This window comes from Ictidomys tridecemlineatus (genome assembly GCF_052094955.1).
Source record: "Ictidomys tridecemlineatus isolate mIctTri1 chromosome 6 unlocalized genomic scaffold, mIctTri1.hap1 SUPER_6_unloc_1, whole genome shotgun sequence".
NCBI classification, from domain to species: domain Eukaryota; kingdom Metazoa; phylum Chordata; class Mammalia; order Rodentia; family Sciuridae; genus Ictidomys; species Ictidomys tridecemlineatus.
This window is the reverse complement of record NW_027520957.1, coordinates 774,200-918,378: the sequence shown is the minus strand read 5'-3', so window position 1 is coordinate 918,378 and position 144,179 is coordinate 774,200. Positions and strand designations below refer to the sequence as shown.

Sequence of the window (144,179 nt, the reverse complement as noted above, 5' to 3'; positions counted from 1 at the left end):
TGTGCGACTGTGCCTGATTCCATTGATTTTACTTATTTTTGTTTGCTTTGTTTTCATATTGCTGGGGATAGAACCCAGGCCTGAAGCATTCTAGGTAAGGAAGGGCTCTACCACAGAACCACATCCCCAGAGCAGAGCAGCCCACTTGCCTAGAAAGAAGATGGACTTGAGATTTAGCTCATCTTCAGTATGAATTCTACTTTAGACTCTGTGATGTACTAGTTATCCCACAGTCTTACTCTCCCTCAATTTCCTAAAAATGTAAGGATTAAAATGAGTATCTCCCTGAATGCTAGCAGGATGCTTAATGGAGAATCTATGTAAAACATCTGAAGGTTTTGTAGCACCAGCAACAGCTCCATAATTGGTAGCTATTGTAATCAATATTATTGCTTTTTATCAACTAAGAGTATTTCAATTAATAAGTTAGTAGTATTGTAGAGATTTTTAAAAATATATTTTTAAAACTATGTGTTTCAATGAGTCTAAGATGATTTTTTTCTTATCATTTTAACAACACTGACAATGGAATTTCACTAATAATTCGGGCTGCATTACAACTATAATTGGCAGCATTTAATTTTTCCTTCATAAACAAAATAAAGAACCATCATAATTCATGGTGCCTTACCTTAAGTGAAATGTGAGAAAAACAATAGATTTATGGCAGTTCTCATGACATGGATGGCATTTAAATTCAGTTTAAATATGTATGATAGGTAAAGTAGGCTGAATAATATCAGTAAAAGGCCAAACCGAAAGCAAACTTAATGCCAAAGGAAAAAGAACCCAAAAGAATTAGTATGGTTAAATTAATTCAGTATTTATATATATGGTATTTATATATGAATCATGTGTTTTCAATTTTCAGTATTTAATATTGTCTTAATTTTTCACAAGGGATGTTTACAATTTCTTACCTCCATGAATGCATGATTGAAAAGGAGGAAGAACTGTTTCATTTGAAATTGAGCCCTATCACGTCAGTTTTAATTAACTGGTCACACCTAGAAAGTTTTCATGTAAGAGTTCTCTGAGATAGTAGAATATGTCAAATACAAAATAAGTAGCTGTGCAGTTCTTGCGCATTAAAAACGTATTCATTTTATGAGTACAAATGAATAGAATTAAAGAATAATTCATTAATGCTTTTCTTTATAAAAGTTTCACTTAAAAATACTAAAGTTGAGAGGTTTAGTATTTTTATGTGAAACTTTTACAAAGTAAAGCAATATTTTTCAGGAGTAATAATCTTTTATACTTTCTCTCTTCTATTCTCACCAAAACAAAATTATTAACCTATAATTGCATATGTAAAATAAAATATACATATATAAGAAATGTATGTATAGTAATATCTACAATAGATGAAATGCACTATAGGACATCTACATAGAAATGTACTAGAAAAAAACATAAATGCTTTCTTCATGTTGGCAAAGGCATTCTAAGAAATAATGAATTTGAAAGAAGACTTCTTTTTTTCCTGCATTCTAAGAAATAATGAATTTGAAAGAAGACTTCTTTTTTTCCTACCTCTTTTTTCAAAATTTATTATGTGATGATGATGACAATGTTATTGTTGTTGTTTTGCTGGGGATTACACCCATACCCTTTGCTTTGACATGCAAGAAGTGCTCTAACATTGAGCTACATTTTCAACCTTGGAATTCTAATTTAATCAGATAAAATACTCTAATTTTACAGATGCTCAAGTAAAAGTGACATATGAACATAGAAAAAATATTTATGACCTTGGCAATAGAAGAAATTTAAGTCTAAAAATTAAATAAATTTCACAGCTACAATATTTTGAAGATGAAGAGTAGTGGTATTGGGCTGTTGATTATGGCTTGAGCTGTTTATTGCTCCTCAAATAGATGATTTAATGATAACTGCTGTGCCACATTTAAAACTGTGCATGCCACTACCTACCAATTCCATTTTACTCTCCCTTCCAGATAATTGAGTATTCTTTTTATCCTGTTCCAGTCACTAATCTTTTGGTCATTGGCAAACAAGTAATTTGTGAAAGTTAATAATGTATTTTGATACACAGAATGGCAAGTCTTTGTTATTACAAACATTTTCTTAGTGTCATCATGACCCTAAATGACTGCGTGTGGAACTAAAAAAAAATGTACAGATATTTTTATTTGTTTTTTGTGAAATTGATAACCACAGAGAGAGTGCACATTTGGGGTCAGTGAGTATTCTATTGAAAAAACCACAAGCAGGGTCTACCTTTGATACTCTTAGTTCCTTCAGAACAGAGTAGGGCAAGCTACAGTAGGACAGCAGCAGGCAGCACTGTACAGACTAGGCACCCTTTGTGTGCTACTCCCTTGGCCCTGGTGACTGAGAGCTTGCAATCCCTGGATGCTCTCAACCAATGCTCTACTCTTCATGCTTGTACAGATACACAGTAATGGATAACTACAGGAAAGGGTACTGGAACAGTGGAATCAGCAATTTTGGAATTTTGTGCAAGAAGCTTTTTGCAGATGCTTTTTTACTTTAGTCTAAAGTGATAACAAAATTGAAAAAGCATGCTGTGTTTGGTGTTTTGGAAAGTGTGAAAGCTGCCAGTGAACTCTCGTTTCCTCTGTGGAAATGTAGTTAAAGGTAGTTAACTTCACTAACTGAAGCTAATGAAGTATTTGCAGAAAATTCAGTTCTTGTAAACACTGTTGTTATGAAAATGGTTGGATGATCAAGATGACACCAAGTTATCCTAAGAATTTAATAAATTAGTGAGTGAAGCATGTGAGAAATAAGTAAAAACTTATTTTTAGAGGTGAAAGACACACCCCTCAATATACTAGTGTGAAGAAATTTTAAAAATATAAAAAAGAAGAAAGAACATGGAGCCATCTTCTCAATTCAGAGTTCTTATGAGGCTCTTAGGACACAACAGGTAATAGATTACATCTGAAAAATTTTCAATGATTTTGAAAATGTGTACATTAAAAGTTGTTGTGTGTATTTATTTAATAAAAATCAGTGACCTTATAGGGGAATTTTAAGTGTCTGGGAAACCAGTTAAAAATTTGGTTTTGTTTAGCTGCCCATTAGAAGTTCTGGGTACTGAACTTCCAAGGTGTGCAGGTCCTGGATATTGAGGACTCCACAGAATATTAAAGTCAAATATTCTGGTGAAAGGAGAACTGGTATCCTTTCTGCTCTGCTCCCATTGGCACAGCCTGGATGGTGCAGGCTTCAATTTCATCAGCCCATTGGTCCCGTACCTCTCAGTCCCTGGCCTCCCAGTCCCTATTACCTATTTTTATGATCGGTGCCATCAATATTACATCCACGTCCCAGATAACGGTTAATTCTTCCCAGTTCACAATTTTTGGCAGCCTGGTGGATCTTCCCAAGAGGGTTATATCCGAAAAACTTGACTCCCAGGCTTCTATAAACAAACTTTCTCCAGGCTCTATCCATCCTAAAGACAATACCAAAGCAAGTCTGCTATTACCTATCTGCCAACCAACTGGCAAAATAGTCGTTGCCAGGTGACACTGATAAACACAAATGAACATTCCACAACATGCATGGCCCTAGGTGATTGGCTCCTGGAAGTTCCGCCCCCTGTATTGTGATCAGCACCTGGCTATTCTGTACAGACCCCACCAAGAACCAGGTGGGACTGCTCTGAGAACCTCAAGACCCATACAGTGAGTGAAATGCTCTACCAGAATCAGGTGGACCTCAATGGCAGGCAGGTGAGAACACCACACACCCAGACCTGGGTGGGCAAGACTCATCCTCTCTGCCATTGCATGGCTGCCTATTTGCACAGCAGGAAACAAATACTGCACTCTTCCTATTACTTTATTCAGTAAATGGCAGAAAAGGAGATCCCTGACTTAAGATGTCCATTAAAAAAATCTGGAAAAATTCAGGAATGCATTTAATTATAGCAACAGATTAGAAGAAAACAACAGAATAACTGCGCCAAAAGCAATTTTAGTGTCACTCTGCTGAATCATCCACTCCCTGGCATAGCTCTGCTCAACACAAAGAGTGAGTAAGCAGCCCACCAGTTCCACTCAAAAGCAAAAGGAGAATAGTGTAACAACCATCACCCTAGGCTTTCCAGTGTAATACCAGAATGTCCTAATTTGGTTTCTCCCGACCCAGATTACTGAGCAGAGAAGAAGAGATGAGCTATTTGGAGATGACCTGAAACAAAGAAGTGGTGCAACACATGGATCAACTTGCAGCTGAAGAAATCATGGTCCCCACTGGCTACTGTGCCCAGAACCCCCACAACCTCTGCACTCTCTCCTTCTGTAAACAACTCTAGCCTTCATTTCTGGCGTTCCCTCAGGGTTTGCCATTACATACTTCAGGTGCTTGCTCCAAACAGACTGCAGTAGTTTTTGCCACTGAGGAAACCAACAGCCACAGAGGAACCCTGCATCTTTTTCTACTACAAAAAGCCTCAAAGGTATTTGCATTCACAGTCTCCAAGCACCTGTACCACTACCTCTAGATTCTTCCTACCCAAGGTAACCTCAGCTAAATTGCCACAAATCCAGACTCAAGGTCACCAAACAGCCTTTTCCTGTGCAAGAGAACATGAAGGCTGCAGCCCATACTGGAGGCATAATCCCATGTGTTTGTTGTACACCAGCAGCCATATCCATGCACACTGCCAGATGTTGGACTGGCAGTTGCACATGCACAATACCACTTCCAACACCTGTCACGAGCCACTGCTCGCCATATTTAGCACCCTCTGAACTTACATACACATGTGTCACCAGCTCTGGTTCATGGTGTTATTAACATATGTCAGCACCCAGAGTTCCATTACCAACCCAACACCATGTAGCTTTGGCTGAAGAGAGTTGTTCTGTGCCACTGCACACGTTTCTCCTCAGTTCCACTCACAAAAATATAGTGCATGCTTACAGCCATCCTCAACACCTCCATGTCCCTGCCACCATATTTCAATTCGCAGGTGAGGTTTCTAGATTTATGCATCAATGATTAGGCCCCAGATCTGTAGATACACAGCAGCCAGGCAAAGCTCTACTTCTGGTCCTTCCCTGGAGCCCTAGGTGTCTACAATCAGATCTGATCTTATAGTCCTGTGCTTTAACAAACTAGGTCCCACCTCATAGCTACTCTTTGCCAGCCCTGGTTTCTGTCCTTGGTCCTAGCTGTTCCTTACTACTTCTCTGCCCACTGGTAGCCTGTCTACATTGCACATGCCTGCAGCAGACACTGCACCAAAGTGTGCACACTGCCAGGCCCATATGTCTTTCACCTTTTCTAGTCTTCTCTGTATGGATCTAGAGGCACTATCTATGACCCAGCTAGTCCTCATAGCAACTCTAGATTTCCCATAGCTCTAGCCAACAATGACCATAAAGGTTCTCATGCTATCAACAGTTGTGCCTGCTAAAAGAGAAGAAATGCATCCTTCAACCTCAGATAACAAAGATGTTGCTCCATGCCACTAGACCAGTGCTATACTAGGTCAGCATGTTCTCCCATACTGCTCTGCAGGAAAAAGCTTTCCCATCCTCAAATAAGTCCTTAAGTCTGGGAGAAGTAATGATTTCTTCAAATGTGCATGCACCTTTTCAAGCTACTAGGGTCATGAAGAATCAGAGAAACGTGGTAACACAAGGAACACAAAAGTTCTTCATTAAATGAATGGTCCAACAAAATTAAAGACCTTGATATAATGAAAATGGGAGAGCAACATAACAGTTGGGTTAAAACAAAATCATTTCAATGAAGAAAGATTATACCAGGAGCCAACCCATGACACCCACCCTGATTCAGGCACAGATGACTTCCTATTTCTCTTAGAATAAAGTTCAAAATACTCACCATGGTCCACAGTCCCCATGACCAGGCAATGATCTCCATAATCTTTTTGTACCTTCCCTTGATCTTGCTCTCTCCCCTCCGGGCCGGGCCTGTGGCATTATTGCATAGCCCTGCACTTAATCCAATGCCTCTGGTAGCACCTTGCTCCCACTTTTCCTGCCATCACAGGATAATGAAGCCCTCACTCAGAAGCAATCCATTCTTGGGACCGTGAGCACTGAATGCCTAGTTTATGTCCTTTACAGAGCCTTCTTTATTGTATTTATTGTATTTATTGTACTTAATTTATTTTACCCCTAAATATTAACTAAAATGAAGAAGACCAGACATACTATCTTGGACACTGTTCTAACCTACATAACTGACTTGCACTTTATCTTCCAGGACTCTGTCAAATTTGCAAAATGAGTGAATAGATGCATGGAGAAACTCATGGACTCTCTGCTTCTCTAGGCTTTCAGGTCAGGACCCCCACATATGGCCCACATCAGCCAGTATCCCTCAATCTCCCTTGATAAGCTTTTTCATTAGCAAAAATAATTTTGGCATGTCATTTTTTTAAAGAGATAAGAACCATATTCAGGTTCTCATACATGCTAAAGCACTCTACCACTAATCCATATACGCAACACCTGGGTCAAAGCTTTTAAACAAAACAAGATTCCTATAAAATGGTCTAGTGTTGGGGGGTGGTGGACGTGACAATTGGAGGGAGCCATATATGGAACACAGAGTTTTTGTGGCAGATGAAAGGCCTTGTGAGGACCACACTGCATACTCTTTGCACTGCTGAAGTTTGGGGAAACCTTTCTGTTCCATGCCAACCCAAAAAGAAAAACTTGCCAGCCTAGATTTTTCAGGACTAAATGGAAAACATTAATCAGATAGACTGAACAGACATCTATGGACTATTTAATCCAGCGACAATAAATTCATTTGCTTCTCCATGAAACAATGACCATTCTTTGAAATAGTTCATATTGTCAGGCATGGTGGAGCACACCTGTAATCCCAGCAGCTCAGGAATCTAAGACAGAAGAATTGCAAGTTCAAAGCCAGCCTCAGCAAATAAAAGATGCTAAGCAATTCAGTGAGATCCTGTATCTAAATAAGGCTGGGGATGTGGTTCAATTGTCAAGTGCCTCTGAGTTCAATCCCTTGAACCAAAAAAAATCATATTTTTGAGTACAAGGTAAATACAAGAAATAGAGATAACTTCTTGCACCCTATAAGATCATAAATGAAAGAAATAAGAAGTTAACGACAAGAAACAAACCTTCTAATGCCTGGAGGTTAAAATATACAAATCTGGATTAGGATTGGATAACAGATACAATCAGGGGAGAAAAAATTTCAGAAATAAATGGGAACAGGAATACAATACGTCAAAATTCATTGGGTTATTAACAACCGTAAATAATTTATGTACCTATATATCAATGGCAAATGAACTGAAAGAGAAATTAGAAAATTATCCCATTCAAAATAGCCTCAGAAAACAATATAATACTTTGGAATATATATATAAGAAAAGGTATGAAATAGTTCTACAATGAAAACTACAGAATACTGAAGAAAGAAATTAAAGACCTTTGAAGATGGACAGATCTCCCAGGCCCTAATTCTGCCTATCTTAGGCAGAATTAATATTGTCAAATTAACCATACTACCCAAAGTGCTTTGCAGATTCAATGCAATTCCTATAAAAATACCAATGAGTTCCCTTGTAGAAATAGAAAAATCACCCATAAAACTCATTTGGAAATATTAGAGAATCAGAATAGGCAAAGCAGTCATTAGCAAGAAAAGTGATGCAGGAGGCATTACAATCAGTACCAGAACCATGGTAAAGAAGAGAAGACACAGAGAAAAACCCACATAAGTACAGTTATCTAATATTATAAAACAGCACCAAAAACAAACACTGAAGAAAAGATAGCATTTTCAACAAATGGTGCTGGGAAAACTTGAAATACACATGTAGCAAAATGAAATTAAACCCCTACATCTCACCCTGCACACAACTCAAAGTGGATCAAGGACTTAGGCATTAGAACATAGATACCCTGCAACTAACTGAAGAAAAAGTAGGAATGTAAGCTAAGGAACTTACTTTCTTAACAACACCAGTACAGCACAAGAAGTAAAATCAAGAATCAATAAATGGGATGGAATCAAAGAAGCAGCCTTTAAAATTCTCCTCAGCTTAAGAAACAATAATATGAAGAGAAAGCCTACTGAACAGGAGAAAATCTATACCACCTGCACCTCAGTTTCAGCATTAACCTCCAGGATATATGAAGAACTCAGAAACTTTACATTACTATTACTAATATTATTAATAATAACAACAACAATAACAACCACCCAATCAATAAATGGACTAAGGATCTGAACAGACACTGCACAGCAGAAAAATATACCATCAACAAATATATGAAAAAATGTTCATTTTTAGTAATTATAAAAATGAAAGTCAAATCTACACTGAGATTTCATCTCACTTCAGTCAGAATGGCAATTATCAGGAATTCAAGCAAAAATAAATGTTGAGGGGATGTAGGAAAAAAGGTTCATTCATACCTTGCTGGTGGGAAGGCAAATTTTCAATTTATCATTATGGAAAGCAGCATGGAGATTCCTCAGAAAACTTGGAATTGACCCAGTTATCCCACTTCTCAGTTCATACTCAAAGGATTTAAAGTCAGAATACTACAGTGATGCAGCCACATCAATGTTATAGCTAAACTATAAAACCTGTCTAAGTGCCTTTCAACAGATGAATGAATAAAGAAAATTTGGTATACATACACAACCAGATATTACTCAGCCTTAAATAAGAATGAAATTATGGAATTTTGTGATAAATGAATAGAGCTGGAGAATATCATGTTTAACAAAATTAACTAATCCCAAAGAGCCAAAGGCTGAATGTTTTCACTGAACGTCAGATGCTAATTGACAATAAGGGTTGGGGTTCCTAGGGACAAACAGAGGTACTGTGGATAAGGCAGAGGGGAGTGAAGGAAGCGGGAAAGGAATGGAGGTAGAAAGAATAGCAGAATGGATCTGACATAATTACCCTATGTGCATATATGACTACATGATCAGTGAGTCTACATCATGTGCAACCAGAAGAATGAGAAGTTATGCTCCATTTATGTCTGATGTGTCGAAGAGCATTCCACTGCCATGTACAACTAAATAGAATGAATAAAAAAATGTTTTTAGATGCTCAGGAAAAAAGAAACACATATCAAATAACTGTAAAAGATTAAAAGGTGTATCAAAGATGAAATCAGAATTAGAAATCACCTGATCTAATCCACCTATTTCATTAATGAAAAACCTTATTACAATACTAGCATATCCCCAACAAGAAAAAAATGAGAAAGTCAAATAATTATCAAAATTATACTACATACAGAATTATAGTTCACATGTGAAAAATACTGTGATACATACAAGAAGAATAAAATTTTATAAGATGAAGGCAATCCTCATGCTGCCATCATTTTCTGGCTTAAAATTGGCACCCACGCTTCTCAAGGAAAAAAGATGATGGACATGGAGTCAAACTAATGGAGTTCCCTCCACAGCCATCTGTTTCCTTCTCTGGCTTAGTATCCTTCATCCTTATGCAAGTTATACTATTCCACCACAAGGATGAAAGATCACCCAAAGGATCATGGCAGGCACACATGAGGAACACCAAAATTGGAGGCGAATGAGAAAGGAGGGCTGTGCTATTACTATCATCAATATGATGGACTAACACTAGCTTCCCTGTGTGCGTAATGCTAGGAATTCAAAAAGAAGTGAGATAATATGAACCTTTACTCAGCCATAAAATAAATGAAATTATGTCATCTGCAGGAAAATGGGTGGAGACCATAATACTAAACAAAATAAGCCAAACTTAGAAGATCAAAGATCATATGCTTTCTCTCATATGTGCAAGCTAGAATGGAAAAAGAAATAGAAAGGTGTGGGGGATGATCTCAGGAAGATGAAAGGGAGATTATTAAAGAAAAAGACCAAGGGTTGAGAGGTAGGCAGGGAGGGAAAAAGTGCTGGGAAGCAATATTTGCCAAATTATATTGTTAAATTTTGTGCATGTATAAATATCTAACACAAATCCCCCTTATGTACAATTATAATGCACAAATTTTAAAAATGTTGAAAAAATAATAGCCAGTGTGAACTGATTGTTTCAGCTTAAAAATCTACAAATATCTATAATCATTTAATGATTCTCTGTCTCTTGGAAGCCCTATTACATATGTACACATGTATATGTAAGTTTTTCTGCATATTTATATTACTGTACTAAACATAGATGGATAGATAGATTGATTGATTGATTGATTATGACACTCAAGACTTACGAAAGAACTCAACCTATTCATAATCAGGGTGAGCCCCTGATCTTCTAAATGTGGACCCACTTAACAAAAGACAGCATGATTTATGCTCTTTATATAATGGCTTGTGGTTTTCTAAGTTAAGTGCTTTTTGTTTGGGTCCTTTATTTATTTTAACCCCAATTTGATATCCCTACAGATATATTCATGTTCTAAAACAGAACAGGATAGACAACCTGTCCAATATTAAAAGTAAATATATTAAATACCAAATAAAAATGCTATTATATATTTTCCAGCATCCAAAATAGTGCTAAATGCGAAAATAGGTTCCAAGAAAAAACTTTCTGAATAACAAAGAATAAGAATCAAAAAATAGAAAACTATAAAAGTAACCATACCAATATACCTTATAAAGGCAACATAAAATGACTTACTTACATATCATAATGTAGAAGTTATGGTAGCTTATATTTATAGGTATTTAATTGTATGAGCATTTACTCCCTGCTGAAGAGCATTTATAGTTCAAGGACAGATCTTCTGTTTCTACACTAATCTCAATCATTCTTCCAACCATAGGAAAGTTCATTACTGAATTCTCATTCTGTGTCATATGGTCAAGTATTAATGAGAGACAAAGGAATGCCATTCAACTGTAATTGAGATGCTCATATAGCTTTAAGAATTTCATTAAATTCATGTCACTCTACTATAATCATTTTTAAAAGAATGATTTATAAGTATGAAGAAGGAGTGATTCAAAATCTTATTTTATTACATCTACAATAGAAACATACCTTGATGTTTTGGATTCAGATACATGGTCAAATGTTTATGTTTTCCATTGGGTAGAGTTATTTAATTTTCCATACAAATCCACAAAACATTCGCTTACTGTACCCTGTCAGAAAATAGATTTAGAGGTAAAAGTATCTGTTATTTCAAAACTGTGTAGTGAATATGGCTCTCAAAATATCAGTGGAAAACATACTTACGATTTGTCTTGAGAAAAATAGCACTTAATATTAAAACAACAGTTGCAAGATAATAATTGGAACAGCTCAGTGAAATTTCCCACAGGTGGTTAACAAGTCACAATATATAAACACCAATATAGCTGAGAAGGATATGAGTTGGTTTCAAAATGCATTTATGACTTGAAGCTTTTAATTTAAATTTTCCTTCTCTTCAAATCAAGTAGCCCAGCCTGAAGAACTCTCCGAATCATTTGAGATAAGCTTATGTATATTAAATAAGAATATATCCGGGGGGATATAATGGATCAAATTTATAGTCTCAATCATTTTTTTAAATTTTGACTTTGAAGAGAAACTCAACACTGAAGCAAAACCAGTATAAATGAAAATGTAAATCTTAATATATAAAATTGAGATACATTAAGTTCCACTTCAAAATAGCCTTAAAACCTGGAAAAGAATAAACTGAAAAAAAAACAAAAGCTCAAAATTTTGATTAAAAAGTATCGCCTTCCCTGTTAATAATTATCTATTAATATGACTAATATACCAAACAACAATTTTAAGAAAGAAAGTTTATTTTTGCTTACATTTTCAAAACCTTCAGTACATGGTTGGCAAACACCACTGTTTTGGGCTCAAGGTCAAATAGGATATCTTGGCCAAAGTTGGAGAAGAACATAGAGATTCAGGCGAATGGTGTCAAACTTTTTGATAAAATAACACTAAAAAAAAAATTCAAACATTAAAAATAAGATAGACATGTATATCTACATACAGAATCCCAAAGAAAAAACATTAAGATAAAAAGCAGCTCTGCAAGACATATTATAATCAAAGGATCTAACAATGGAAATAAAGAAAAATAGTAAAAGATACACTTGAAAAACATTAGGTCACATTTATATAAAATTATATTTGTTTGTATAAATTTCATTATATTTATGTTTATAAGCTTCACTTCAAACTTCTCACCTCAGACTCTACAATCAAGGGGGTTTGGAATAAAGTATTCCACGCTTTGAAAGTATATACTTACCAACCAAGACTGCTATGTCCAGCAAAGTTATGAACGGAACAAGGAATGACATGATCAGTGACATAATCAGACACAGAATGCAAAGGTTTGAAGGTTTTATACCCTATGAAAAAGCTAGAGAGAAAAATTAAGAACAAACAGGGATCACATAAAAATAGAAAGAAGATCACACAGTGATGAGCCATTTGACTGGTTACAAAGATGTAAGAGGGTAAAGCAGTAGCTACAGGATGAAATGTACTTTGGAATATATAAAAATGCCCTGAAGTTTCTGAGAATTCTCTCTCAATGAGGAATAAATTTAAGACAATATTATCCCCTAAAAAACATCATATAATTTAATTGCCAGAGGAAAGAAACATTGCACATGTATCAACTGAGGCTATGGAGAGAATTCATTCATAAGTCGACAGAAGGCAGTACAGAGTGCAGTGAGTGGGTGGAGGGCTACTGGCACTCTCTCAAAAGATGCCAGAACTCCTCACTTTCTTCACTTCAGTCATGGTTTTCACATCTATTGGTAGATTGTTGGATTTTCAAATGTCTGTCCCAAGTACAATATCAATAACCATATTGCCATCTTTGTTTTTGCTCAAATTCTGCTGTATCTCACAGCTTCCTTCCTCAAATATCCTCAAGTCCATGTTCAAAGGCTGGTTCTCCAATACAGATGCAAGTACACAGTCTGCTCTAATCAGCTACTGATGCACCAGGACCAACAACATCATGTCTTGACTAGCAAACAGTACTGCAGGAACTTCCACATATCCAAACAGAGTTACCATAGAGGTACACATTGATAATAGCCCATGAGCTGAATGCTGATGTCACCAGCAGCAGAGTTGATGTTCCTGGAAAATGGCGTGCATGGTGTCAGCCAAAGACCAATCACCAGACAATTCTACTTTTTCAAAAATACGAAGACCCATCCATTCACAGCTTCTGCTTCCTTGGTCAGAACAACTTCCTGTTCTCTCAACCCCAAACCTCAATATATGAGTAAGTCAGACTAGCACTAAGCATCTGTTTCCTTCTTTTTAAAAAAAAAAAAATTTACCTGTAGTCTCACACAATACCTTTATTTCACTCATTTATTTTTATGTGGTGCTGAGGATCGAACCCAGGGTCTCACATGTGCAAGCCGAGTGCTCTACCGCTGAGCCACAACCCCAGCCCCTATGCATCTGTTTGTTAACAACAGTGATCTTAGATATTGGTCTTTCCTTTTTCTCTATCTACTTGTGATTTTGAGAAGGTCCACTTCATGGTACTGATCAGCCTCACTTGCTTCAGGCATACACCTGAGCTCCCAGAGAAGCAACCTGTGAAATTTGAGGGAGGGGCCTACACTGCAGGGTCTCTTAGAAGATCCAGACACTATTCTAGCACTGTGATATCTTGCTTCTCAATTTGATGGGCCTCCCTGATCCAAGCCAGCTGCCAGCATTGAGGGTTTCTTCTTCCCTTCAAGCACAAAAATGAAAGAGACTTTGCTCATGGAGCTGTAGGTCTCAAAAAGATAGGATCCTACATCTTGGCATGCTGTGGTTGTTGGGGGTTGAGGGTACAAAGTGCAACACACTGCCATTTACACCAGGACACCTGGATATTCAGCTTTTCAGTGGCAAGGTAGTTTTTAAGATGGGTGAGCTTAAAACATTGAATGGGACAGACAGCAAAATTACTGAGTACTCAGCGTACACAGCTTGATGACAAATGTCAGTGGAAAGACACTGTTTATTGGCAAGGTAAAATAAAATTCAAAGTACCAGAAAAGATATAAAAAGAGCTTTGGGCAATGTAACCTTGTTTTAAATTACAGAAGTCACTGGTATACAAAACAATGAAACCCTACAAACCAGCTATGACCTATTGACTATGGTGAAAAAGTCACAAGTTTGCAGGAGACTCCTCATTGAGAAAAAAAAAAAGTGCTAAATGTTTTTCAGAAACTGGATTTCATATTTGCTATTTCAATATGCTTAATAACAAAAGGAAGTTTCTCTCTAACCAATGCCCACAATCAGTCACCATAAAATACTTCCTCCTCCATGTAATAACCCTACCTCACCCCCAGGTACAGGCCCTACATCCTTGAGAACACACATCCTTACTGGTGTGTGTCCCCAGGCTTGGCATTCTCTAACCTCTTCAAAGATCAATCAGCCAATGTCCAGACCCAAACTGCTACTCCTAAGCCAGTTGCTTCTGCACTTCCTCCCACTGCTTCCCCTCCCAGGACTCTCAGCCTAATCCCCTCAAGAACCCTGTCCTGACAGGGTCCTGCATTCTATCAATTCCCCTTTCTGGAAGCTCCCACTGCCTCCCACTTTCCTGCTGCTCACTAATACCTAGACACACATCCCAGGGCTTCCAGGCATCCAAAGCACTGTGGAGCATGTAAAAGGCAGGTGGTCCTCTCAGTAGCAATATTCAGGAGCACACTTCCCCATCATGTAGGCCACAACTAACCTCCAATTTGCATCATTCCCCTAGAGTCAAGCAGAATCCAGATCAGGGGGCTCTCTTCCATCCTTAAGCACTGGTGGTGGTGTCTGCCAAGTGGATGTTGAATCAGAGCCCACACTGCCTTTCTGCTCAACTGCAAACCAGTGCCTCCTAGCTTGCAGCAGAGTCTCCAAGTGTCTCCAATCCACTGATTCATGGTCAGCCTCAGATTCTCTCTCCAGCACCTGTAAGATCACACTTGGTTTGAGTGTGAGAACTGATGTTTCTAGGAGTCATTCCCTTAGCATTGGAGCACTATTCTTCCCATTATACTTGGTGTCCCATCCCATCAAAACAACCTGTTATACACAGAAATGGAATTTAGAGTGCAACCCTATCAGGAAATACTCTTCACAAGAAACAATTTCACTGACTTGAGGCTCGTAAAACTTCTGCTCAGCAAGCAAGCCCTGAAAACTACCAGGCCAAGGATCAAAGGCAACGGTGCTGCTATTTCCATACACTTCTAATACCAAACACACTGTGTTACTAAGCATTCAGACAACAGGGATACATTTATCAAAACTGAGCACAAACAGAATGAGCTAAAATAACCATGTTAATATATTTAACTACCACGAATATGTGCAACTCTGGTACATCTAACTTTCTACTGGTCAAAATATAAACATCATTTACAAAAGAATAAGAGAGAAAATAAGAACTACACTCACACTCGACTTTTTTTTTAGGTTTACATACAGAAGGAAACTGGAAGCAAGAAAGATAAGGCAAGGCAAGGCAATGTCCTCACCATTATTACAGTACTAACAGATCAAGGCTAACCTAAAACAATTCTAGATTTTTCTACCTAGAAAAGATACACACAAATCTCAATGTATAGATTTTTTTTCCCAACATATAATGCTTTTCTGTTCAGAGATATCTTGAAGGATCATACTGCAGTATCCTTTTTCTTTCCTACTTGAGAATGTCATGGTCCCACTCAGGTTCAAAATACTTTTGAGTACTTAATTGCACATGTGTGAATTCTATTTGGACTTAAAATCATCTCATCATGCACTTCAGAAAAGGATCTACAGTGATCTAAATGTCTGTATAGACATTGGGGACCATGTTAATAAACAACATTGGACAGCTACTCTGCTTATTGGGAAAGACCAATTAAAAGTTCAGAAAGAAGTACACAAAATGTTTCTGAAAACATTAAGTTGTACATAGATGTGGAAATCTTTAGCATACAAAAGAGTGGACCGCTGCCATTCAATTGAACTGGAATGAATGAACAGTGAAGAAGAAAATAACCACTCCTGAGAATAATCAGGTGAAGTATAGACCTACACTAAAAACCTGCAAGTTCTTTTTCAGAAGAAACACAACTACTGTCAGCTCACGTTCTGAACCTTGACTTCAAATGACACTGCTTCAGGACACTTATTTATGTAAGAAATCTCTCCTTTATTCCAGTCCAAGTGTGCTTCCCACACCCTGAAGCCCTCCCAGTTCCCAAGCTTGGCATGCTATAACCTCTGAAAAGCTGCTGCCCCCAACAAACATCCAGCCTCCACTTCCTCTGCTCTGCACAGAACCCCTGAACAGGCTTCAATGGTCTCCCCTCCCCCATCTCTTTCTCAACCCAACCTTACTCAGCAACACTGTGCTGGTCCCCTGGAACTTCTTCTGACAAAGAATGAAACACCTCTTACTCCCCCTGGTCACCTTAGAGCCTTCCCTACCTGCAGCTGGATGCTCTTGTAGGATGGGGTTGGGCTGGCAAGTGATGTCATCCAGGATGGTACAGAAGACTCCAGGTACCACAGGCCAGCCTCTTGGGAATGTAACCCTGCTTACTTGAAGCAGAAAGTTTTTAATTCTTACTAAACTGAGATTAAATGTCATTTGTATTTACCTTGGCTTCCCATCTAGAATCTGCTAAAAGTTTACCTCCTGTTTTTCCATGAGCTCTTCTTGTCATCTACATCGTTCCTCTTCTATCCATAATAAAGTACATATGAAAAAAGGTTCATTTTCAGAAAAATTCAAAAGCTTGTACATTTCTTTAAATTAAAAGTTTTTTTAATCTATACTGTATATTTCATCATATGCTGGCCTGGTCAAGAATTATCCTTCCATATTTAGTACTTCAGAGCTAAGTTTTTAAACAGTGTGATAACAGAAAAGGGTGGGATGGTATTCCATGTACTTATATTTTTGTGAGTGTTTAAACATTTTAATAACAATATATTAAAAAATAAAAATAAGGACTGCTTCTGTGTAACAGTTGCCACCCTTATCCAGGTGCACTTGTGTATACTTGTCACCTCATCTATTCAGTAGTTCGAGGCAGAATATCTCAACTTTAAGGCAAGTTTCAACAACTTAATGAGAGATTGTAACAAAAATGTTTTTAAAATTTAAAATATATAAGTTCAGTTGTATGGTAAAGTGCCTCTGGATTAATTTAAAAATATCAATGAAAAAGGTGGGGAGGGGCTGGGGATGTGGCTCAAGGAGTAGCAGGCTCGCCTGGCATGTCTGTGGCCCGGGTTCGATCCTCAGCAACACATACAATCAAAGATGTTGTATCCACCACTAAAAAATAAATATTTAAAAATTCTCTCTCTCTCTCTCTCTCTCTCTCTCTCTCTCTCTCTCTCTCTCTCTCTCTCTCTCTCTCTCCACTCTCTCTTTAAAAAATAAAGAAAAAGGTGGGGAGGACATCACCACTGGGAGCTGTCCTAGGTTGTTACTTCAGCTTTCCTCTTATGCACCCCACAGAGTTACACCCTCTCTTCCACCCAGGTTTCTAAATTTTGGAGAGTACCTGTGGCTAACTGATTAAGATGTGAACTGCTGCATAATGTTCCTTCAGATTTATAAAAGTCAGAATATCTGGTGATTCTCAGATAAAATCAGAATTTGTCATGACTCTTCTTAGTCTTTAGCTATATATCAACACAAAAGAAGCAGATTTCTGTGACATTTACCATGCAGAAAGAAATATATTGATTCAAAAAATGTATACGTACTAGCCCCAGAAAGTCAAGCTCCATTGTGATGGTCCATTCAGAAAGAAAGAAAAGAAAACACACCCTCAATGACAAAAGTTCTGCTTAAAGAAACCTCTCCCACTGCCTCACAATCCCATCTTTCTCGCCCTATAAAAATCCTTGGTGTCCCTCAGATTCCCAAGAGGACACTATGAGGATGACAGCACCCTCCCTCTACCAGTGTGCTGGATCTTCAGTAAACCTGATTTCTTTCCTACTAATTCACATCTCCTGACTACTGGTTTTCCAGTAATGAGGAGCCTGGACCTGGATCTGGTAACACCTGGAGTCTGCCAGTCTTCTCTATCACTGATGATGACTCCAAATTCCTTTTTAAGAACTCCCTTTTACATCATGTCTATAGGTTCATGTTTCAACAAATGATTCTTTTCTATTTTCAAAGTAGCCCTTTTATACAGATAATGATTTGTGAAGAAACAATGATTATAAAGTGCTTACACCCTGTAGCAACTCTTCAGTTTGCTAGTGATGAAAAGGTACAGCAAGGCATTGTATATACTTCCATAAGTGCTCAACAAGCTCACAAAATGCTCACACACAATTTACAGAGTGTAAAGAATCATGAACCCACATACCTCTTGATGCACCACCTCTAGGGTGAAGGAGACCATCTTTATCTTCTGCCTTCAGCAACGGATCATTTTACCAACTAATCTGGAACCTCACACTTCAAAATGAACTTCTACCATTCTTATTACTCCTAGGAGGGTACTATTTGCCAGCTGTTGGACAAAGATCAGGTGCCTCTCAGAATACTAGTTTTGTTTTCATCATGTGCTCTGAATGAAGGATGTTGAACAATTCAGATACTGGTGTATTAACCATCTCCTAACTTCTTATCTTTTTATATAAAAGGCACTACATGCGCCACAAACTTTTTTTCAACTACCCACTGATTGATCTCTATTAAATTTAGTGATCATTTCTAAAGTTAATCAGTGCAGAAATTCACAGAGAGAGGGGCCCTGTCTAGTTATAAACCTGTTACTCTGAAGCACAATAAAATCATTCCCAGATATAAGGCACAGGAGAGAAAACCCTTTTTACTTTCTCTTCCATATGCTTGTAGTCTTACGATTTTGCTTCTCTTATCTATTCCTGTGTCTTTTTAATGCATTTTCTTCTCTATTTTTTTTCTGATATCAAAATGGAAAAAAAGGGAATAAAACAGGCAAAACAAATGACAGTTTGTAATAATACATTTTATATATATATATATATATATATATATATATATATATATATATATATATATATAAACATCAATTGAAATGAGAATACAGGCTTATTTTTGAGTTTTTTGAGTTCTTTCACTGACTGTTCTAATATCCTTCAGCTATATCTGTCAACTTTTGAATGAGGCATTTATTTTATATTACAAGCATAGCCTCTCTCCGTACCTCACCCACAGAAAACATTTGTATTTAGAAAATCAATGATGAATTCTATACAATATTTTAAGTTGTCAACATCTAATACTGGCAAACAGGACATAATGCTAAACCATCATACTATCTGGGCCAGTGGATTTTAATAAGAATGTCTTATTATCTCTATTGAAACAAACTGAATTCATTAGATTTTTGGGCCTGTTACTACGGCTTGGCTCAGGGAAAACACAAATAACAGTGCAGAAATATGTTTCTATCTGTACTCTATGACTTACTGAAACTGAGGTTTGGCTAAAGGGCCTACATTTTATGAACCTACTTTCATGATTTTAAATAGGATTATCACTGCCTTTATCTCTTGAAAGTATTAGGACTCTTTAAATGAGCGTGGCACACAAGTAATTTATATTTTGCTTTCCATGTATCATTTATTATTGAACTGCTTCAAGAGAGACATGAGTTGCCCATTTACAAATCTTTTTTACAGAAAAGAAAATAACGAAGCATGTGAAGAGAACTTACCATGGGAGAAAAATTGTTGCCACCTGCGCATCAGGTTCAGCATTCATATCGAGGATATATAAAGAAATCAGAAAACGTAACACTGTAAAAACAAGCATTCCAATCACAAAATGGGCAAAGAAACTGAACAGGCACATCACAGGAGAAATGCAAATGGCCAACAAATATATGAAATAAAATTTCAACAGCACTACAAATTACAAAAGTGCAAATTAAAACTACATGGGCATTCTGTCTCACTCCAATTGGAATGACAATTTTCAAGAATACAAGTAATAATAAATGTTGGAGAGGATGTAGGAAAAAAGTTCATTCATACATTGCTGGGGTTGGACTGCAAATTGGTGCAACCAATAATTGAAAGCAGTATGGAGATTCCTCAGAAAACTTGTAATGGAGCCACCAATTGACCAAGTTATCCCACTTCTCAGTATAAACCTAAAGGATATAAAATCAGCATAATAGACCCTATCAACCAAAGGCCAAATAATCTTAATGATATGTCAATACTAACAAATAATCAGGGGGGAGAAGGAAGGACATATATTGATTGGATTAGACAGATGGGAATAAAAGAAGGTAGGGGAAATGGGAATAGAAAAGACAGCATGAATCAGACATAACTTTCCTATGTTCATCTATGAATACACACACACAGTGAAGCCCCATATCATGTTAAAACCATAAGAATGGGATCCTAATTAGAATAAGTTATATGCTATACTCTATGTATATATAATATTTCAGAATTCACTCTACAGTCATTAATATATCTAAATAGTGAAGAAAAATATTTTTTTTAATTCCATACTATAAACCCACATAGGATGTTCAATGAAATTCTAGTAATCAAAATCTAGAAGAGTAATATTGCAACTTTTGGGATAATTGATAAGTAAATTTGAGAATTGTATTTTATGCATCAATTCCTGCTCTAAGGTTCTCAAAGAGGCAGCTACTAAAAGATTTGAAGTCCTTTGTAGTACTCTGGGACTATTTCTGGGAAGCAGTCTCATGTCTACACATGTCTCATTCTTCCTTCTCCTTCCTGATTATTTGTTAGTATCCACGTATCATAAAGATTATTTGGCCTTTGGTTCTTTCAATGGATAGGTGGACCCATGCTACAGTTACACTGTGACTACAACTTTGTGTGCTCCATGTGCTTCTGGCTGGAGCACAACTTTACTGAGCTTCATATCCTAGTTTATTCGGTGTGAGTGATGCCTGTGTGTACCTCACAGTGCTGCCATGGGAAATACAGAGAATAGGGCACATTAAGTGCTCAATACATGCTCTAGGTTGAATAGTCATGTCCTTCCCAACATATCAGCTTATTACCTCATCTGGAAATATGGTTTATGCACATAAAAATGTTGTATGAGTCCATAGTCAATTAGAGTGGGCTATAATCTAATGATTCATGACGTTAGAAGAGGAAATTTGGACAAGTATACCTGTGCAGAGAGAACAACATGTGATAATCATGACAGGAAAAAGGAGAGATGAATCTACACTTCAAGGTATGCCAAGAATTTCCTACAACTACTGAAAGCTAGAGGAGACAAGGAAAAATCCTCCCCTAGACCTTCCAGAGCAGATACCTTATAATAATTCAGTTTGGACTCCTAGACTCCACAACTGTGGTACAATAAATTGATTTTTTAGGACACCTAGTAAGTATTATTTTTCAGAGTAGTCCTAAGAATCCAAAAGGGCCCATGTTTGGCTCCTCCTTGACACTCAGTAGAGGAGTCAGTCCCAGACTGGTAGCTTCCTTTCATAAAAAAGAAAAAGAGGAATTCCATTGTCATCAGCCAACATCCTGTGTCCACAAAGTCCTGGATAAAATATCATGAAAATGCAGTGTGGAATTCTAAGAGTAAACGATGTTCTAAAATTCACATGGAAATCCACAATCCAAAAGATGAGATTCTAAAACCTGATATGAAGACAGTGGTTGAAGTACAGAGATAGGGCTTGCAGTCTTCAGGAAAAAAAATCTGAAACTGTGGAAGGCCCATAAGACTGGAAGATCCCACATGCTCCAATTTATCATGGACATATGCAGGTGTGATATAAGTAGGAGCTACAGTAGGTTTCTCTGTAGGGCACTGGGAAAAGAGGTAGGGAAAGAAGGTGAAGACTGGACCCAAGGAGGACCTTATGTCACCTTCACTGCCCCTGAAATTTATAGACCAGGGCCATCAGTTGGAAGTGTTTAGACCAGGAACTTTAGCAAACTCTGAGTGCTTGTAAGAAATAAAGAAGGGCCACCCCAGGCCCTGAGTCAAACACTCTGAGTTGAGGCCCAGAAGTCTTGAGTTTGAGTGAGCTCTCCAAGTGACTTGAGATGTACTGTTGTAGTCTTGAGCAGATAGCTTGGGGTGAAAGTGTTAATTATATTCTCCATAAGGACACCTGGGAATTACAGAATCATACCAATAGCTTTTCTCTTCCAAGCTTCTGACCCTTCATCCTAGTCTCTCTTAAAATCAAATATCCAAAAGAATATATGATTATATATACACAATAGAACATTACTTTGCCTTAAAGAATAATCAAATTAAGGCATTTGGCAATACATTCATGGAACTAGGAACTATCAAGCTAAGTGAAATACGTCAGTCCCAAAAACCAAAGGCCAAATATTTTGTTTTATATGTGGATGCTAATACACAATAAGGGACAGGGAGGAAATAATCGAAGTTCATTGGAGTAGACAAAGAGGAATGAAGGTAAGAGCAGCATGATAATAGGAAAGACATGAGAATGAATTGAACATAACTTTCCTATGTTTATATATGAATTCATGACCAGTGAAATTCCATACCATGTACAACCACATGAATGGGATCCTAATTGGAATAAGGTATATCTCATCCATATATAATATCTCCAAATGTACTCTACTGTCACATATATCTAAAAAGAAGAAAAAAAAGGAGTAAAAGGACCTGGGGGAGGGAAGGAAAAAAAGGGAAACACTGGGGTATAATATTGCTTATTTTTATATTAGATTTACATGTGAATATGTAACAATAAATCCATTATATTGTATTACTGTAATGCATTTACAAAAATATGAAAAAAATTAAAAAAGTGGATAATGGCACATGTACCTAATTAGAAAATCATGCCTTGGTTCAATTCCCAATTCCGAAAAAAAATTTAAGTACATATATGTGTACATATATACATATGCGCACATGCATGCATGAGCGCGTGTGCGAACACACACACACACACACACACACACACACATACAAAATTTACTGTATGAACAAATTTAAATACAAAAATACCATGATATAATCAATAGATTCAGAAAAGCCTGTTCACAACACTCAGCACCCATTCAGGTTAAAACACCAGAGGGACTAGTGATAGAAGGAGAAACCAAATGCCAACATCAAAATGAATTAAAAATTAAAACATTTTATCTCAAAACAAAAGCAAAACAAGAAAGTAAACTTTCACCACTCCTTGAATCCCCAGCAAGAGAAAACAGGCAAAAGAAAAAACTAATTTCATACACATAGGAAAAAGAAGTCCTGTTGCCTTTGTTTTTTGATGACATGAACATTTTACTTAGATGATTTAAAATACTCCATCAGAAAATTTATAGTGCTGATAACAAATCTACTAAAAGAGATGATACAAGAAAATAATACATAAATTAATTGCAGTCCTATAAGCAATAGCAAACCCTCTTCAAAACAATTGAGAAAAATATCTTATTCAAAACCCCTAAAGAAAATACTTTGGAAAATATTTAACTTAGGAGATGAAAAACCTCAACAATGAAAATTATAAAATGGTGAAGTAAAACAAATCAAAGACAATCTTAAGAAGTAGAAATAATGTTGAAAAAAGCAAAATTAATATTATCCCAATGTTCATACTGCCTTAACCAGTGAACAGACTCAGTACAATCCCATTCAAAATATCAATGACATCCTTCACAACAGATACATTCTTTATACCACGCAGACAAAACACATTTCTCAAAATCATTTTGACACAGAAGTGACATAGAACATCCAAATGTATCCTGAACCAGAAGAGTGATGCTGAGATCTTCACAGTACCAGATATCCAATTATATCACAGAGCTTTAGTTAAAAAAAAAAACAGCATTATAGTGAACCAAAACAGACCTGAAGATGAATGGAAAAGAAAACACAGACAAACCCACATAGATAAAGTGACCTGATATGCGACAAAGGGGCCAAAAATATATGTTGAAGAAAACAGAAACACTTTAACAAGTGGTGCTATGAATACTGGATATTCATATGTGAAAAACATAAAACTTGATCCCTATCACCCTGCATAAAAGAAAACTCCAAGTGTATCAAAGATCTAGGAATTAAACCAGAAACTCTACAGTTGCTTAAAGAAAATGTGGCCCAACACTCCAACATATTGACAAAATCATCAACTTAACAAGACCTCTAAAGCACAAGAAATAAAACTAACAGTCAATAAATGGGATGATATCAAATTTTAAAACTTCTGCACAACAAAGGAAACAAGAATTTAAACAAAGAGCTTACCAATGTGATAAAATATTTTTCATCTGTTCCTCAGGAAATTAATATACAGAATAATAAAAAACCTAAGAAATATTAAACCCCAATTACTAAAATAAACAGGCACAAAATCTAAAACAGACATTGCTTAAAAGAAAAAATACAAGTGGTGTGTGTGTGTGTGTGTGTGTGTGTGTGTGTATAAATATACATAAAACATATTTAGGAATCAGGGAAATGACAATCAAAACTACAAGGAAGAGAAAGTCTGTTATAATGTCCTTGCTCTTTTCCTATACTTTAATAAAAGTATTAGATTCAAACAGAACTGCATGAAGATTTTATCTCACTCCACTCAAAATGTCAATTATCAAGAATATTGTGCAGAGATCCACATATCAGACAAAATATTTTTGGGGAAAGGAAGAATAAAGTTTATTGGATTAGATATAGAACGAAGAAGGGAAATGAGAGGATGGGAATAGGAAAAATAGTAGAATGAAACAGACATAACTTTCCTATGTACTTATATGAATTACACAACCTGTGTAACTCTATAGTATATATAGCACAAGAATGGAAAGTTATAGTCCATGTATGTATAATATGTCAAAATACACTTTACTGTACATACACCTGAAAATAATTTTTAAAAAGAAAAAAAAGAATTATTTAAGGGGAAATGCAGTGTTGGTAGGACTTCAAATTAGTACAGCCATTCTTGAAAACCGGCTGAATAGCCCTTTCAAAACTTGGAATAGAACTACCATCTGACCCAGTTGTCTCATTCCTTGGTATATACCCAAATATCTGAAATCAGCATACTATAGAAACACAGGCACATCAGTGCTTATAGCAACACAATTCATAATAACCTAATTACAGAACCAGCCATCAGACCCATCAACAGAGTAATTGATAAAGAATACATGGTGTATATACACAATGAAGTTTTACTTAGTCATTAAGAAGAATTAAATTATGGCACTAGGTGGAAAATTGATGAAATGAGAACACAATTCTAAGTGAAATAAGCCATACTCAGGAAGCCAAAGGTCAAATATTTCCCCTCATATGTGAATACTCGACCACATAATGGAAAAGAGGACATTCAACAGAGATATCTGTGGAAAGGGGTTACATGGAAGGCATAAAAGAGAAACAGAGGGATGAACAGTAGAATGAAACCAACTAAACTCTCTTTGTACATCTATGAATAAAGCATGGTGAATTTCAATGTTGTGTATGTCTATAATGCAGTAATTTAAAAATCTATAAATAAATAGATGGTAAACCAACAGAAGCCAGACTCATTGTTCTCTCTTTCACTCTTCCTCTAATTTTTCTTTTACTTTTATTTATTCTACTCCCCCTCATAAATAATGAAAAATATGTTTTCTATGGATCAGCCCTATTTTGAAATTGCAATTCTTTGTCTCCCTAATATATTCTTCTTTACTCTTAATTATCTCTATTTTTAACTTCTCTTACCACTGGTTAGTTTGTATAATGTCAGACCCCACCACTAATGCAATAGAAGCAGTTAAAACACTGGAAGTCATAGGTAATACCAATTGTTTGAGTTTTTGATGGACATAATTTATGATTAACTACTATCTTTAATGATAGAAATTGCTGACCCTACAATTTCTGTTTATTGTGTCAATCAACATTGTACATGTCATAACAGGAACTAAGTATTTAATTTAATCCTATATGTTATATGCATAGGTTTTTGCAGTTATTTGACTTCCCTTAATATCTGAGGCACTGGAAAATTACAGGATAACTAAAAGCTGGTAGAGTAGAAACCCCACTGTTTCAGATCCACTTGAATAGATGGGTTGATACATAAACAATATGAAAAAAACAAGAGAAGAAAACATCCAAAAAAGAATGATTCAACAATAGACTCTACTGATACTGCAGTATAGGGAATGTCAAGGAATAAATTTAGAAAGTTCAAAGATAAAAAGACATAAGAGGTAAAAAATGAGGTAAAGATTGGAATCAGAGAGAAAATATTAGAAGTGAAAGATCATGTCAAGAAGGAGATATAGATTTTGAAGAAGGATAATTTGAAAACTCTTGAAATTGAAGAATCAATAAACCAAATTAAAAATTTAATGGAAAGCATTACCAACAGACTACATCATTTGAAAAATAGATATTGACATAATAAAGGAAATATACATTATCTTGGCAAAGAAACTTGATCATGGGGAAAAGATGAGAATAGGAGCGGAATTTCATGAAATAGGGGATAGAATTAAAAGGTAAAATCTAGGATGTATAGGGGCTCTGAGGAACAAATTAAAGGAATGCAAAATATTTTTAATAAAACAATGAGAGAAAAAATATCAAATATTAAAATTAAATGGAAAACTTTTCTTGATTTCAGATTTGGTTTATAATCTAACACCTTAAAATATAGAAATCTTAAGTGTGCTCATCAGATTCCATTATTTCAGGGCTCACAAAAATTACTATTTGACTAAACTTTTTTAAGAAAATTGAATTATAAATTTGGAGAATGCATATGACTTTATTTGGATACATTCAGCTACTCAGCATTGAAAAATAATTTAAATAATACATATTTTACAAGAGTATTGAAACTTGAAAACCCAAAAGGTTTAGGATATTTAAACAATACCACAAATATCATAAATGTTATTATTTGTAGTTACTCAATGGTCATAAGATAAAAGTGGCCGAAGTGTATTGAAGCTTTTCTGTAAAATGAATGTTATGCTACAATGTAGCTCACATTGAAGAAATTACACTTGAATGAAAGTCACATTATAATATGAATAGCCTAGTATCAATTTTTTATTAAATAAAAATGTTTTCCTTTTTTATTAAATAAAATTATGTCTGAAATTTTTTAGAATAGAAAGACCCAGACCTCACTTCCTCACAAATATTGACACACAAAGATTATAGTCCAATGATCTCATAAAAACATTGCATAAGCCAGTTATGAAATTGGGGTATTCCAGGAATACACAGTTTTATTTAAAGAGTTAAAAAAAAGGCCATTTTTATTCAATTGCTATCAACCCCATGCCCAACCCAGCAAGATAAACACAATTCATGACTACTTTCTTAGGAGGAAGGGTGGATATGCTTCCAATATTATAGGTGTTGTTTAGGGAGAGACAGATGTCTGAGGAAATGATTTGTCTCACTTGTCTCAAGGCTCATATGAGAAAATTTCTTACTGTCAATACCTGAGTTGGGCTGAGGACCAGAGAGAGCTCAAAAGGATTGTCTAAGCATCAGACTACCATACAGCAATGAGACACCAGGGGGAGAAAGAGAGTACAAGACTTTCTTAAAGAAACCAGCAAACCTAATTCAGAAATTATTTTTCAAGTCCAGAAAAGAACCACTTCCATAAAAGATCCAAGGGGCTTCCAAAATTTCTGGCTAATTTGTGAAACTTGTCCCCCATACAAAACTGATTCACAAAGTCTGGAAAAGGTAGCTGTTTCTTCAAATGCAAAAACAAAACAAAAAAATTATAACAGAAATAACAAGACACATGAAGAAACACAAAAACACAAATAAATCAAATAAATGAGATAACTCTACAAAGACCAATCCTAAGACTTTGAAGATCTATGAATAATTTCATGAAATGAAAAATAGTCCTTGTAAAAATACCTACATGTGTTATGAGAAACAGCAGAAAACTACACAAAAGGGCTGGGATTCTGGCTTTTTTTTGATGGGTTGGGGCTGTGGCTCAGCAGAAGCACACTTGCCTGGCAAGTGTAAGGCACTGGGCTTGATTCCCATCACCTCATATGAATAAATAAATGAAAGTCTGTTTAATTCTCAGCACCATATATAAATGAGTAAATAACGTGTCTCAGCAACTAGAAATCAATTCATCTGTTGAAGAATACCTAGGTTGTTCCAACAATGTGAATTGTTAATATTACTCTATTACACACTTAAAATGGCTAAGATGTTATTTTAAAGGAATTACTATTTAATTTTTTAAGTATCATTTAAGAAAATTTATTCCTAACTGAAAATTATAGATTTAAAATACCAGCATATTTTATTACAAAACAACTATTTACATATCTAACTTAAGAATGTTCAGATGGCATTACAAAATGGGATACTTAATAGAGATTCGGACTGTAAAATAAAATATGCAATAAGCCTGTCACTCTTGTAAGTTGTTTATTTTAAATTATAATTTGAACAAAATTAATCTGTCAGTCTATAATAATGGCTAAGATGGTAAAATCCATTATGTTTTTATTACTTGCAGTAAACATGAGGGAATTAATGTTGCCCCTTAAACAATATGCTTGAAGGACTTATATATAAGATAATGGGAACAGAGAGACCTGTGAGAACAGAAGCAGATTGGAGTGAGGCAGCTTCAAGCTGACAAAAATTGAAGAGGATTAATGGTTATCACCAAAGCTAGGAAGAGGAACGGATGGATTTTATCCAGAGTCTCAGAAGGAGCACAGCCTTGCTCACACCTTGAATTCAGATTCTGACAGCTAGAATTTTGAGAGAATAAATGTCTGTTGCTAGCTACACAGTTTGTAGTATTTTGTTATGTAACTTCCAGGAAACTTACGTAGCCCCATTCAGGGCTGCTCTGTCACATAACTCTTAACCACACGTGGGCAGAAATAATAAATAAACCATAAAGAAATTACAAATTGAAAAAATAATTTTGGATTTAAAAAAAATAACATTAACCTACTATTACTACTATTACTAGAAACATTTTAAGTTATTGCCAAGAGTTACCATGGAATCTGGATAGAATAAGTATGTAATTAAATATTGTGAAAATTTTAGCTAGTACGGTGTGGATTTAGGTATTTTCATTGTTATTTTGGACTCATGTGCAAAAATGAAAAAAACTCAAATATTTTAAAATATACACAGATATGAATTTGAATTCTAATTTTAGTACCTTGCTATTTTTTAAAATATTTATTTTATATTAATATTGTGTAATATTTTATATTAATAAGGTGTAGATAAACACAACACCATGCCTTTATTTTTATGTGGTGCTGAGGATCGAACCCTGGTCCTGCCCATGCTAGGCGAGTGCTCTACTGCTGAGCCACAATCCCAGCTCCAATATTGCTATTTTGTAACACAACAGGTAGTTTTTAAATTAATTTAGAAATCATAGTTTTCTTTATTTCTGTTAGTTTATGCTGTATTGAGAGAAATACATCCATTTTAGCTTGCCGATTTAGAATTTAGTGTAAGGAAATCTGAAAGAACTCCCTAGATACTTCTGTTCTAGAACATCAAAACATTGCTTTATATTGTACATATATATATTCATATATATATGTATGTATATATATATATACACTAAAATATTTACATATATGATTATATTTGTTTAATGTGTACATAATTCACAGTGTTCTTTGAAAATTACATATTATACATTGTAAGCTAACAAAAAAGTATTTTTTATTACTTTTCACAAAAATCCACTTTTTCTTATAGATGCACATCTGAAAATAAGATGGAAGTAGGTATAAATATGCACTTTTGTTTTAAAATGCCATTTTTAGGGAAAAATATAAACTAGACTGATCTCTTATTAATATTGAATTAGCATAATATTTATAAAAATGTTTTAAGTATTATACAAAGTTTACTAAAGTTTTCACTGTGATGAGACTGGAATAATATTTCTGCAAAATAGTTGAAATTCTAATGTTATATTTATTGTAGGAAAATTATATATTAATTATGTTTCTAATGATGGCAGATAAAATACTACATAAAAATTACTGTCATCCTTAATTAAATGGGCATTCATTCTGAACTTTATTGAGATGCTTATGCAGTTCTACTAAAGAAACAGGTGATAATGTCATGGAGAAGAATTTACCTAGAGCTTGTTCTTCTGCTGGAAGGTGCTTAATGTCATGCCTGTAAGAACTTGAACACCAATGTGTTCTACTCTTTAACTTACAATGCATGTATTCATCCATAAGATATCACACTTTTTTTCTGTAACTTCTGGCAAGATTTCTAAAAATGAAGTTAATAGTATAAAAATTTCAAGTTCTACAATTAATTTATTAGATTTATTTTCAAAAAAATTAGAAATTTTCTAGTTATCCTTTTTTATTCTCATATAATAGACCTGCTACCTTGTGTCCACACTATAATGCTTTACTATAGTATAATGATACAGTTAAATATTTAGTAGAACTACTCCTTTTGACTTTCCAGGTGTCTCTATTATGAATAGTTATACTTGATGCACACTTATCCATCCTATACAAATGTTTTTGTTAAATTTAAATATTTAAGTATTATCCTTTATAGCTTAAATTTATAACTTATTTTTTTAATTAAAAATATTCTGAGTGTTTATTTTTTCTCAAAAACAATAACAATGCTATTTATTTCACTGAACTGTTGTAACATTTTTTCAAATACCTTAGATCGCTTTCTCAAATTATTCTCAGAAATACTGATACAGATATTTTTAAATTTTTTTATTTTTACCTTATATCTGACTGCTGATACTGAGGATTTTTAGTATACTATTCCCTTAACAAAGATATGCAACATGAATTTCTTATATTTTTAGTATTTATTTTCAGTGCATAAAAGCATGTTAAGTTCTAAGTTGCAAGAAGGAGAAAATAACTGACAGATTCTTCATTAAGTCTCAATAACAAAGAGAAGATGATACCACTAAAACATGATTCATCTTACTTCTGCCAGTCTCTTCAGCAGTTAAAATTGGGAAAACAATCACCCATATTGAAGAATCACTGGAAGGACTATATTAGAAAACTTCTATATGTTTAGCTTATCAACTATCAAAAAGAATTCATTATCATTATATTTATGTTAGTTTCTTTTTTGTTTGTATTTTTATCCTAAAGGTACATCTGAAGTAATGTGACAAGAGTGAATATTTTTAGAAAGAAATTTCTGATGTAAGTGAAAATAATAGGAAAAGCTACAGAAGATAGGTGTCATGAAGTCTACTGGGGGAGGGGCTCTTAGTAATAACATTTCAAATAGCTGCAGTTGAATGTGTTCCGAGAATGTCACCCAACAGTGAACAATGCATAAAATTTTTCAAACATCTGTGTGGAAAAGGAACCATTCGTCACCAACTGATTTATGACAAACCAAACCCAGAAAGATTAGCTGTCACTATTTAGATCACAGAGAATTAATGATACTGTCAGGGATTAAATCTCTCTGATACTTCAGCACTGTTGTGATATGATGACAAAGGACCTCAAGATAGATGACAGTAGCAAGAGTCGCTGCTATTTTTGTTGGGCACTGTCTACATGTCAGGTTGTCTCCATGTCATTCATTTAAAACTAATGGAAATTATAAACAAGCTGCTATATTTATTGCTATCTTTTAGATAGAGAAATAGGAACAGAAAAATAAGTAAATTGCCTCAGTTCCCAAATAGTAAATGGTTCAAATCTTGATGACTTGTCATGACAGAACACCCATCTTGGAGTCCTTTGTAGAGGACAAGGTGACTTTTTCCTCCCTTGTCATATAAAAAGAAATAATACCAAATTGCCTTTTCAATCTCCAAACATGTTAATAAATAAATGGATAAACATATAGATAGACTCATATCAATCAGAGAAAGAGAAAGAAAAAATAAACATTTTCCAAAGTCCTCGTTATTATTTTCATAGTTCATTATTTGACACTCACACCCCAGCTTCAGTAAGCCTCCAGATTAGGATTCTTAAGCTATATTTATGATTAAATGTTTTATATCATCAAAGAATGGTGGCCAAATCATGCCCATTATACACTAGATATAACTAGCTGACAACTAGTTATTAACAAAAAGAAATATAAATAACTAAAGTAATATACCAATTTCTCAGTAATTTAAAATTATAAAAATAAATCCCATAAATGATATATATTATGATTAGGACAAAATAACCTTATCTTTTTGTTTGTTATAGCTAAATAAAAAAACAACCTTTAATGTGTTATCTTATAAGATACACATTCATTTCATGAAATTGTTATCAACTAATTGTTTTTTTTTTTTCATTTATTTTTATTCATTTATTTTCTAACACTGGAGATTGAACCCATGGATGTACTACCACGGAGCAAGATCTCCAACATTTTATTTCAGTGAAGCAGATGAAACCATTTTTGAGAAAGGATCTCACAGAGTTGCCGATTCTGCCCTTGAACTTGCAATCCTCCTGTTTAATTGTCATTATGTCCTATATTTTTAAATTAATGTTATTCTCTGGTATGTATATAACTCTGTATTACAACAAGAACTGTGATTAAGACATTTATTATTTTCAACATTGAAATATAGAGATATTACCTCTCATTACATTTATTCTAATAAAATGAAAAAAAAATCGCAACAATGTAAAAAACATATGAAGAGTTGAAAACACTTATGTCAAACTTTAAAGATCATGTAACATACTGAAGAATACATTATAAATTTTCTAAACAATTTATTTAGGTAGCTATAGTATATGAGAAAAGGAGGTGGTGATAGTGTATACTTTGCAAAGAGTGAAAAAAATCTAAGATAAAACTAATAAAAGAAAAACAAAATGGAAACATAGCTGTTATTTTGGACTTCTCAAATGCATTTAATATTGATGATCTTCCCAAATAATTAGTCTCACTGTGTACTGATATTGTCTGATCAATATCTAATATTAAAAGAACAATTAAAAAATAAAGAATGTACCAGCAGATAATACATTTTTAATTTTCATTTTTCTGTTTATTATCAGATATTTCATTTTTCTGTTTATAAAAAGCTGGGAATGGAACCACCATTTAACCCAGCTATTGCCCTTCTTGGACTATTCCCTGAAGACCTTAAAAGAGCGTACTACAGAGATACTGCCACATCCATGTTCATAGCAGCACAATTCACAATTGCTAGACTGTGGAACCAACCCAGCTGCCCTTCAATAGATGAATGGATTAAAAAAAATGTGGCATTTATACACCATGGAGTATTACGAAGCACTAAAAAATGACAAAATCATTGAATTTGCAGGGAAATGGATGGCACTAGAGCAGATTATGCTTAGTGAAGCTAGGCAATCCCTAAAAATAAATACCAAATGTCTTCTTTGATATAATGAGAACAACTAAGAACAGAGCAGGGAGGAAGAGCAGGAAGAAAAGATCAACATTAAACAGATACATTAGGTGGGAGGGAAGGAGAGAGAAAAGGGAAATTGCATGGTAATGGAGGGAGACCCTCATTGTTATACAATATTACACATAAGAGGTTGTGAGGGGAATATGAACATAAACAAGGAGAGAAATGAATTACAGTAGATGGGGTAGAAAGAGAAGATGGGAGGGAAGGGGAGGGGGGATAGTAGAGGATAGGAAAGGTAGCAGAATACAACAGTTACTAATATGGCATTGTGTAAAAATGTGGATGTGTAACTGATGTGATTCTGCAATCTGTATTTGGGGTAAAATTGGGAGTTCATAACCAACTTGAATCTAATGTATGAAATATGATATGTCAAGAGCTCTGTAATGTTTTGAACACCCAATAAAAAAACAACAACTGATAATTAAATTTCCATGAAGCTTGAGTAACACACACTGGACAAGATACACATCAAAGTATTTCAGAATGAATATACCCTCTGCACAGCAAAAAGGGACATGCCAATGGATGAGTAATTTTACTCACTGTACTGCCTGGGGGTCCGGCCGGCCCTGCCCCCAGCTGTACCGAGATAGATACCTGCTGACAGCTGGGGCTATTTTGGGCCTGTTGGCTCTGTGGAGGGGACATCCAGAGGGGCACTGACACTTGATTCCAGGAAAGAATTTCCCCTGGAGTGGGGGCGGTCAGTAGGCCCAGGGTCTAAGGTGAGGCGCAGGCTCAGGAGCTGCCCTTAGAAATACTTTCTGAAAGGACACAGAGGTCACAGGTCACTGGATCTGTTTCAGTGGAGGCAGAGGACCTGAAAGCGGGGTTCCTGGGAATGGGATGAGGTACTCTGCAGGGTCCCTGAGCCACCTCCCACTCTAGGATCACCTGGAAATACAAGCCCAACCCTGCAAGGAGCAGAGAATAGCAAAGTTCTGTGCGAGTTTGCTCAGAGGGGTTCCCTGGGATGGGGTGGGGTGAGAAGCATGGGTGGGCTGGGGCCAGCTTCAGGGGCTCCTGGGGATAGCCCAGGTGGGAGAGGGATCCAAGAGTCCTGCAGGCTGGAGAATTCCTCTGCAGGCTGAGGAACCCAGTGTGGTCCATAGACATCAGAGAGGAAAAAGTCTGACTTCAGTTTCCCCTGCTGAGAAGCTTCTGCTGTGTTTATGAAGAAGCACATTCCTAAGACCCCAGTTCAAACCAGGCAGGAGGAAGGTGCTTTTGCACATGTCCCTGGGTGGGTTTCTCGGGGCCATGGTTTCCTCCTCTTTTTGAATGGGTGCATGGGAAGGTGAGCAGCTGCCCTTTCCTGGAGCATGTTCATGCAGCAGCCTCTCTCTGGCCTTAGTCCTGCTGACCAGTGGGGATGTCTACCTGCAGGGTGGCTGAGGTCTTCAGCAGACTGCAGGGCAAGACACTGTCCCCCAGAAGCCTACAAACACTTTGGGGTGTCCACCACTCTTGCTAGGCCAGAGTCAACCTGTGTACCTGCTGAGGGCTGTGGCCAGGTCCCCTTAAACCTGTGCAGTGACTGGCTGCCTGCAAAAGCTTGTTCAAGCTTCTCTGGCTGGGCAGCTCAGGCTCTGGGTGTGGTGGGGGGTTGAGAACCCACAGATTGACCATATAATTTCAGGAAGCACTGTTAAGACCTGGGTGCTTAGGGTTTTTGGATACTGATGCCAAAGTAGTACTTTCATATAAAGGTGCCTCAGCAGCTTCTACACTGGGGTCCTGATTTGTGCTGCCTGGAGACCCCCACTCCTACCCAAATCCTATCGAGGCCCAGAGAGATGGGGCCTGGCCATGGTGGTGGAGAAACAGAGGTGCTGACTGCACAGTGAGTCAGCAGACAGCAACTGCAGCCCAGCCCTGGTCCAGGCTCAGCCTCCTGGAAGGGGATTAGGGGAGATTAGGTACCTGAATCAGAGCACTGGGAGCTGGAGGGTTGCAGGGAACATGGATCTAACTACTCCATCCTGGGCAGCCCAGCCAAGAAACCGAGGGCTCTGCAGGGTACAGGGTGACGACCTCTGTGTAGTGGGGTGCTTGTGTCTGCCCAGGTGGAAAGCGTCAGTGCTTCCTCCTGTCATTCTTAGGCAAGACCCTGTGCAGGCAGGAAGTCTCCTCTCTTGTACTGGTTGCTGGTTGGGGCTCAGCCTCAGGCAGACTGAGGCTTCTGACCCCTTCCCAGCCCAGAGCTGACAGAGCTATGACAGATATGTGGAGTGACCAGGACACTCAGCCCCAGACTAGCTCGAGACCCCAGCTTGTTCCAAGGGACATTGCTGACCTTGCCAGGCCCAGCTGGCCAGGATCCTTCAGCTGTCCTTTCCATCTATGTCACTGTCCCACTCTCGAATCTCTCTGTTCCTACCTGGGCCAGAGACTTGTATGAGGAGGGCAGGCAGCAGATGAGCACTGTGAGCCTGGGTGTGGGGTCTGGAGCAGCTGAGTGGGCTTAGAGTGCTTATTGGCTAAGAGGAGCCTGGCCAGCTGGGGGATTCCTTTCCTTTTCTTCTGCTGCTGAAGAATGGGGTCAAGGGGATGTGTGGAACCCCACAGAAAAGGTGAGGGAAAAAGGATGTGGGCACACCTGAAGGAGGCTCAGAGAAAAGTTGGTTGTGTACAGAACTGCCACCTGTGGTACACAATGGCATCCACAGTGGGAGCAGACAGAAAACTGGTACCCACTGGTGGCCTCTAAGGCCCAGCCTGCCTGGCCTCCCCCTCCTACTGCCAGGGAAACATAGCCAAATTGGAGTTTTAGACCCTGGTAGCAGCAGTGTGTGGCAGGGGATGGCACTCACGGGCAGCGTGGCCCAGGTGCACTGGGTAGGTCTGTGGGGAGAGCTATCAGAAGGCAGAAGGCCAAGTGCCAAGTTGCTGGAGAAGCAGGGCTGCCTGGCTGCTGGAGGAACCTTAACTGGGGAGACTGGAGCTGAAGGGGGAGGAAGAGGAGATGCTTTTACAGTTAAAGAGCTCTGCACTGCTGAGCCATGGTGCCATCTGGCCAGGCTTTGTGGTTGGGGTAATGTGCAGGACAAGAAGAGACCCCTGGGGAGTAAGCACCCCACCTGAAAAACTGGGTTCTGCAGGTGGCACTGAGGAAGGGAGGGGTGTAGGTTGGGCATGGCGAGGGGCTAATCCCAACACCACTGGAACAGTCTTTCCACTCCTTCACAGGTCCCCAACATTGCCACCACCATGGATCACTCCTTCAGTGGTGCACCGCGCTTCCTGACCCGGCCCAAGGCTTTCGTCGTGTCTGTGGGCAAGGACGCCACACTGAGCTGCCAGATCGTGGGAAACCCCACGCCACATGTAAGCTGGGAGAAGAACAGGCAGCCGATGGAGGCAGGCGCATGCTTCCATCTGGTCCAGGAAGGCGACATATACCACCCCACTATCCTAGACCTAGCGCTTGGCGATAGCGGGCAGTATGTGTGCCCCGCTCACAAAGCGATTGGAGAAGCCTTTGCGGCCTTGGGCCTGCAAGTGGACGCCAAGGCCAGATGTGCTGAGCAGGCACCACACTTTCTGCTATGGCCTACGTCCATCCGCGTGCGAGAGGGCGCTGAGGCCACATTTAGCTGCCACGTGCGCGGCTCGCCACAACCGGCTGTGAGCTGGTCCAAGGATGGGCGGCGCCTGGGTGCACCTGACGCGCCCCCCCCCCCTTCGTGTATGTGTGGAGGAGCAAGGCGAGGCGAGCAAGCTGCGCATCCAGGCGGCGCGACCTCGGGATGGTGGCACCTACGAGGTGCAGGCAGAGAACCCGCTGGGTGCAGCCAGTGCTGCTGCCTCGCTGGTGGTAGATTCAGACACGGAAGCTGCCAGCCCACCTGGGGCCTCCATGGCAGCGCTCCTGGCTCACCTGCAGCAGCAACGTGAAGCCATGAGCGCAGAGGGCGTCCTCACCTGCATGGTGACAGAGGGCAAACACGCGCGTCTCAGCTGCTACGTGACGGGTGAGCCCAAGCCTGAGATCCTGTGGTAGAAGGATGGGCAGCTGGTGACAGAGGGACCGCGACACGTGGTGTATGAGGACGCACAAGAGAAATTTCTGTTGAAGATTCTGTTCTGCAAGCAGTCGGACTGCAGCCTCTACACCTGCAAGGCGTCCAACCTCGTGGGCCAGACCTACAGCTCCGTTGGTGGTGGTGCTAGGTGAGGACCATGGTGCCAGGCGGCGGTCCCAGGGAGAAGCTGCCTGCGCGCAGGCAAGTGTCCTCCCTGGTCCCTGTGCCCACCTCCTTTGGCCCTAGCCGCCGCTGCCATAGGTAGCCCAATGGCGAAAGTCGGTCGTGGAATATACACCAGAGTTGGAAGTCTGGGTGGCTCTCGCCTTTCACAGTTTTTGTTTCTGGTTTGCATAATGCAGGGGCTAAGATCCTCCCTCTTTGCTGTTTGTAGGGACCCGCTTTCCACCATAGCAGTGCAACCCACCAAGTCCCTGCCCCTCTCCTACCACACTTATCCCTACCCTGCCTAGACCCCTCCAAACCTCACCATTTCCGGAACCTTAATACTTTGCCCCCTGTCTTTCCCTTATCACGTTTTCCTTGCCAAACCCCACTTCTCCACCTTTATCCGACATTGCCTCTTCCCCATTTCTGGTCCCCATCTCCTGGGGCCCCCTGCCACCGGCCATCCTATAACCTACATCCTTTTTACCCCTTCCCACCTCCTCCACCTTCTTCTGTCTCCGAATTCTGCCCCCCCCACTTCTCTACTCCCAGATCCCAACTCCTGCACTCTGGAGCCTCCTGTCCTCCGGTATCCTCTGGCCCCTCTCACCAGCTGGTCTCCACAGAGCCTGCAGTGCCCTTCAAGAGGCGGCTGCAGGACCTGGAGGTGCGGGAGAAGGAGTCTGCCACGTTCCAGTGTGAGGTGCCGCAGCCCACCACCGAAACTGCATGGTTCAAGGAGGAGACGCGGCTATGGGCGTGCGCCAAGTACGGCATCGAGGAGGAGGGCACTGAGCACAGGCTGACAGTGCACAATGTCTCGGATCACAACGACGCTGTGTACACCTGTGAGAACACGGAGGGCAGCCGCACCTTGGCAGAGCTCGCTGTCCAAGGCAGGCGGTGGAGGGCGGGGAGGGCAGATTGTCCGCACAAAAGGGGCAAGGATGGAGCCCGCAGGGGATAGAGCGGACTGGGTGGGGTGGGGGGGGGGGAAACACCTGATGGGACAGAGCGGGACTGGAGTGAAGGGGTGGGAAAGTTGTGGAGTTGGGGAGGGGGTGGGAGGATTGGCCTGGCGTGGGTGGGCAGGGGCAAGTCAGGGGCAGGAAGAGGAAATGCAATGGCAAGCCAGTATGCTGGCCGCCTGTAGAGCTAGGGGCAAGGCTGACTACCTGGGTTTTTCCCATCCCATGGAACCTGATGGGGAAACTGCCCCAGAAGACAGTGGTGCGCGAGGGGGACACTGCCATTTTTTGCTTGGAGCTGTCAGTGCCTGAGGGCCCTGTGCGCTGGCTGAGGAACCAGGAGGAGGTGGTGACTGGTGGCCGAGTGGCCATCACAGCGGAAGGCACGTGCCACATGCTGAACATCTTTCAGTGCAGCTTGAAAGACATGGGTGAGGTGGTCTTCATGGCTGGAGACTCCCGCACTTCCACCCAGTTCTGCGTGTCTGGTAAGGCCCTGAGTGATACTGCAATGACGTCTTCCCTAGGACCCCTGCCTCAGTCCATCCCCTCTCCATCCCCCTGTGGACCCTTTGGTGAAGGACAGAACAGAGAGTTCTGTGACCCTTGGCTGGTATCCACCACCCCCAGGGGACCGCCCTGTGACCAGTGATGGCTACCTGGTGGAGTAGCGGTGGCTGGGTACCTACATCTGGAGCTGGTGCCACAAGAATGAGTGGGTGGCAACACCTGAGCTCACCGTCACAGGTATGACTGAGGAGAGTGACTTCCAGTTCCGGGTGTCAGCTGTCAACAGCCTTGGCCAGAGTTCATACCTGGAGTTCCCGGGGACCATCCACCTGGTTAAGTGAAGCTGCCTAGAAAGGAGTGACCCCTAGCACTAGGGGCTGCCCTGGCCAGAGCAGAGCACAGCCTCCAGCAAGGCCTTGAAGAGACTCTTTGTGAGGGTGGGGACATTGGGGCCTTCTTAGTGGGAAGGAAGGGACTCAAGACAGGACTCAGGTCCCCTGTCTCCAGTAGCCCCAGGGGATGCAGCTTCAGTGCTGCCCAGCTTCAGAGGTTTGTGGGATCCTGGGGTATTGCCAGGTAGTTCTGGCTCATTCCCTGTCTGTTGTGACTTGTGCTTATGGCTCCCTGTCTATTGTGACTTGAGCCTAAATACCCGTCCTTTGGAGGAAGAGGAAGGGGAGGCAGGGACCTCACCTGCCCTGGTCCCCTCCTAACTTGCCTGCACCACAGCCCCTCCCCAGATGGCCATGAGGACACCCCTGAAGTCAGTGGCAGCAGTGGAGGGTGGAGAAATCACCTTCTCTGTAGACCTTACTGTGGCCTCTGCTGGTAAATGGTTTCTGGACAGGGTGGCTCTGAAGGCCAGCTGCACATATGTGATCCGCTGTGATCGCACCCGGCATAAACTCACAATCCGAGAGGTGCCTGCCAGCCTGCACGGGGCACAGCTCAAGTTTGTGGCTGACGGCATTGAGAGCATCATTCGGATGGAGGTCCATCCGAGGTAGGCCTGGGTCCAGGAGCCTGTTTCCTTGAGGCGGTGTCAGCACGGGGTCCTGGGAGAGCTGCCCCTATGGAGTTAGCCTGCAGTAGCAAGAGGAAGCAGGGCAGGGGGTGGGGCGCTGAGGTAGGCAGGCCAGGCTAGGGTGTGTGTGGACAGCAGGTTCAGCTGGACCCTGCCTCTCTGCCTGCCTCCTTCTTCCACCCTCCTCTTCATCCACCCACCCCATCCACTCCTCATTCTGACCTTGTTTTTCCTTCCCCTCGTCTCCCTCCCTTACTGCTTTCCATTGACCTGGTCCCTTCTGTCTACACATCCCTGGCCCCCAGCAGCTCCTGGGCAAGCCACCAGAAGTAGCCGCTCTCGAGGTGCTGGCCCGGCTGCACGAGGAGGCTCAGCTGCTGGCTGAGCTGTTGGACCAGGCTGCAGCTGTGACATGGCTGTTACCTCCTGGGCCTAAGTATGAGGAACAGGCTTCAGCTGGGTGGTGGGCACTGCTGGGAAAGGATGACGCTGGCCTCTATGAGTGTGTCAGCGCAGGAGCCGTGTTGCCTACCAACTGTCTGTGCAAGGTGAGGGACTTTGGAAGGCAAGCCAGGGCCCACCTCCTTTCTGGCCCTTCTGTGGTGCAGGACATGCTTCCCCTGTCCCCAGGCTGCAAGGGGTTCTGTGCAGCAGGGCAGCATGGGGAGGGTGGGAGGGCAGGCCCAACTCTGTAGGAGGGATAACTGTGGGTGGCCACTTGGGTGAGCAATGAGTACCAAGGTTGGGACTCAGCAATCTGGCCAGGGTGCCTCTTATCTGGGTCAGAATCAGTGTCCTGTGTGGTCTGTGAGCCTAGACCCTCCAGCCTGCAGCCTCTGTGCCAGGTGTGTGGTCAGGAGCTCTGTGGTTACTGACCACCTCTGCCATACTCTGCAGGCCTCACGCCCTTCCTACGCAAAAACACAGTGGGCGGCTGTGTGGATGCTGAGGTGTGGGGCCCGGCGAGGTTTGAGTGTGAGACCGCGGATGCCCACGTCCCCGTGTGCTGGTTTAAAGATGGCAAGGAGCTGGGTGGCTCCTGCCAGCGCTTCTCTCAGGAGGACGTGGGGACCTGGCATCGGCTGGTAGTGGCCTCGGTCAGCAGGCAGGATGGGGGCACCTACTCCTGCCGTGTGGGTGAGGACTCTGTGGACTTCCACCTACGGGTCTCTGGTAAGTGCCTTATGTATACCTGTGCCCATACCTGTGGGTGGAGAGCAGATCCTGCTGTACACAGCACAATGTGACTGACCTTCTCGACCCTTCTTTATTGAGCCAGTGGTTGAGGGCAGCTTCTTTCCTGTTTGGGAAAATAAAATAAAATGCCAAACTAATGCTTAGAAGGTTAAAGGATCCAAACATGGAAAAGAAAGTACCAGGAAGGAAATTTAGGAACAAAGGATGAACTCTATCCCAGCTTTGGGAGAGTGTTTCCTCTGCCTGAACCTCCACTGCCCATTGTGCCTGCCCTGCAGGGGGCCACTCTGCAGTCCTGAAAGCCTCTTGCTTACTCTGTGCTTGTGGGCTGGGCTCTGGCTGGGAAGCTCACAAGATTTTGAATCCCTCCTTTTCCATTTAAACCGAGGGCTGAGGGGACCCACAGATATGTGAAGTGTCCTCTGAGGTTGAGATTTAAGTCTGGTGGGTCTGACCACGGCCATGACCTTCCTAGAAGCTCCCAGGGCTCAGAGATATAGGCTGGGAAGTTCAGCAACAAATGCACAAGGGATTCTTAGGCCTCTGTGAGGCTGTTGGAGCAGCCCACCCCAGGAGGGCTTGCTCCAGTGTGGCCATAATGGGCTCTGGTTTCCAGCCTGGTTTACCCCAGGCCAGGTGCAGCTTGTGGACCCAGGGACAGGGAGGCCCTACAAATGCCAGTCACACACCAGCTCTACAGGCAAGCATTGGATGCTTCACACTAGAAGTCACAGCCAGGTGTCACTGCCAGAGGATGGTTGGCTGTATGCAGAGCTGAAGGCAGGTACTGTCAGGTTTCCCTACTGGAGCAAACTCAATCTGTGGGAAGTGTGCTATAGAGGTGGGCAGGAGTTTGGGCACAAGAGAGACGTTCTCTGGGCTTATAAAAGACATCTTGTCAATTTTTGCAAGGTCTGTCCTGTGACTCTCCTGTGCACACCAAGGTCTCATGGGAAGGGGCATCCCCTCCCACATTGCTTAGGAAAATGTATCCTGAGGGATCCACATGGCAGGCTCTGTTAGCTCGGGCTCCAGAGACTATTAATCAAAAACCAGAGGTTTGGGTGGGGCTCACAACCAATATCACTCCCTGTGTTTCCTCAGAGCCCAAGGCTGTGTTTGCCAAGGGACAGCTGACACACAGTGAGGTGAAGGCCCAGGCGAGGACAAGTGCCACTCTGAGCTGCGAGGTGGCCCAGGCCCAGACAGAGGTGACATGGTACAAGGATGAGAAGAAGCTGAGCCAGAGCTCCCAGGTGTGCGTGGAGGCCTCTGGCTGTAGGCAGCAGCTGGTGGTGCAGCAGGAAGGCAAGGCGGATGCTGGGGAGTTCAGCTGGAAGGCCGGGGGCCAGAGGGTCTCCTTCTGCCTGGATGTCAAAGGTGGGTTCTGCTAGGCCTGGGTGAATGGAGGAAAGGTGGTAACTCTAAGGCTACTGTGGAAACCTAGGCTCGTTGAGGCTTATGTCCTTTGTGACTTGGGCCTCAGCATCTGTGGCCCAGCTCTGGGTGGATTTGGGTACTAGGGATTGTTTGTGGCTGTGGAGCATGTCCTACAGGGGCAGGGGCTACCTCTACCTGGCCATGCCTACTTGCTGGGCCCAGAGCTCCAGAAGCCCTTACTTGGGCCCTTTGGAATCCTGCATGTCCATCTGTCCTTCCCCCATCTCCTCCTTCTCCCCACTGTGACCTGTCCCTGAGCCTGTGAAGGGACCACAAGGGGCTCAGAGCCTCTCCCTTGATAGCCCATCTGGTGCTGGGCTCTCTCCCAATGACCTGCCTGGTGTTGGATTTTTCCTGATTGTCTCAGGATGACAGTTCTCTGATGATTGGTCCACACTAGCACTTGGCTTCCTACTGATTGGTCCACACTGTCACTTGGCTGTCTGCTGATTGGTTGGCACTGAGCTCTCTGCTAATTTGCCCCATCTGGTACTGAGCTGTCTGCTGACTGGCCCACACTGTTACTGAGCTCTGTGCTGATTGGCTGGCACTTGGCTCTCTGCTGATTGACTTGCACAGGCTAGAGGTCTCTGCTGACTGGCCAGAACTGGCAATCTGGTCTCCTGCATTCCTTTGGTAGCTGTTGCTAACAAAGATGTGGGTTTCTGGTTTGGTGCTCAGGTGGACTTCCCTGCTGTGTTCACCTCTACCCGCTTTTGTGCCCCCTGCATTGTGGGAGAGCTGGGAAACCACTGATGGGCTGGGGTACCAGGGAGGAGAAGGGTCATGGTCTATTCCCAATGGCTAGGAGGGTGGTGGCATCAGGAGGTAGGCCTGGCTGTGGTGGCCTTGTGGGCTGTGACAGTGCAGTTACCTGCAGGATCAGGGTGGATCAGGAAGTGCTTAGGGCTCTGGTGAGGACAGGCTGCCCAGCTGTCCACCCACCAGCCTTGGAGTTTACAGCTTGGGTCATGTGTAGGATAGAACTTAGGCATGGCCATGCAATGTTCTGCTCATGATGGACACTCTGCTCAACCATCCCTGGGGTGGGCTTGGGCTGTGAGACAGGGCTCGGTCTGTTCTGGAGTCCCTGACCTGTGTGTTTTTTCCCTCTGTCCCCCGAATCCAAGGCTGTGTTTGCCAAGGGGCAGCCAGCACACAGTGAGGTGAAGGCCCAGATGGGGGCCAGCACCACCCTGAGCTGCAAGGTGGCCCAGGCCCAGACAGAGATGACGTGGTACAAGGTTGGGAAGAAGCTGAGCCAGAGCTCCCAGGTGCGCGTGGAGGCCTCTGGCTGCAGTTGGCAGCTGGTGGTGCAGCAGGCAGGCAAGGCGGATGCTGGGGAGTACAGCTGGGAAGCCGGGGGCCAGAAGGTCTCCTTTTGCCTGGACGTCACAGGTGGGTTTCTTGAGGCTTTTCCTTGTGTTGCTTGGCATAAGTGTCACGAAGTTAGAGTGTGTTCTACTGCTGGCCCCTATTCTCAAAAGGCTTCCCTGCCACTATGACTTGCCACTGGAAATTCACCCTGAAGACCTGGTATTTGTTGACTGTTGTTTTATCTTTTTCCTTGCTTACACTTTACAACAACTCTATGTGGAAGGATTATGATTATATCTATTTTAAGATAAGGCTCAGGTAAGCTCTATAACTGGCTAAGATTTGTCTAGTAAGGATTTGCACCATCAGGGATGTGTGTGTGCTTGAAGAACTCTGGCTTCCCTATTTATGTAGCAGGACTGCTGTGATATAGAGTCCCCGCCTTTTGCTTGTATGAAAACAAGATCTCTTTCACGCTGTGGGATCTTTTCTCTGGGTATCAAATTATAGATCAGCAGTTACTTTTTTTTTTTTAAAGAGACACCTATATATATTTTTTTATTTTGAAGACTTTTAAATTTTTTAATTTTGTTCTAATTAGGTATACATGACAGTAGAATGCATTTTTACACGTCATACATAAATGGAGTAGAACTTCTCATTCTTTTGGTTGTATGTAATCATATATGAACAAAGGGTATTCTATTGTCATTTCTACCTGCATACCGCCTGCTCTCCCTTCATTCCCTTCTGTCTAGTCCAAATTATCTCACCCTTTCCAACCTTATTGTGAACTAGCATCTGCATATCAGGGAAGACATTTGGCCTTTGATTCTTCCTGATTGGCTAATTTTGCTTAGCATATTTGTCTCTAGTTTCATCCATTTACTGACAAATGACATCATTTCATTCTTCTTTAAGGCTGAGTACTATTCCATTTTGTATATATACCATAGTTTTTTTATCCATTTATATGTTGAAGGGCACCTAGGTTGATTCCATAGTTTAGCTACTATGAATTGAGCTTACTATTTACTTTTTTCCTATTTAAAGAGGCCATTTCTATGCTTTGAGGTGGTGGGTCTGTTATGAGGTGGCTCCACCCTCATGAATGGATAAACACTATCTCCTGGAGGAGGGCAAGTCAAGGCTTCCATATTGTACTTTGAAATATTTTCACATTAGGTTTATTATGGTTCCTTTGAGAGTCAGGTATTTTTTTTCCTTCTGTTACTTTTGACTTTTTCATTTCAATTTTGATTTTCTTCAGCATGACCTTGATGAAACTTATATGGTTTCCTTTGTATTCATCCCATTGGTAGTTGCTGAGCATCTTGAATCTGTAGGCTTATATCTTTGATCAGCTGTGGGTGTACTTCGCCTTTGCTGTGCTGCTCCATGTGTGTTCCCTTTCAGGACTCCTTTCTGGCTCTGTTAGACATTTGCATGTTTTTTACATGTATATCCTCTCTTTGCCTCATAATCCTTTCTTCTTTCTTTGCTTTGACCTGGATATTTTCTTTTGACCTGTTTTTCAATTTACTAATATCATGTCCTGCTATATCTAATTGTTTGTCAGTCGCACAAAAAGTGAGTTTACTTCGAGTTATTGCATTTTATACTTCATAAGTTCCACTTCATCAATTTTTTATGGATAAGGTTTGAGATTCTGTAGTGGAAGTCACCCTATAATTCCTGGGTCTTGTACATGTTAAGCCCACATTCTACCAGTGAACTCTATCTCCATTATGTTGCCAGATTTGATTCATTTTCTTATCTTTATTTTTTCAGTACTACTAAGCATGGTTATATGCCTGTCCAATAGCTGCAATAACTGAGATCACCTTTTCTCTAGCATGGCGTTTGTGTGTGTGTGTGGGGGGAGGTTTGATAATATTTATGCCAGTTCCTGGCATGTCGAATAATTTTTAATTAACTGGCATTATATGAGAAAAGATGTTGAATATGGATGACTTTGTCTTGCTTCAGAGAGAGGATTCTTCTTTGCTCTTCTAGGCAGGTGGAGGATCACTTATCCATTTGGGCACATTCCAGAATCCTCTGACTCGAGTCTAATTTGCAGTTTGATTAGGGTCTTTTAGCTCTGGTTTGCCCTGATCCTGGGCATAGTCCTCCATGGATTTCTCCAAAGATTTGGGTACTGTTATGGCCCTTTCCTAGGTCACCAGCAGCTATAACCATTGTTTCTTTAGGAAAGCAAGATGCTGAAATGTTCACACTTACTGTCAGAGCCTTTCTGCTTCTCGTCTGCTGTAGTTCAGATGTGTTGTATCTCAGATGTCTGTGTGTGGGCTTGGTTCCTAGTGCACTGGTGTTTTGAGGTGGTGGGTCTGTTACGAGATGGCTCCACCCTCATGAATGGATGAACACTGTCTCGTGGAGGAGGTCAGGTGATGGCTTTCAGTTTTGTGACCAGATCATTACTTACCTGCAGGTGTTGGGCAAGATGTTTGGGATGCATCGGTTCTTGTGAGAAAGGGTTGTTTTAAGAATCCTGGTGCCTCAATGATACCTCACGTACTCTTGCTATTGGGATGCGATGAGGCCTCCTTAGAGCTACAGCAGTGCCACACCATAGCCTCGGACCTACAGGTCTTAGCTACATAATCTTTTCTTTTCTAATATCTGGCCTCAGCCATTTATTTTAGCAATACAAAACAAACCATAACAGCTCTGTCGCCTCCTGCCCCCATGGAGCTTCAAACTCCTCAAAGTCTGGATTGGAAATGACTCAAAAGTGGGCTTCATTCTCTACTGCTCTTTTCCTTGGGGGCTTGGCTCCTCAATCTCAAGATTTATTCTATTTGTGTGAGAAGTCCCTGCATCTTTGGCTCCCTTCTTTCTTAGAGCTGCACTGCACCTGGCCCTTTGGATTGGTTTTCACTGTTCTGTCAGAAGCAAAGACAAACAGGGGCCCAGTGTGAGCACACCTCTGAGAATACCTCCCTCAGGACTTTGCCTCTTCACACCCAGACTCCTTGGACTGCTCTGAAGAACACTGCTAGACTCACATGTCCACCATCCTGCTCATGCAATGTCTGTGGCTGCAGGATGATCCTTGGCACTCACCAGGGCTGAGGGTCCCCAAATATCACTCTGACCATGGTGTTCCCTGGCTCTGCATCTGCATCACCAGTCTCCTCCTCCAATTTAGGGCACTCACTGACCTCACCGAGTGTGGGAACTCCTGCTAGGTCTCCTCTTCCAGCATGGAATCCTGACTGATATCACAGAGAGTGTGTCCTCCTGCTCAGTCCCCTCATCCAGCATGGCGCCCTGACCAATTTCACGGAGTGTGTGACCTCCTGCTTGGTCCCCTCCTCCAGCATGGCATCCTGACTGATCTCACAGATGTGTGTCCTCTGTGACTGCTCAGTCCCCTCCTCCAGCATGGTGCCCTGACCAGTCTCACAAAGCGTGGGACCTCCTGCTCAGTCCTCTCCTCCTTGGCCTTTGGTTCTTCATGATTGGCTAATTTGCTTACCATATTTGTCTTTTTACTTGCATGGCATTCTGATTGATCTCACGAAGAGTGTGTCCTCCTGCTCAGTCCCCTCCTCCAACATGGCACCCTGACTGATCTCATGGAGAGTGTGTCCTGGTGTCCATGCTTTATCTGCCTTTGTCTTCCCCTTCTGAAAGTGCTGTGGGAGCACAGCCTTCTGTCTGACTGGGGCAGCATCTGCTGAGGTCTGCAGTTGTCTGTGGCTGAGTTCTCCACAAATGGTAGCCATGGAGACCAGTGAGTCAGTGAACACCACATCCACCGGGTGGACTCTCTTCAGCATATTTACATGCTGAAATGGACAGGGATGGAAACTAGTGCTGTGAGGGGGCATATGATTCAGTTGGAGTGAGATGTACACAGTTCAAGACCCTCGAGGTTGTAGGAGGTTGGAGACAGGAGCTGCCCGCACTGTTGAGAGTGCCACTTGGTGCCCTGTTTGAGAGGTCTCCTAATGCCATGCACATCCTGTGCTGCCATGGACATCCACAGCAGCCTTCCTCATTGTATCCTCATCCTGGAAAAAGCCCAAATAAGCCCCAAGAGTAAGGGAATCCCTCAAGGTGCTATGCAGCACAACTCTGTCCCAGCACAGAGACCATTGCCTGTGTGGCCACGTGGCGGTTCTCACAGACTCTGTGCTGGAGGAAGGAGACCAACCCCAGCATGCTCAGCTGTGGGCCTGCTCTGAGAAAGGCTGTCAGTGGGGTGCTGCAAGGTCCTAAGGGACCATCATGTGTGCTGCCGCTACACGTGCACAACTGACTTGGTCCTTGAACAACCAGAGGCCAGGCCCTGGCAGTATGTTACAGGGGTCAGAGCAGCAGCTGCCCCCGTTCTGCTGTGTGTGGGTAGCCCCTGGGTACGTTAGTTGGTGTGTTCTGGTTGGGTGGAAATGGGAACATCTGAGGTCGTGGAGCCAATACTTTGATGTGGGCTCACACTGAAGTGAAAGGCACAATTGGTTTGTAGAGGACAAAGGTGTGTCAGCCTGGAGTGGGGTAATGAACAGCCAGGACCTGCCAATGCAGCCACTGTCCCGAGGCAGACAGTGAACCAGGGACCGGGAGTTGACGGTTCAGCCTCTTCCCTCTAGCTTCATATCGCGCTTGGCTCAGGACATGGCCAACATGAGAAGTTGACCTCTGAGACATGAAATGCTCAGTGAACACAAGCCTGATGGGAGTGGACACATGATGTCTCTTCATTGAGGACCCAGTTCACGGAGCCTGAAGCTTTAGTCCTGTCAAATGGATTGATATCTGCACTGTGTCCCTGATCTTGCGTCCCTCCCCTCTATCCCCAGAGCACAAGGCTGTGTTTGCCAAGGGGCAGCTGGCATGCAGTGAGGTGAAGGCCCAGGTGGGGGTGAGTGGCACTCTGAGCTACAAGGTGGTCCAGGCCCAGACAGAGGTGACATGGTACAAGGATGGGAAGAAGCTGAGCCAGAGCTCCCAGGTGCATGTGGACGCCTCTGACTACAGGCGGCAGCTGGTGGTGCAGCAGGCAGGCAAGGCAGATGATGGGGAGGACAGCTGCGAGGCCAGAGGCCAGAAGGTCTCTTTCCGCCCGGACGTCACCGGTGGGTGATGCTGGGGTTGGTTGAATGGAGGGAGGGTGGTAACTTTAGGGTAACTGTGGGAGCCAAGGCTCTGTGAGGCCTGTGTCCTTCCTGATTTTGGACCTCAGCATCTGTGGCCAGCTCTGGGTGGAGTTTGGCACTGGGATTGTTTGTGGCTGGGGAGCATGTCCTGCAGGGGCAGGGGCTCCCTCTACCTGGCCATGCCTACTTGCTGGGCCCAGAGCTCCAGAAGCCCTTGCTTGGGCCCTTTGGAATTCTGCATGTCCATCTGTCCTTCCCCCATCTTCTCCTTCTCCCCACTGTGACCTTCCGCTGAGCCTGGGAAGGGACCACATGGGGCTTACAGCCTCTCTCTTGATGGCTTAATTGGTGCTGGGCTCTCCCCCTTGCCTGGTGCTGGGGTCTCTCTTGATTGGTCCACATTGGCACTGAGTTCTCTGCTGACTTGTCCATAGGGGTACTGAGCTCTATGCTAATTGTCTTGCACAGGCTCTGAGATCTCTGCCGATTGGCCAGAACTGGCAATCTGGTCTCCTGCATTCCTTTGGTAGCTGTTGCCAACAAAGATGTGGGTTTCTGGTTTGGTGTTCAGGTGGACTTCCCTGCTGTGTCCGCCTCTACCAGCTTTTGTGTTCCCTGAATGGTGGGAGAGCTGGGAAGTCACTAATGGGCTGGGGCCCCAGGGAGGAGCAGGGCCATAGTCTATTTCCAATGGCTAGGATGGTGGTGGCATCAGGAGGTAGGCCTGGCTGTGGTAGCCTTGTGTGCTGTGACAGTGCAGTTACCTGCAAGATCAGGGTAGATCAGGAAGTGCTTAGGGCTCTGATGAGGACAGGCTGCCCAGCTGTTCACCCACCAGCCTTGGAGTTTGCAGCTTGGGTCATGTATAGGATAGAACTTAGGCATGGCCATGCAATGTTCTGCTCATGGTGGACACTCTGCTCGGCCATTCCTTGGGTGGGCTCAGGCTGTGAGACAGGGCTGGGTCTGTTCTGGAGTACCTGACCTGTGTGTCCTTCCCCTCTATCCCCAGAGCCCAAGGCAGTGTTTGCCAAGGGGCAGCTTCCACACAGTGAGGGGAAGGCCCAGGCAGTGGCCTGCACCACTCTGAGCTGTGAGGTGGCCCAGTCCCAGACAGAGGTGACGTGGTACAAAGATGGGAAGTAGCTGAGCCAGAGCTCCTAGGTGCGCGAGGAATCCTCTGGCTTCAGGTGGCAGCTGGTGGTACAGCAGGCGAGCAAGGAGGACACTGGGAGTACAGCTGGGAGGCCGGGGGCCAGAGAGTCTCCTTCCATCTGGATGTCACAGGTGAGTCCTCTGAGTTCCAAGTTAACCTGCATGAAGGTGACAATGAGTAGGGCATTTGACCTTGGCAAATCTTTTGCCTGGGTCTGTGGCTTTCTTTTGTCTAGTTTCTCAATGTTGCCTGTTCCCAGGGCTTGCTGGGAGCCCTAGTGGGCCAGATGGGAGAGGGCCAAGGGCTGTGCACACGGTGTCTCATGGAGTGACCCTTGGCCATTCCTCCTAGCACCCAGCACCTTCCTGGTGCTCCATGGTATCTGGGACTCTGGCTCTGCCTGTGCTTGGGTTCCTGATTTCCAAGGTGTCTGTCACCTGTGTGTGTGAGCTCTTCCTCTCAGGATTTGTGTCACCTGGCTCTGGTCAGAGGGAGAATTGAACTTTGCGGAACTTTAATGAGGTGGAAGTTTGGCTGTAGGTCATGCTCTAAGGTGCTACAGGAGTGAGCTGTTCATGGTTGATTTCTTGGTTTGAACCCTTCCTCCCATGGACCTGGAGCTGTTTTATCTTGTTTTCTATGTGCAGTGACATCAAGGGACCTAATTGTTGCTTGTTTCCAGAGGAACCAGGTATTGACACTGAGGCTGATGGTGCTTATGCCAGATGCTGTCCACAGTTTTCATTGCCATACTAGGTCAGAGCTGCCCTGCAGAAATGTAGGAACAAGAAAAAGCAAGCAGCTTCTGCCACAGTAGCAGACTCTGCAGTGCATTAGTGGCCAAGCAGCTACCCACCTTCTGTGGTTGGAGTGTGCGGGCCTCGGTGGAGAAGCCTGAGAAGCTCAGTGATCTTCCTCTCTCTAGGGTCCCAGGGTGGGTGGGCTGCAGGGCCAGCTAACCTGTAGGTGGCACCAGCTCTGATTCCTGTGGCTTCCAGGAGTGTGCTCTCTGATGACAGATTGACAGGCTTGGTCAATTGGCTTATTCCTAGTAAACAGTGAAAATGGACATAGAAAGTACAAAAATCTGCAGTCGTCCTATGGCGTCTAGATAAATGGAATTAGTGACCAGATCTAAGCCTGATAATTTTCTGGTAAAATATATGAGATACTAATGGAAACAATTATTCCACACATGTGGAGATTGCCATCACCAGTGGAGCAAGGAGATGCCTCTGTGAGTCATTTTAAGCTGAGCACGGCGCAGCAGGGCCAGAACCTGACAAGGAAAGTGGGGATCAGTGCACAGACCAGCCACCAGACTCTGGAGGATAGATATGGAGCACTGGCCAGCCCCTCAGCAGCAGGCAGGAGGGCAGCCTGGAAGCACCAACTCCAGCATAGCTTTCCCAGCTAATGTGCTGGACCAAGTCCAACATGATAAATCTAGAGATAAGCGGACGCACTTAACCTGGTTGAATGGAGCTTTCTTCAGCTGAGGATGGGTGCAGAACACCAGGGCACCTGTCGGGGGCACCTGGAAGGCCACCGTCACTTTCACCACCTTTGTCCAGCACCTTTGTCCAGGAGCAAGGGGAAAGGAAAGTGGAAAGCATAGGTGTAAGAGTGTAGAAATGAGTTCACAGGTGATGATCATCAGTTGAGGAGCCAACAGAACTGCGGGGTTGGAGGTGTGGCTGGGCACGGTCATCACATAGACGACAATGGGCAGAAAACACGTCTTTACCTACATGCACAGGTGACAGCAGAAGTGAAACTTCAGAAAATTCACAACGCATCAAACCGGTCATGTTCCTAGTTCTACCTCTAATAAGGATCTTAAGGTTTGGGGGCATAATTGTTTTTTTTTTTTTTTATGACAGTCAACAGGGCTAAATAAATGAATAAAAATTAATTTAAAAAATCAAAGACATTTACTAATAATCAAAATCCAAACAAGGGTCATTTGGGGGCAGGGCCAGTGGGAGACAAAGGACAAGTGCAGCAACCACACACTGGAGGGGACAGAAAGGCACTGAGAGGCTGTGAGGTAGACAGGACACTTCCATACAGGCCAGGGGTCAAGACAGAGCCACTGCTTGGCACTCAGAACTAGGCCTGCCATTGCCAGCCCTCTCCTGTTTTTTTCTGTCTTGCGTTTGTGTGAGAGGTAGAGAAAGATGATGTTTTCATAGTGACTGGACCATTTGAATGCGTGGAAAGATGGAATGACACTGGGCGTGGTCCACATGTTCCAGGGGTTCAGGGCTTCGTGAGCTGAAGCCACAGACACTTGTGTGTCACACAGTTGATGGAGACATGGGGGGGAAGGTGCCTACCCAACTCCATCCCTAACCCTGGGGAATGAGAGATTTATTTGAATGCAACATAATTGAATCCGTGGCTCCTAGGAAGATACCTGCGAGATAGAATAGGGCACGGAGACCATGAGAAATCACAAAATAAATAAGAGCCAACTCTCTACCACCCTCACACATGAGCACCTCAAATAAAGACAGAAGGGCTGCATGATAAGTGGGCAGAAGATTTGAGCAGACACCTAAAGCACCAGTAACTGTCAAAGGTGCTCGGCTTTGTGCGGCCTCAGTGGGCACAGGAGCCACGGTGGCCTAGGCTCCCTGAGGAGCAGCCCACAGTTCAGAGCAGGTGGCAGTTGGGCCCTCCCAGGACCTTCCAGGAGACACACACCCAGCATGGTCCTGGGGAGACTCTTCCTGGTCACTGAGTGGCAGGTGCAGCATCAGGCTCTTCAGTTCCTCCCTGGAGGAGCCTGTGCTGGCGCCTGTCACAGTGTTCCCACCTGGAACAGCCCAATGCACCAGGGGCAGGCTGTGTCACACACTGTGGTCCCTTGTGCTAAAGGTGCTGGGCTTCTCCAGGGCACGAGCTAGTGTGGCCTGCAGAAGGTTTTGTACTCAACTGTCCAGCCAGAGTTCTTTCCCCAGGTGGCTTCCTGCCATAGACAGAGTCCCTGACCTGTGTGTCCCTCCCCTCTGTCCCCAGAGCCCAAGGTGGTGTTTGCTAAAGAGCAGCTGGCAAACACCGAGGTGAAGGCCGAGGCGGGGGCCAGTGCCACTCTGAGCTGTGAGGTGGCCCAGTCCCAGACAGAGGTGAAGGTACAAGGTTGGGAAGAAGCTGAGCCAGAGCTCCCAGATGCATGTGGAGGCCTCTGACTGTAGGTGGCAACTGGTGGTGCAGCAAGCGGGCAAGGTGGATGCCGGGGAGTACAGCTGCGAGGCCGGGGGCCAGAAGGTCTCCTTCTGCCTGGACCTCACAGGTGAGTTCTGAGTTTGCTGGTGTTTGAGGATGAGACTGATATAGTGGATGTTCCTGGGTGATCCTGCCCTCAAACTCCATGTCTCCAAATCCCTCGTGCTCAGCTGTGGTCTTCAATCCTAGTGTGAGTACCGATGGCCAATCCATATGGACAGCTAGGCTTCTGCACCAGACTTGCCCTCCCAGGTCTAATACTGATGGGCGTTCCTTAGCACCTGGGAAACTATGCACTACAGGCTGTGGCTTTACCTGCTGCTCACGTTGAGGTGGTGCAGAGACCTGAGTCCATTGGGATCATTGCCCTTTCAGTTCTCTGGGACACTCTTCCCTCTGTCCTCATGGACCTGAAAGTTCTCTGAGCAAGTTCATGGGGGAAACACACGGACCCTAATTTTGTTACACTGTCTGTGCCACATGAAGGGCGGGGTGGTGCATTTGCTGGGAAGCTGGGAGGCCAGAAATTCTCTTTTAACAAGACCTATTTTCATTTTGTCTCAAGTTGGAGCAGTCAGTGTCTACATTCCCTCCATGGCTTGGTTTATAAATTCAGAAATGAAAAGGAATAAACCAATGAAGTCACATCTGCATGCTTCATTAAAATTTATTTTCTACACTCTTAGCTGCTGAGGGGTAGAGCGTGAACACACAGCATCCCCCTAATAAGCCGTTTGTCTGCTCCCCCTGGCTGGTTGGCAGGAAAGCCGGGAGCAGCTTCATTTCCTTTGTCGAAGGAGTCTAATGTCACAGAGAGAGGACCATGGGCACAGTGCTCTGCAGTTGCATCTGCATTAAAGTTTTGTGGGTGTATGTGGACACCAGAGAATCTCACTGAGTTCACTGGAAATGTCATGGTGTGAGGATGGGCCATTAATTTATACAAGGCAACCAGGTACCTTTTCTTAGTAATCAATTACTAGAAGATCATGTCAAACCTACACAAGAAAAACTAGGGAGTGGAACAGTCCTCTAATCTTCTAAAGGAGTAGAATCATAGTAATAATCTTATAGAGCCTTATCTTAGCCCAGTGGCTCTGAAACAAATCATATCAAATATTATCCCATGTTAATAGACATTCTAGAACGCTAAAGGAGGAAGTACACTCCCTAGCTCATTTTATGTAGGTAGTACATGATAAACACTAAAGCATACAAGGTCAGCAAGAGGCTTATATCTCCAGTGTGAAGTTCAAGCTCCTCTGCTAATGTTAGCCCAATGAGTCCAGCAAAGTAAAGGGATTGTCTGCTTTGGGAGATGTGAAGTGCAGGAGTGCAGGCCTCGTTCACCCAGGAACATCAGGTGGTCACCAGCGCCCAGTGCTAACAGGCTTGAGGGACAGGGTATGACTCTTCCTGGGCATGCAGTGACAGTATTTGATGAGTGTGACATCAGAAGTTGTAAAGATTGTTTGACACAATTCAACATGCAGTTCTTAGCAAACTCTGGATGAGATGATTCCTCCTTAGCTTAACAGAGTGGTTGTAGGAAAAGTGAGGGCAAAGGGACACCAGTGGTGCAGACTTCAGAGTGTCACCTTCAAGACCAGGAGTGGACAAGGGAGGGGTTGCTGTCGGCATTGGAAAGGGAAGGAATGGGGCTCGGACACTCGTGCTGGGGCTCACAGAGGACAGGGTTATCAGTACAGAATGCTGGAAATATCGTTGACTGTGTCCAGGAAGAGAGCAGGGGCAATGTCCATGCTCAGGTGTTAGTGTACCGACTCTTCTTCATCCACACGAGTAAGCAAGCAGATGATGGAAGTGGAGTTTCCAAGAACTAGCGCAGAGCCAAGAGCGTGGTGTTACTGTTTCAGGTCTTCTCAGACACAGGCCCACAGACGTGGTGAAGATGCACATCTCTAGGCATTGGAGAGAAAGCAGAAGGGGTCTAAGCTCTTGGCCTCACTCTCGGTGCCACTGACCACCACACAAGTGCTATGGCTCACACAGAAAAACTTGTTGCTCACCTGACAGGTGTAGCGACCAGCGTCAGCACGGCCCAGGCCAGTGACCAGCAGGGTGCACGTCCCATCTGCGAGCTGGTCGATGTGGTGGTGCCGCCCGTCAGTGAGCTCTACGCCGTCTTTCAGCCACCATGCTCGCACATCAGCCTTGCTGGCTACCACACACTCCAGCCTCAGGGCATCCCCCACCTGGGCCTCAGTGTCCCCAAATGTGTGGGAGAATATGGGTCCTTCCTGCTGCTTCATCTCTTTCCGGACCTTGTAGCCCTTAAAGGCAGCCTGAATTTTCACTGCTGCCTTGTCCATGGAGGCGTCGCCCAGATCCTCAGCACTCAGACCTATTGGTGGTGCGTGCACCTGGGCTGGGTGCTCCTGCTGCTTCTGTGGTTCCACAGAGGAGGGTGCTGGGGCCCTGGCCTGTGGGCACAGAGCACAGCATCACAGTGAGACAGGGGCCCCGAGGCCAGACACACAAGACCAGGGCCCAGCACTGATCTCCGCACGGCTATCCATTCTGCCTCTCAGGCCCTGGCAACTGTGCCAGCCTCATGGAGTATGAGGTACCTGCTGGCTCTTGTTGCTATCACAAAGCAAGCCCAACTCCCTGAAATCACTCTATGCAGTCCCCACTGGGGACTGATGGGTAATGAGGAACACCAGAGAGACTGGCCCCAGCTTTATAAGAAAAGGCTTTAGCAGTAGATGGATGATGGACGGGTGGAGAAATCGGTGGAAGGAGGGACAATCACGTGGGTGGTTTTGGCAAGGGTAAAACACTGGGCCTCCCCTTGCAAGCCAAGTAGAGGCTCACCTTGCTGACCAGGGGTGAGACCCCAGGCCGCCCAGCCTTCTTGAGGTAAGTAACCAGGGAAGGTGTGCCTGCCTGGGACAAGTCGTCAGAGCTGGTGTGTGAGAGGTCAGCCTCTCCAGTGCGTGCCAGATCATCAGCTGTGGAGTAGCCCTCAGAGAGGTCAGGGGCCACCTCCTCCACCTCCTCCCGTAGGTGATGCACGCAGCCATCCTCCTCTGGAAGCTTACTGATGGAGTCCAGCGTGGGTTCACGGCTCATGCGAGGCTTCTTGGCCAGGGCCTCCCACAGCAAGTGCAGGTCACCCTTATGGGCTGCCTCACGGGGCAGGCTGGGCTGTGTGGGAGCCTCATCCCCAGAGCCAGGGGTCAGCACCACTGAGGAGAGCAGGAGGGTATCACCAGAGCTGTGACACCAAGCCTATCACTGGATCTCTGTTCCCCACTTGGCAACTGGTTTTACCAGGTCTAGAAGCACTGAGCCTCAGTCTTCCCTCCCTATGTCAGTTCACCTCCTGCATAGACAATGTGGTGACCAGAACAGAAAATGGCTCTGCACAGTGAGCCTGGGCCTAGATTCACAGGCCCACACTGTAGGGGTGGGATACATGCACAGGGAATGCACCTGGATCAGGCTCCGAGGTGGGGCACTGACAACCTCCCGGGAGAAAGTGATGGGGTGGGAGAGGCCACTCCCTTCCACTTTCAAGGTTTCCCAGCCCAAAACCTAGTACTCACCCTGGAAGGTAGCAGCCTCCATGGAGGCCAGGGCATGGGCAGGGCCACAGCAGTACTTGCCCTGGTCTTCTGCCCTGAAGCCCTTGATCACCAGTGTCTGCTGCCGCCCCCGGGAAAGAACCTCAAAGTGCCCACTTGGTTGGATGCACTCCTTCCCCTTGTGCCAGACGACCTCGCCAGCCTCAGCTGCCATCTCCACCTCCAGACAGACATCCTCTCCGGCCACCACCTGCCGGCTCACAGGGATAGGGGGTGGGGGAGGTGCAGACTCCACTGGTTCTGCTGGGGAACAGTGTCCACGGAGGACAGGCCACATCAGGTGTGGGGGCATTCCAGGGTCCAGATCTCACCCTGCCAACTCTTCCCTCCACCTTGGAGAAGCTGGGCATTCTCCAGGACCAAGATGGCTATTCACCCAGCCTGACCATCTGGGGCAGGTGCACAGGCTCCCCAGCACCTGCAGGGCCCACAGCAGCCACTCGAAAATGGTAGGTCTCCCCAGGAGTCAGTGTCCATCCACTACACACTCAGGTCCAGGCACGAGCTCGTGGCACAAACGCCACTGGCCCTTGGACCCCTTCTTCATCTCTACCCGATAGCCACACAGACCCCCTCCACCATCGCTTGTGGGAGCCACCCAGGACAGCGTCACGGAGTGGCCACTGCGACCCACCACTTTGGCATCTTCTGGGGGGATCAGGGAGGCCTGCAGGGAAGAAGAATAGGTCAGTGTGTTCACTAGGACTTGCGGGCCTCCTCCAGCAACCCCTGAGTCTGGTTTGACACAGTGTAGACATTGGGCAGATCACCTCCCCTGAGCCCTGGTAGCAAGGGATGCTGATACATTTCTCTACCATCGTGAGACCATACCCAGAGCCCACTCTGAGTGGGAGGCCAGTGAGAGCCCCCAGCACGTATGGATTGGCAACCTTGATCCTCCTGCCCACCCCTCCAGGGCCCAGCTTGGACCTCTCCCAGGTACAAAGCAGAGGAAGGTAGGTGGTGATCTGGGGACCATGGCCTCAGGGGGTACTCAGGGTTGAGCCAGGACACATCTGATCATCAGCAGCCCTGAGACTTTAGTGACCTGGCCCACACACCTGCAGGAGAAGCCACCTAGGAATGGAGGGAGCATCCTAAGACTCTGGGGGTGGGACAGACTCATAGCAGGACCCAGCCCAGGATGGTCATCCACCCTGGTGTCAGGAATGTTACCCAATCTGCAGAGAAAGGACACACCTTCACACACACAAACCACCCACCCAACACTGAAAGTCGAGCTGAGGTCACTGCGTCTCGGGCAGCAAAGGTGACCTTCCCAGCATGGTGTAGCTGTGCATTGTGTAGCAGCAGGGTGTGGTGGCTGCCGTCAGCAGTGACGGTCCAGTCGTCATCAGGCTGTACCACAGTTCCGTTGATGTACCAGGTGGCTTCGCCCACCGGCAGGGCCTTGCTGAGCACGCAGGTGAATTGAGCCTGTGTGCCAGCTCACACCACCACATCCTTGGGGGCCTCCAGGACTTCCAGGCGCCAGCCTACAGTCAGGGGTGGAATGAATGCGGGTGTGTAGGAGGGTCCAGAGAGGGCAAGCCCAGCATGGCCCACTGGGTTTCCCACTGAGTGGGAGTGGACAGAGACCCCCATCTCCACCAGCTCTCCCTACCTGCAGAGCCCCACACTAGAGGGGTCTGGGAGACACACGCCCTGCACTGGAAGCTGCAGTCCCGTCCTGGGAGCACTGCCCAGCCCCTGGAGGAGTCTTGGAGACCCCCTTCGGGCTACCCACATCTCACTCCATTCCCTAGCCGCAGGGCTTGTCTCAAAGACTGATGTCCTACCTCCAGCCAACTCTCCAGGCCCTGCCCTCTCCCAGGTGTTCACAGACAGCAGACTCACACCACCCAGCTGGCTCAGTCACAGGCATAGACAAAACCTGTCCTCATGTCCCAACAGCACGCCTGGCCCTGCTGCTTCGCAGGTACACTCCCCCCATGGCCCTGCTGATGGAGGCCTCCCTGGTCCTCGGCCCCTGTCCCTACTCCCTCTCGGGTTTTCTTGGCCATGGTTCCCCCAGAAGCATAAGCTCATCAGCAGCATGCCCTGATCCAGCAGCCGTGCAGGGCCCCAGCACTCTCCCAGAGGCCACTAGCCCAGGTGGAGGACTCTCCTGCAAGCTGCTCCTGTCCCAGGCCCCATCCCCTGAGTGAGTAGTCCAGAAAACTCTTTTTGGAGGTAGAGTGGGGGTTCCCAAGGAGCAACTTCCCTTCTGGTGGGAGAGTCCTGGAAGCCACCTTGGGCTGCCCAGAAAGTGGCCCAACCTCCTGTGGGAGAGGTCTCACCCACCTCTGCCCTGCCAGCTCTCATTGCCATTACCTCTGACGGTGAGGAAAGCAGAGGTGACCATGTCCCCAGCCAGGGAAGTCACCCGACAACTGTCCTGTGGCCTCAGGTTTTTGAGAAGCAGTAGGTGTCGCAGGCCGTTCTCGAAATATACCACCTCCGCATTCTCCGAGGTGTGCATGGGCTCATCATCCAACAGCCAGGTGTGGGCAGCCACCTCAGGCCAGGACAGCTGGCACTCAAACAAGGCCTCCCCGCCCTCAGGTACATCCACATTCTCCAGGTCCCGGCTCACGGTGTTCTTGGCTGTAGGGAGAGCAAGGCTCAGGGACTGCTGACCTCACTGTCCCTTGGGAGAGCCAGCAGCTTCAGGAGGGTGGCACCCAGGCCTGTAGTGTTCCCTCCACACCCTGCCCACCCTTTGGACCCCTCACATCAACAGTTGTCTCCTGACCACAGGAAACTCACAGGTATTCACAGACCGCAGACTCACACCACCCAGCCAGCTCAGTCACAGGCATGGACAACCCTGTCCTCGTGTCCCAATAGCACTCCTGGCCCTGCTACTGCTCAGGTACATTCCCCCCATAGCCCTGCTGATGGAGGCCTCCCTGGCCCTCAGCCCCTGTCCCTCCATCCCTATCAGGTTCTCTTAGCCATGGTTCCTCCCAGAAGCACAAGCTCAGCAGCAGCATGCCCTGATCCGGCAGCAGTGCAATGCCCAGAGTAGGTTGCCTGCCACCTCCCAGGCCTGTTCCCGCTATGTAGGTCCCCTGAAGTGCGGAGCTGGCTGTTGCTGCCTGCCACCCCACCATTGCTGCATGGTCAGAGCCACGCCAAAGCCGTGCTGGACCTGGGATGCCCGCCAGGTGGCCTCACCTTGCACTTGTAGCAGTGCCACCACGTGAGTGCCTGTGGCCTCACAAGAATAGATGCCAATGTCACAGGGCAGGGCTGGCCTGAAGGTCAGCCTGGCCACAGTCCAGTCCTGCTCTATGATGACACGGTGCCCATCTGCGGGTACCTCCCGCTCGTCCATCTTCCATGTGGCCTGCACCAGCTGTGGGTATTGGCAGAGGAGTTCGGCAGAGTCACCCTCCTCCACTGCCAGGTCCTGCATGGCACTGACCACCTCCACCATAGGATCTGTCGGCCAACATGCCGGACACACATCAGCCCTGAGGAACAGCACCACCATGGCCCACCCACCTCAATCAGTGTTAGTGGCTTCAGCGGCTGCAAGCATGGAGCTTCATGGTGACAATTTAGCAGGAGCTGCCTGGCATGCGGCTAGGAAAGGAACCCACACCGCAGCCCAGAGCCCTCCATTAGACACACCTCACCCATGAGCATAGTGCCTAGGCTTCACCTCTGTCCAGGCAGAGCTTCTCTGGCCCCACATACCTGCTGGCCCCCAGAAACATACGCCACTGGAAAGGCTCCTCTGGATGTCCTAGGGCCTGCCCCAGAACCCAGAACCCCTGCCCTGCTTGCTCCTCTCCAGGGGCTTTGCTGCCAACCCAGGGCCCCCATTCCATCTCCATTTGTTGAAATCTCAACACATTTTACATGACAGCACACAGCAGGCACCAGGCAGAGCTGTTGGGAAGAGGCTAGGGAGACCCTAGCAGCTGCTGCTCTCCCTGTCTGGCCAGCTCCTCCCCAGAAGGGCACAGATCTCAGCTGAGCTCACAGCAGAGGAGCATATGTGAGCAGGGACACGTAGTCCAGGGCCAAGGGCATGGGCCTCCCCTCAGAAGCCCAAAAAGGCCCCCGAAGGGACTGGCCCCTGTGGCTGGGGATGTTCAGCTAACTAGGTGACTGGTGGCCAAGCAGGCGGCAATGCACTGGCACTACCTGGCAGGTGGCAGTGGACCTAGCCTCCAGCTAGATCTCCCATTCAAAAGTAAGAGCTGCCCACTGTGCCTCCTGGGGGTGCCCAGGGTAGGTGGCACATGTAGAGTGATGCCCAGCCTCTGGCTCTGGGGACAGTCCCCACCCTCAGTGTCCATCCTCCCTCTTTCCCCAGGAGCCTGCAGGAAGCATGTGGCAGCAGGAGCAGAAGCACCAGCATGGGGAAGTCCCCAGTGGTCAATACATTTGACCAATAACTTGGCTGTGGAGACGAGGGGCCCTGTGCAAAATGTGACGGTGCCTGAGTCGGCCACCCCAAGGCCCGAGAGTGTGAGGGAGTGAAAGGTCCCATAACTCACAGTGATGGCACTTTGGGGACTGTCCTGTAGCAAGGTGCCATCCAGCCACCAGTGGGCCTCTGGCCCACCCGCACGAGACACCTCACAGGAGAACGTGGCCACCTCCCCTGCAAAGACGTCCACACTCTGCAGGCCACGGACCAGGCACAGTGCAGCCTCTGCATAAGAGGGCAAGAAGGAGGGCTGGGTCCATCACTTAGAGGCTACCTGGGGCTACTGGTGCAGGTGTGTCCTATGATAGCAGGTTTTGTCTTTATGCTCAGTCCCTGGCCCAGAGCTCCTAACCCAGCAGAATCTCCTGAAAATGCTGCAAGTCCCTTCGTTATACATAACAGGCTCTTTTTTTCTTTTAATCACACTTGAGATTATGTTAATGGGGTGACTCAGGCCCAGCCCTGAGACAGCTTCAGGAAAGGACTGGTCACCAAAAAGATCAAGTGATTACAGGGTTACAAGGTTCAGCCCCATCCTCTTAGAAAGCAGGGTGGTTGGACATCAATCTCGACAAGACAAACTCTTAACAAGACCAGATGAGCTTCCACAATGCTGAACATAGGCTGGGAGGGCAGCGTGGAGAGGACATGGAATCTGTGTCCTTTCCCATTCTTGTCTTTCACCTGGCTGTCCCTGAGCAGGATCCTCTGCAACAAGCTATCCAAGATGAGTGGGTCCTGATTTCTATGAGTTTTCCTAGCAAACTGGTCAAGCATGAGGAGAGGACAGTGGGAGGCCTCACTTGAAGCCATTTAGAAGTTTGGGTAGCAACCTGAGATTTGCCATTGACATCTGAAGCTGGGGAAGCCTATGGACTCAGCCCTTAGCTTGAAGGGTCTGTGCTAAATCTGGGTAGATAGTGTCAGAACTGAATCAGAAGACACCCAGTGGGTGTCCACTGGAGAACTGCTTATGTCTGTTGGGAGTGTCTGGTCAAATGTTCTAGGTTGAGGAAGTATGACAGGAAGAGAATAGTGACCGTTCTTTAGAACAGATGTCAGAAATGGGATGTGCTGGCCTAGTTCTGAGACTCACTGCTGTGGGGCCACCCTGGGGCCTGCTGGCACCATCCAGACCAAAAGGATGACCTGAGCCCTGGGGTCTATAAATCCACCCTCATCACAGAGGGAGGCACAGAGGCCACCACGGTAAGCCCAGCTCACACCCCATCAGAACACTACAGGTTTCACCCAGAGGAGGCCATGCCATGCATAGTACCCTGATCATCAGGAGAGCAGACAAGCCCCCAGCCCCATGACTGGGGCTCCTTCTAGTGCAGATGCCTCGTCTGACCCAGGTTAGGGCAGGAAGCAGAGGCCCCAGCACCTGCTTCTCCCCAGAAGTGGTGGCTAGCCTCAGAAGGGGACCTCTCTGTCCTTGGGGGCACCTTCAATCTCAAGAGGGCACCTAATCCAGTTTTCCTCTGAAGTCATTCAGCCCCAGGGTTCAGGCCCTGATGCTGGATCTAAAAATTCCTGCCCCTGCCACACAGAAGGTCCGAGCTCAGGGACTTCCCAGATGAATCATGGCTGCCCTCCTGTGCCCTCCATACAGTCTCCATCCTGTCTACCTCCTGATGGACACTCAGGGTGGTTGGAGGAAGAGGATACCAGCATCCATGTCTAATCCTCCCATCCCCACAGGCCAGCCAGTAGGACCAGACAGAGACTTCTTCCACCACCTGCTGCCTAGGGCCAGGCAGGGAGGATGTCACCACCACCCTGTGCTTCTCTGAGCACTTTCCACAGGCCATCCTGGGGCCTCCTTGTGAAGCCAGAGACACTGTTCAGCTTGGTAAGGCCTAGATGCCTTTACCCCAGGAGGTGGGCCACAAGGGGCAGGTGGGAGTCACTGGCAGACACCAGAGTCCATCAGGACAGTGATGTGCGGGGCAGCCCCCATGCCCACCCCAGCAAGCCCTCCCTCAGGAGCCTCTACACACTCCTCCCCTTCGATGCACCCCACCAGCACCTGCCTTCCCCAAGTGTACATCTGCACCTCCTTCTCCTGCTCTGCCAGATCCTGGGTCTTGCCCCGAGCAATAGTTCCTAGGCCTGCCTATCACACCCCTACCTGGCCATCCATTCACACATCTAGGCCCAGGGCCCTCCCCCTGAGATCACTGTCCTGATGCATAATTAGGCATCTTTCCCAGGCAAGGAACACAGAGCCATGTCACCCCCACATAGTCATCGCCCCAGGAACACACAAGGCCCTTCCTGCACTGCTCCCATTCAGGAAACTCATGACACTTCATCTTCATCACTCAACCTAAGGCACTAAGTAGCCTTTCCCAATCCCCAGGCCACAGAGCTGACCATATCTGTCTATTCTTTAGGTTTTTGGGGAAGAGAGCATGAGATTCAAACATACACTGTCTCCATGTCCAGCTCCTCCAAGTAGACGGGGAATCCCTGAGGGCAAAGCTACCTTTGGATTTCAAGGTCCAGGACTTGACCATGGTAGGGGCTTGCTCAATGGTGAGTAGATAAATGGTTTGATAGTGGCTGGTAGATAGTTGATGGGTGGATGGATGGATAGTTAATGGGTTAGTGGATGGACAGAAGGATAATGAACTGGTGGTAGATGAATGAATGTGTGATAAATGGATGGACAAAGGATGAGTGGAAAGGTATGTGGATAGCTAGATATGGAAGATAGGTAATAGATGAATGGAAAGTGGAGAGATAGATAGATGGATAATGGGTGTGTGAGTGGACAGTGGACAGATGGTGGTAGTAAATGAATGAATGGTAGATGGATGGATGGTTGATAAATAAACGTATGGATAGAGATGGATGGTTGGGAGGGTGGATGGAGACGGGGTTAATGGGTGGATGGATGAATGGATGATTGGTGGGGACTGATGGGACCAGTCTGAGAACCTGGAATAAGGCAGCAAGAGAATGCACTCAAGAGTGACCTGTGGAGTCAAGGTACAATCCGAGTTGAAGATTCCTAAAGTCCTGTTTGCATTCTGGGGCCATGTGCACCATGCCTGAGTCCACACAGGTGTCACTCATCAGCTGTTGCATCCACACGTTTGAGCTTGTGTGGTGTGCAAGAGCGTTTCAACATGGATGTGTGTGGGCCCACATGGACCATATCAGAAGGACAGGCATTGAAAGATGATGTCCAAAAGACCCTGTCTTCACCTCAGGGTCCAAGGCAACAAGGCTTTCCTACAGAGAATACCAATCCTGGCCTGTGTTCCCCCTATGCACAGCATTCCTCAAGATCTTCACCAGCCTACCCCACTCCATGACTTGAGGGATCACGGACTGGAAAATTGCTAAGTCTAGGGTTTCTTCCCCACACCAACACACACACACACACACACACACACACACACACACACACACACTCACACACACACACCAGCTGCCACTAGGCAAGATGCTGTGGTGCCCAGAAAACAGGCATCCACAGGCCAGGGCCCAGGTATGGGAGAGAGCTGCCCACCTGTGACTTTCAGCTGGGCTTCTGAGCTGCATGAACCCACTTGGAAACTGATGGTTCCTGCATCTTCAGGGGTCACCTGAGGACACAGGGAGGAAGATGCTCAGCCCTGGCCAACTCATCCTGACAGGAAGGACTGGTCCATCTACCCAGCCCCCAGTGATGGGGCTCATCACCTCCCTAACCCGACCCCCTAGTGGAGGGTCTTTCTGAATGGAGCTGGAACCATCCCTTTCCAAGTGGAACAGGTGCCAGAGCCCCACCTTGTGCAGGGTGAGCAAGTGAAGCATGCCCTGCTCCACGGTGATGTCATTCATCTCGTTGGCCTGCAGAGGTACCCCTCCCAAAGCCCAGCGGGCTTCCTGGCTTGCAGCTCTGGACAGCCGGCACTGGAAGTGGGCATCCTGCCTTCATTCAGCTGCATGTCTTGCAGGGGCTCCAGGATGGTCACCTCTGGGACTAGACAGAGGGTAGGCATGGGTGTCAGCCTCTGTGTCCAGGATGCTCCCTTCTTTAGCATAGCTTCCATATCCTGGGGGTCCTCCCTGGTGACCCCACCCCAATTCCTGAAGACAGTACATGGGGGTGTGTTATCAGTCCTTCCTCTAGCCAGGGCTCTGACCAAAGGGAAATGCCAAGATGGCTGAAGGCTAGGGCGGCCAGTCTGCAATGACCTCTCATGAAAATCAGGAGAGGGAAACTGGAGCTTTAAAACTGGTAAGCTCTGGGAAGCCCACCACTGCCTGCTCACCAGCATGACTCAGTCTTCAGCCCAGAATCATTCCGTCCTGACTGGGGTTACTAAGAAATGTCCAGTTCATAGTCTCTCTCTCTACCAACACCCAAAGATCCCCAAAGCAGGGATCCTTGCTGTCCACTTCTGTCCCGAACAGAGGCTGGGCCAGGACAGCCTCTCAGGGCCAGTGATAGGGCAGGCCCACTCAGAGCTGGCTACCTCTGACAGTGAGCTGAGCAGAAGATGCATGGCTGCCCACATGGAAGGACACGGTGCCAGCGTCCTCAAGTGTCACACCCTTCAGCTGGAGTGTGTGGATGCAGCCATCCCGAACAGCCACCTCTGTCACCTCGTTGCTCTGCAGTGGCAGGCCCTGGAGGCACCACTGCACATCTGTGGCCCCAGCCCGTGACACCTCACAGCTGAACTCCACATCCTCGTCAGTCTGCACTTCGGCATCAACCAGGCCCCTCAAGATGGTCACCTCAGGCTCTAGTGGGTGGTAAGAAGGGTCCCTTTTCAGGCTGGGCCAGCCCCAGTGCCCCTCTAGAAAGCCTTCCTGGCCACCTAACACTCCTCTGCCTTGTGTGGCATTTGCCAGCTGCTTCACTCAATGAGTCTAGATATAGCTGGGGCAGCTATCTCCCCAAGGCCAAGGGTACAGCTCTGGTTGCGGAATAGTGGATAGATGCCCTGTTTGGCTCCAACATTGCTGCAGGCCCAGTCCTGGCCAGGTCACCAGGAAAGTAAGACCTTCAGGAAGAGCAGGTAGGTGCCAGAAAGGGCCACCAGGCCAGCTCCGGCCAGTCTGCTGCCAGCTGGGGGGCAGGAGGGAGCACAGCCTTCAGTGCTGCAGGGTTCATGCCTACCCCCATAAAGCCCTTCTCTTGGAGGATCAGAATGGGGTGGAGTAGCAAGAAGAGAGCCTATAACCTGAGGGACCTCCACCACCCTGTGAGCTGCACTTGTCACAGCCAGGTATGCCCCCAGGGGAGCTGTCAGGAAGAGGGTGTGGCACAAGGTCCTGGTTGGCTCACCTCCGACCCTGAGAGAGGCCAAGGTTTTCTGGCCACCCACCACACAGGCATACTGTCCCGTGTCCTTGGTCTCCAGCCCATGGGCCAACAGCTTGCACATGGCCCCTTGGCACCGCATCTCATATTTGGGGCCCACAGGCAGCTCCACGCCCTCCTTTAGCCACTGCCCAGGGGCCCCTGGATCAGCCTCTCTCAGCTGGCAACAGAGCCGAGCCACGCAGCCTGCCTCCTGCTCCATGCTCTGCAGCAGGGTCTTGAACTTGGGCTTGGGGGCACAGGGACAAGAAAGGAAAGCTTAAGACTGCAGGTTCCCACCTCATGTTCCCCTTGAGCAAGGTGCCTGCCCTCCCCTGAGGTATGAGGCTGCTGGGGAAGCACAGGGGCCGGTGGGCAGCTCACAGCGGATGGAAAGAGAGGCTGTGGTCTGCGCCTGACCCGCATCACATGTGTAGTCTCCCGCATCTTCCTGCTCCGCCCCACGCACCAGCGGCTGGGCGGCGGAGCCCTCCTGTACCATCTGGTAGTCATTTGGCCAGCACTAGACCTTTTCCACTCCCACCAGACCCCAGGGAAGTGTGATTCTCCCCAAGACCACAGGACAAGGCAATATCCTTCCCAGACTGTGGACAAGGCCCTGTTCCTCCTAGACCCCAGGACAGGGACAGGAGGCTCAGATCACAGGGCAGGGCTTTGTGTCTCCCCAGGCCAGACCCTAGGGCATGGCTGAGTCCACAGGAAAGGCCATAATTCCCCATTGCAAGCCAGGCTGTCCCAGTAATCGCAAGGCAGGATTGTCTCTCATGCCCCTGAGATGCTGAGGGGCAGCAGGTGCTGACTGCCTCACGTGGACACACTGGCAATCAGGGGCAAGGTGCAGGGCCCAGGCCAAGGAACCTCCCTGGGCATCAGAACCCCCAGGGCCCTCAAAAGAATATCTTGGGCTATACATGGCATGCAGAGATTGAGGAGGAATGACAAAAGGTGATTAGGAAAACAAGGTGGGAACTCTGTCCCTCCATGACAGCTGGCCATATGAGGTCCCTGGGGAGACTGGGAAGGCACTAGTACACTGGGCAGTGCTATGACAGAAATAAAAGCAGGACAGAGAAACAGCATGAGACAGAGGGAAAGGGCACCCTCCCTCTGGACAACAGGGGCAGCATGGCCATGGCTGGACACAGAACAAAGGCAGAAACCAAAACAAGCCCACAGACATGGGAGGTCTTTACCCCTGAGGGTCAGCACTGCCGAGGTCCTCTCCTGCCCACACACGCACGAGTACTCACCAGCCTCTGCCACAGTCAGGCCCTGGATCTGCAGCTCACACGTGGCCCCGTCCTGCCTCAGCCTGTACCGGGTCCCACCTCTGAGGGTCTCAGACCCCTTCCTCCACTCCACGGGGGCTGCCTTGCTTAGTTCACACGGCAGAGTGGTCGTGGACCCTTCTGTGGTCTCTGGGCTTCTCAGATCTTCTATGAATCTGAAGGGCAGGGCTGGGGAGTACCAAGCAGTCACTGAGAACATGGGGCCACACACTGCCAGAGGACCATGGTGTGGACAGGTGGGTGGTGGCAGAGATGAGAAAGGAAGCAAGTAACCACAGAGGAACTGAGTGCGCAGTAGGATGGACATGGACACGAGAAGGAGAGGTGAAAGAAGCCCAGGGGAGGAAAGGACAGGTGGCCACGGGGCTGCCACAGGAGTTGGGTGGTGCGTGGATGCAGGAGGTAGGAGGCGGAGACAGGGTAAAGATACCAGCTGGAGGTTCACATGGCCACAGGAGGTCTTTACCCTGTCAGCATGGCCGAGGTCCTCTGCTGCGCACATGCACACGAGTACTCCCCGACATCTTCCCGGGCCAGGCCCTCAATCTGCAGCTCACACACAGCCCTGTCCTGCCTCAGGCGAAGTCTGTCCCCACTGGTGAGTGTCTTCACACCCTTCCTCCACTCCACAGGGGCCTCTCTTCTCAGCACACACTGCAGCATTGCCGTGGCCCCTTCCACAGCCTCTTCATTCCTCACATCCTTTGTGAACTTGGCGGGCAGGGCTGGTGGCCAGAAAGACATGGATGCAATCATGCTCTCCCGGCACGTGGAGAGGATGGACGTGGACATCAGAAAAGACATGAAACGCAACTGTACATAAGCCCCCTGCTGGGTGTGCGGAGCACCAAGGCCTTCATCTTTCCCCAATGCAGCCTGAGCACATGTGGCCCTGGCCCACTCTGTGGCCTCTGCAGGCCTCCCTGTGAACCTGATGTGCAAGGCCAGGGAGGGTCTGAAACACATGAAGAACCTCAGGTGTGTTGGGGAACTTCAGGGGACAGAACATGACAATAATGAGGACAAGAGACAGACTGACAGACCAGCTGGCTACAATCCCATGAAGGGGTAAGAGGGTGCCACAGACCCGGAAGAGAAGGTAGACTGAGTGACAGTTGACATGAGGTCAGTTTGTGGACATCAGAATACAGATCTACTCCGCCACGTAGTCTTTACCCCTCACGGTCAACGTGGCTGCTGTCTTCTCCTCCCCGCGCACGCACAAGTACTCCCCAGCATCAGTTGTGGCCAGGCCGGAGATCTGCAGCTCACACACAGCCCCGTCTTGCCTCAGGCGGAATCTGTCCCCACTGGTGAGGGTCTTCACACCCTTTCTCCACTCCACAGGAGCCTTTCTGCTGAGTTCACACCTCAGTGTGGCTGTGGTCACTTCCATGGCCTCCCTGGACTTCAGATTTTCAGTGAATCGTGCAGGCAGGGCTAGGAAGGATCACATGGACGGAGGCCATCAAACCCTCTGCAGGTTCTGAGGTCAAGACCTGAACATCAAGGAAGGAAAATAAAGCAGGACGCCTGGAGGGTCACAGGAGTGGGAGATCCATGAGGGTCTGAGTGAGGTCCTGCACACGCCTGTTTCTGATCAGGTGGCTGGGAGCAGGGCTCCATTCCAGGTACTCCTTCTTCAAGGGCATCTTGCCCACCCACAACTTCTCATTGCTGGGAAGCACACCAGGTGCCTAGAGCTGTGAGCTCATGTCTGTACCATATGGTGACCCCTCTCCCTGGACCCTGTGGGAGGCAGCTCCCAGTTGTGAGCCTCCCTGCCTCACAAGTGGGATTCTCACTGCAGGCTCCAGCCACACTGTCAGCAGGTCCCACAAGAACTACAAACGGCTTTGGAGCTGGATGGCGGCCAGAGTCTGGAAGACTTTTGAGGTGTATGCTAGAAAAATCCCAGCTAGCCAGAAAGGGCCTGACAGAGGAAATACAGACACTAACAGTGCTTCTGGCCAGGACTAGATGGACACAGGGAAACACTCCTGGGGAGTGGAAGAAAGGTGATCCTAGCTATGAAGTGGCACAGAAGTGGCCAGATTGTGCTCCAGTGTTCTGTGGAGGGCAGCAGTGGGAAACAGCAGGACCAGATGGATGTCCAGCTGGGAGACAGCTAAGCCAAGTGTGGCAGGCATGACCTGCTGTCTCCCTATGGCTCACAGGAGAGTGTGAGAAGGCAGAACTGTCCATCAATAAGGAACCAGCCTTGAAGACTTAGAAAACACCTGGATCCACAGTGAAGAGAGTGGGAGATGCCCTGAGAGCGTCAGGTGTGGCTGAGCACCTGATAAGGGGACTCAAGGGTGGCTGGTGATCAGGCAGCTCCTCCCCGGGAGCCAAGACTTCCAAGGGTAACAGGAAAGCCCTGCGCAAGACACGCATGCCAGAGGCGTGACACTTGCCAACTGCGAGGCAGAACAGAGGTCCTGAAGATACACACATGGTTGGAGACTGGCGATGGGACCCAGGGTACTCTACCACCATGCCACATCCCCAGCCCTTTTGAGTTTTTATATGAGACAGGGACCTGCTAAGTTGCTTAGGGGCTCACTAAGTTGCCGAGACTAGCCTCAAACTTTCCATCCTCCTGCTGCAGGTTCCTGATTCACTCAGATTACAGGCATGGATCACCATGTCTGGCTGAAAACGTTATAGCAGCAGGAATGCTGGCAGCGTGGACTGCAGGGACAGCAGTCAAGTGAGATGAAGGACACTGCCACAGGATAATCACAGCCACCAGCCACACATGGGCTTCCCTTCAAGCAAAAGATGGCCATGAAAGTGGTCAGAGTGGCAGGAGTACCACTGCCACAGGTCTGGAAGAGCATGAGGCTGTCCCCTGCTCGGTTTCAGAGGACCGGCCAGCTCCACTCAGGCTGGGGGCAGACTTCAACCTTGGTAGGTTTGCAGGACAGAGCACCAAGTCAAAGTAGAGTGCTGTCCAGCCTTGACATTCAGGGAGCTTGGTCCTGCTGTTCCCGACTGTCTGGACTGGCTGGACCACATCTTTGTTCCTGCTCCTCTCAGGGTCTGTCCCACACTGGGCCCACCATGCTTTGGAAGCACATGCCTTGCCTAGCTGTAGTCACAGCCAGGGAGGAACTCTGCCCTGGGGTGAACTGGAACCCAGTCTCAACCTGGGGACATTCAGATGAAACTGGACAAGGTCGGATGCTTGGTGGGGTTAACTCAGTGTATTTTGATTGTGAGAAGGACCTGAACCTGGGGGTCACTGGTGGGTGCCACAGGTTGGAGTCCTAACCTGGCATCTCAGAACATGACTGTTCAAGGAGGAAGAAGGTCACCAGGTGGCCCAAATCCAGGGTGACCAGTACCCATAGAGGAAGAGACGAGGACACAGGGGGAAAGATGGCATCTGCAAGCCCTGGAGTGGCCTCAGGAGGGACCAGCCCTGCTGAGAAACTGTGATGGATGATGGCCTCCAGAGCTGGGAGAGACATGCCTCTGTCCTTTGAGCCACCCAATCTATGGCACCTCCTTAGAGCACCCTGAGTGGACCAAGGCAGCAGCCCTTCACTACTGCTCCTCAGGTCTCTGCCCTGAACCCCTGGAGTCTACTCTGACTCTGGCCCAGGACATCCCTGGAGCACACCTGGGAGGGACCACCCAGAAGGCTGGCAGAGAATCAGAGGACATCATCAAGAGACACAGGGAAGCCATAGACCACCTGATAATGGGACAGGAGACAGGAGGCATGGGGAAGCCACAGTGGCCATTACTCTTCACGGTCAGCGTGGCCGAGGTCCTCTCCTGCCCACACATGCACGAGTAATCCCCAGCCTCTGCCACAGTCAGGCCCTGGATCTGCAGCTCACACGTGGCCCCCTCCTTCCTCAGCCTGTACAGGTCTCCATCCCTGAGGGTGTCAGACCCCTTCCTCCACTCCACAGGGGCCACCTTGCTCAGCTTACATAGCAGAGTGACCATGGACCTTTCTGTGGCCTCTTGGCTTCTCAGGTCTCCTATGAATCTGGCAGGCAAGGCTGAGGAGGGCCAAGCAATCACTGAGAACATGGGGCAGTCTGGAGGACTCCAAAGGCACATGTGATCCACAAAGAACCACACACATAGCCACGCGGTGTGGATAGTGAATTAATGTACAGATGTGGAGGGAAGTGGCCAGTGGGAGAACAACACAGCACATGAACAAGAGCAGGAGGACCCTAGGCAGAGGACAGGGCCACAGACCATGCAGGAGCAGTACTACAAATGGAGCAGAAAGTGGCAGTGGACGACACGAAAATGCCAAGCCACAACCCATGAGGACATATTCTTTACCCCTGATGGTAAGTGTGGCCGAGGTCCTCTCCTGCCCACACATGTAGGAGTACTCCCCAGCATCTTCCAGAGCAAGGCCCTGGATCTGCAGCTCACACATGGCTCCCTCCTGTTGCAGGCTGTGTTTGTGGCCTTCCCTAAGAGGGCCTCAGCATGAGGACAGGCCCACAGAAGGTCACAGGGCCCAGATGGATGGGCAGGAACATGGGTTGGAAGGGCCGTGCCCCTCCACAGTGTCCTCTGTGGCCTGGCCCAGCTCAGATTCTGTACAGCACCAAACTGAAGGGCCTAGCCTGGCCACAACCTCTCTGAAGCTCTCTGTAACAGCTGTTCTCTGATCTTGATAGATGGCTGGGGACATCGACAGCCTGTCAGAAACTCTCCCATAATCACACCCGACTCCATCTTCCAGAGCAAACCAAGAAAAGGAGCACCCTGGCCAGGGAGAGAAGCCCCCACTCTCCTCCTGGAACTGTCACCCTGGAACATACAGCCACAGGGCCCATGCCCATTGTTCACAGTGCCAGCAAGCTTGCCTCCACAGCAGAGTTGACGAGATAACCCACAAATGAACAACGGCCCATCCATGGCAGCACATGGGTAGCCCCCACAGAGAAGGGAGGACAACTTGGCTCCTGGGGCCCTCCAGCCACCAGCCCAGGTCCATCCGCCCCAGGGGCTTCAGGCAACAGGGCCTAGGAGCATCCTAGAAAGTGAAGCACTCTCTGGAAGGGCCCAGGAGGGCTGTGCACCTCTGGTCCTTCCTGGGCCATGCCCAGTTCTGGAAGCAGCTCTCAGGTGGTCAGCAGGGTCCCACTTCCCAGCCACAGGCAGCCCTCCCCGAGTCGAGGGAGGGAGCATCTTCCCGGTGGCCTCCCTCCAGCGTCCTGCAGCAACATGGTGGGCTTTGGTGTGCACATGCTTCTGTCACACCGGGGTCTACCTCTGTGCAGGAACACATTCCGTCCATGCTCCAACATGTCATGGCACTGGGGCCTCTCCACAGAGGTCATCAACCTCCGTGCACATAGTGGGACCTCCACTACAGGCGGAGGTGAACAGATGGCCATGCCCCGCCCCACAGTACACTTTACTGCCCCAGGAGTCCCTTCCTGACTCTTGACATGGGAGCAGAGACAGCAGCATCCTGGGTGAGAGGCCGCTCACAGCTGGGGGAGATCCTTCCCGCCACACTGAACAGACACTGGGGCCCTCACCTGCCCATCAGACGGCCCCCATGCAGGCAGCTGCCCTGGCTGCAGGGACGCCTGTCAGAGTACCCTCCACTTGCTCCTCCTCTGTCTCGTGCCCACCCCTTCTCCATCGTGCACTCCTTGAAGGTCTCATGCACCATCTTAATGCTTTGGCCTCACCCACATTCTGCATCCCAGGCTGTGACCGACGGGGCCGGGAAAAGCCCACTCTCTGCTGCTCTGGGTCATAGCAGGCCCCACAGTGCAAGTGTGAGAGAAGCCTAAGAGCACACAGCAGTGGAGGATACAGCAGACACAGCACACAGGGAACCTGAGATTGTCTTCAGACACACAGTAGCCAGTGCCTGAGGACACACATGGTCCTTACCCCTGACGGTCAGCGTGGCCGTGGTCCTCTCCTACCCACACACACACGAGTACTTCCCGCCATCCTCCTCAACCAGGCCCTGGATCTGCAGCTCACACACAGCCCCCTCCTGCCTCAGGCTCAATCTGTCCCCGTCTGTGAGGGACTCTGTCCCCTTCCTCCACTCCACGGGGGTCGCCTTGCTCAGCTCGCAACGCAGCATGGCCGTGGCCCCTTCCATGGCCTCCCTACTCCTCAGTCTTCCTACGAAGTGGGTGGGCAGAGCTGGGGAGGGTCAGAAGACACAGGGCCTCAGGTTCACTGTGATGTTGGGAGACAGCACGTGACCAGACAAAGGACAAGACAAGCCAGCAGGGTAACAGGGGAGGCCACAGTGACATCAGGGGACACTGGCCATGGCCACTGGAGTCTCCTAGTTCATGACAGCCCAGGAAGCAGGAAGGACCCTGTGGTCCACAAGAGGAGGTTGACACAGACGGGAGGGAAAGGGACAAGCTGATGGAGAGTGGGGTCCATACTTGGTACCAAGACACGCCTGCACAGCCACAGTGGTCCTTACCCCTGACGGTCAGAGTGGCGGAGGTCCTCTCCTGCCCACACACACACACGAATACTCCCCAGCATCCTCTTCTGCCAGGCCCTGGATCTGCAGCTCACACACAGCCCCCTCCTGCTTCAGGCTCAGTCTGTCCCCATCTGTGAGGGGCTCTGTTCCCTTCCTCCACTCCACAAGGGCCGCCTAGCTCAGCTCGCAGCGCAGCGTGGCTGTGGACCCTTCCGTGGCCTCCTTATTTCTCAGTTTTTCCTATGAACTGGGCAGACAGGGCTGAGGGGACCAAAGACACAGAGAACATCACTTTGTTCTGCAGTGGCAAGCAGCCAGTCCAGCTATGTAGTCAGGCATGCAGGCAGAGGTGCTCACCCTTCACAGAGAGTGTTGCTGAGGTCATCTGGCCCTCGAAGGAGCAGGAATACTTGCCCCCGTCCTGGGGCTGCAGGTCCCGGATGACCAGCTGCAGCATAGCACCCTCATGGCACAGGCTGTACTTGCTGCTGGACCTCAGGACATCTTTCCCGTGGCGCCACTCCATGGGCACCGCCACCGAGGAGAGCACACAGAGCAGCGTGGCGGCACCACCCTCCGGCAGCTCCAAGTCCCTCAGCGCCTCCCGGAACCTAACTGGAGGAGCTGCAGAGAGACATGCTCTGCTCACCTCCCTGAGCGGGAACCCCCAGCCACGAGGTTCTCAGCCAGGGTGGGGGTGGTCCCAGCCCTGCTGCTGCACTCCTGAAGGGTCACAGGAGGCAGGCCAGCAGGGCAGGAACACTGCAGACCTGCGGCAGACCAGCATGCCCCAAGAAATGGGTGCCGGAGCCTGACCCAGGACCTCCAAACACAATGTGGGAGGCAGATAATTAGAAGTGGACCCTAATTCCAGACACACATAGAACATGCAGGCGGGCGGCTTCAGAAGGCACCAGCCCTGCAACCTGCAACCTCAAGACCCTAAGCCTCCAGGCTGGGAGGTGAGGTCCTGGTTCCCATCCGCCCAGGTTGGGGCAGCCCAAGCAATCTGAGGCCAGCCAAGGGGCCAGAAAGCCAGGGAGCCAGGAGCAAGGCAGGTCAGCAGCAGGAGGGCAGCCATGCAGTTCAGGCCACCCACCGACATGGACACCCATGCACCCCAGTCCTTGCCAGCCAGGTAGACTGGGAGCCACAGGCAATGAGCTCACCTTGGACCCTGACAATGGAGCTGCTCCAGGCCCCGCCAGCCTCACACTTATATCGCCTGCCATCCTGCGCGGTGGCACCTGTGATGACCAGCCGGGCACAGCAGCCCTCGTAGCTCAGCTGGCACCTGGCAGATGGCCGCAGCATCTTCCCATCCTTGGTGCAGTGCACGGGGGTGTCAGGAGCAGTGGTCTCACACGTGAGTGTCAAGTCCTCGCCTTCTGTGACTGTGGCATCTGTGAGCTCCCGGGAAAAGATGCTCGGCTTCACTGGAGGAAGAGAAAGGAGCCAAGGGTCCCTGGGACTGTGGTGTTACTGCAAGAGAGGCTCCTGCTGCAGATGGTCATCATCATGTCCATGTCTGCCGCTGCCTCGGGCTGCAGCCACAGACGGGAACGCTGAGGGGACAGGGTGGGCTCTGCATGGCTCTCGCCCTGGCAGGAAGCAGGCCAACTTGAGACATGCTGACCAGGATTCTGAGCATTACCGAGGGGCGTTCATCCAAAATAGCACCAGTGCACACACCTGCCTTCCTAGGATCCCCATGCTGAGGACATCTAGTCTCACGTCACCATGAGTCTGCACCCAAGCTCAGACATGACTCAGCTGCCACCTGAGCTATTCCCCACTCTCCTCAAAGCTGTACCCTGAGCAGCATGAACAGTATGACATCCCCACCCCAAATGGCCCTGGCCTTGAGGTACAAAACCTACCAGTGACCCGAAGGGTGGCCGAGGTCCTCTGGTCACCTGCCTCAAAGTAGATAGTACCCGAGTCCTTGAGTGCCAGCTGCTGCAGGGTGAGCATATGGTACCCCCCAGACTGGACCACGATTTCATTGAGTTCATTGGCATGCAAGGGTGTCTCATCCAGGAACCAGTGCACAGGCCCGTGGTTAGCAGGGGCAACACGGCAGCAGAATGTGGCTGAGGAGCCCTCGTGCACTTCCATGTCCTGCAGTTCCTCCGTGATGAGCACCCTCTGCCCTGCAGGGCACAGACAGCCATCAGGGCCTGCTGCTCAGGGAAGTCTGGCTCTCTCCAGACCCAAGGAGGGCTCCCAGCAGCAAGCAAGTGACTGGTTAGCCAGTCAGGGTTGACAACAGAATGCACATGGGAGCTGAACAGTGCAGAACAGTCTGTCGCAGGGTGACTTCTGAGTCCCAGTCCCATCTCCCAGCTCAGGTCTGCAAGGCTCTGGATACCATTCTGCCATCCCCAGAAGACAGACCCAGAAAGAACTTCTAGCAAACTTGGCCCTGGATACAAGCCCAGGATGCCAGGGCCAGGTGAAGGATGGTCAGGAGGGCTGGGACACACTTGTCCTGATGCTGGTGGTACATCCTGCAACCCCAGGCCACCACAGACCCTTTTAGTTCCAATTTACCTGTCTGCAAAGCAAGAAAAATGGTGGCTCTCACCCAGTACACCAGATACAAACAAGCCCTCAGAACCACTGTGAAAGGCCATGATCCAGGAGGAATGCTCCTTGAGACCCTGGCAAAACCAGAGCTGGAAGTTTCCCCAGGGAAGGCTCCACCTGCCCATCTCAGATGAGCACATTCTCAACACCTCCCAGTCCTACACCTCACACCCAGCAGCTCAGGAGCAGAAGTCGCTTGGTTCTTTCAGACCACCGCACTGCAGACCAGACCTCTGACAGAACACCTGCGCAGCAGTGGCCTCCACCTATGCAGAAGCCAGCACCTGCATGGGGTCTCCAAGGCCACCAACTCTGGACCTGACTCTCTCCCTTCTGTGCCCTAAAGCCTTCCCCTGGCCTTAGCTTCCTTGGCACACACTTAGTTTACCCTAGCCCTGCAACACTCCACTCTTCCGAGTGACATCATTATTCTTTGGAGAATCTCCCTCCACGTGTTTAGACATCTACTGTCACAGGCACACTAACAGCTCCACCCTGGGAACACCTGGGCTCCATGCTGTCAGCATCAGGGTCAGGATACCCCTCTGGTGGGCGGGGAGAGGGAAAAAGGTGTGCAGGCCCAGAGCCGAGTGCGCCTGAGCCCAGAAAGTACGTGCAGCAGGCAAGGATAGCTCCAGGGAAAGAAGCCATTGACTCACCCACAGAAAGGCACAGGGAGCACCCCAGAGGCCCCAAGCTCATCCCCTTTACCTGGGCTGGGCAGGCCAAGCACAGCCTCTAGGGTCAGTTTCAATAAGGCCCACCTGAGCCCCCGAGGTGCTGAAAGCCAGGGCACACGTGAGCACTGTGGCTGCACCAGCCACTCACCTTGCACCAGGAGCCGGGACTGGGACTGGGCCTGCCCAATGTCACAGGTGTAGGTGTCACTGTTCATCTTCTCCAGGGTGCGGATGGTGAGCCTCAGGGCCAAGCCTTCCTGGCTCAACATGTGCTTCCCAGAGGCCCTTTCACCATGTCACGGTGGATGCCGGGAGCTCCGTCTTGCACTTGAACACAGCTGTGCCCTTCTCCTCCACCTACAGGTCAACCAGCTCCTCTGTAAACCTGTTGGCCTTTTCTGGGAGAGAAGACAGAAGACGTGAGTGTAAAGCTTGCATACATCCCAGGCCAGCCTTGTCCCTCCTGCCGGCCATGAAAGCAGAGCCCTGAGAGAGACCTCCCCTGATCTGAGGCAGGGGTCCTGGGCATGCCAAGGGAGAGCTGCTGTGGGGCTGTGAGGGCACTCACCATCCACATGGAGTCTGGCTGTGCTCTTGGAAGCGTCCGTCTCACACGTGTATGTGCCAGAGTCCTTGATGACCAGCACAGCCCGCGTGCCTTCGCGGAGCAGCTTGTACTTCTGACTCTCGCGGATGGCCTTCCCATCCTTCAGCCAGTGCACAGGGGTGCCTGACCTCGACAGTTCACAAGTGAGCACCATGTCCTCTCCCAATGTGGCCTGCTGGTCTTCTAGGGGCTTCATGATGTCCACTGGCCTCTCTGAAGGGAACAAAAGTATCTACCCAGGAAGCACAGACATACTCAGCGAGGGGCAGGGGCAGGGGTGGGCCTTGGGAACGTCCATTTCAAGACCAACACCACAGAGCCTGGACCCCAGGCCCCAGGAGCCTCCAACACTGACTTGCCAGGAGCCCTGGCCACCAGGGGAAAGCACCCAGCACAGCAGTGCTCAGGCCACTCCTGAGACCCAACACTGAGCCTGCAGTGTGCACCAGGCATGTACACCAAGAGCACAGGTCCAGACCGCTGGGAACCTCCTAGCAAAGCATAGACCCTGTGGCCCCGGCTCAACAGTCGCGGGATGGTAGGGTGAGCCATGTGCATTAGGAACCCCAGCCAGGAGAGCAGTCAGATTAAGACCCAAACCCTGGGCCTGGCCCAGGGACACTAGCTCAGAGTGACCCCCTCAGAGGGCCAGAATCTCTCCCAGGTCCAGCAGGTGCCTCTATGCCCCCACATCCTTTCAAGGAAAGCTCACTGAGGACTGGGGTCAGTCCCTCAACTACTCCTGACCACCTGGAGAGGGTCTCAGGCTCAGCAGCCTGGGGGCCTCTGGTGACAAGTCCCCAGCTGGATTCATCACACTCACCTTTTACGACAAGTAGGCCTTAGAGGTGAGACCCCGCACAGAGAAGACCACTTCCCCAGCATCGTTGAGCGCAGCTTCTTGGATGGTCAGGGTGTAATTGTGGCCCTGGCGTGCTGCCCGGAAGTGGCCAGAGCTGCCCACTGTCTTCCCACCAACAGTCCACATGGCCAGGTCGCCTGCGCTCTCGTGGGACATGACGCACTCGAAGCTGCAGCTGTCCCCCTCCAGCACCTCCCCCGTCTTCAGCCTTTTGGTGATGCCCACGTGCAGGTCTGCAAGACACAGAGACTCCTCAGGCCAGAGTCAGACACCGGCAGCACTGCCGATGCAAGACCCCAGGCAGGGCTGGCCCCAGCAGGTGGGCTGACCCCCTGCCCCCAGGCCCAGGACCTATGCAGGGCACGATCACCAAATCATGATGCACCCTTGGCCTGGGGCTGGCCATGTCCTGGTGCCTGTGTAGCCAGTGGCTATGAGCTCCAAAGAAGGGGAAGCAAGGACCACCCACATTTCCCACCACTCACAAACCCCAAGGGAAAAAGGACAGGAGCCCCAGGAGAAGAGCCTTCAGACAGCATGAGCCCCACTCTGTGACAAATACTCCACCTCCCTCTCCTTTTCTGTCTCATCAGAAACCACCAAGGCCAACCTGGGCCAGCAGCCACAATGTCAGTAATTAGTGGGCCTGCCAACCACACACCCTGGAAACAGAATATGTTAGGGACTGAGCTCAGGATGACCAGACGCTGAACCTGGATAGGGGGCGCTGGCACTGCAGTTGGAACCCAACCCTGGCTGAAAAGGATGCACTCAAAAGACCCAAGAGTTCAGGGTCCAGGGTTGGGTCTGGCTCCTTAAGAAGGGAAGTGCATGCCATCTGTGTGAAGCTGCCCTCACTGCATGACCAGGCTTTGCCCTTGGCCAGGGAGCCCTTCGTAGGCAGGCCCTGCCCGGACCCTGAATTCTTGGTTTCTGCTCAGAAATCTGCTCCTGCAGCCCAAAGCAATGTCTCTGCCGACCTCAGCCCCCAGGCATATCCAGAGAGTCTCCCATCCCCCTGCCTGTCCACTCTGGGACCTCACAGGACCTCCGCAAGCACCAGCCACTGTGGGAGCTCCTGACTTCTCCTGGTTCTGCAAAGCAGCCCCGGGGTCTTGGAGAGCAGAATGGGCCTCTTGGGATGCAGGAAGACCACCATGTGCTGACCCTTCCCACACCTCACCTCGGCCAGCCCTTGGCCACGCACCATGCACGCTGACCCGGGCCCGGGTCTCCTCACTGCCCACATGGCAGGTGTACAGGCCAGCATCCTCGTGGCTCAGGTCATGCACCATGAGGCCTCGTGTGCCCGCCGTGTGCAGGAAGTCGTACTTGTTGCTGGGACCAAGTTCCATGCCATCTTTGCGCCAAACCACATGGGCCTCGGGGTCTGACACTTCACACTGCAGGGCCAGCATGCCACACTCCTCCACGGACACATCGTCCAGTGCTTTCAGGAACACCACTGGCTTGGCTGCAGGGAAGATGGGGCTGGTGAGGGAAGCCTGATACCTGTCCATGAACGGAGGGGACCCGTAGACCCCACAAGCACAGCTCACCTCGGACAACCAGGCAGGCAGTAGTGGACACCTTGGGGGAGTTGGCGCACATGGTGCCTGCATCAGCCCGCCGGACGCTCTTCAGCACCAGTGTGTGGCGGTGGCCCTCGTGGCTGATCTCGTGGAAGCTGTCATTGTACAGGGGTGCGCCGTTGAGCGACCACTCCAACTCCTCATCCTCGTGGGACAGCTCGCACGAGAAGCACACCCGCTCCTCCTCGGTGGCCTCAGCATCCTGCAGTGGCTGCGTCACTGCCACGTCCCGAGCTAGAAGGCACACACGGGGCCTTAGTGCTGCCCACGGCCAGAGCTCACCCCAGGCCCTCCCATGGCCTGCCCACCTCATGTCCTACCTTCCACAGTGACCTCAGCACTGCTCTGAGCATTGCCTGCCTGGCACCGGTAGGTGCCAGCGTCAGCAGAGGTGAGCGGAAGAATGCGCAGCTCTGCCATCTGGCCCTCCAGCGTCATCTTGTATTTGTCTGACGGGGCCAGCGTTGTGTCCTTCTTATACCACTGCACGGCCTTAAGGGCTGGCCTGAAGTCACAGGACAGGACCACCGACTGCAGCTCACGCCCGGCCTTGGGCTCCAGTGACCGGGTTAGCACCACCAGGATGTCTACAGGGGAATAAGGCAGGGCTGTGGGGCCACAGGACTGGGTGCCCTGGGTCTGAGCTATATTCTTCTATAGTCTTCTACCCACACAACTGAGTCCACGTTCTGCCCTGCACATCATGACTTGCCCCTCCTCTCCTGCCCCACTCTCCTCCACATGCCCCTCCCTGTCCCCAAGATACCCCGCACCCCACACACCTACCCATGTATACCCTTGCCCCACACATCCTGCTCTGCCCTGCCCCAGCGCTTGCACCCTGCTCTGCAGGCCTCTGACCACTGGTTCCCAACCCTGCACCAGCTTCAGCCAAAATCTCACATGCCCTGATCCTTCCCCCCAACAAACCACTGAGCTGTGTCCACCCACCACCCCGGGCCCAGGTACCTCAAGCACCATGGTGTGCCCAGCCCTTACATATCTCCTGACCACCTTGTCCTGTGTATCCCCACACACCCCCTCCTTGTGAGCCCAGGCCATAACAACCCACCATCTGAGCCAGGCGCACTGGAGGCCCTGAGTCATGCCCACCTCAGCTTACCTGAGACAACCAGGTGGGCAGAGGAGCGGGACTTGCCAATGGTGAAGTGCACAGGCCCAGTCATAGTGGAGCAGGCCCTCCGCAGGGTCAGCCGGTGCACCGTTCCCTCCTGCTCCAGGCCCACATTCGCCCCTGCCTGCAGCACAGTCTTGCCCAGAAGCCAATTGGGTGGCCTCACGGAGGGAATGGAAGTCTCACACTCGAACCAGGCATGTGCAGGCTCCATCACGGTCACATCCTGCAGGCCCCGTATGATGGTGATGGACTGCTCTGTGGGAGAGGAGGTAGTCACGGTAGACCTGGAGGCTGGACCTGTCCACCCCCACAAGCTCTGAGGTCCTTCCTGAACACAAACCTTCCCCACAGTGACACCCCGAGTCTTCACATCCCCCAGGTTGCTCCTCCCTCTGCACCCACATCTTCCTGTGTCCACATCCAGCTGCCTGGATGTCCCCAGTCGGGCCACCTCCAGGACTTCCAGCACAGATCTTAGAAACCACAGCCACCCCCAAGAACCTGAGAGCTGCCGCTGGCCTGGAACACACCTTCTACAAAGAACTGGGCACTGGTCTTGACATCGCCAGCATCGCATGTGTAAGAATCCTCGTCCTCTGGCTGCACGACATTGATGACCAGCTTGCGGTAGAGGCCATCGCTGACCATCTCATACTTGGGTCCAGGCTGCAGCTCCTTGCCACCGTTAAACCACCGCACCTGTGCACTGGCCCTGGACACCTGGCATTCGAGCACTCCGCGGTGCTTCTCCATGGCAATCTTGTCCCTCAGTGGGCGGAGGAGGGTCACTGGCAACTCTGCGGTGTGTGGCCAGTGGGTTCAGGGCCCAACCATGAGCACTTTGGCAACAGGCTCTCCCAGCAGGGCTGCTGAAGGACTAGATGCTGTCCCCAACAGCCTGTGCACTTACACCTGAGGCAGCAGGGGCCAGACTGTCCCCATCCAGGCTGGTCTAGGACCAGCTGTGTACCACAGACCACTGGCACCATGGTCTTGCCCCCCACCATGCCTCACACATCACAGCTGATGTGTACCCTGAATGTGCATGTCCAGCTCCACACACCACAGTCCCAGTGCCCAAGCCCCATCCCAAATGCCCTCATCCTGCACTCACCCCCACCCACAACCTCAGACCCTCCCACCTCTCCTGCCCTGGCAGGCCACATCGCCACCTGCTGGAGTGCACACCCTCCTCTCAGTGATGCCTGCAATGAGACCCTGAGTCCTCACACCCCCCAGGTTGCTCCTCCCTCTGGGACCACATCTTCCTGTGAAAGATGTGACACTCCCATTCCTCCTCCTGACCATTGCTGTCCCAGTCCCAGCAAGCGGTCTGGTCTGGGATGGCGGGGCTATCACATACCCCGTACACCCCTACACCCCAGTCCCCCCCTCTCCACACTCCACTCACCTTTCACTCGGAGGTGGGCTCGCGATTCTGCGTTTTCTGCTACAAATTTGATCTCCCCTGCATCTTCTGCCAGGACCCTCCGGTAGATGAGAGTGTATGTCCTTCCTAGGGACAAAAGCCCCCAGCCCTGGAATGAAGGGAGCAGCCTGGGGGCGGGTCTACCCCACCTGCAGCCAGCCTGCCCCACATGCACCTTCCTGGCGAATACACACAGTGTCACTGGGCCGCAGCTTAATGCCCTCTTGGAACCTCTGGCCAGGCACCTCGTCATGGGAGACTTCACAGGAGAAACTGGCACCTTCCTTCTCCATCACCTCCACGTCCTCCAGGGGCCGCACAATCTGGACACTTCGGCCTGAGGAGGGAGCAAGACTCAGCCATGCCTGCAGGTACAGTGGCCATCCTGGTGCTCCCACCCAGGGCTCCAGTTTGCTGAATGCTAAGGGCACAGTCAGCCAAGCATCTGGCTGCAGGCTGCAGGTGCGCAAGGAGGTACTCACAACCCTAGGCCCTGTCCTTTCCACCTGTCCAAGCCTCAACTTGCACCTTCAGAGAAGCAGAGCTCTGAGCTTCACCAGTGTCACACACATAGATGCCCTGGTCCCCCATCTCACACCGGTAGATGATGAGGCTTCTGCAGGTACCCTGGGCCACTATGCCAATGGTCTTGCCTGACCGTAGCTCCACACCATCCTGTGGAACCAAGAGGCCTGGTCAGGCACTGGTGGAGGGCAGCTGCCACTGGTGAGAGGCAGGGAGGGCATAAAGGAGTGGAAGAGAAGCACCTTCAGCCAGCGCACATCAACGTTGGGACAGGACAGCTCACACTCCAGGGTCACTTTCTCTTTCTGGGTAGCCACCATGTCCTGCAGTGGGCAGCTGAAGCTCACAGGCAGCTCTGGGAAGACAGGAGGAAGGTGATCAATGGTCTAGAATGTGCTTCCCAGGTGGGTGATAGGGAGTTCTGGCTGTCTCAAGTCACACATCCTGGTCCTCAATGTCCCCATTGCCTCCCAGGCCACCTTGGTGAAGGAGGCAGGCCTCTCTGGAGTAAGTCCTGCTACCTCCCCCCACTCACCAGTGACCACCAGCCGGGCAGACGTGTGCACACCCTCTGCCTTGAAGGCCACTAGCCCACTGTCCTGTGGCTGCAGCTCCCAGAGTGTGAGAATGTGCGTGGCCCCGTGCGCAGCCACATGGCACCTAGGCCCTGGCTGCAGCCGCAGTCCATCACGTGTCCAGGTACCCTCCACTTCGGCATGCGACAGCTCCACCTCCATAGTAGCTGTGCCCTGTTCTCTCGCCTCCACTGCCTGCAAGCCCCAAACCAACTCGACCTGGCGCACTGTGGAGATGCAGGAGAGGAGCCAGTGGTCCGCTGTACCCAGAGCCCTGCCTTTCCACCAGCCAGCATTGGGACCCCAGGGAAGGCACAGCCAGCTTCTCCAGGAGGTGCCAGAGGTGAGCAGAGGCCAGCAGCCATCAGCCCACACCCCAGGACCTGCCCTTCGGGAGAAGGTGGCGCCCCGCCCCTCTCGACACCCCACCCCTCCCGAGGCCCCAGGCCTGAGCCAGCACAGCGCCACTCACTTTCCACAGTGAGCTTGGCCTGGGTCTAGTGTCTTGCAGCCAAAAAAGCCATGGTGGGTGAAGCCCACGCTGCGCAGCACCAGCCAATGGCGTGTGCCCTCCACCTGGATCTCCACATTCTCCCCCGGCACCAAGACTGCGGCATACCAGGTCCACTTTACCTCGGGCCACTGACGCCTCAGCTCCGCTTCCAGCGTCACAGAGGTCCGCTCCTCCATGGTCTGCCGCTCCAGCTTCTTCTTGAACAGCACAGGCGCCTCTGGGATGGCGCAAGAGCCAAGGTCATCCTAGAAACCCAGGGCCAGCCCGCCCATAACCCAGATGGCCGCACTGCCCCCACCAGGTCCCTACGTTGCCCAGCCTCCCAGCTTGGAACAACCGTGCCATGCCCTAGTGCCTGGAACAACCAAGTGTGGCCTAAGACCAGCAGTATCTGGTCTCCAGCAAATGGGTGGTGCCCATCAGAGCCACTAGAATCCCTGCACTTTACTACAACCAAGAACATGTGCTTGTGTAAAGGAATGAAAAGCAGACTCCAGAGGGTTTCCCCACCCCATGATGCTCTGTGAGTACCCCAGTGCATTTGTCTCCATCACTCCCTCACTTAGGAACCTGCCATGGCTCCCACTTTATTTCAGGTGAAGTTCTGGCTCTCAAAGCTTTCCCCATCTCCTGCCTCTGCCTCTACCAGCTGCCAGCCTCACTCCCTTCACCTTCCCATCGCCAGATCAGCTGGGCCCCGACTCCTCCAGGAAGTCTGCCTTTAGTGCCTCAACCTTGGTTGGCCCTTCCCCACCAGATGCATCTGCAGGATGGTATCTTTCCTTCTAGGGAGAAGGCACCCAGCTCCTCATGTTACCCAAGTCAGTTCCATCTCCTGGTGGACAGGTTCTGTGTCCCCTGAGGTCAGCCAGACTTGCTGGCTGTAGAAACAATACAGCTCCTTGGAACCAGCCTGCAGGGGAGTCTGTGGCAGGGAGCTGCTTGCCCCACAGGTCCCTTTTTCAAGCTCACTTCTGATCCGGAGGGCAGCTGAAGAGGCGGCGCCCTCAGACTCCAGTGTGACCTGGCCCGCATCCTCCATTGCCACACTAGAGATGGTCAGGCTGCGGCTGGCACCACTCTGCGATATGAGGAACTTCTCACTGGGCTGCAGCTGGATGCCGTCTCGGTGTCACGTGACCACTGCATCGCTGGGGGACACCACACACTGAAAGGTGGCCTTGCAGCCCTCCTCTGCAACCACTGTGCTCAGCCCAGATGTGAGCTTGACCACGCAGGGCACTGCAGGGGAAGGTCTGCTTGAGGAGGTAGGAGTGTCTCTGTGAAGATCCCCACCCCTTGCTCACCTTCTCAGGGAAGTTGCTGAAAGGGGGCCCACTGCCCTATCGCCTTACCATCCCCCCCCTTACCATCTCCAGCTTACACCCCCCACCCCACCTAGCATACCACGGACACTGAGCTGGGCGCTGGTGCGGTCATCATGGCTCTCACACACATTCTCTCCTGCGTCTTCCTCACGCAGGCCCGACACTGTGAGCAAGCGGAGGGTGCCCTCGGCGGCCATCTGGAAGCGCTTGCCCGCCCGCAGCTGCGTGCTCCCACAGTACCACACCACCTCCGCCTGTGGTGGGCTCAGCTCACAGGCCAGGGTCACTGTGCCATCCAGATCCCCTGTGATGGACTCCAGAGGACTACAGAACTTGGCAACCACCTCTGCAAGCACAAGGGGATGTCCGTCAGCTACCTTGTGTACCCCAAGCTCCAGGAGGCTCTGCTATGTGTGGGTGCAGCAGGCCCAGTGATCCTGGAGGAGCTCACCTTCCACCTGCACTGGGAAGTCCTGACTCTCCGTGCCCACCCGGCAACTGTAGACTGCACTGTCAAGCACCTGGGCTCCTCTGACTGTCAGGGTGTGCCTGTCCCCCAGGCTGGTGGCCTAGTGCCGCTTGCTGCGCCGAATCCCCACACCATCCTTGAGCCAAGTCACTGCCGCCACAGAGGGTGTGGCCAACGTGGCTGTCAGGACGATGTCCTCATGTTCCCTGATCACCAGAGGCTCCTTGCGTCCAGATCTCTCCAGGGCTTGGGACTCAGGTGCTGGCTCTGAGGGAGGTCAGTTGACATGAAGGTGTAGGACTCTCCACACTAGCCCTAACCACTGCTTCTATCGGACTAGCACCTAAGGGCCACCATTTAGGGTGCTCAGTGTCATACAGGATGGCCAGAAGAAGTTGCTACCAGGTTGGGGGCCACCAGCTCTTTACCCAAGGTCCTGCCCTTCAGAGAGAAATCCACCCACAAATGAATACCACAGGGAGAAAGGGCAGCTAGCAGTCCAGATCAGGCCTCCCCCAACTGTGGGGCGGGTGGCATCCTCAAAGGCAGCCCAAGGAAACTCTGTTGGTGTCAAACCCTAAGAGCAGAGACTGACATTAGGCACTAGAGAGAGCACCAGAGCAGAGAGGGCCAGGGAGGCCAAGAAGGCCCTCCAATCCTGCCCTTGGAGCACTCGGATAGAGCATTGGTTGCAGAGTCAGTGGCTGGTGGGTGAGTGGTCAGGAGCACAGTCCAGGACAGAGACTGCTACAGTAAGAAGTCTGGTGTGAGATGCTCTGCACCAACACTGCTGGAATTCTTTGGGAGGGTGTCAGCCTGGAGGGACACTCCTGCTAGCCTTTCTGACAGAGGTACTGTGTGTTCAATAGATGCCAAGCCCACAGAGTGCGGAGAGGACCACATGGGAGGGTGGGACTATGGAGGAAAGGGAAGGGGGCTGCGAATGAGACTGAGGTGCAGCGGGCAGGGTGCCATCCCACAGTGCCCGCCTCAGAAGAGCTGGACTGTCAGGACGCCCAGGATCAAGACAAGAGCCAGGATCTGCAGAGGACATTGGGGCCAAGACTTCTGACACCCAGGCTGGAATCCCAACATGCAGGGGGCCTTAGCCTAGACGGAGACTCCAGCTCGGGAGAAGCTCTTTTCACCAACTCTGGGACCTAACAGCTTCCTGCACCTCCTGTGCCCCAGCCTCAATCACAGGAATTATGATAGGGTTATGGTGGACAGGTACAGGAACCTGGGCAGGAGACCCAGTAATGTGCGGAAATGACTAGGTGCTCTGACCCCAAGGACTTTCTAGCACCTGGAAGCTCTAGGAAGTGGTCCCTCAAGGGCCCCAATATGCACAAGGCCAGAGAGCCCTGCAGATTGCCCCAATTGGTCAGGCAAGCATCCATCCTGACCAGCCCTGGCAGGATGTCACCCACCTGTGACGTCCAGGTGGAAGGAGACCCTCTGGCCCCCGGCCTCGCAGCTGTACTCCCCAGCGTCCGCCTTGCCCGCCTGCTGCACCACCAGCTGTCGCCTGAAGCCAGAGGCCTCCAGGCGTACCTGGGAGCTCTGGCTCAGCTTCTTTCCATCCTTGTACCATGTCACCTCAGTCTGGGCCTGGGCCACCTCGCAGCTTAGAGTGGCACTAGCCCCGGGCCTCAGTCTTCACCTCGCTGCGTGCCAGCTGCTCTTTGGCAAACACCACCTTAGGCTCTGGGTACAGAAGGGAGGGACACAGGTCAGGGACTCAAGGAAGCCACCTTGAGAAAGACATCTGGCTAGACAACTAAGGACAGACCCTCTGCAGGCCACACTAGCTCATGCCCTGGAGAAGCCCTATCACCCTCAGCACAAGGAACCACAGTGTGTGACACAGCCCCCTCCCCTGCTGCATGGGGCTGTTCCATGTGGGGACTCTCTGACAGATTCCTGCATAGGCTTCTCCCTGGGGACACGGCACCCCCCTGTCAATGACCAGGAATAGTCTCCCCAGGACCATGCAGGGCATGAGCTCTGGGCAAGGCCCTGGCAGAGCCCAGTTCCTCCTGATCTGAGCATGTTGGCAGCTCCTCTGAAGCCTGAGCCACTCCTGTTAGCCACCAGTGTGTACTCATCCTGGGTGTCAGTCCACAGTTTCCACTCCATGCCTAGTAGCATTGTCCTCTTCCCTTCACTTTCAGCTTCTTTGTATAATGAATGCCTGAGATCTGACCACTGCTATGATGTGAACGTCTTCCCATCTTTCCACAGTGCCTAGAGTCTTCTGATGCGTCAGTGCATTTAGTTCTAATGTGGTCAAATATGTTGACCTCGCTCTTGTGGTAAGTGCATTTGGGTTCTATGCAGGAAAGCTTTCCTTCCTGAGGTCCTTAAGAAGTACACACCATCATCTCAGATGTTTATGGTTTGACTTTTGCACTGAATTCTCCAACCCAACTTGAACTTACCCTATAAGCTGTGAGTTACTGGTCTAATTCTTTCAAGTGGTTAAATGTTCAAAGCTCCATTTGTCAAAGTAAGGCAGGAGACACATAGGCAAATAGAAATCTGGATCTCATAGAATGGGGTCCCACCACCCCAGATTCAAACCCTAGGCTACAGCTGATGGCTTGGGTTCTATTTTGTTTTGGCTCCTAACTGGAAGACTCTGCTCGCGCTTGGAGCCCACATTTCCTGCTGTTCCCCCAGGTTTCTTGATGACCTCAACATAGGTCAATGCCAAGGAGCTGCTTTGAACCTAGGCAATTCTTCTGTTTTAAAGAATGAGAACAAGACACATTCAACTTAACAAACACATTACCCCATCCCACTGTTGGAATAAGAAGTTAAAATTGCACACTCTGAATTGACTCATAGGAAGACAACAGTCAAGTGAACTCTCCAGTCAAAGGTTAATTCCTCATCAAAACAGTATAAAGACTCCTGGACAGAAGACTGCTGGACACAGGGTCCCCACAGTGCCCTTGGGGATCCTTCCATGCTGTGGGAGTTGGCCTTGCTTCTGATAAATCTGCTACCAAGCTCTCACCCAGCATCGTGTGCATACTTCGTTTTCAGGTTGTGGGACAGGAACCCTTCCGTGCTCACACGACCCTGTGTTACAGAAGAGCCATCCTTTCTTCACACGTGTGCAGAGTGGGAAAAGGTAATGCAGACCGGGTACTGGGACTCCACCTCTGCACAAGTCTGTGTGTGAGCTCACCTCTGCACTTCATCCCAAAACACACTTGCTTAGATGTTGACTGGGACTGAGCATCCCTGATCCTTCCACATATTTCTGTCCATTTATGTATATCTTTGTCATCTCTCAAAAAAGCACACAGGGTCTCTGATGTCTTTTATCAGGCTTGAAATTACTAACAGCACTTTTGAAGCTCTTTCAGATCTTTCATGGGGTCGTTTTCAAATCATTTATCGCTAGTGTGCTGTGACACACTTACTTTATATTGTTTTTATATATGGCACTTGAACGTCTCAGATCTTACTGAGCCAGTGGTTTAGCTTTTGGACAAATCATACCATCTGTAACCTTCACTTCTTCCTGATTTCACGCCTCTCGTTTCCTCTCCTCTCTAACCATGCCATGCACTGTGGCTTCACCTGTGACAGCTGCTGCCTTGAGAGGCTCCTGATCTCAGAGACACTCTCAGGGTTTCCCTTTGTGAATTTTGTATAAAACTATTTACTAAATTGAGAAAGAGCCTTCTACTTACATCTTTTTGCACTGCCTTACAAATCTTAAGACAAAAAAATTTTATAGCATGATTGAGGATACATTTTGTCAAACATTTCTGCGCAATTTACAGTGTCAAATTTTTATCAAATACTTTATTCTGCACTTATATTGATGAACTACATTTTTTCAATCAGAAATGATAATGCTTCATGTTGATTTCCTGATATTTGTACTGTTAAGCAGACATGTATCCCTGGATGAAGAATTCCATTAGCATTCTGATTCTCTTAATGTATTGCTGAATTCAGCCTGCTAAATCTTTGTTCAGTTGATACTGACAACAGATTGACCTAAAATATGAATTCCTTCTATTTTTTTGGTTTGGTGTTAGTACCAATGTTACTACTTCTGTAAGTCAGACTTAAAAGTGCACCCCTTTCTGTTCTCTACAGGAACCTCCCTGGATACAGGAGAGTTCACTTCCAGCACATGTGGGGACTTCTCCACTGGAGCCACTTGGCTTCTACTGCCCCTTGAAAAGCCGCTTTCCTCCTGGCTCCACTGTTAACAGCCCTGAGAACTATGTAAGCTCTCTATTTTTTCTTGGGTCAGTTTTTATTTAGTCTTTAAGAAACTGGATAATTTATCAAAACTTTTAAAATCTCGTTGCATAAAATAATGAATATGCTTATTAAAATAATGTATCAGAAATAGATATTACAGGGTTTGGTATGTAGACCAAATATGGGTTGAGAATCCCTTTTCCAAAATGCCTGGGCCAGAAGTGCTTTGGATTACAGATTAAAAAAAAAAAGATTTCTAGATCTTTGCAGACAAATGTTGAGCTTTCTTGGGGATGAGACCCAATGCTAACCACAAAATTCATTTAAGTTTCATGATGACCTTAAACACTGAGCCTGAATGTGATTATACAGTGTTTTTAATAATTTTGTATATGAAGTGAAGCTTTGCAATGTGAAGCCCATGACTTGTGGTGTCATGTCAGCACAAAGCCTCTGCCTTGGGAGCATCTGGGGTTGCAGGTTGGGGATGCTATGTGGTATCTCTGTGGACCATGCCCACACTGACAGGAAGCTCAACTCTCCTAACAAGCAGGCTCCATGAATCAGCAGGGAACCAGACACAGAGTCCCCAGGAAAAGGGAACAGCCTAGCCAAATAGTAATCTGGCCTCACCAACTGTGCCAAAGCACTATATTGATGAACTACATTTTTTTTAGAACTATGTTCTACCTCTAAGTTGCTAAGTTGAACACCAAGGGGAATTCTGGTCCAGAATAATGGAATTAGGGCTGAGGATGTAGCTCAGAGTAGAGCACTTGTCTATCGGCACCACAAAAAAAAAAAAAAAAAAAAAAAAAGAGAGAGAATGAGATAAAATAACAGAAAACATGAATTGCTTTGAAAACAGGATTCCAACCTCTCCTGTGAGTAGCACAGCACGTGTCCACAGAGGGGGTAGACAGCATGTCCGAGTTCTTGGAAAGAAGGGAAGAGTGTTCCAGAACACCTACACAACTGACCCTCCATAGCCCATGTCAGCATTGATCAAATCCTGATCTGGCTGAGTGTCTGGGATTTCCCAGGTTGGTTCAACAAACTCAAAAATCTCTTGTTAGGAAGAGCGTGTGGGGGGCTGGGTGAGTCCTGGAGGAACTGTGATATACTTCAGAGAGGGACCCTCATTGGCTCAGCTCTGAGTACCAGGGAAGAGCAGAGTCCAGAAAAGACTAACACTCAGCAGTGTTAGTCAGGACAGGTTATGGGAATATGAGATGGACATCATAGGTGGACACGCCAAGTGCAGCACACAGCTGTGGCCTCCTCAGACACTTCCTCTCACACCCAGTGGCTTAGCCACAGGTGTGAGTTCAGGAGACATACAGACATGTACATGGATGGAAAATACACCAGGTCACTGTGGGCACTGGCAAGGCTCCCCTTCATCTCCAAACACAGTGACGGTGGAACCACAAGAACTCACCTGTGACATCCAGATGGAAGGAGACCCTCTGGCCCCTGGCCTCACAGCTGTACTCCCCAGCGTCTGCATTGCCCACCTGCTGCCCCACCAGCTGCCGCCTGCAGCTAGAGGCCTCCATGCGCACCTGGGAGCTCTGGCTCAGCTTTTTCCCATCCTTGTACCATGTCACCTCTGTCTGGGACTGGGCCACCTCGCAGCTCAGAGTGGCGCAGGCCCCCGCCTGGGCTTTCACCTCGCTGCATGCAGGCTTCTTCTTGGCAAACAGGACCTTGGGCTCTGGGTAGAGAGGGAAAGGACACATAGGTCAAGGACTCCAGAAGAGACCCAGCCCTGTCTCACAGCCCAAGCCCACCTCAGGGATGGCTGAACAGAGTGTCCATCATGAGCAGAACATTACATGGCCATGCCTAAGTTCTATCCTACAAATTACCCAAGCTGCAAACTGCAAGGCTGGTGAGTAGACAGCTGGGCAGCCTGTCCTCATCAGAGCCCTAATAACTTTCTGATCCACTCTGATCCTGCAGGTAACTGCACTGTCACAGCCCACAAGGCCACCACAGCCAGGCCTACCTCCTGATGCCAACACCCTCCCAGCTGTTGGGAATAGACCATGACCCTTCTCCTCCCTGGAACCCCAGCCCATCAGTGACTTCCCAGCTCTCCCATCATGCAGGGAGCACAAAAGCAGGGGGAGGCAGACATAGCAGGGAAGTCCACCTGAGCACCAAACCAGAAACCCACATCTTTGTTGGCAACAGCTACCAAAGGAATGCAGGAGACCAGATTGCCAGTTCTGGTCAATCAGCAGAGAACCCAGAGCCTGTGCAAGCCAATCAGCAGAAAACCAAGTGCCAGCCAATCAGCATAGAGCTCAGTAACAGTGTGGGCCAGTTAGCAGACAGCTCAGTACCAGATGGGGCAAATTAACAGAGAGCTCAGTGCCAGCCAATCAGTAGACAGCCAAGTGCCACTGTGGGCCAATCAGCAGACAGCCAACTGCCAGCAAATCAGCAGAGAGCTCAATGCCAGTGGGGAAAAAATCTGTAGGGAGCTATGTGCCACTGTGGGCCAATCAGCAGACAGCTGTCATCCTGGACCTATCAGGAGAGAGCCCAGCACCAGTCTGGCTATCAGGAGCAAGGTTCCCAGCCATAGGTGGCACTTTCCCAGGCTGAGAGACAGGTCACAGTGGGGAGGGGAGGAGATGAGGAAGCAAGAAGGGATAGACATGAACGATTCCAAAGGGCCCAAGTAAGGGCTTCTGGAGCTCTGGGCCCAGCAAGTAGGAACAGGCAGGTAGAGGGAGCCCCTGCCCCTGCAGGACACACTCCCCAGGTACAAACAACTCCCAGTGCCCAACTCCACCCAGAGCTGGGCCACAGATGCTGAGGTCCAAGATTAGGAAGGACACAGGCCTCACAGAGCCTAGGCTGCCACAGGTGCCTTAGAGTTACCACCCTCCCTCCATTCACCCAGCCCTAGCAGCACCCACCTGTGACATCTAGACGGAAGGAGACCCTCTGGCCCCCAGCCTCGCAGCTGTCCTCCCCGACATTTGCCTTGCCTGCCTGCTGCACCACAAGCTGCCGCCTGCAGCCAGAGACCTCCACGCGCACCTGGGAGCTCTGGCTCAGCTTCTTCCCATCCTTGTACCATGTCACTTCTGTCTGGGCCTAGGCCACCTCGCAGCTCAGAGTGGCACTCGCCCCCGCCTTGGCCTTCACCTCACTGAGTGCCAGCTGCTCTTTAGCAAATACCACCTTGGGCTCTGGGGACAGGGAGGAGTAACATGCAGGTCAGGGACTCTGTCCAGGGCAGGAAGCCACCTGAGGAAAGCCATCTGGCTAGACAGCTGAGGACAGACCGTTCTGCAGGCCACACTAGCTCGTGCCCTGTAGAAGCAAGGCACCCTCAGCACAAGGGACCTCAGTGTGTGACACAGCCTGCCCCTGCTGCATGGGGCTGTTGCAGGTGGGAACACTGTGACAGCTTTCTGCACAGGCTCCACCCTGGGGATTATGCACCCGCCCATGACCAGCAAGAGTCCCCCCCAGGACCGTGCAGGGCATGAGCTCTGCTGGGTCACCCAGTTCCTGCCTGCTATGAGCCTGACAGCTTCTCTGGTGATGTTCGGCCACTCCTGTGCCTTATCCTGAGGCCCATGTGGCTGAGGCTTTTCCTTTTCTAGCCAATGGTGCTTGGTCTCCCTGCTGAGACTTGTACTCAGTAGTCAGTAGCGTGAGCTCTCCTTCATGTTTGTTCTGGGGCTTGTTACATATTTCAATAATAGTCCTTCATTTCAGGAGACATATGTTGATCTGCCTCTGTGGGCAGCACCATCATGTCCTGTGTAGGAACCTGTTACCCTGAGGTCATACACGATCCACACCACCTGCTAAGAGCTGGTTCTACTCCAGGTGGGAATCTGACGCACCCAATTGATGACTGTGTGTGGAGAGAGGGAGACGTCACTTCCATTCTCTTCCATGCAGACCTGTGGCTGAGGTCTCCACACCACTCACCTGACAGCCATCCTCTTTCTGTGCCCCACACCCTTGCCATGGTAAAAGGTGCTCTGAGGATGCTCAGGTCTCTGGGCTCCATGTGCTATTCTCCTGGCCCTGTCTCTATGCCCTTGTGGTGCCCAGCTGTCTTCTGTACTATGGCTGAAGAGTACGTCTGGGTTTAGACAGATTGAATGTTCTCTCTTTGCTCATGGTACGGTGTCTCCACCTGTCCTTTGGACTCAACTTGACAATCTTCACACTCCCTGAAAAAGAACTCTGTGGATCATCAGGAGCAGACTTTTCTCTATCTTGTACACGTTTCTCAAAACTGACTCGTGTCACCTCTGTGTCTCCCTAACATACTTACTAATTTGTCCTCTGAGGCCTTAAATATGCTTCCTCTGCATGCAGTTACAACATATGGTACTGGGGATGCTATGGTAGTTCTGTTACTTTCTGACTCTGTAGCTCATCTACAGACAGAAGTTGTGGAATCTACGCTCACTTTACCCAAGCTGTGAGTCTCTGTTTGATATTCCTCCTCAGTATCTCATGAGGCTGGACACACTGTCATGTGGCCCTGTTGTCCTTAAAAGGGAAGTGCTCAGAGTTATGCTAAAGGGTGGCGATTGCTGCTGTAGTGCCCTCCACAGAGGGCTTAGGAAGCTCCTCTTCTTACCAGAGCAGGGGTTTGCTGCAGTGCTGGGACCTGACAGGCCTCCCACACATAGGCAAGTGCTCCACCATGGAGCCACACCCCAGCCTAAGAAGGTATAAACACAAAAGGAAGCTAAACTATGTCTCTCAGGTGAGAAGTCAAACTTCTACTGCAGCAACAACTCCTTCCTGAGGGGTCTCTCTGTGTAAACAGTTGCAGTCTGCAAGTCTCTGCTTCTGTAATCAGGCTTGCTCAGCAGCTGGGGCAGCTGCCTGGAGATCGAGGAGAGAGCAAGGCCACTTGCATGAGAGAAGTCTTGAAACCCAGGAGTCTGTATTGTATTAAGATGCTGAGAACAAAGAGGAGAGCTCAGCCTTCAGAGAAGACTCTGTCGAGGCCACACAGGAGCTGAAAGAATCTTGCTCTTTACATCTCCAAGCATAGCTTGTCTCTCTCCAGTGCCACATTTTCTGTAACATTATCAAGCACTCCATTCTCTATTGTGGGAGACCAACCTTGCACTTGACTGAGTCATACTCCCCAGCTGGGTGCTGAGGCGCTCAGTCACAGAAATGTGGCAGAGCTTTCCCCACCCTTCTTGGGTCCGAGGGTGGGTGTCTCGTGCATGGGTGTGTCTTGCTACAGCCCCATGGGTGGAACTATACTCATCTGTTCCTTTGTAATATAACCCTTGCCCTGTTTAGGATAGAATCTTCCATGGAAGTGCCTTATGTGTATCCCCTTCTCTTACTGTGCCCTTGGCTGTGGCCTATCCAGGTTTGAGTCAACCTGCTGACAGTGGACATCAGGAAGATAGACTCAGACCCCTGAAACCTGACCCCTTGCCTCATTTGAATCACTTCTCCTTAATAAAAGGGGTCAGAGTGTGCTCTCTCGCTCTCGCTCTCTCTCTCTCTCTCTCTCTCTCTCTCTCTCTCTTCCTGCAGACCCTTAAGGTCAGAGGAGCCATCAAAGCGACCTCAATGAAAAAGGTATTTGTATCTCTTGTGTAGTTATTTTGCACAATCCAGTCATCCCAGTTTCCCTGGAGTTACCCCTGAGCATTTTAGTCATGAACTGAAACCTGGCACTCTATCTTCTGAGGGGGACTCATGCCTTTTCTCTCATGGTCTCTTCAAGCCATAATCATACTGATTTGTTGATGTTCTGATCAATAAACAACTTTGTGTCCTGGATTCCAATCTTCACCCAGTGTGTGCTGTGCTCTCAGTATGGGCCCCATGCAGTTTGCCAGTGTTCTGCACAGGATTTTGGCCCTGGTATCCATCTGAGATGAGCCTGTGATTGCAAAGTTGAATGCACTTTTCACCAGATTTTGATGTCGGTATTATACCATCTATATAAAATGAGTCAGGGGGCACATATCCCCTTTCTATTCTCTAGAAAGATGATCATGAACAGAGTAGTTTATTTCAAATATATATGGTATAATTAACCCATGATAAATGAATTTAGCTCTTTTGAGAGATTTTTTAAATTAGACTCCATTGCTTTAAAAAGCTATAGGATTGTTTGAGTTCTCTACTTTTCCTTGTGTAAATTCTGATGTAGTTTTCCAGGAATTGGCTAATTTGTCAATTTTTTCAAATTTCCTAGCATTAAATCATAAAATGTCACAAATACCTTGACAAGAACACACACAGTGAGCCTGTGTTTGGTGCCCATGGCAACAAGTGCTCACACGGGGCAGAGGACCAAGCCATCACATGGTAGCTCGGGGCACCTGCCCCCCCAGGTGCACTCTGACACAGGGCACTACACCAGTTCCCATAGCTCTCAGGGGTCAGCAGTGAAGCTAGACACAGGAATCGCCAGAGAAATGCTCAGAACTCTCTGCCTGGCCAGTCAGGTTGCTGTGGCAGTGACACAGCTCCAACAAAACCCACAGGTGTGCCATAAGCTTCACACTCGTTCCACTTCCAAGTTCACAAATTAAACTCCTAAGAGGCACATTGATGCACAGTGCTCTAATCAAAGAAAGAGAAAAACAAAATTTGCTCTAAAAAGATGACTCCAAACCTCAAAGGTTTGCCTAAGGAGCGAGTTGACCAACTGTGGACCTGCATGATTCCATGGTGGGCACACAGAACGTTGAATCCACATTCCAGGAGGGAAGCAGGCCAGACACACAGACACGATAACCTGTGGGTCAACCCTGAGATAACTCCTAGTATGACCGGAGCTTGGGTTTCCCCTCATCAGGGTAAAAGACACTAAAATCAGAAGCTGGATGTGGGTCTCTGGAGCTGCCAGAACCTCCAGATCAAGCTCAGTCACAACCCTCACAATGGGGACAGTGACGTCGGTCTACCTCAGAACTCAAAGCCTGGTAGAGACGCAGTCCTTGACCCAGAGGGATATCAGGACAGCTCTGAGCAGGTGCCAGGCATGACCAAGCCTCTGAGGCACAGAGGGCCCTCGTCCTTCCTGTCTTCCCTTCTAGTAACCCCGGCTCAGCCTTAGGCTTGACCATGGAGTGGGGAAGATGGGGTAAGCAGTTGGGGGAAGTCAAGTGGAAAGACCACTGGGTCAGCCATGGGTACACCAGTTATCACCTCCAAACAAGCCAACTTAGTGTCCCATAGGAACTCACCTCTGACGTCCAGGCGGAAGGAGACTCTCTGGCCCCCGGCCTCACAGCTGTACTCCCCAGCGTCTGCCTTGCCCACCTGCTGCACCACCAGCTGCCGCCTGCAGCCAGAGGCCTCCACGCGCACCTAGGAGCTCTGGCTCAGCTTCTTCCCATCCTTGTACCATGTCACCTCTGTCTGGACCTGGGCCACCTCGCAGCTCAGAGTGGCGCAGGCCCCCGCATCAGCCTTCACCTCACTGTTTGCTGGCTGCCCCTTGGCAGACACAGCCTTGTGCTCTGGGGACAGAGGGGAGGGACGCATAGGTCAGAGATTGTCCAGGAAGCCACCTGGAAAAAGGCAACTGGCTGGACACCTGAGGAGAGACACTTCTGCAGGCCACACCAGCTCGGGCCCTGGAGAAGTCCAGCATCCTCAGTACAAGAGACCACAGTGTGTGACACAGCCTGTACTTGCTGCTTGGGGCTGTACCAGGTGGGAACACTGTGACACTCAGACTCCTCTCTAAGGACACAGCACCCGCCCCTTAGAGACCAGAAAGAGTCTCCCCAGAACTGTGCAGGGCATGAGCTCTGGGGAGGATCTGGAAGGGCCAGCCCAATATCCCTCTGGGTGTGTCTACACTGCTCTGGCTTTCACCCACTGTCCTTAGCCCCATGAGGTAGACGCTGCCAATGTCTTCTGCATTGCTGTGGACTGCTCTGGGCTGTTATGGGCTGCTATGTCCTGCTCTGGGCTCCCCTGGGCTGCTGTGTCCTGCTGTGGGCTGTTGTGTCCTACTTGGGGCTACTCGGGGCTGCTGTGTTCTGCTGTGTCCTGCTCTGGGCTGCTGTGGGCTGCTGTGTCCTGCTGTGGGTTGCTGTGTCCTTCTCTGGGCTGCTTTGTCCTGCTCTGGGCTGCTGTGTCCTGCTGTGAACTGCTGTGTCCTGCTCTGGGCTGTGGTGTCCTGCTCTGGGCTGCTGTAGGATGCTGTGTCCTGCTCTGGGGTGCTCTGGGCTGCTGTGGACTGCTGTGGGCTGCTGTGGACTGTTGTGGACTGCTGTGGGCTGCTGTGTCCTGCTCTGGGCTACTGTGTTCTGCTCGGGGCTGCTGTGGGCTGCTGCGGGCTGCTCTGGGCTGCTCTGGGCTGCTGTGTCCTGCTGTGTTCTGATATGGACTTCTCTGGGCTGCTGTGGACTACTCTGGGCTACTGTGTGTTGCTCTGAGCTGCTGTGTCCTGCTGTGGGATGCTCTGGGCTGCTCTGGGCAATTCTGTGCTGCTGTGTGATGCTGTGTCCTGCTGTGTCCTGCTCTGGGCTGCTCTGGGCTGCTATGAGCTGCTCTGGGCTACTGTGTGCTGCTCTGGGCTGCTGTGTCCTTCTGTGTCCTGCTGTGAGCTGCTGTGGGATGCTCTGGGCTGCTCTGGGCTGCTTGTTGGCTGCTCTGGGCTGCTGCACCCTGCTCTGGGCTGCTGTGTGCTGCTGTGGGATGCTCTGGGCTACTGTGTCCTGCTCTGGGCTGCTCTGGGATGCTGTGGGCTGCTCTGGGCTACTGTGTCCTGCTGTGTGCTGCTCTGGGCTGCTGTGGGCTGCTCTGGGATACTCTTGGCTACTGTGTCCTGCTGTGGGCTGCTCTGGGCTGCTCTGGGCTGCTGTGTCCTGCTCTGAGTTGTTCTAGGCTGCTCTGGGCTGCTCTGGGCTGCTCTAGATTACTCTGGGCTGCTGTGGGCTGCTCTGGGCTGCTGTGTCCTACTGTGTCCTGCTCTGGGCTGCTGTGTCCTGCTCTGGGCTGCTGTATCCTGCTGTGTCCTGCTGTGAGCTGCTCTGGGCTGCTCTGGGCTGCTGTGTCCTGCTCTGGGGTGCTCTGGGCTGCTGTGTCCTGTTGTGTCCTGCTGTGAGCTGCTCTGGGCTGCTCTGGGCTGCTCTGGGCTGCTGTGTCCTGCTCTGGGGTGCTCTGGGCTGCTGTGTCCTATTGTGTCCTGCTGTGAGATGCTCTGTGCTGCTCTGGGCTGCTCTGAGCTGCTCTGGGATGCTGTGGGATGCTCTGGGCTACTGTGTCCTGCTGTGGGCTGCTCTGGGCTGGTCTGGGCTGCTCTGGGCTACTCTTGGCTACTGTGTCCTGCTGTGGGCTGCTCTGGGCTGCTGTGGGCTGCTGTGGGCTCCTGTGGGCTCTGTGGGCTGCTCTGGACTGCTCTGGGCTGTTCTGGGCTGCTGTGTCCTGCTGTGGGCTGGTCTGGGCTGGTCTGGGCTGCTCTGGGCTACTCTTGGCTACTGTGTCCTGCTGTGGGCTGCTCTGGGCTGCTGTGGGCTGCTGTGGGCTCCTGTGGGCTCTGTGGGCTGCTCTGGACTGCTCTGGGCTGTTCTGGGCTGCTGTGTCCTGCTGTGGGCTGCTCTGGGCTGCTCTGGGCTGGTCCTGCTAAACTATCCTGCCCACTTTCAGTAGCACTGTGTTTTCCAATTCCTTCTTAGCAGCTCTGCATATGATTACCTGCTAAGTTGTGGACAGTCATGGGTCCTGAGTAGGCCCCATTTGAGGGGCTTGCCCTTTCCTCCTATAGAGTGTCTTCTGATGGGGTAGTTTCAGTTTCACCACAGGTAAATACATCTGTTTGCTTAATGGCCAATGCCCTACGTTCTCTCTAATAAAACTACAATTAATTTGAAGTAATGGAGAAACACAGGACACCTGCTAAGAGCCCGCCTCACCTCTACTGAGGTCCACCTTGAAGACCTGCTTCACCTCTACGCTGAGGTAAAGCCTGTATTGGATTCCTTTAGGGTTGAGTTGGATATCTGATTTTCAATTTTTTTTCTAAGTTTAATGGTCTTAGAACTAGTTTGGAAAATAACATCCCTCTCTATACCTTCTGGTAGCACCACAACAGAGTCATGAAGGAGGAGAGGGACCTGGTTACACTCAGAGCTGTGTCCCTTTTCTTTGTTTTTTTTTTTTTTTTTGTGTGTGTGTGTGTTTGAGTGTGTGTATGATGTTAGGCATTGAACCCAGGATCTTGCACATGCTAGGCAAGCACTCTAGCACTGAGCTACATCCCCAACTCGCTTTTATAAATTATATTTTTTGAGATAGGGTTTTGCTAAGTTACTGATTCTGGCCTCAAACCTGCCTCCCCCTACTTCAGCCTCCGAGTCCCTGGGGTTACAGGCATGGCCAGCCCACTTGCTACCTAGTTGTTCTGAGCTAACTGCTCAGTTGCCCCTGTCCTCTTGTTTGCTCCTGCCTTCAGCCATGCGAATGTCCTGACTCTGGTCGCCCGTGCCCTCCAGTTGCTCTCCAGAAGTGCCTCTGCCCTTTTGGCCTGTCGATATTCCTACTCCTGGAGAGAAGCAGCAGGCATCTGGACTGTGACTGCGAATCTCTGGCTCTCCCACAGACTGCCTCCATGCACTTAGACCCCTTCTGCTTCCTCTCCAGTTCCTAGTGATGTGCATCTTCACCACGTCTGTGGGCCTGTGTCTGAGAAGACCTGAAACAGTAATGCCATGCTCTTGGCTCTGCACTAGTTCTTGGAAAGTCCACTTCATCATCTGCTTGCTTACTTGTGTGGATGAAGAAGAGTCTGTACACTAACACCTGAGTATGGATATTGCCCCTGCTCTCCTCCTGGACACAGTCAACGATATTTCCAGCATTCTGTACTAATAAACCTGTACTCTGTGAGCCCAAGCACGAGTGTCTGAGCCCCATTCCTTCCCTTTCCAATGCCGACAGCAACCCCTCCCTTGTCCACTCCTGGTCTTGAAGGTGACGCTCTGAAGTCTGCACCACTGGTGTCCCTTTGCCCTCACTTTTCCTACAACCACTCTGTTAAGCTAAGGAGGAATCATCTCATCCAGAGTTTGCTAAGAACTGCATGTTGAATTGTGTCAAACAATCTTTACAACTTTTGATGTTACATTCATCAAATACTGTCACTGCATGGCCAGGAAGAGTCATACCCTGTCCCTCAAGCCTGTTAGCACTGGGCGCTGGTGACCACCTGATGTTCCTGTGTGAACTAGGCCTGCACTCCTGCATTTCACATCTCCCAGAGCAGACAATCCCTTTACTTTGCTGGACTCATTGGGCTAACATTAGCAGAGGAGCTTGAACTTCACACTGGAGATATAAGCCTCTTGCTGACCTTGTATGCTTTAGCGTCGATCATGTACTACCTACATAAAATGAGCTAGGGAGTGTACTTCCTTCTTCAGCGTTCTAGAATGTCTATTAACATGGGATAATATTTGGTATGATTTGTTGCAGAGCCACTGGGCTAAGATAAGGCTCTATAAGATTATTACTATGATTCTACTTCTTTAGAAGATTAGAGGACTGTTCCACTCCCTAGTTTTTCTTGTGTAGGTTTGACATGATCTTCTAGTAATTGATTACTAAGAAAAGGTACCTAGTTGCCTTGTATAAATTAATGGCCCATCCTCACACCATGACATTTCCAGTGAACTCAGTGGGATTCCCTGGTGTCCACATACACCAACAAAACTTTAATGCAGATGCAACTGCAGAGCACTGTGCCCATGGTCCTCTCTCTGTGACATTAGACTCCTTCGACAAAGGAAATGAAGCTGCTTCCAGCTTTCCTGCCAACCAGCCAGGGGGAGCAGACACACGGCTTATTAGGGGGATGCTGTGTGTTGACGCTCTACCCCTCAGCAGCTAAGAGTGTAGAAAATAAATTTTAATGAAGCATGCAGATGTGACTTCATTGGTTTATTCCTTTTCATTTCTGAATTTAGAAACCAAGCCATGGAGGGAATGTAGACACTGACTGCTCCAACTTGAGACAAAATAAAAATAGGTCTTGTTTAAAGAGAATTTCTGGCCTCCCAGCTTTCCAGCAAATGCACCACCCCGCCCTTCATGTGGCACAGACAGTGTAACAAAATTAGGGTCCGTGTGTTTCCCCCATGAACTTGCTCAGAGAGCTTTCAGGTCCATGAGGACAGAGGGAAGAGTGTCCCAGAGAACTGAAAGGGCAATGATCCCAATGGCCTCAGGTCTCTGGACCACCTCAACGCGAGCAGCAGGTAAAGCCACAGCCTGTAGTGCATAGTTTCCCAGGTGCTGAGAAATGCCCATCAGCATTAGACCTGGGAGGGCAAGTCTGGTGCAGAAGCCTAGCTGTCCACATGGATTGGCCATTGGTACTCACACTAGGATTGAAGACCACAGGTGAGCACGAGGGATGTGGAGACATGGAGTTTGAGGGCAGGATCACCCAGGAACATCCACTGTATAAGTCTCATCCTCACACACCAGCAAACTCAGAACTCACCTGTGACATCCAGGCAGAAGGAAACCTTCTGGCCCCCGGCCTCGCAGCTGTACTCCCCGGCGTCCACCTTGCCCGCCTGCTGCACCACCAGTTGCCACCTGCAGCCAGAGGACTCCACGTGCATCTGGGAGCTCTGGCTCAGCTTCTTCCCAACCTTGTACCTTCACCTCTGTCTGGGACTGGGCCACCTCACAGCTCAGAGTGGCACTCGCCCCCACCTGGGCCTTCACCTCACTGTGTGCTGGCTGCCCCTTGGCAAATACAGCCTTGGGCACTGGGACAGAGGGGAAGAACACACAGGTCAGGGACACCAGAACAGACCCAGCACTGTCTCATAGCCTAAGCCCACCCCAGGGATGGCCAAGCAGAGTGTCTATCATGAGCATAACATTGCATGGCCATGCCTAAGTTCTATCCTACACATGACCCAAGCTGCAAACTCCAAGGCTGGTGGGTGAACAGCTGGGCAGCCTGTCCTCATCAGAGCCCTAAGCATTTTCTGATCCACTCTGATCCTGCAGGTAACTGCACTGTCACAGCCAACAAGGCCACCACAGCCAGGCCTACCTCCTGATGCAAATACCCTCCTAGCCATTGGGAATAGACCATGACCCTTCTCATCCCTGGGACCCCAGCCCATCAGTGGCTTCCCAGCTCTACCACTACGCAGGGGGCACAAAAGCAAGGGAAGGCAGACACAGCAGCCCACAGCCTTTACAGCTGTACCCTGGCGTCCTCCTTGCCTGCAACAAACCAGAAACCCACATCTTTGTTGACCCCAGCTACCAAAGGAGTGCAGGAGACCAGACTGCCAGTGCTGGCCAATCAGCAGAGACCTCAGAGCCTGTGCAAGCCAATCAGCAGAGAGTAAAGTGCCAGCCAATCAGCCCAGAGCTCAGTAACAGTGTGGGCCAGTCAGCAGACAACTCAGTACCAGATGGGGCAAATTAGCACAGAGCTCAGTGCCAGTCAATCAGCAGACAGCCAAGTGCCACTGTGGACCAATCAGCAGACAACCAAGTGCCAGTGTGAACCAATCTGCAGACAGCCAAGTGCCAGTGTGTACCAATCATCAGAGAACTGTCATTCTGTATCCATCAAAAAAAAAAACAGCACTAGGCAAGTCACTGGGAGAGTGTCCAGCACCAGGTGGGCAATCGGGAGTGAGGCTCTGAGTCCCATGTGGCCCCTACCCAGGCTCAGGGACAGGTTACAGTGGGGAAGAGAAGGAGATGGGGGAAGGACAGATGAACATGCAGGATTCCAAAGGGCCCAAGCAAGGGCTTCTGGAGCTCTGGGCCTAGTAAGTAGGCTCGGGCAGGTAGAGGGAGCGCCTGCCCCTGCAGGACATGGTCTCCAGTATCAAGCAATCCCAAGTGCCCAACTCCACCCAGAGCTGGGCCACAGATGCTGAGGCCCAAGTCAGGAAGGACACAGGCCTCACAGAGCTTAGGCTGCCACAGGTGCCCTAGAGTTACCACCCTCCCTCCATTCACCCAAGCCCAGCATCACCCACCTGTGATGTCCAGGCGGAGAACCAGCTGCCGCTTACAGTCAGAGGACTCCACTCACACCCAGGAGCTCTGGCTCAGCTTCTTCCCATCCTTGTACCACGTCACCTGTGTCTGGGTCTTGGCCACCTCGCAGGTCAGAGTGGCACTGGCCCCCGCCTCGGCCTTCACCTCGGTGCGTGCCAGCTGCTCTTTAGCAAACACCACCTTGGGCTCTGGGGACAGAGGGGAGGGACACACAGGTCAGGGACTCTGTCTATGGCAAAAAGCCACCTGGGAAAGGACCTCTGGCTGGACAGTTGAGTACAAAACCTTCTGTAGGCCACACTAGCTCGTGCCCTGGAGAAGCCCAGCACCCTTAGCACAAGAGACCACAGTGTGTGACACAGCCTGCCCCTGGTTCATTGGGCTGTTCCAGGTGGGAACACTGTGACAGGCCCCAGCACTGGCTCCTCCAGGGAGGAACTGCAGAGCCTGATGCTGCACCTGCCACTCAGTGACCAGGAAGAGTCTCCCCAGGACCATGCTGGGTGTGTGTCTCCTGGCAGGTCCTAGGAGGGCACAACTGCTGCCTGCTCTGAACTGTGGGCTGCTCCTCAGGGAGCCTAGGCCACCGTGGCTCCTGTGCCCACTGAGGCCGCACAAAGCCGAGCACCTGTGACAGTTACTGGTGCTTTAGGTGTCTGCTCAAATCTTCTGCCCACTTATCATGCAGCCCTTCTGTCTTCATTGGAGGTGCTTATGTGTGGGGGTGGTAGAGAGTTGGCTCTTATTTATTTTGTGATTTCTCATGGTCTCCGTGCCCTGTTCTGTCTTGCAGGTTTCTTCCTAGGAGCCACGGATTCAATTATGTTGCATTCAAATAAATCTCTCTTGCCCCAGGGTTAGGGATGGAGTTGGGTAGGCACCTGCCCCCCCATGTCTCCATCAACTGTGTGACACACAAGGTGTCTGTGGCTTTAGCTCAGGAAGCCCTGACCCCCTGGAACATGTGGACCACACCCAGTGTCATTCCATCTTTCCACGCATTCAAATGGTCCAGTCACTATGAAAACATCATCTTTCTCTACCTCTCACACAAACGCAAGGCAGAAAGAAACAGGAGAGGGCTGGCAATGGCAGGCCTAGTTCTGAGTGCCAAGCAGTGGCTCTGTCTTGACCCCTGGCCTGTATGGAAGTGTCCTGTCCACCTCACAGCCTCTCAGTGCCTTTCTGTCCCCTCCAGTGTGTGGTTGCTGCACTTGTCCTTTGTCTCCCACTGGCCCTGCCCCCAAATGAACTTTGTTTGGATTTTGATTATTAGTAAATGTCTTTGATTTTTTAAATTAATTTTTATTCATTTATTTAGCCCTGTTGACTGTCATAAAAAAAAAAAAAACAATTATGCCCCCAAACCTTAAGATCCTTATTTCCTTATTAGAGGTAGAACTAGGAACATGACTGGTTTGATGCGTTGTGAATTTTCTGAAGTTTCACTTCTGCTGTCACCTGTGCATGTAGGTAAAGACATGTTTTCTGCCCATAGTCGTCTATGTGATGACCGTGCCCAGCCACACCTCCAACCCCGCAGTTCTGTTGGCTCCTCAACTGATGATCATCACCTGTGAACTCATTTCTACACTCTTACACCTATGCTGTCCACTTTCCTTTCTTCTTGCTCCTGGACAAAGGTGCTGGACAAAGGTAGTGACAGTGACAGTGGCCTTCCAGTTGCCTCTGACAGGTGCCCTGGTGTTCTGCACCCATCCTCAGCTGAAGAAAGCTCCATTCGACCAGGCTATGTGCGTCCGCTTATCTCTAGATTTATAATGTTGGACTTGGTCCAGCACATTAGCTGGGAAAGCTATGCTGGAGCTAGTGCTTCCAGGCTGCCCTCCTGCCTGCTGCTGAGGGGTTGGCCAGTGCTCCATGTCTATCCTCCAGAGTCTGGTGGCTGGTCTGTGCACTGACCCCCACTTTCCTTGTCAGGTTCTGGCCCTGTTGCCCCGTGCTCAGCTTAAAATTACTCACAGAGGCATCTCCTTGCTCCACTGGTGATGGCAATCTCCACATGTGTGGAATAATTGTTTCCATTAGTATCTTATATATTTTACCAGAAAATTATCAGGCTTAGATCTGGTCACTAATTCCATTTATCTAGACGCCATAGGACGACTACAGATTTTTGTACTTTCTATGTCCATTTTCACTGTTTACTAGGAATAAGCCAAATGACCAAGCCTGTCAATCTGTCATCAGAGAGCACACTCCTGGAAGCCACAGGAATCAGAGCTGGCACCACCTACAGGTTAGCTGGCCCTGCAGCCCACCCACCCTGGGACCCTAGAGAGAGGAAGATCACTGAGCTTCTCAGGCTTCTCCACCGAGGCCCACACACTCCAACCACAGAAGGAGGGTAGCTGCTTGGCCACTAATGCACTGCAGAGCCTGCTACTGTGGCAGAAGCTGCTTGCTCCTTCTTGTTTTTACATTTCTGCAGGGCAGCTCTGACCTAGTATGGCAATGAAAACTGTGGACAGCATCTGGCATAAGCACCATCAGCCTCAGTGTCAATACCTGGTTCCTCTAGAAACAATCAACAATGACGTCCCTTGATGTCACTGCACATAGGAAACAAGATAAAACAGCTCCAGGTCCATGGGAGGAAGGGTCCAAACCAAGAAATCGACCATGAACAGCTCACTCCTGTAGCACCTTAGAGCATGACCTACAGCCAAACTTCCACCTCATTAAAGTTCCGCGATGTTCAAGTCTCTCTCTGACCAGAGCCAGGCGACACACATCCTGAGAGAAAGAGCTCACACACTCAGGTGACAGACACCTTCGAACTCAGGAACCCAAGCACAGGCAGAGCCAGAGTCCCAGATACCATGGAGCACCAGGAAGGTGCTGGGTGCTAGGAGGAATGGCCAAGGGTCACTCCATGAGACACCGTGTGCACAGACCTGGGCCCTCTCCCATCTGGCCCACTAGGGCTCCCAGCAAACACTGGGAAAACACAACATTGAGAAACTAGACAAAAGAAAGCCACAGACCCAGGCAAAAGATTTGCCAAGGTCAAATGCCCTACTCATTGTCACCTTCATGCAGTTTAACTTGGAACTCAGAGGACTCACCTGTGACATCCAGATGGAAGAAGACTCTTTGGCCCCCAGCCTCACAGCTATACTCCCAGTGTCCGTCTTGCCCGCCTGCTGTACCACCAGCTGCCGCCTGTGGCCATAGGACTCCATGCGCACCCAGGAGCTCTGGCTCAGCTTCTTCCCATCCTTGTACCACGTCACCTCTGTCTGGGACTGGGCCACCTCGCAGCTCAGAGTGGTGCAGGCCACTGCCTGGGCCTTCCCCTCACTGTGTGCTGGCTGCCCCTTGGCAAACACAGCCTTAAGCTCTGGGGATAGAGGGGAAGGACACACAGGTCAGGGACTCCAGAACAGACCCAGCCCTGTCTCACAGCCTGAGCCTACCCCAGGGATGGCTGAGCAGAGTGTCCATCATGAGCAGAACATTGCATGGCCATGCCTAAGTTCTATCCTATACATGACCCAAGCTGCAAACTCCAAGGCTGGTGGGTGAACAGCTGGGCAGCCTGTCCTCATCAGAGCCCTAAGCACTTCCTGATCTACCCTGATCCTGCAGGTAACTGCACTGTCACAGCCCACAAGGCCACCACAGCCAGGCCTACCTCCTGATGCCACCACCCTCCCAGCCATTGGGAATAGACCATGACCCTTTTCCTCCCTGGGACCCCAGCCCATCAGTGACTTCCCAGCTCTCCCACCATTCAGGGAACACAAAGGCTGGTAGAGGCGGACACAGCAGGGAAGTCCACTTGAGCACCAAACCAGAAACCCACATCTTTGTTGGCAACAGCTACCAAAGGAATGCAGGAGACGAGATTGCCAGTTCTGGCAAATCGGCAGAGATCTCAGAGCCTGTGCAAGACAATTAGCATAGAGCTCAGTACCCCTATGGGCCAGTCACCATAGAACTCAGTGCCAATGTGGAACAATCAAGAGAGACCCCAGCACCAGGCAGGGGGGAGAGCCCAGCACAAATTAAGCCATCAAGAGAGAGGCTTTAAGCCCCATGTGGTCCCTTCCCAGGCTCAGGGGCAGGTCACAGTGGGGAGAAGAAGAAGATGGGGGAAGGACAGATGGACATGCAGGATTCCAAAGGGCCCAAGCAAGGGCTTCTGGAGCTCTGGGCCCAGCAAGTAGGAATTACGAGGTAGAGGGAACCCCTGCCCCTGCAGGACATGCTCCCCAGCCGCAAACAACCCCAGTGCCAAACTCCACCCAGAGCTGGCCACAGATCCTGAGGTCCAAGGTCAACAAGGACACAGGCCTCACAGAGCCTAGGCTGCCACAGGTACCCAAGAGTTACCACCCTCCCTCCATTCACTCAACCCCAGCATCACCCACCTGTGATGTCCAGGCGGAAGGAGACCTTATGGCCTCTGGCTTTGCAGCTGTCCTCCCCAGCGTCTGCCTTGCCTGCCTGCTGCACCACCAGCTGCCGCCTGTAGCCAGAGGCCTCCACATGCACCTGGGAGCTCTGGCTCAGCTTCTTCCCATCCTTGTACCACATCACCCCTATCTGGGCCTGGGCCACCTCGCAGCTCAGAGTGGCACTCGCCCCTGCCTGGACCTTCACCTCGCTGCATGCCAGCTGCCCCTTGGCAAAAACAGCCTTGGGCTCTGGGGATAGAGGGGAGGGACGCACAGATCAGGGACACAGTACTGATATCAACCCATCTGACAGGACTAAAGCTTCAAGCTCCGTGAACTGGGTCCTCAATGAAGAGATATCATGTGTCTACTTCCATCAGGCTTGTGTTCTCCGAGCATTTCCTGTCTCAGAGGTCAACTTCTCATGTTAGCCATGTCCTGAGCCAAGTGTGATATGAAGCTAGAGGGAAGAGGCTGAACCGTCAACTCCCGGTCCCTGGTTCACTGTTTGCCTCGGGAGAGTGGCTGTATTGGCTGGTCCTGCCTATTCATTACCACACTCAAGGCTGACACACCTTTGTCCTCTACAAACCAATCGTGCCTTTCACTTCAGTGTGAGCCCACATCAAAGTATTGGCTCCACGACCTCATATGTTCCCATTTCCACCCAACTAGAACACACCAACTAACGTACCCAGGGGCCACCCACACACAGCAGAATGGGGGCAGCCACTGCTCTGACCCCTGAAACATGCTGCCAGGGTCTGGCCTCTGGTTGTTCTAGGACCAAGTCAGTTGTGCATGTGTAGCGGCAGCACACATGATGGTCCCGTGGGACCTTGCGGCACCCCACTGACAGCCTTTTTCAGAGCAGGCCCATAGTTGAGCATGCTGGGGTTGGTCTCCTTCCTCCAGCACAGAGTCTGTGAGAACCGCCACGTGGTCGCACAGGCATTGGTCTCTGTGCTGGGACAGAGTTGTGCTGCATAGCGCCTTGAGGGATTCCCTTACACTTAAGGCTTGTTGGGGCTTTTTCCAGGATGGGGATACAAGGAGGAAGGCTGCTGTGGATGTCCATGGCAGCACAGGATGTGCATGGCATTAGGAGACCTCTCAAACAGGGCACCAAGTGGCACTCTCAGCAGTGCAGGCAGCTCCCGTCTCCAACCTCCCACAACCTCGAGGGTCTTGAATTGTGTACGTCCCACTCCAACTGAATCATATGCCCCCTCACAGCACTAGTTTCCATCCCTGTCCATTTCAGCATGTAAATATGCTGAAGAGAGTCCACCCGGTGGATGTGGTGTTCACTGACTCACTGGTCTCCATGGCTACCATTTGTGGAGAACTCAGCCACAGACAACTGCAGAACTCAGCAGATGCTGCCCCAGTCAGACAGAAGGCTGTGCTCCCACAGCACTTTCAGAAGGGGAAGACAAAGGCAGATAAAGCATGGACACCAGGACACACTCTCCATGAGATCAGTGAGGGTGCCATGTTGGAGGAGGGGACTGAGCAGGAGGACACACTCTCTGTGAGATCAGTCAGGATGCCATGCAAGTAAAAAGACAAAATTGCTAAGCAAAATTAGCCAATCATGAAGAACCAAAGGCCAAGGAGGATAGGACTGAGCAGAAGGTCCCACCATCCGTGAGATTGGTCAGGGCACCATGCTGGAGGAGGGGACTGAGCAGGAGGACACACTCTCCGTGAGATCAGTCAGGATGTGATGCTGGAGGAGGGGACAAAGCAGGAGGTCCCACACTCTGTGAAATTGGTCAGGGCGCCATGCTGGAGGAGGGGACTGAGCAGGAGGACACACTCTCTTTGAGATCAGTCAGGATGCCATACTGGAGGAGGGGACCAAGCAGGAGGTCCCACACTCCGTGAAATTGGTCAGGGCACCATGCTGGATGAGGGGACTGAGCAGGAGGACACACTCTCTGTGAGATCAGTCAGGATTCCATGCTGGAAGAGGAGACTGAGCAGGAGTTCCCACACTCGGTGAGATCAGTGAGTGCCCTAAATTGGAGGAGGAGACTGGTGATGCAGATGCAGAGCCAGGGAACACCATGGTCAGAGTGATATTTGGGGACCCTCAGCCCTGGTGAGTGCCAAGGTTCATCCTGCAGCAACAGACATGGCATGAGCAGGACGGTGGACATGTGCGCCTAGCACTGTGCTTCAGAGCAGTCCAAGGAGTCTGGGTGTGAGGAGGCAAAGTCCTGAGGGAGGTATTTTCGGAGGTGTGCCCACACTGGGCCCCTGTTTGTCTTTGCTTCTGACAGAACAGTGAAAACCAATGCGGGGCCAGGTGCAGTGCAGCTCTAAGAAAGAAGGGAGCCAAAGATGCAGGGACTTCTCACACAAATAGAATAAATCTTGAGAATGAGGAGCCAAGCCCCCAAGGAAAAGAGCAGTAGAGAATGAAGCCCACTTTTGAGTCATTTCCAATCCAGACTTTGAGAAGTTCGAAGCTACATGGGGGCAGGAGGCTACAGAGCTGTCATGGTTTGTTTTGTATTGCTAAAATAAATGGCTGAGGCCAGATGTTAGAAAAGAAAAGATTATGTAGCTAAGACCTGTAGGTCCGAGCCTATGGTGTGGCACTGCTGTAGCTCTAAGGAGGCCTCATCGCATCCCAATAGCAAGAGTACGTGAGGTATCATTGAGGCACCAGGATTCTTAAAACAACCCTTTCTCACAAGAACTGATGCATCCCAAAAATCTTGCCCAACACCTGCAGGTAAGTAATGATCTGGTCACAAAACTGAAAGCCATCACCTGACCTCCTCCATGAGACAGTATTCATCCGTTCATGAGGGTGGAGCCATCTCATAACAGAACCACCACCTCAAAACACCAGTGCACTAGGTACCAAGCCCACACACAGACATCTGAGATACAACACATCTGAACTACAGCAGAAGAGAAGCAAAAAGCCTCTGACAGTTAGTGTGAACATTTCAGCATCTTGCTTTCCTAAAGAAACAATGGTTATAGCTGCTGGTGACCTAGGAAAGAGCCATAACAGTACCCTAATCTTCAGAGAAATCCATAGAGGACTATGCCCAGGATCAGGGCAAACCAGAGCTAAAAGACCCTGATCAAACTGCAAATCAGCCTCGAGTCAGAGGATTCTGGAATGTGCCCAAATGGATCAGTGATCCTCCACCTGTGTAGAAGAGCAAAGAGGAATCCTCTCTCTGAAGCAAGACAAAGTCATCAATATTCAACATCTTTTCTCATATAATGCCAGTTAATTGAAAATTATTTGACATGCCAGGAACTGGCATAAATATTATCAAACCTCCCCCCCGACACACACACACACAAATGCCATGCTAGAGGAAAGGTGATCTCAGTTATTACAGCTATTGGACAGGCATATAACAATGCTTAGTAGTACTGAAAAAATAAAGATAAGAAAATGAATCAAATCTGGCAACATACTGGAGATAGAGTTCACTGGTAGAATGTGTGCTTAACATGTACAAGACCCAGGAATTATAGGGTGACTTCCACTACAGAATCTCAAACCTTAGAATCCATAAAAAATTGATGAAGTGGAACTTATGAAGCATAAAATGCAATAACTCAAAGTAAACTCACTTTTTGTGCAATTGACAAACAATTAGATATAGCAGGACATGATATTAGTAAATTGAAAATCAGGTCAAAAGAAAATATCCAGGTCAAAGCAAAGAAAGAAGAAAAGATTATGAGGCAAAAAGAGGATATACATGTAAAAAACATGCAAATGTCTAACAGAGCCAAAAAGGAGTCCTGAAAGGGGACACACATGGAACAGGACAGCAAAGGACAAGTACACCCACAGCTGATCAAAGATATAAGCCCACAGATTCAAGATGCTCAGCCACTCCCACTGGGATGAATACAAAGGAAACCATATAAGTTTCATCAAGGTCATGCTGAAGAAAATCAAAATTGAAATGAAAATGTCAAAAGTAACAGAAGGAAAAAAAAATACCTGACTCTCAAAGGAACCATAATAAACCTAATGTGAAAATATTTCAAAGTACAATATGGAAGCCTTGACTTGCCCTCCTCCAGGAGATAGTTTTCATTCATTCAAGAGGGTGGAGCCACCTCAGAACAGACCCACCACCTCAAAACAATGGAATGGCCTCTTTAAATAGGAAAAAAGTAAATAGTAAGCTCAATTCATAGTAGCTAAACTATGGAATCAACCTAGGTGCCCTTCAACATATAAATGGATAAAAAAACTATGGTATATATACAAAATGAAATAGTACTCAGCCTTAAAGAAGAATGAAATGATGTCATTTGTCAGTAAATGGATGAAACTAGAGACAAATATGCTAAGCAAAATTAGCCAATCAGGAAGAATCAAAGGCCAAATGTCTTCCCTGATATGCAGATGCTAGTTCACAATAAGGTTGGGAAGGGTGAGATAATTTGGACTAGACAGAAGGGAATGAAGGGAGAGCAGGCGGTATGCAGGTAGAAATGACAATAGAATACCCTTTGTTCATATATGATTACATACAACCAAAAGAATGAGAAGTTCTACTCCATTTATGTATGACGTGTAAAAATGCATTCTACTGTCATGTATACTTAATTAGAACAAAATTAAAAAATTTAAAAGTCTTCAAAATATATATATATATATATATATGTGTGTGTGTGTGTGTGTGTGTGTGTCTCTTTCAAAAAAAAAAAGTAACTGCTGAACTATAATTTGATACCCAGAGAAAAGATCCCTCAGCGTGAAAGAGATCTTGTTTTCATACAAGAAAAAATGTGGGGACTCTATATCACAGCAGTCCTGCTACATAAATAGGGAAGCCAGAGTTCTTCAAGCACACACACATCCCTGATGGTGCAAATCCTTACTAGACAAAACTTAACCAGTTATAGAGCTTACCTGAGCCTTATCTTAAAACAGATATAATCATAATCCTTCCACATAGAGTTGTTGTAAAGTGTAAGCAAGTAAAAAGACAAAACAACAGTCAACAAATTCCAGGTCTTCAGGGTGAATTTCCAGTGGAAAGTCATACTGGTAGGGAAGCTTTGTGAGAATAGGGGCCAGCAGTAGCACACACCCTAACTTCGTGACACTTATGCCAAGCAACACAAGGAAAAGCCTCAAGAAAACCACCTGTGACGTCCAGTCGGAAGGAGACCTTCTGGCCCCCGGCTTCTCAGCTGTACTCCCCAGCATCCGCCTTGCCTGCCTGCTGCACCACCAGCTGCCACCTACAGCCAGAGGCCTCCACGCACACGTGGGAGCTCTGGCTCAGCTTTTTCCCAACCTTGTACCACGTCATCTCTGTCTGGGCCTGGGCCACCTTGCAGCTCAGGGTGGTGCTGGCCCCCATCTGGGCCTTCACCTCACTGTGTGCTGGCTGCCCCTTGGAAAACACAGCCTTGGACTCTGGTGACAGAGGAAAAAAACACACAGGTCAGGGACTCCAGAACAGACCCAGCCCTGTCTCACAGCCCAAGCCCACCCCAGGGATGGTTGAGCAGAGTGTCCATCATGAGCAGAACATTGCATGGCCATGCCTAAGTTCTATCCTACACGTGAACCAAGATGTAAACTCCAAGGCTGGTGGGTGGACAGCTGGGCAGCCTGTCCTCACCAGAGCCCTAAGCACTTCCTGATCCACCCTGATCCTGCAGGTAACTGCACTGTCACAGCCCACAAGGCCACCACAGCCAGGCCTACTTCCTGATGCCACCACCCTCCTAGCCATTGGGAATAGACCATGACCCTTCTCTTCCCTGGTACCCCAGCCCATCAGTGGCTTCCCAGCTCTCCCACAATGCAGGGGGCACAAAAGTGGGTAGAGGTGAACACAGCAGGGAAGTCCACCTGAGCACCAAGCCAGAAACCCACATCTTTGTTGGCAATAGCTACCAAAGGAATGCAGGAGACCAGATTGCCAGTTCTGGCTAGTCAGCAGAGACCTCTAGCCTGTGCAAGTCAATCAGCAGAGAGCCAAGTGCCCGCCAATCAGCACAGAGCTCAGTAACAGTATGGGCCAGTCAGCAGACAGCTCAGTACCAGATGGGGCAAATTAGCAGAGAGCTCAGTGCCAGCCAATCAGAAGACAGCCAAGTGACACTGTGGACCAATCAGTAGGAAGCCAAGTGCTAGTGTGGACCAATCATCAGAGAACTGTCATCCTGAGACAATCAGGGAAAATCCAACACCAGGCAGGTCATTGGGAGAGAGCCCAGCACCAGATGGGCTATCAAGGGAGAGGCTCTGAGCCCCTTGTGGTCCCTTCACAGGCTCAGGGACAGGTCACAGTGGGGAGAAGGAGGAGATGGGGGAAGGACAAATGTACATGCAGGATTCCAAAGGGCCCAAGTAAGGGCTTCTGGAGCTCTGGGTCCAGGAAGTACGCATGGCCAGGTAGAGGTAGCCCCTGCCCCTGTAGGACATGCTCCACAGCCACAAACAATCCCTAGTGCCCAAATCCACCCAGAGCTGTGCCACAGATGCTGAGGCCCAAGTCACGAAGGACATAGGCCTCACAGAGCCTAGGTTGCCACAGGAGCTTTAGAGTTACCACCCTTCCTCCATTCACCCAGGCCTAGCAGAACCCACCTTTGACATCCAGGCAGAAGGAGACCCTCTGGCCCCCGGCCTCGCAGCTGTACTCCCCAGTATCCGTCTTGCCTGCCTGCTACACCACCAGCTGCTGCCTACAGCCAGAGGCCTCCACGCACACCTGGGAGCTCTGGCTCAGCATCTTCCCATCCTTGTACCATGCCACCTCTGTCTGGGCCTGGGCCACCTCGCAGCTCAGAGTGGCACTTGTCCTCGCCTGGGCCTTCACCTCACTGTGTGTCAGCTGTCCCTTGGCAAACACAGCCTTGGGCTCTGAGGACACAAAGGGAGTGATGTTGGTTGTGAGCCCCACCCAAACCTCTGGTTTCTGATTAACAGGCTGTGGACCCCGAGCTAACAGAGCCTGTCATGTGGATCCCTCTGGATACATTTTCCTAAGCAGAGTGGGAGGGGATGCCCCTCCCCATGAGACCCTGGTGTGCACAGGAGAGTCACAGGACAGACCTTGCAAAAATTGCCAAGATGTCCTTTATAAGCCCAAAGAACGTCTCCCTTGTGCCCAAACTCCTGCCCACCTCCATAGCACACTTCCCACAGATTGAGTTTGCTCCAGTAGGGAAACCTGACAGTACCTGCCTTTAGCTCTGCATACAGCCAACCATCCTCTGGCAGTGACACCTGGCTGTGACTTCTAGTGTGAAGCATCCAATGCTTGCCTCTAGAGCTGGTGTGCGACTGGCATTTGTATAGCCTCCCTGTCCCTGGGTCCACAAGCTGCACCCGGCCTGGGGTAGCCCAGGCTGGGACCCAGAGCCCATCATGGCCACACTGGAGCAAGCCCTTTTGGGGTGGGCTGCCCCAACAGCCTCACAGAGGCCTAAGAATCCCTTGTGCATTTGTTGCTGAACTTCCCAGCCTATATCTCTTAGCCCTGGGAGCTTCTAGGAAGGTCATGGCCCTGGTCAGACCCACCAGACTTAAATCTCAACCTCAGAGGACACTTCACATATCTGTGGGTCCCCTCAGCCCTCGGTTCAAATGGAAAAGGAGGGCTTTAAAATCTTGTGAGCTTCCCAGCCAGAGCCCAGCCCACAAGCACAGAGTAAGCAAGAGGCTTTCAGGACTGCAGAGTGGCCCCCTGCAGGGCAGGCACAATGGGCAGTGGAGGTTCAGGCAGAGGAAACACTCTCCCAAAGCTGGGATAGAGTTCATCCTTTGTTCCTAAATTTCCTTCCTGGTACTTTCTTTTCCATGTTTGGATCCTTTAACCTTCTAAGCATTAGTTTGGCATTTTATTTTATTTTCCCAAACAGGGAAGAAGCTGCCCTCAACCACTGGCTCAATAAAGAAGGGTCGAGAAGGTCAGTCACATTGTGCTGTGTACAGCAGGATCTGCTCTCCACCCACAGGTATGGGCACAGGTATACATAAGGCACTTACCAGAGACCCGTAGGTGGAAGTCCACAGAGTCCTCACACACATGGCAGGAGTAGGTGCCCTCATTCTGCCTGCTGACCAAGGCCACTACTAGCCGATGCCAGGTCCTCATGTCCTACTGAGAGAAGCGCTGGCAGGAGCCACCCAGCTCCTTGCCATCTTTAAACCAGCACACGGGGACGTGGGCATCCACGGTCTCACATACAAACCTCGCCGGGCCCCTCACCTCAGCATCCACACAGCCGCCTACTGTGTTTTTGCGTAGGAAGGGCGTGAGGCCTGCAGAGTACAGCAGAGGTGGTAAGGAACCACAGAGCTCCTGACCACGCACCTGGCACAGAGGCTGCAGGCTGGAGGGTCCAGGCTCACAGACCACACAGGACACTGATTCTGACCCAGATAAGAGGCACCCTGGCCAGATTGCTGAGTCCCAACCATGGTACTCATTGCCCACCCAAGTGGCCACCCACAGTTATCCCTCCTACAGAGTTGGGCCTGCCCTACCACCCTCCCCATGCTGCCCTGCTGCACAGAACCCCTTGCAGCCTGGGAACAGGGGAAGCATGTCCTGCACCACAGAAGGGCCAGGAAGGACGTGGGCCCTGGCTTGCCTTCCCAAGTCCCTCACCTTGCACAGACAGTTGGTAGGCATCACGGCTCCTGCTGACACACTCATTGAGGCCAGCGTCATCCTTCCCCACGTCGTCTCGCACCAGCAGTGCCCGCCACCCAGCTGAAGCCTGTTCCTTGTACCTGGGGCCAGGAGGTAACACAAGGCCATCTTTCAGCCACGTCACAGCTGCAGCCTGGTCCGACAGCTCAGGCAGCAGCTGAGCCTCCTCGTGCAGCCGGGCCAGCACCTCACGAGTGGCTACCGCTGGTGGCTTGCACAGGAGCTGCTGGGGGCCAGGGATCGGTGGACAGAAGGGACCAGGGCAATGAAAGAGAGTAAGGGAGGGAGACGAGAGGATGGAAAAACAAGGTCAGAATGAGGAGAGGATGGGGTGGGTGGATGAAGAGGAGGGTGGAAGAAGGAGGCAGGCAGAGAGGCAGGGTCCAGCTGAACCTGCTGTCCACACAAACCCTGCCTGGCCTGCCTGCCTCAGCGCCCCACCCCCTGCCCTGCTTCCTCTTGCTACTGCAGGCTAACTCCAAAGGGGCAGCTCTCCCAGGACCCCATGCTGACACCGCCTCAAGGCAACAGGCTCCTGGACCCAGGCCTACCTCGGACAGACCTGCATCCGAATGCTGCTTTCAATGCCCTCATCCACAAACTTGAGCTGTGCCCCGTGCAGGCTTGCAGGCACCTCTTGGATGGTGAGTGTATGCCGGGTGCGATCACAGCGGATCACATATGTGCAGCTGGCCTTCAGAGCCACCCTGTCCAGGAAGCATTCACCAGCAGAGGCCACAGTAAGGTCCACAGAGAAGGTGACTTCTCCACCCTCCACTGCTGCCACTGCCTTCAGGGGTGTCCTCACTGCCATCTGGGGGGCTGTGGTGCAGGCAAGTTAGGAGGGGACCAGGGCAGGTGAGGTCCCTGCCTCCCCTTCCTCTTCCTCCAAAGGACGGGTATTTAGGCTCAAGTTACAACAGACTGGGAGCCATAAGCACAAGTCACAACAGACAGGGAATGAGCCAGAACCACATGGCAATACCCCAGGATCCCACAAACCTCTGAAGCTGGGCAGCACTGAAGCTGCATCCCCTGGGGCTACTGGAGACAGGGGACCTGAGTCCTGTCTTGGGTCCCCTCTTTCCCACTAAGAAGGCCCCAATGTCCCCACCCTCACAAACAGTGTCTTCAAGGCCTTGCTGGAGGCTGTGCTCTGCTCTGGCCAGGGCAGCCCATGGTGCTAGGGGTCACTCCTTTCTAGGCAGCTTCACTTACCCAGGTGGATGGTCCCCAGGAACTCCAGGTATGGACTCTGGCCAAGGCTGTTGACAGCTGACACCCTGAACTGAAAGTCACCCTCCTCAGTCATACCTGTGATGGTGAGCTCAGGTGTTGCCACCCACTCATTCTTGTGGCACCAGCTCCAGATGTAGGTACCCAGCCGCCGCTTCTCCTCCAGGTAGCCATCAATGGTCACGGGGCGGTCCCCTGGGGGTGGTGGATACCAGCCAAGGGTCACAGAACTCTCTGTTCTGTCCTTCACCACAGGGTCCACAAGGGGATGGAGAGGTGGCCTCCTGGGGGCTAGCAAAAGATGGGCCAAGGTCACTAATGGGGGCCTAGAAAAGGAATCACAGAACCTCAGCCCTCCAAAAGACTGGACCACCAGCCATCAGGGAAGCTGTGGCCTCAGGACCCTACCCCAGACCTGTAGTCTCTGGCTGATACCGAAGAGGCCTCACCTGGAAGGAGGAGCATGACTCACGCCTCCCCCCAGCCTCCCCACAGCCCTGATCAAGAATCAGGGGCCGCTGATGGCCATGTGCCCAAGGACTGAGGCAGGGGTCCTAGGGAAGACGTCATTGCAGTATCACTCAGGGCCTTACCAGACACGCAGAACTGGGTGGAAGTACGGGAGTCTCCAGCCATGAAGACCACCTCACCCATGTTTTCCAAGCTGCACTGAAAGATGTTCAGCATGTGGCACGTGCCTTCTGCTGTGATGGCCACTAGGCCACCAGTCACCACCTCCTCCTGGTTCCTCAGCCAGTGCACAGGGCCCTCAGGCACTGCCAGCTCCAAGCAAAAAATGGCAGTGTCCCCCTCGCACACCACTGTTTTTCAGGGCAGTTTCCCTGACAGGTTCCCTGGGATGGGAAAAGCCCAGGTAGTCAGCCTTGCCCCTAGCTCTACAGGCGGCCAGCATACTGGCTTGCCATTGCATTTCCTCATCCTGCCCCTGATTTGCCCCTGCCCACCCGCGCCAGGCCAATCCTCCCACCCCCTCCCCAACTCCCCAACTTTCCCACCCCTTCACTCCAGTCCCGCTCTGTCCCATCAGGTGTTCCCCCCCCACCCAGTCTGCTCTATCCCCTGCTGGCCCCATCCTCGCCCCTTTTGTGCGTGCCTGCCACAGGCAATCTGCCCTCCCCGCCCTCCACCGCCTGCCTTGGACAGCAAGCTCAGCCAAGGTGCGGCTGCCCTCCGTGGTCTCAAAGGTGTACACAGCGTCGTTGTCAGCCGAGACATTGTGCACTGTCAGCCTGTGCTCGGTGCCCTCCTCCTTGATGCAGTACTTGGCGCTCGCCCACAGCCGCGTCTCCTCCTTGAACCATGCAGTTTCGGTGGTGGGCTGTGGCACCTCGAACTGGAACGTGGCAGACTCCTTCTCCTGCACCTCCAGGTCCTGCAGCCGCCTCTTGAAGGGCACTGCAGGCTCTGTGGAGACCAGCTGGTGAGAGGGGCCAGAGGATACCGGAGGACAGGAGGCTCCAGAGTGCAGGAGTTGGGATCTGGGAGTTGAGAAGTGGGGGGGGGGGGGGCAGAATTCAGAGACAGAAGAAGGTGGAGAAGGTGGGAAGGGGTAAAAAGGGTGTAGAATATAGGATGGCCAGTGGCAGGGGGCCCCAGGGGATGGGGACCAGAAATGGGGAAGAGGTAATGTCGGATAAAGGTGGGGAAGTGGGGTTTGGCAAGGAAAACGTGATAAGGGAAAGACAGGGGGCTAAGTATTAAGGTTCCGGAAATGGTGAGGTTTGGAGGGGTCTCTGCAGGGTAGGGATAAGTGCGGTGGGAGAAGGGCAGGGACTTGGTGGGTTGCACTGCTGTGGTGGAAAGCGGGTCCCTACACTCAGCAAAGATGGAGGATCTTAGCCCCTGCATTATGCAAACCAGAAACAAAAACTGTGAAAGGCGAGAGCCACCCAGACTTCCAACTCTGGTGTATATTCCACAACCGACTTTCGCCATTGGGCTACCTATGGCAGCAGCGGCTAGGGCCAAAGGAGGTGGGCACAGGGACCAAGGAGGACACTTGCCTGTGTGCAGGCAGCTTCTCGCTGGGACCGCCTCCTGGCACCATGGTCCTCACCTAGCACCACCACCAACGGAGCTGTAGGTCTGGCCCACGAGGTTGGACGCCCTGCAGGTGTAGAGGCCGAGGTCTGACTGCTTGCAGAACAGAATCTTCAACACGAAGTTTTCTTGTGCGTCCTCATACACCACGTGTCGCCGTCCCTCTGTCACCAGCTGCCAATCCTTCTTCCACAAGATCTCAGGCTTGGGCTCACCCGTCACGTAGCAGCTGAGACGCGCGTGTTTGCCCTCTGTCACCATGCAGGTGCGGACGCCGGCGCTGGGTGGTGAGGCGGGGACGCCCTCTGCGCTCATGGCTTCACGTCGCTGCTGCAGGTGAGCCAGGAGCGCTGCTGTGGAGGCCCCAAGTGGGCTGGCAGCTTCCATGTCTGAATCTACCACCAGCGAGGCAGCAGCACTGGCTGCACCCAGCGGGTTCTCTGCCCGCACCTCGTTGGTGCCACCGTCCCGAGGTTCCCGCCGCCCGGATGCGCAGCTTGCTCGCCTCGCCTTGCTACTCCACCCTTACACCAGGGGGAGGAGGGGCGCGTCTGGTGCACCCAGGCGCAGCCCATCCTTGGACCAGCTCACAGCCGGTAGTGTCGAGCCGCGCACGCGGCAGCTAAATGTGGCCTCAGCGCCCTTGCTGCACGCGGATGGACTTAGGCCATAGCAGAATGTGTGGTGCCTGCTCAGGACACACGGCCTGGGCGTCCACTTGCAGGCCCAAGGCCGCAAAGGCTTCTCCAATCGCTGCACGCGCGGCACACATACTGTCCGCTATCACCAAGCACTAGGTCCAGGATAGAGGCGGTATATGTCGCCATCCTGGGCCAGACGGAAGCGCGCACCTGCCTCCATTGGCTGCTGGTCCTTCTCCCAGCTTACGTTTGGCGTGGGGTTGCCCACGATCTGGCACCTCAGTGTGGCATCCTTGCCCACAGACACGATGAAAGCCTTGGGCCGGGTCAGGAAGTGCAGTGCACCGCTGAAGGAGTGATCCATGGTGGTGGCAATGTTGGGGACCTGTGAAGGAGTGGAAAGATTGTCCCAGTGGTGTTGGGATGAGCCCCTCGCCGTGCCCCACCTACACCCCTCCCTTCCTCAGTGCCACCTGCAGAACCCAGTTTTTCAGGTGGGGTGCTGACTCCCCAGGGGTCTCTTCTTGTCCTGCACATTACCCCAACCACAAAGCCTGGCCAGATGGCACCATGGCCCAGCAGTGCAGAGCTCTTTAACTGTAAAAGCATCTCCTCTTCCTTCCCCTTCAGCTCCAATCTACCCAGTTAAGGTTCCTCCAGCAGCCAGGCAGCCCTGCTTCTCCAGCAACTTGGCACTTGGCCTTCTGCCTTCTGATAGCTCTCCCCACAGACCTACCCAGTGCACCTGGGCCACGCTGCCCGTGAGTGCCATCCCCTGCCACACACTGCTGCTACCAGGGTCTAAAACTCCAATTTGGCTATGTTTCCCTGGCAGTAGGAGGGGGAGGCCAGGCAGGCTGGGCCTTAGAGGCCACCAGTGGGCACCAGTTTTCTGTCTGCTCCCACTGTGGATGCCATTGTGTACCACAGGTGGCAGTTCTCTACACAACCAGCTTTGCTCTGAGCCTCCTCCAGGTTTGCCCACATCCTTTTTCCCTCACCTTTTCTGTGGGGTTCCACACATCCCCTTGACCCCATTCTTCAGCAGCAGAAGAAAAGGAAAGGAATCCCCCAGCTGGCCAGGCTCCTCTTAGCCAATAAGCACTCTAAGCCCACTCAGCTGCTCCAGACCCCACACCCTGGCTCACAGTGCTCATCTGCTGCTTGCCCTCTTCATACAAGTCTCTGGCCCAAGTAGGAACAGGGAGATTCGAGAGTGGGACGGTGACATGGATGGAAAGGACAGCTGACGGATCCTGGCCAGCTGGGCCTGGCAAGGTCAGCAATGTCCCTTGGAACAAGCTGGGGTCTCAAGCTAGTCTGGGACTGAGTGTCCTGGTCACTCCACAGATCTGTCATAGCTCTGTCAGCTCTGGGCTGGGAAGGGGTCAGAAGCCTCAGTCAGCCTGAGGCTGAGCCCCAACCAGCAACCAATACAAGAGAGGAGACTTCCTGCCTGCACAGGGTCTTGCCTAAGAATGACAGGAGGAAGCACTGACGCTTTCCACCTGGGCAGACACAAGCACCCCACTACACAGAGGTCATCACCATGTACCCTGCAGAGCCCCCAGTTTCTTGGCTGGGTTGCCCAGGATGGAGTAGTTAGATCCATGTTCCCTGCAACCCTCCAACTCCCAGTGCTCTGATTAAGGTACCTAACTCCCATAATCCCCTTCCAGGAGGCTGAGCCTGGACCAGGGCTGGGCTGCAGTTGCTGTCTGCTGACTCACTGTGAAATCAGCACCTCTGTTTCTCCACCACCATGGCCAGGCCCCATCTCTCTGGGCCTTGATAGGATTTGGGTAGGAGTGGGGGTCTCCAGGCAGCACAAATCAAGACCCCAGTGTAGAAGCTGCTGAGGCACCTTTATATGAAAGTACTACTTTGGCATCAGTATCCAAAAACCGTAAGCACCCAGGTCTTAACAGTGCTTCCTGAAATTATATGGTCAATCTGTGGGTTCCCAACCCCCCACCACACCCAGAGCCTGAGCTGCCCAGCCAGAGAAGCTTGAACAAGCTTGTGTAGGTAGCCAGTCACTGCACAGGTTTAAGGGGACCTGGCCACAGCCCTCAGCATGTACACAGGTTGACTCTGGCCTAGCAAGAGTGGTGGACACCCCAAAGTGTTTGTAGGCTTCTGGGGGACAGTGTCTTGCCCTGCAGTTTGCTCAAGACCTACATTCCATCCACCAATATGTTTTGAGTGGTGATTTACCCCAGTAAAGACCATGGGGCCCAGGGGTTCATCCAAGTATATCAGCTTCAGGGGACCTCAGCCACCCTGCAGGTAGACATCCCCACTGGTCAGCAGGACTAAGGCCAGAGAGAGGCTGCTGCATGAACATGCTCCAGGAAAGGGCAGCTGCTCACCTTCCCAGGCACCCATTCAACAGAGGAGGAAACTGAGGGCCCAAGAAACCCACCCAGGTTCACGTGCAGAAGCACCTTCCTCTTGCCTGGTTTGAACTGGGGTCTTAGGAATGTGCTTCTTCATAAACACAGCAGAAGCTTCTCAGCAGGGGAAACTGAGGTCAGACATTTTCCTCTCTGATGTCTATGGACCACACTGGGTTCCTCAAGCCTGCAAAGGGCTTCTCCAGCCTGCAGGACTCTTGGATCCCTCTCCCACCTGGGCTATCCCCAGGAGCCCCTGAAGCTGGCCCCAGCCCACCCATGCTCCTCACCCCACCCCATCCCAGGGAACCCCTCTGAGCAAACTCGCACAGAACTTTGCTATTCTCTGCTCCTTGCAGGGTTGGGCTTGTATTTCCAGGTGAACCTAGAGTGGGAGGTGGCTCAGGGACCCTGCAGAGTACCTCATCCCATTCCCAGGAACCACACTTGCAGGTCCTCTGCCTCCACTGAAACAGATCCAGTGACCTGTGACCTCTGTGTCCTTTCAGAATGTATTTCCAAGGGCAGCTCCTGAGCCTGCACCTCACCTTAGACCCTGGGCCTACTGACCGCCCCCACTCCAGGGGAAATTCTTTCCTGGAATCAAGTGTCAGTGCCCCTCTGGCTGTCCCCTCCACTGAGCCAACAGGCTCAAAATAGCCCCAGCTGTCAGCAGGCATCTATCTCGGTACAGCTGGGGGCAGGGCCGGCCGGACCCCCAGGCAGTACAGTGAGAACAATTACTCATCCATTGGCATTTCCCTTTTTGCTGTGCAAAGGGTATATTCATTCTGAAATACTTTGATGTGTATTTTGTCCAGTGTGTGTTACTCAAGCTTCATGGAAATTTAATTATCAGTTGTTGTTTTTTTATTGGGTGTTCAAAACATTACAGAGCTCTTGACATATCATATTTCATACATTAGATTCAAGTTGGTTATGAACTCCCAATTTTATCCCAAATAAAGATTGCAGAATCACATCGGTTACACATCCACATTTTTACACAATGCCATATTAGTAACTGTTGTATTCTGCTACCTTTCCTATCCTCTATTATCCCCCCTCCCCTTCCCTCCCATTTTCTCTCTCTACCCCATCTACTGTAATTCATTTCTCTCCTTGTTTATTTTCCCATTCCCCTCACAACCTCTTATGTGTAATTTTGTATAACAATGAGGGTCCTCCTCCATTACCATGCAATTTCCCTTTTCTCTCTCTTTCCCGCCCACCTAATGTATCTGTTTAATGTTGATCTTTTCTTCCTGCTATTCCTCCCTGCTCTGTTCTTAGTTGTTCTCATTATATCAAAGAAGGCATTTGGTATTTATTTTTAGGGAATGCCTAGCTTCACTAAGCATAATCTGCTCTAGTGCCATCCATTTCCCTGCACATTCAATGATTTTGTCATTTTTTAGTGCTTCGTAATACTCCATGGTGTATAAATGCCACATTTTTTTTTTATTCATTCATCTATTGAAGGGCATCTGGGTTGGTTCAACAGTCTAGCAATTGTGAATTGTGCTGCTATGAACATCGATGTGGCAGTATCCCTGTAGTACGCTCTTTTAAGGTCTTCAGGGAATAGTCCGAGAAGGGCAATAGCTGGGTTAAATGGTGGTTCCATTCCCAGCTTTTTATAAACAGAAAAATGAAATATCTGATAATAAACAGAAAAATGAAAATTAAAAAAGTATTATCTGCTGGTACATTCTTTATTTTGTAATTGATCTTTTAATATTAGATATTGATCAGATAATATCAGTACACAGTGAGACTAATTATTTGGGAAGATCATCAATATTAAATGCATTTGAGAAGTCCAAAATAACAGCTATGTTTCCATTTTGTTTTTCTTTTATTAGTTTTATCTTAGATTTTTTCACTCTTTGCAAAGTATACACTATCACCACCTCCTTTTCTCATATACTATAGCTACCTAAATAAATTGTTTAGAAAATTTATAATGTATTCTCCAGTATGTTACATGATCTTTAAAGTTTGACATAAGTGTTTTCAACTCTTCATATGTTTTTTACATTGTTGCGATTTTTTTTTCATTTTATTAGAATAAATGTAATGAGAGGTAATATCTCTATATTTCAATGTTGAAAATTATAAATGTCTTAATCACAGTTCTTGTTGTAATACAGAGTTATATACATACCAGAGAATAACATTAATTTAAAAATATAGGACATAATGACAATTAAACAGGAGGATTGCAAGTTCAAGGGCAGAATCGGCAACTCTGTGAGATCCTTTCTCAAAAATGGTTTCATCTGCTTCACTGAAATAAAATGTTGGAGATCTTGCTCCGTGGTAGTACATCCATGGGTTCAATCTCCAGTGTTAGAAAATAAATGAATAAAAATAAATGAAAAAAAAAAAAACAATTAGTTGATAACAATTTCATGAAATGAATGTGTATCTTATAAGATAACACATTAAAGGTTGTTTTTTTATTTAGCTATAACAAACAAAAAGATAAGGTTATTTTGTCCTAATCATAATATATATCACTTATGGGATTTATTTTTATAATTTTAAATTACTGAGAAATTGGTATATTACTTTAGTTATTTATATTTCTTTTTGTTAATAACTAGTTGTCAGCTAGTTATATCTAGTGTATAATGGGCATGATTTGGCCACCATTCTTTGATGATATAAAACATTTAATCATAAATATAGCTTAAGAATCCTAATCTGGAGGCTTACTGAAGCTGGGGTGTGAGTGTCAAATAATGAACTATGAAAATAATAACGAGGACTTTGGAAAATGTTTATTTTTTCTTTCTCTTTCTCTGATTGATATGAGTCTATCTATATGTTTATCCATTTATTTATTAACATGTTTGGAGATTGAAAAGGCAATTTGGTATTATTTCTTTTTATATGACAAGGGAGGAAAAAGTCACCTTGTCCTCTACAAAGGACTCCAAGATGGGTGTTCTGTCATGACAAGTCATCAAGATTTGAACCATTTACTATTTGGGAACTGAGGCAATTTACTTATTTTTCTGTTCCTATTTCTCTATCTAAAAGATAGCAATAAATATAGCAGCTTGTTTATAATTTCCATTAGTTTTAAATAAATGACATGGAGACAAGCTGCCATGTAGACAGTGCCCAACAAAAATAGCAGCGACTCTTGCTACTGTCATCTATCTTGAGGTCCTTTGTCATCATATCACAACAGTGCTGAAGTATCAGAGAGATTTAATCCCTGACAGTATCATTAATTCTCTGTGATCTAAATAGTGACAGCTAATCTTTCTGGGTTTGGTTTGTCATAAATCAGTTGGTGACGAATGGTTCCTTTTCCACACAGATGTTTGAAAAATTTTATGCATTGTTCACTGTTGGGTGACATTCTCGGAACACATTCAACTGCAGCTATTTGAAATGTTATTACTAAGAGCCCCTCCCCCAGTAGACTTCATGACACCTATCTTCTGTAGCTTTTCCTATTATTTTCACTTACATCAGAAATTTCTTTCTAAAAATATTCACTCTTGTCACATTACTTCAGATGTACCTTTAGGATAAAAATACAAACAAAAAAGAAACTAACATAAATATAATGATAATGAATTCTTTTTGATAGTTGATAAGCTAAACATATAGAAGTTTTCTAATATAGTCCTTCCAGTGATTCTTCAATATGGGTGATTGTTTTCCCAATTTTAACTGCTGAAGAGACTGGCAGAAGTAAGATGAATCATGTTTTAGTGGTATCATCTTCTCTTTGTTATTGAGACTTAATGAAGAATCTGTCAGTTATTTTCTCCTTCTTGCAACTTAGAACTTAACATGCTTTTATGCACTGAAAATAAATACTAAAAATATAAGAAATTCATGTTGCATATCTTTGTTAAGGGAATAGTATACTAAAAATCCTCAGTATCAGCAGTCAGATATAAGGTAAAAATAAAAAATTTAAAAATATCTGTATCAGTATTTCTGAGAATAATTTGAGAAAGCGATCTAAGGTATTTGAAAAAATGTTACAACAGTTCAGTGAAATAAATAGCATTGTTATTGTTTTTGAGAAAAAATAAACACTCAGAATATTTTTAATTAAAAAATAAGTTATAAATTTAAGCTATAAAGGATAATACTTAAATATTTAAATTTAACAAAAACATTTGTATAGGATGGATAAGTGTGCATCAAGTATAACTATTCATAATAGAGACACCTGGAAAGTCAAAAGGAGTAGTTCTTTTAACTGTATCATTATACTATAGTAAAGCATTATAGTGTGGACACAAGGTAGCAGGTCTATTATATGAGAATAAAAAAGGATAACTAGAAAATTTCTAATTTTTTTGAAAATAAATCTAATAAATTAATTGTAGAACTTGAAATTTTTATACTATTAACTTCATTTTTAGAAATCTTGCCAGAAGTTACAGAAAAAAAGTGTGATATCTTATGGATGAATACATGCATTGTAAGTTAAAGAGTAGAACACATTGGTGTTCAAGTTCTTACAGGCATGACATTAAGCACCTTCCAGCAGAAGAACAAGCTCTAGGTAAATTCTTCTCCATGACATTATCACCTGTTTCTTTAGTAGAACTGCATAAGCATCTCAATAAAGTTCAGAATGAATGCCCATTTAATTAAGGATGACAGTAATTTTTATGTAGTTTTTTATCTGCCATCATTAGAAACGTAATTAATATATAATTTTCCTACAATAAATATAACATTAGAATTTCAACTATTTTGCAGAAATATTATTCCAGTCTCATCACAGTGAAAACTTTAGTAAACTTTGTATAATACTTAAAACATTTTTATAAATATTATGCTAATTCAATATTAATAAGAGATCAGTCTAGTTTATATTTTTCCCTAAAAATGGCATTTTAAAACAAAAGTGCATATTTATACCTACTTCCATCTTATTTTCAGATGTGCATCTATAAGAAAAAGTGGATTTTTGTGAAAAGTAATAAAAAATACTTTTTTGTTAGCTTACAATGTATAATATGTAATTTTCAAAGAACACTGTGAATTATGTACACATTAAACAAATATAATCATATATGTAAATATTTTAGTGTATATATATACATACATATATATATATATGAATATATATATACACAATGTAAAGCAATGTTTTGATGTTCTAGAACAGAAGTATCTAAAGAGTTCTTTCAGATTTCCTTACACTAAATTCTAAATCGGCAAGCTAAAATGGATGTATTTCTCTCAATACAGCATAAACTAATAGAAATAAAGAAAACTATGATTTCTAAATTAATTTAAGAACTACCTGTTGTGTTACAAAATAGCAAGGTTGAAGCTGGGATTGTGGCTCAGCAGTAGAGGACTCGCCTAGCATGGGCAGGACCCGGGTTTGATCCTCAGAACCACATAAAAATAAAGGCATTGTGTTGTGTTCATCTACACCTTATTAATATAGAATATTAAACAATATTAATATAAAATAAATATTTTAAAAAATAGCAAGGTACTAAAATTAGAATTCAAATTCATATCTGTGTATATTTTAAAATATTTGAGTTCTTTTCATTTTTACACATGAGTCCAAAATAACAATGAAAATACCTAAATCCACACTGTACTAGCTAAAATTTTCACAATATTTAATTACATACTTATTCTATCCAGATTCCATGGTAACACTTGGCAATAACTAAAAATGTTTCTAGTAATAGTAGTAATAGTAGGTAAATGTTATTTTTTTAAAATCCAAAATTATTTTTTCAATTTGTAATTTTTTTATGGTTTATTTATTATTTCTGCCCATGTGTGGTTAAGAGTTATGTGACAGAGCAGCCCTGAATGGGGCTACGTAAGTTTCCTGGAAGTTACATAACAAAATACTACAAACTGTGTAGCTAGCAACAGACATTTATTCTCTCAAAATTCTAGCTGTCAGAATCTGAATTCAAGGATGTTGTCAAGGCTGTGCTCTTTCTGAGACTCTGGATAAAATCCATCCGTTCCTCTTCCTAGCTTTGGTGATAACCATTAATCCTCTTCAATTTTTGTCAGCTTGAAGCTGCCTCACTCCAATCTGCTTCTGTTCTCACAGGTCTCTCTGTTCCCATTATCTTATATATAAGTCCTTCAAGCATATTGTTTAAGGGGCAACATTAATTCCCTCATGTTTACTGCAAGTAATAAAAACATAATGAATTTTACCATCTTAGCCATTATTATAGACTGACAGATTAATTTTGTTCAAATTATAATTTAAAATAAACAACTTACAGGAGTGACAGGCTTATTGCGTATTTTATTTTACAGTCCAAATCTCTATTAAGTACCCCATTTTGTAATGCCATCTGAACATTCTTCAGTTAGATATGTAAATAGTTGTTTTGTAATAAAATATGCTGGTATTTTAAATCTATAATTTTCAGTTAGGAATAAATTTTCTTAAATGATACTTAAAAAATTAAATAGTAATTCCTTTAAAATAACATCTTAGCCATTTTAAGTGTGTAATAGAGTAATATTAACAATTCACATTGTTGGAACAACCTAGGTATTCTTCAACAGATGAATTGATTAAGAAAGTATGGTATATATACACAATGGAATATTACTCAGTCTCAAGGAGAATGAACATATGGCATTTGCTTGTTAATTGATGGGACTGAAGCTGTCATGCTAAGTGATATGAACCAGTGTCAAAAAAACCAAAGGCCAAATGTTCTCTCTGAGATGTGGATGCTAACCCATAACAAGGGAGGGGAAGTATAAGAGTTCACTGAATTGGACAAAAGGGAATGAAGGGAGGGGTGGGAAGAAGAAAAAGAGTCGAATGAATTGCACATGATTTTTGAGTGTGCATATGAACACATGAGCAGTATACCTGCACAAGAATGGGATAAAAACTGGAATGGTTTGCACTCCATATATGCATAATATGTTAAAATACATCCTAGGGTCATGTGTATGTAAAAAGAAACAAATTTTAAAAAGGAGAAATAATTTTATATAGGTTTTGTATTCAAATTAACATATTTTCTGCTGTCAGTGATGAAAAATATAATAATGTTTTCTGATAAATAAAAAGAATCAGTATTTGCATATTTTCCTCTCCTAAAATGTTTATATGATCATTTGCTTTTTTTGTTATACCATTCTTTTGTTTCCACTTGAAAGACAGCCTTTAGCAATTCCAAAAAGAAAGTCTAGTGGTAATTAACTCACTCAGCGCCTATTTTTTTGCCAAAACGTTGTTATTTTTTCTTAATTTTTAAAGGAAATTATTGCTGGTGCTCTCTTCTCAGTTGTTAAATTGTTTTTTGTTTGTGTGTGTGCATCCTTTTTCTTTGAAAAATTAATACATCATATCTGACCTAAAGTTTTCTTCCAAAAAATCTGCTGATGTTTTTCTGAAAGCTCCATCTTAGGAGATAAATCACTCTTCACTTCTTGTATACAAAATTTTTAATTTTCATTTTATTTACTTATTTATTTATTTATTTTCTAGTTGCTGAGAGACTTTATTTATTCATTTATATATGGTGCTGAGAATTGAACAGAGTTTTATTTATTTATTCATATGAGGTGATGGGAGTCAAACCCAGTGCCTTACACTTGCCAGGCAAGTGTGCTTCTGCTGAGCCACAGCCCCAACCCATCAAAAAAAGCCAGAATCCCAGCCCTTTTGTGTAGTTTTCTGCTGTTTCCTCATAACACATGTAGGTATTTTTACAAGGACTATTTTTCATTTCATGAAATTATTCATAGACCTTCAAAGTCTTAGGATTGGTCTTTGTAGAGTTATCTCATTTATTTGATTTATTTGTGTTTCTGTGTTTCTTCATGTGTCTTGCTATTTCTTATAATTTTTTGTTTTGTTTTGCATTTGAAGAAACAGCTACCTTTTTCAGACTTTGTGAATCAGTTTTGTATGGGGGACAAGTTTCACAAATTAGCCAGAAATTTTGGAAGCCCCTTGGATCTTTTATGGAAGTGGTTCTTTTCTGGACTTGAAAAATAATTTCTGAATTAGGTTTGCTGGTTTCTTTAAAAAAGTCTTGTACTCTCTTCCTCCCCCTGGTGTCTCATTGCTGTATGGTAGAGTCTGATGCTTAGACAATCCTTTTGAGCTCTCTCTGGTCCTCAGCCCAACTCAGGTATTGACAGTAAGAAATTTTCTCATATGAGCCTTGAGACAAGTGAGACAAATCATTTCCTCAGACATCTGTCTCTCCCTAAACAACACCTATAATATTGGAAGCATATCCACCCTTCCTCCTAAGAAAGTAGTCATGAATTGTGTTTATCTTGCTGGGTTGGGCATGGGGTTGATAGCAAGTGAATGAAAATGGCCTTTTTTTAAACTCTTTAAATAAAACTGTGTATTCCTGAAATACCCCAATTTCATAACTGGCTTATGCAATGTTTTTATGAGATCATTGGACTATAATCTTTGTGTGTCAATATTTGTGAGGAAGTGAGGTCTGGGTCTTTCTATTCTAAAAAATTTCAGACATAATTTTATTTAATAAAAAAGGAAAACATTTTTATTTAATAAAAAAGTTGATACTAGGCTACTCATATTATAATGTGACTTTCATTCAAGTATAATTTCTTCAATGTGAGCTACATTGTAGCATAACATTCATTTTACAGAATAGCTTCAATACACTTCGGCCACTTTTATCTTATGACCATTGAGTAACTACAAATAATAACATGTATGATATTTGTGGTATTGTTTAAATATCCTAAACCTTTTGGGTTTTCAAGTTTCAATACTCTTGTAAAATATGTATTATTTAAATTATTTTTCAATGCTGAATAGCTGAATGTATCCAAATAAAGTCATATGCATTCTCCAAATTTATAATTCAATTTTCTCAAAATAGTTTAGTCAAATAGTAATTTTTGTGAGCCCTGAAATAATGGAATCTGATGAGCACACTTAAGATTTCTATATTTTAAGGTGTTAGATTATAAACCAAATCTAAAATCAAGAAGAGTTTTCCATTTAATGTTTAATATTTGATATTTTTTCTCTCATTGTTTTATTAAAAATATTTTGCATTTCTTTAATTTGTTCCTCAGAGCCCCTATACATCCTAGATTTTACCTTTTAATTCTATCCCCTATTTCATGAAATTCAGCTCTTTTTTCATCTTTTCTCCATGATCAAGTTTCTTTGCCAAGATAATGTATATTTCCTTTATTATGTCAATATCTATTTTTCAAATGATGTAGTCTGTTGGTAATGCTTTCCATTAAATTTTTAATTTGGTTTATTGATTCTTCAATTTCAAGAGTTTTCAAATTATTCTTCTTTAAAATCTATATCTCCTTCTTGACATGATCTTTCACTTCTAATATTTTCTCTCTGATTCCAATCTTAACCTCATTTTTTACCTCTTATGTCTTCTTATCTTTGAACTTTCTAAATTTATTCCTTGACATTCCCTATACTGCAGTATCAGTGGAGTCTATTGTTGAATCATTCTGTTTTGGATGTTTTCTTCTCTTGTTTTTTTCATATTGTTTATGTATCAACCCATCTATTCAAATGGATCTGAAACAGTGGGGTTTCTACTCTACCAGCTTTTAGTTATCCTTTAATTTTCCAGTGCCTCAGATATTAAGGGAAGTCAAATAACTGCAAAAACCTATGCATATAACATATAGGATTAAATTAATTAGTTCCTGATATGACATGTACAATGTTGATTGACACAATAAACAGAAATTGTAGGGTCAGCAATTTCTATCATTAAAGATAGTAGTTAATCATGAATTATGTCCATCAAAAACTCAAACAATTGGTATTACCTATGACTTCCAGTGTTTTAACTGCTTCTATTGCATTAGTGGTGGGGTCTGACATTATACAAACTAACCAGTGGTAAGAGAAGTTAAAAATAGAGATAATTAAGAGTAAAGAAGAATATATTAGGGAGACAAAGATTTGCAATTTCAAAATAGAGCTGATCCATAGACAACATATTGTTAATTATTTATGAGGGGGAGGAGAATAAATAAAAGTAAAAGAAAAATTAGAGGAAGAGTGAAAGAGAGAACAATGAGTCTGGCTTAAATTGGTTTACCATCTATTTATTTATAGATTTTTTAATTACTGCATTATAGACATACACAACATTGAAATTCACCATGCTTTATTCATAGATGTACAAAGAGAGATTAGTTGGTTTCATTCTACTGTTCATCCCTCTGTTTCTCTTTTATGCCTTCCATGTAACCCCTTCCACAGATATCTCTGTTGAATGCCCTCTTTTCCATTATGTGGTTGAGTATTCACATATGAGGGGAAATATTTGACGTTTGGCTTCCTGAGTATGGCTTATTTCACTTAGAATTGTGTTCTCATTTCATCAATTTTCCACCTGGTGCCATAATTTAATTCTTCTTAATGACTAAGTAAAACTTCATTGTGTATATACACCATGTATTCTTTATCAATTACTCTGTTGATGGGTCTGATGGCTGGTTCTGTAATTAGGTTATTATGAATTGTGTTGCTATAAGCACTGATGTGCCTGTGTTTCTATTGTATGCTGATTTCAGATATTTGGGTATTTACCAAGGAATGAGACAACTGGGTCAGATGGTAGTTCTATTCCAAGTTTTGAAAGGGCTATTCAGCCAGTTTTCAAGAATGGCTGTACTAATTTGAAGTCCTACCAACACTGCATTTCCCCATGAATAATTCTTTTTTTTTTTCTTTCTAAAAATTATTTTCAGGTGTATGTACAGTAAAGTGTATTTTGACATATTATACATACATGGAGTATAACTTTCCATTCTTGTGCTATATACACTGTAGAGTTACACAGGTTGTGTAATTCATATAAGTACATAGGAAAGTTATGTCTGTTTCATTCTACTATTTTTCCTATTCCCATCCTCTATTTTCCCTTCATCCTTCTATATCTAATCTAATAAACTTTATTCTTCTTGCCCCCAAAATATTTTGTCTGATATGTGGATCTCTGCACAATATTCTTGATAATTGATATTTTGAGTGGAGTGAGATAAAATCTTCATGCAGTTCTGTTTGAATCTAATAGTTTTATTGAAGTATAGGGAAAGAGCAAGGACATTATAAAAGACTTACTCTTCCTTGTAGTTTTGATTGTCATTTCCCTGATTCCTAAATATGTTTTATGTATATTTATACACACACACACACACACACACACACACACACCACTTGTATTTTTTCTTTTAAGCAATGTCTGTTTTAGATTTTGTGCCTGTTTATTTTAGTAATTGGGGTTTAATATTTCTTAGGTTTTTTATTATTCTTTTTTTTTTTTTTTTATTTTTTTATTTTTTTTTTATTGGTTGTTCACAACATTACAAAGCTCTTGACATATCATATTTTCATACATTAGATTGAAGTGGGTTATGAACTCCCAATTTTCCCCCAAATGCAGAATCACATCGGTTATACATCCACAGTTTTACATAATGCCCAATTAGTAATTGTTGTATTCTGCTACCTTTCCTATCCCGTACTATCCCCCCTCCCCTCCCCTCCCTTCTTCTCTCTCTACCCCATCTACTGTAATTCATTACTCTCCTTGTTTATTTTCCCATTCCCCTCACAACCTCTTATATGTAATTTTGTATAGCAATGAGGGTCTCCCTTCATTTCCATGCAATTTCCCTTTTCTCTCCCTTTCCCTCCCATCTCATGACTCTGTTAAATGTTAGTCTTTTCTTCCTGCTCTTCCTCCTTGCTCAGTTCATGGTTGCTCTCATTATATCAAAGAAGACATTTGGTATTTGTTTTTTAGGGATTGACTAGCTTCACTAAGCATAATCTGCTCTAGTGCCATCCATTTCCCTGCAAATTCTATGATTTTGTCATTTTTTATTGCTGCATAGTACTCCATTGTGTAAAGATGCCACATTTTTTTTATCCATTCATCTATTGAAGGGCATCTGGGTTGGTTCCACAGTCTAGCTATTGTGAATTGTGCTGCTATGAACATCGATGTGGCAGTATCCCTGTAGTATGCTCTTTTAAGGTCTTCAGGGAATAGTCCGAGAAGGGCAATAGCAGGGTCAAATGGTGGTTCCATTCCCAGCTTTCCCAGGAATCTCCAAACTGCTTTCCAAATTGGCCGCACCAATTTGCAGTCCCACCAGCAATGTACAAGAGTACCCTTTTCTCCACATCCTCGCCAGCATTTGTTGTTGTTTGACTTCATAGTGGCTGCCAATCTTACTGGAGTGAGATGACAACAAGTACATGAAAAAATGTTCACCATCTCTAGCAGTCAGAGAAATGCAAATCAAAACCACCCTAAGAAGGTTTTTTATTATTCTGTATATTAATTTCCTGAGGAACAGATGAAAAATATTTTATCACATTGGTAAGCTCTTTGTTTAAATTCTTGTTTCCTTTGTTGTGCAGAAGTTTTAAAATTTGATATCATCCCATTTATTGACTGTTAGTTTTATTTCTTGTGCTTTAGAGGTCTTGTTAAGTTGATGATTTTGTCAATATGTTGGAGTGTTGGGCCACATTTTCTTTAAGCAACTGTAGAGTTTCTGGTTTAATTCCTAGATCTTTGATACACTTGGAGTTTTCTTTTATGCAGGGTGATAGGGATCAAGTTTTATGTTTTTCACATATGAATATCCAGTATTCATAGCACCACTTGTTAAAGTGTTTCTGTTTTCTTCAACATATATTTTTGGCCCCTTTGTCGCATATCAGGTCACTTTATCTATGTGGGTTTGTCTGTGTTTTCTTTTCCATTCATCTTCAGGTCTGTTTTGGTTCACTATAATGCTGTTTTTTTTTTTAACTAAAGCTCTGTGATATAATTGGATATCTGGTACTGTGAAGATCTCAGCATCACTCTTCTGGTTCAGGATACATTTGGATGTTCTATGTCACTTCTGTGTCAAAATGATTTTGAGAAATGTGTTTTGTCTGCGTGGTATAAAGAATGTATCTGTTGTGAAGGATGTCATTGATATTTTGAATGGGATTGTACTGAGTCTGTTCACTGGTTAAGGCAGTATGAACATTGGGATAATATTAATTTTGCTTTTTTCAACATTATTTCTACTTCTTAAGATTGTCTTTGATTTGTTTTACTTCACCATTTTATAATTTTCATTGTTGAGGTTTTTCATCTCCTAAGTTAAATATTTTCCAAAGTATTTTCTTTAGGGGTTTTGAATAAGATATTTTTCTCAATTGTTTTGAAGAGGGTTTGCTATTGCTTATAGGACTGCAATTAATTTATGTATTATTTTCTTGTATCATCTCTTTTAGTAGATTTGTTATCAGCACTATAAATTTTCTGATGGAGTATTTTAAATCATCTAAGTAAAATGTTCATGTCATCAAAAAACAAAGGCAACAGGACTTCTTTTTCCTATGTGTATGAAATTAGTTTTTTCTTTTGCCTGTTTTCTCTTGCTGGGGATTCAAGGAGTGGTGAAAGTTTACTTTCTTGTTTTGCTTTTGTTTTGAGATAAAATGTTTTAATTTTTAATTCATTTTGATGTTGGCATTTGGTTTCTCCTTCTATCACTAGTCCCTCTGGTGTTTTAACCTGAATGGGTGCTGAGTGTTGTGAACAGGCTTTTCTGAATCTATTGATTATATCATGGTATTTTTGTATTTAAATTTGTTCATACAGTAAATTTTGTATGTGTGTGTGTGTGTGTGTGTGTGTGTGTGTGTGTTCGCACACGCGCTCATGCATGCATGTGCGCATATGTATATATGTACATATATATGTACTTAAATTTTTTTTCGGAATTGGGAATTGAACCAAGGCATGATTTTCTAATTAGGTTCATGTGCCATTATCCACTTTTTTAATTTTTTTCATATTTTTGTAAATGCATTACAGTAATACAATATAATGGATTTATTGTTACATATTCACATGTAAATCTAATATAAAAATAAGCAATATTATACCCCAGTGTTTCCCTTTTTTTCCTTCCCTCCCCCAGGTCCTTTTACTCCTTTTTTTTCTTCTTTTTAGATATATGTGACAGTAGAGTACATTTGGAGATATTATATATGGATGAGATATACCTTATTCCAATTAGGATCCCATTCATGTGGTTGTACATGGTATGGAATTTCACTGGTCATGAATTCATATATAAACATAGGAAAGTTATGTTCAATTCATTCTCATGTCTTTCCTATTATCATGCTGCTCTTACCTTCATTCCTCTTTGTCTACTCCAATGAACTTCGATTATTTCCTCCCTGTCCCTTATTGTGTATTAGCATCCACATGTAAAACAAAATATTTGGCCTTTGGTTTTTGGGACTGACGTATTTCACTTAGCTTGATAGTTCCTAGTTCCATGAATGTATTGCCAAATGCCTTAATTTGATTATTCTTTAAGGCAAAGTAATGTTCTATTGTGTATATATAATCATATATTCTTTTGGATATTTGATTTTAAGAGAGACTAGGATGAAGGGTCAGAAGCTTGGAAGAGAAAAGCTATTGGTATGATTCTGTAATTCCCAGGTGTCCTTATGGAGAATATAATTGACACTTTCACCCCAAGCTATCTGCTCAAGACTACAACAGTACATCTCAAGTCACTTGGAGAGCTCACTCAAACTCAAGACTTCTGGGCCTCAACTCAGAGTGTTTGACTCAGGGCCTGGGGTGGCCCTTCTTTATTCCTTACAAGCACTCAGGGTTTGCTAAATTTCCTGGTCTAAACACTTCCAACTGATGGCCCTGGTCTAGAAATTTCAGGGGCAGTGAAGGTGACATAAGGTCCTCCTTGGGTCCAGTCTTCACCTTCTTTCCCTACCTCTTTTCCCAGTGCCCTACAGAGAAACCTACTGTAGCTCCTACTTATATCACACCTGCATATGTCCATGATAAATTGGAGCATGTGGGATCTTCCAGTCTCATGGGCCTTCCACAGTTTCAGATTTTTTTCCCTGAAGACTGCAAGCCCTATCTCTGTACTTCAACCACTGTCTTCATATCAGGTTTTAGAATCTCATCTTTTGGATTGTGGATTTCCATGTGAATTTTAGAACATCGTTTACTCTTAGAATTCCACACTGCATTTTCATGATATTTTATCCAGGACTTTGTGGACACAGGATGTTGGCTGATGACAATGGGATTCCTCTTTTTTTTTTTTTATGAAAGGAAGCTACCAGTCTGGGACTAACTCCTCTACTGAGTGTCAAGGAGGAGCCAAACATGGGCCCTTTTGGGTTCTTAGGAATACTCTGAAAAATAATACTTACTAGGTGTCCTAAAAAATCAATTTATTGTACCACAGTTGTGAATTCTAGGAGTCCAAACTGAATTATTATAAGGTATCTGCTCTGGAAGGTCTAGGGGAGGATTTTTCCTTGTCTCCTCTAGCTTTCAGTAGTTGTAGGAAATTCTTGGCATACCTTGAAGTGTAGATTCATCTCTCCTTTTTCCTGTCATGATTATCACATGTTGTTCTCTCTGCACAGGTATACTTGTCCAAATTTCCTCTTCTAACGTCATGAATCATTAGATTATAGCCCACTCTAATTGACTATGGACTCATACAACATTTTTATGTGCATAAACCTTATTTCCAGATGAGGTAATAAGCTGATATGTTGGGAAGGACATGACTATTCAACCCAGAGCATGTATTGAGCACTTAATGTGCCCTATTCCCTGTATTTCCCATGGAAACACTGTGAGGTACACACAGGCATCACTCACACTGAATAAACTAGGATATGAAGCTCAGTAAAGTTGTGCTCCAGCCAGAAGCACATGGAGCACACAAAGTTGTAGTCACAGTGTAACTGTAGCATTGGTCCACCTGTCCATTGAAAGAACCAAAGGCCAAATAATCTTTATGATATGTGGATACTAACAAATAATCAGGAAGGAGAAGGAAGAATGAGACATGTGTAGACATGAGACTGCTTCCCAGAAATAGTCCCAGAGTACTACAAAAGACTTCAAATCTTTTAGTAGCTGCCTCTTTGAGAATCTTAGAGCAGGAATTGATGCATAAAATAACAATTCTCAAATTTACTTATCAATTATCCCAAAAGTTGCAATATTACTCTTCTACATTTTGATTACTAGAATTTCATTGAACATCCTATGTGGGTTTATAGTATGGAATTAAAAAAAATATTTTTCTTTACTATTTAGATATATTAATGACTGTAGAGTGAATTCTGAAATATTATATATACATAGAGTATAGCATATAACTTATTCTAATTAGGATCTCATTCTTATGGTTTTAACATGATATGGGGCTTCACTGTGTGTGTGTATTAATAGATGAACATAGGAAAGTTATGTCTGATTCATGCTGTCTTTTCTATTCCCATTTCCCCTACCTTCTTTTATTCCCATCTGTCTAATCCAATCAATATAAGTCCTTCCTTCTCCCCCCTGATTATTTGTTAGTATTCACATATCATTAAGATTATTTGGCCTTTGGTTGATAGGGTCTATTATGCTGATTTTATATCCTTTAGGTTTATACTGAGAAGTGGGATAACTTGGTCAATTGGTGGCTCCATTACAAGTTTTCTGAGGAATCTCCATACTGCTTTCAATTATTGGTTGCACCAATTTGCAGTCCAACCCCAGCAACGTATGAATGAACTTTTTTCCTACATCCTCTCCAACATTTATTATTACTTGTATTCTTGATAATTGTCATTCCAATTGGAGTGAGACAGAATGCCCATGTAGTATTAATTTGCACTTTTGTAATTTGTAGTGCTGTTGAAATTTTATTTCATATATTTGTTGGCCATTTGCATTTCTCCTGTGATGTGCCTGTTCAGTTTCTTTGCCCATTTTATGATTGGAATGCTTGTTTTTACAGTGTTAAGTTTTCTGATTTCTTTATATATCCTCGAGATGAATGCTGAACCTGATGCGCAGGTGGCAACAATTTTTCTCCCATTGTAAGTTCTCTTCACATTCTTCATTATTTTCTTTGCTGTAAAAAAGATTTGTAAATGGGCAACTCATGTCCCTCTTGAAGCAGTTCAATAATAAATGATACATGGAAAGCAAAATATAAATTACTTGTGTGTCACGCTCATTTAAAGAGTCCTAATACCTTCAAGAGATAAAGGCAGTGATAATCCTATTTAAAATCATGAAAGTAGGTTCATAAAATGTAGGCCCTTTAGCCAAACCTCAGTTTCAGTAAGTCATAGAGTACAGATAGAAACATATTTCTGCACTGTTATTTGTGTTTTCCCTGAGCCAAGCCGTAGTAACAGGCCCAAAAATCTAATGAATTCAGTTTGTTTCAATAGAGATAATAAGACATTCTTATTAAAATCCACTGGCCCAGATAGTATGATGGTTTAGCATTATGTCCTGTTTGCCAGTATTAGATGTTGACAATTTAAAATATTGTATAGGATTCATCATTGATTTTCTAAATACAAATGTTTTCTGTGGGTGAGGTACGGAGAGAGGCTCTGCTTGTAATATAAAAAAAATGCCTCATTCAAAAGTTGACAGATAGAGCTGAAGGATATTAGAACAGTCAGTGAAAGAACTCAAAAAACTCAAAAATAAGCCTGTATTCTCGTTTCAATTGATGTTAATATATATATATATATATATATATACATATATATATATATATATATGTATATATATAAAATGTATTATTACAAACTGTCATTTGTTTTGCCTGTTTTATTCCCCTTTTTTCCATTTTGATATCAGAAAAAAATAGAAAAGAAAATGCATTAATAAGACACAGGAATAGATAAGAGAAGCAAAATCGTAAGACTACAAGCATATGGAAGAGTAAGTAAAAAGGGTTTTCTCTCCTGTGCCTTATATCTGGGAATGATTTTATTGTGCTTCAGAGTAACAGGTTTATAACTAGACAGGGCCCCTCTCTCTGTGAATTTCTCCACTGATTAACTTTAGAAATGATGACTAAATTTAATAGAGATCAATCAGTGGGTAGTTGAAAAAAAGTTTGTGGCGCATGTAGTGCCTTTTATATAAAAAGATAAGAAGTTAGGAGATGGTTAATACACCAGTATCTGAATTGTTCAACATCCTTCATTCAGAGCACATGATGAAAACAAAACTAGTATCCTGAGAGGCACCTGACCTTTGTCCAACAGCTGGCAAATAGTACCCTCCTAGGAGTAATAAGAATGGTGGAAGTTCATTTTGAAGTGTGAGGTTCCAGATTAGTTGGTAAAATGATCCGTTGCTGAAGGCAGAAGATAAAGATGGTCTCCTTCACCCTAGAGGTGGTGCATCAAGAGGTATGTGGGTTCATGATTCTTTACACTCTGTAAATGGTGTGTGAGCATTTTGTGAGCTTGTTGAGCACTTATGGAAGTATATACAATGCCTTGCTGTACCTTTTCATCACTAGCAAACTGAAGAGTTGCTACAGGGTGTAAGCACTTTATAATCAGTGTTTCTTCACAAACCATTATCTGTATAAAAGGGCTACTTTGAAAATAGAAAAGAATAATTTGTTGAAACATGAACCTATAGACATAATGTAAAAGGGAGTTCTTAAAAAGGAATTTGGAGTCATCATCAGTGATAGAGAAGACTGGCAGACTCCAGGTGTTACCAGATCCAGGTCCAGGCTCCTCATTACTGGAAAACCAGTAGTCAGGAGATGTGAATTAGTAGGAAAGAAATCAGGTTTACTGAAGATCCAGCACACTGGTAGAGGGAGGGTGCTGTCATCCTCATAGTGTCCTCTTGGGAATCTGAGGGACATCAAGGATTTTTATAGGGCGAGAAAGATGGGATTGTGAGGCAGTGGGAGAGGTTTCTTTAAGCAGAACTTTTGTCATTGAGGGTGTGTTTTCTTTTCTTTCTTTCTGAATGGACCATCACAATGGAGCTTGACTTTCTGGGTCTAGTACCTATACGTTTTTTGAATCAACATATTTCTTTCTGCATGGTAAATGTCAAAGAAATCTGCTTGTTTTGTGTTGGTATATAGCTAAAGATTAAGAAGAGGCATGACACATTCTGATTTTATCTGAGAATCACCAGATATTCTGACTTTTGTAAATCTAAAAGAACATTATACAGCAGTTCACATCTTAATCAGTTAGCCACAGCTACTCTCCAAAATTTAGAAACCTGGGTGGAAGAGAGGGTGTAACTCTGTGGGGTGCATAAGAGGAAAGCTGAAGTAACTACCTAGGACAGCTCCCAGTGGTGATGTCCTCCCCACCTTTTTCTTTATTTTTTAAAGAGAGAGTGGAGAAAGAGAGAGAGAGAGAGAGAGAGAGAGAGAGAGAGAGAGAGAGAGAGAGAGAGAGAGAATTTTTAAATATTTATTTCTTAGTGGTGGATACAACATCTTTGATTGTATGTGTTGCTGAGGATCAAACCCGGGCCACAGACATGCCAGGCGAGCCTGCTACTGCTTGAGCCACATCCCCAGCCCCTCCCCACCTTTTTCATTGATATTTTTT

General features: G+C 47.3%; 3 protein-coding genes across 3 annotated transcripts; 2 read left to right on the top strand and 1 right to left on the bottom strand.

Moving 5' to 3' along the window:
- Positions 1-36,210: 36,210 nt before the first annotated feature.
- LOC144372275 (obscurin-like) lies at positions 36,211-55,417 on the top strand. Its single transcript, XM_078035639.1, is given in 16 exon segments — positions 36,211-36,246; positions 36,598-37,035; positions 37,112-37,339; positions 37,412-37,581; positions 38,154-38,497; positions 38,755-39,050; positions 39,097-39,412; positions 39,812-40,092; positions 40,412-40,619; positions 40,622-40,651; positions 41,001-41,276; positions 48,890-49,165; positions 53,367-53,478; positions 53,480-53,640; positions 53,744-53,763; positions 55,313-55,417. Coding segments are annotated over 16 exon segments (3,297 nt in total).
- On the top strand, positions 42,012-47,083 carry LOC144372273 (obscurin-like). The gene is made up of 4 exons (XM_078035637.1): positions 42,012-42,084; positions 42,405-42,677; positions 43,860-44,138; positions 47,052-47,083. Exons 1-4 carry the CDS (start codon positions 42,012-42,014, stop codon positions 47,081-47,083), a joined length of 657 nt encoding a protein of 218 aa, XP_077891763.1.
- Positions 55,418-55,495: 78 nt separating the features above from the next.
- On the bottom strand, positions 55,496-122,685 carry LOC120885683 (obscurin-like). Its single transcript, XM_078035638.1, is given in 71 exon segments — positions 55,496-56,017; positions 56,412-56,785; positions 57,146-57,427; positions 57,561-57,654; positions 57,657-57,839; positions 57,841-57,851; positions 58,408-58,680; positions 59,519-59,791; positions 65,155-65,230; positions 65,415-65,557; positions 65,560-65,610; positions 66,107-66,379; positions 66,925-67,218; positions 67,324-67,441; positions 67,993-68,003; positions 68,154-68,423; positions 68,717-68,974; positions 69,426-69,689; positions 72,005-72,268; positions 72,564-72,700; positions 73,986-74,037; positions 74,145-74,408; positions 74,704-74,749; positions 74,752-74,946; positions 74,948-74,970; positions 75,067-75,333; positions 75,879-76,145; positions 76,590-76,862; positions 78,127-78,260; positions 78,262-78,376; positions 78,547-78,817; positions 79,427-79,680; positions 80,655-80,921; positions 81,007-81,273; positions 81,360-81,626; positions 82,163-82,432; positions 82,708-82,974; positions 83,589-83,693; positions 84,113-84,281; positions 84,374-84,486; positions 84,667-84,933; positions 85,179-85,201; positions 85,203-85,437; positions 86,193-86,462; positions 86,628-86,894; positions 87,000-87,278; positions 88,448-88,664; positions 88,666-88,724; positions 92,692-92,967; positions 94,184-94,459; positions 98,471-98,746; positions 103,741-103,864; positions 105,315-105,466; positions 108,368-108,421; positions 108,424-108,642; positions 109,676-109,951; positions 114,852-115,127; positions 116,310-116,585; positions 117,714-117,989; positions 118,339-118,606; positions 118,794-118,803; positions 118,935-119,205; positions 119,602-119,910; positions 120,213-120,473; positions 120,775-121,118; positions 121,697-122,157; positions 122,159-122,224; positions 122,227-122,322; positions 122,324-122,441; positions 122,443-122,487; positions 122,489-122,685. Coding segments are annotated over 71 exon segments (14,601 nt in total).
- Between the last annotated feature and the right edge of the window lie 21,494 nt (positions 122,686-144,179).

Coding starts and splice junctions, on each gene's coding strand:
- LOC144372273 (XM_078035637.1), top strand. CDS start 42,012: ATGCTTCACACTAGAAGTCACAGCCAGGTGTCACTGCCAGAGGATGGT. Junction 42,085..42,404: donor GTATGCAGAGCTGAAGGCAG/GTACTGTCAGGT, acceptor GTGTTTCCTCAG/AGCCCAAGGCTGTGTTTGCC. Junction 44,139..47,051: donor CTTTTGCCTGGACGTCACAG/GTGGGTTTCTTG, acceptor CTTCACACCCAG/ACTCCTTGGACTGCTCTGAA.